General features: G+C 42.1%; 3 protein-coding genes across 8 annotated transcripts; all 3 read left to right on the top strand.

The window, feature by feature from the left end:
* The first annotated feature begins 24,317 nt into the window (after positions 1-24,317).
* On the top strand, positions 24,318-81,597 carry MARK1 (microtubule affinity regulating kinase 1). Of its 6 annotated transcripts, none has more exons than XM_069009490.1 (18): positions 24,340-24,651; positions 46,930-47,133; positions 47,731-47,784; positions 53,948-53,996; positions 55,112-55,177; positions 56,128-56,198; positions 57,190-57,246; positions 61,023-61,259; positions 61,347-61,466; positions 65,589-65,688; positions 66,297-66,409; positions 67,620-67,773; positions 68,879-69,072; positions 71,222-71,322; positions 73,472-73,630; positions 74,422-74,676; positions 77,424-77,468; positions 79,557-81,597. In XM_069009490.1, exons 1-18 carry the CDS (start codon positions 24,601-24,603, stop codon positions 79,909-79,911), a joined length of 2,385 nt encoding a protein of 794 aa, XP_068865591.1. In that variant the 5' UTR covers positions 24,340-24,600; the 3' UTR covers positions 79,912-81,597. The 6 variants fall into 6 exon arrangements, with proteins under 6 accessions (XP_068865596.1, XP_068865593.1, XP_068865591.1 ...); XM_069009491.1 differs by having other exon boundaries at positions 24,341-24,651; positions 74,425-74,676; XM_069009492.1 differs by lacking the exon at positions 77,424-77,468 and having other exon boundaries at positions 24,339-24,651.
* A 2,057-nt stretch (positions 81,598-83,654) lies between these two features.
* Positions 83,655-89,165, top strand: C3H1orf115 (chromosome 3 C1orf115 homolog). Its single transcript, XM_069009489.1, has 2 exons — positions 83,655-85,329; positions 87,632-89,165. The coding sequence occupies exons 1-2, from the start codon at positions 85,039-85,041 to the stop codon at positions 87,749-87,751; spliced, it is 411 nt and encodes a 136-aa protein (XP_068865590.1). The 5' UTR covers positions 83,655-85,038; the 3' UTR covers positions 87,752-89,165.
* Positions 89,166-98,683: 9,518 nt separating this feature from the next.
* LOC138107797 (mitochondrial amidoxime reducing component 2-like) lies at positions 98,684-108,079 on the top strand. Its single transcript, XM_069009488.1, has 7 exons — positions 98,684-98,965; positions 99,135-99,308; positions 102,339-102,501; positions 103,918-104,058; positions 104,730-104,791; positions 104,880-104,951; positions 105,474-108,079. The coding sequence occupies exons 1-7, from the start codon at positions 98,721-98,723 to the stop codon at positions 105,601-105,603; spliced, it is 987 nt and encodes a 328-aa protein (XP_068865589.1). The 5' UTR covers positions 98,684-98,720; the 3' UTR covers positions 105,604-108,079.
* The last annotated feature ends 35,339 nt before the right edge of the window (positions 108,080-143,418 follow it).

The following is a 143,418-nucleotide window of genomic DNA, read 5'->3' as shown; positions in this document are numbered from 1 at the left end:
GGATATTTTTAAGCGTGGGATAGGTTGATAGAGAGCAGGAAACCTTTCAGAAAGCCGAGTGAAAGTCATTAGTGCCTGGGACTGTGGGGAGATTGTAGGGCAGGAAGAAAAAAAGTATTCTGCATTAATTACACTGTAGACTTTTTCCCTTGGGTTCTCTCCCAGTTGGACTATTAATGCTTCGTAGTTAATTAGCTCTTCCTTCCTTCAAAGCGATTCTATGATATTAATTAATATAGCATTGTTAACCAACTAATCCTGCCAATTGGCTTGAGGTATTGCACAAATGGTTAAAAACAAACAGCAGCTAAATCAGAGACATTATTAATCAAAGTTTTTTTAACTTGAAATGGGCTGCTCAGCCCTATAACACAGAGACTCCAGGATCCCTGTCTGTAGGAAATTTTATGCAGACACACTAAAGGCCATATAGAAATGCAGATCCCAATCCTGAGATACCATCCCAGGTAAAACCATAAGTCCTTATCCAAGAAGACTTTTCAATTCATACTTAGCTGTCAAGATGTGAACAGTCTAACAGAAATTAAAATTTTTTCAGAGACCTGAGTGGTGCATTAAAACCCCAGTGGAGCTGGTCCCTATTTTCAAGATTCATTTCAGGGAGAGTTTCACAGGGGTGTGGAGCTACAGCATGAAGACCACTTACAGCAGCAGATGCCAAAATATTTTGAAATTTTTGAAGCCAAGCTGCAGAGGTCATTCTAAATGACTTTGGGGAAGATGTGAGAGACAGTAAAGAAGGAGGAAGGGTTGGTTTTTAGACGAGCAGTAATTCAATGTCTTGTAAAGGGTCATTGGTAAAATGTGGTGAGTACTGAGGTTGACTTTAGACAGCACTTGTACTGAGCTATACTGGCACCTCTCATGAGCTGCTGTTTTATTCTCCAAAATCCCAAGTGTCTTCAAAAGAAATACCCAAAGGTAGGAAAAAAAGTGGATATAAATAAAAATGCATAGAGGCAGGGCGGAGAGCAGAGCAGAGCCTGCACAGAGCTTGGAACTCAGCCACGGAGAGGTCAGAGGAGTTAAATCATCGTGAATATCAACGTTTTAACTGCTGGGTTTGCTTGTGTAGAGGCTGGGCACACCCTGCAATCACACCCCCGGCTGACAGGGAACAAAAGATCTCCGGTAGCTTTCCACCGAGCGCAGGCAGTGGCAAAGCTCTCCTTTTATAATAAAATCCAGGAGAGAGGGGTAGCTGTGGCCGTTGCATCAGCACATTTTCATCACACAAAGGAGGCGGCACAGGGTCACAGATCTACCCTCTCACTGCAATTTGCCATCTCGTAGAAATGGGCTTTGGGGTTTTTTTTCTTCCTGTAAAGATGTGACCATTCCTTCAACATCTACCAAAGTTCCCAGATGTACTTGATATATGAGGCAAAACCATAATTCTCCCTTCTTAAGCCTTCCTTCCTCCCAGGTGAGGATAAACCAGGAAAAATTGTGTGAGTTACTTGGATGGGTCAGTTCCAGATGGAATTTTACTTGGAAGAAAAGCATGATTCTCATAGAATACAGGCAGCATTATTTCTTGTATTATTAGACAATAAACTACAATGCATTGCATCCCAGCTTTAACAGAGAAGCTTCACAGTCACATGATAAACAGGAACATTAGGAGTTTTATCATCTTGTTCCAGGTAATCATCTTGTTCCATATAATTATTTAGCTTTTGCTTCTTGGATGAAGCAATCTTTGAAAATCTGTTCGTATTTAATTAGCCACATTCCCTACTGACTGCCACAGGCATCTCCTGTGCAGGTGTAGTCTTGAAGCTGTAAATTCGTTTTCAGAAGCGATTCCAGGAAGGAGCTGCCGAAGGTGGAATCTGCAGCAAAAACCTTCTTCAGCATTGGTCTTACCATGTAAGAGGAGAAGATGGTCTGCTCTGAAGCTCACTTCTGAGCAAGGAACAAACCAAGCAATAAGACCTGGTCAGCAGTAGGTTTTTCTTGTTATTCGTTTGTGCTCGGTGCTTGGAAACCTTGCTCTTAGCTTCCTTGAAGTTACCCGGAATTTAGATGTACTCAGAATCATCCAAAAGTAGGTCCTAATTAACTGATCAAAAGGCAGGACATTGAATGAAAAATGGCTGAGGATGGGCTTTGTGTTCCCACTGACTGAGGGATAAGTCCTGTGATTGCACATGCACATTCATACCGTGCCCTCAGTCTGTGATGATCAGCTCCACATGATCCCAAGCTTTAATGCCAATGAAAAGGATGTGCATTAAAGCTGACAGCAGTGTACGGCCACTCCCAGCATTTCAGTCTGCTTCATGACTGGCTGGGGATTTCTCTTTAGGCAAAGAATAATGGCAGCTGTGATTGTTGTGGAAAGAAGAGACCGGGAAAATGAATAAAGGGGGAGAAAAAAAATGGGGCTTCAGTATATTCCACAGTAAACCAGCAATCAGTGTCTGAGCACCTCTGTCACACTACAAGGCACAATTAAAGTAGGGTGACTGTGCTGTAGCCTTGTGACTAGTGACAGCAAAGAATGAAAGTTTCTATCCTTCTTTCATTTGCAAACCGCAGTTGTGTCAACCTGCCTGGGACGCAAAGATTATACGTGCTTAGAACATCTCCATTAGAAAGCAAAAAAAAGGCATATAGTGGGTTCCACCAGTCTTGGTGATCCAGCAGCCTCCAGCACTCAATGAAATGAGGGGCTGGAGAGAAAAAAAGGAAGAGAGATATTCCAATGAGGCGGGACCCCTTGAAGAGGTCCTGATGGTGATGGTAGTGTCCCAGCATCAAACACCATCTCGAGCAATGTCCCATTTGTTGCCTCAATACAACTGCATGTACTCTGGAGCTCCCATACTTCCATTTTAGGAAGAGGAAAGTTTGATATTTAACTCCCCTGCCTGATCTTGAGATAATGTCTGACTTAGAAAAAGTAATAACCATCTGCTAAGAAATATAAATAATTTTTAAAAAGGAAGGCTGGGACATTCGAAAGAGCGGATGGGGTGCTTGCCTGAGACCAGAGACTTCAGAAAGACAAAAAAAATCCCCTTTTAAACTGCTCAGTTTATCTGTTAAGTTTTTAAAAATAGATCTCTCTAGTCTTGTCTCAGAATTTCACATGAAGCTTTGGAAATCAGTTCCTGACTTCTCTCTCCTGGTGCTGCTTTTATAGGAGCACGTATTTCCCCTGACGTCGGTCCAGCCTTTTCCCTTTACAGTGTTACACAATGTGCTTTGGGTAGTGGCAAACTCAGCTCTAATCTTTTCATCTCCAGAAGCAGCTGATTTTCTTTAGGTGCTCTAAGAAGAGACTTTGGGGATCCTCTGGAGGGGGCAGACTGGTAAGTCCTATTCTGCACAGTGTTCACAGTTGGAACAAATAGCCTGAGGTAAAGAGAATCCTCCTCTGCTTCAGAAGGTTTATTGCCCTGGCCCCAGGCCACAGCAATAAAGAAGTCCTTTGAAATTATTCCCCAGTCCATGATAACCTTTGTAAATCCTACATCAGGAAGGGATTTGGCAGAGTCGTAGCTGCTGGTGTTGCCATTTTTCTTTTCTTTGACCGCCGTCCAAAGCATGTTTGTGTTGCAGAAGACAGAGTGAGCTTTTCTTGAGTGCCTGTGCAGAGCATAGACAGGGAAATCTGTGAAGGGTCTCTGTCTCCTCTATCCTCTCTTTTCTCCATGCTGCTGTGCTGGGCTCTGGTAAGGGTAAAAGCCAGGCTCCATGTGATAGTATCATAATTATTATTAGTGTTGGATGATATCCTGAAGTGACATCAAACTCACTAGAACATATAATAACTTATTAAGAGGGTTAAACTGAACTTAAGCTCTTTCTTGCTGTCAATATTTATTGTCTACCTACTGGCACCTGAAACTGAGGAGTCTCTGTCAGTCAGAGCCCGTTTTTCATTTCCACTGAAGGAATTTCACAGAGGAAAATCCATCAATTTTAGAAGAGATGCTCTTGGTTTGAATGAGTATAAAAAAAGATAATAATGAGGCTCCTAATATTAATACATTAATCTTCTGCTTGGCTACCCACCATCATTCCTTATCCCTGATGTAAAGACATGGATGCTGGTATGATTTCTGGGTATAGTTAAACAGGACCCTACTGAAGGGATTTTTCTAAATTGGTAGCTCTGTGCTCTGTGCCTGCAGTCAGCACAACTGAAGGCTCATCAGTGCCCTGCTCTGTTTTTTCCATATTGTCTTTGATGGACACCTGAGACTCTCTGCGCACTTCCAAAGCCTCACAGTGGCCTTGTGTGATGGGACAGTATCCCAATTTACAAAGGATTACATATTCACTCTGCCAACCTTTAAGCTTCTGGCTTGGCACATAGGAGCCTTAGGCTCCTTACAGAGTCAGTTGAGTCCCCTGCCACCTAAATTAGGTATTCTGAATTATCGCAAGAGATTAAAAACCTGACTTTCAAGCATGGCTTTTAATCTGGGGATGTGGCACTCCTGGTTGTTCTGGGAGCACCTTGACCTTGATTAACACATGGAAAAGACTGCAGGTCCCACAGACTTCTTGTTGACCTGGAGGCATTAAAGGCCAGGTCTCCTACTGGACAAGCAAAACCAAACACAACAAAAATCAGAAGCCAGTTTTGAAAACAAGACCTGTAGCTCTCTGCCAAAGAAGGCCCGGGATAACTTTCAGGGGATTGCTTCCCTACATTTTGAGTCCAAATGCAATACCTTAACCACAGTACTGTCCTTTCCTCTTAATGATAGTAGTTACAGAAAAGTCTAGAAGCTACAGGTCAAGCCAAAGCATTTCTTTTTGTTTTTTTTAAGCAGTAATGCAAACCTCAGGAAAAGAATGTATAGGAAGGTACTGGCTCTTTAAAGAGGGGAAAAATAACTTATTGGGAGGAGAGGACTATATTTTATCCATGATCTGCCTTGTTTACTCAGAATGCAAGGAAAACAGGGCTCAGAGAATAAAATGCCACATAACTGCAGTAGTCAATACTGCTGGACCCATAGGTAGAAATGAGCCCTAACTAGAAATGCATGTGAAGTACCATAAAAACTGAGAAACTAAAAGCTATGCAATGTGCTCAGATAAAGTTAAGAAAAATGAACTTCTTGTTGTTGTTCTACTCTCTCTCAGTTACTTTATTCCCAGACAGTGCTACATAAAACAAAATCAAAACCAGTGGGGAAATCTGAAGTTGCAGCCAGAATTACTTGATAGCGCAGAAACAAAAGTCTTGTGAAAAGACTTCTACAAATCCTCAGTAAGTCCCTGTATCTTGGGCAATCTACAGTTGACTGACTGAATGATAAAAATGTAAACTTTCATATTTGGGGTCAAAGATAAAAAAGTCTCCAAATGAGCCTCAAGTTTTCTTGTGAATCAGGTCCAATTTTCCTAATCTCTGCTTCCTGACCAAGCAGGAAACTACAAAGGTTACATACAACTCTATGAACAGAAGATTTCACAAGCCCCAAACCAGTAGGTTTCTCCTCTGTATTTTTAAGATCATCTGCCTTGAAAGAAACACTTTTAAAGTGAGTTGTTCTCTCTCTCTCTCTTGCCCTCTCTATGATGTTGAAAGTCATCCTGAGAATACTTAACCTCCAAAAAATATTGCCTTGCTTTCCTTTCACCTCTTATCATCTGGATTGTCAGTTCTGGGTCTTCACTATTTTTGCTTGAACATCTGCTGGCATCCTGTAAGGATGTGTGTCAATACTTCTCAGGCACTGGTTAAAATCACCAGGAGGTGGTGAAGTGAAGGGAAAGACACTTAGCGCTGGATAGCTTTGGAACAGAGATTTCCTTCTTCCAGCACATTAATTCATTTAAAATCCAAACAGCCAAGTGCTTTTTAGGAGAATATATGGATGGAAACACAGAGCTATCATTTCCTGACTCCTTGTAAGCTACCACTGGTGAGTGAATGATGTCATATCATCAAAGGATGCCAGAGTAAACCCAGTCACCTTCTTTATTCCAGGGCTACATCCAGACCTGGATTAGGGCAAAATGTTAGAGACCACATTTTGGGCATATACAAATCACAAATCTGTCTTTTAAAGTTTGGTTTTTGTTTTGATGTGACAGGTCATTTTCAGCTGTTATTCTGTGAACAGCACAGTAACCTGTCCTGCATGCTCACCTTTAGGCATATTTGGACATTCTAAGGAAGGCTGTGCTGCTTATGTCTGTCATCACCTGCTGGCGCAACTTTTTAATTAAAATCTGACAAGACCAAGAAGACTGACTGTGCTGCTGCCAGTGATTGATTTACAAGAAGTTTCTTGAAAGATCCCTTTATGAGTGGAGGTTCTTTGTCATTCAACCCAAAGAGGAGCACGTAAACCACAGACATGTTCTCAGAATCTGGAAAAGCATTTGTCGTGACTGAGTGAGAGTATTCATTTGAAGTTCTTAGGAAATTTGGCATGATAGGTCCCATTTTAAAATCAATCCATTTTCTCAGCCTTGGGGCACAAAGTGAGACACAGAGGAGAAATCTGACATCATCCAGTTGTCTGACAAATCAGATGATTGGTAGAGTTGTTGTTCTAACAAAACATTGGGATGGGCAAATGATTCACCGCACTATCCAGGGAATGATCTGTGTGGACTCTCTGGAATGTGAAGTCAGCCAGTGGTATATTTAAATACACCTCTATCAGTAACTGCTCACCTCTATCAGTAACTGCTTATATTTGTCTTAATTTCTTAGGTTATAGTCCTGCAATGGTGCTAAGGAGCAAAGCTGAATTGTGGCATGATGTCTTTGAGCTTGAAACCAATTTCCAAGGTAAAACGAAAACCAGTAGGGTAGCAAGCAGATGTGGCAAGCAAGGTTTCTAAGAAGGTTACTGTCAGGAACAACTTAGCAAAAGTAAGCAAATCTTTCTGTACTTAGAACCACATCCTCCATATCTCTGCTTCCTGCAACTGTGGCTGCAGCTTGTGGGCTCAAATACGGGCCGTGGTCACTGCCACCTCACACCATGCAGCTCTGTGCTGTGTAAGTGTGGGCAAGCTGTGCTTAGTGCTGGGACTTGCCAAGTTTCCCAGGATAGGCTTAGATTAGGAGTCAGAAGGTTTGGGGTCAGCACTTCACATGAGGCTAGTTTTGGGGTCTATGAAGACCTCAGGCTGGAATATTATGTGTGAATTTGCTACTACCCAAAATTTTAAAGAAGAGTAGCTACCTGCACTGTGTGCCTTTTTTGAGAGAGGTTTCACTGGCACTCGTACAGACCTCTGCAGCCTCTCCCAGAAAAAGCACCAGAATGCAGACACCTTTAGAGAACACTTTCAAGACAAATAGGAAATAACAAGCACACCACACTGGCCCCTCTATCAAGGCAAAGCTGGAGAGCTCCACGTGAATTAATTAGCAAAGGACCAGCTGGACCACCTTATTGCAGGCATTGCAGGCAGAGGCTCTGAATGTTACAGGGTGGTTGTGTATTTGCAAAGCACCCAAGGCTGCAGCACAGGCACTGAAGACAACGAAACAAACAGCATAAACCCCACTGCAAGCTCCTTTGATCTTGTGTATGAATTGGGATTCATTCAGGAGATTTATGAGAGCAGCCAGTGCTGCACAAACCAGCAGGGCTGAAAATTGCACAAGAACCCAGCATAGAGAGGAATACTGAAGAACCCACCGGGCCACTGTTGTGACAAAGTCCTTTCTCTTGTATAGGACTCTTGCAAAGCTCTCTCTGATCCCCGAAGCTGTAATACCCTCCTGTGCAAACAGAACTGGGGGTACAGGGGGATTGCCAACCTCCTAACTGATGTCCTCTATTTATATGGGCCACCACAGCCCCCCACCCCCTCCAGCACATTGCCCCATCTTGCCGTGCTCCAAAGCATCTCATGATTGCTACATGAAGACTGACAGGAAGCAAAAGCAATTTGCATTACACTCTGCTGCCTCGCCTAGACTCCAGAGCATGAACTGAAATGGGGCAGTGTTAAGGGAACAGTTCTGTTTCATTTAGCATGAGGACTGATTTTAAGAAAGTATAACTTTAAACCCTTTCCTCTTTTCTAAAATTTGTTTTAGGCTTTCTGATGCCACAACTCCCCTGAAGCAGCAAGTAGTGCACACAGACAGAATGACCAACATGTAGTTCAAAAAGAAAAAGGAGCAAGAGAGGGATCTGTTCCAGCAACTACTGGACCTAATCCAAGAGAAGGCCCTAAAGCATTTCCCGGAGAATCCTCAGAGGACTGAAATGGAGCTCATTGCCCTGGAAAGAGCCCTGACACAGGCATTGCAGGGAGGAATGTCATGGATTAACTTCCTTTGTGATTGGCTCTAATGACTGCACCCCGGAGCGCTGCACTCTGGAGAAGATACACATTCAGGGGTGATTGGAGGGCCACCCCACAGCATGCAGTGTGCAATCCCACCACCAGAAGATGGATGAGATCAAAGGCATTGATCAGAGGCATCACTGGTCATTCCTAAGCTGTGGTGTGTGCTTTGCAGATCCCTAGCACTTTTCCAGTGGAGGTCCTGATTTGTATCCAATTAACTTCCAGCCTGCTTGCTTTATTAGTTACCTACCTCATTACCAAAAGGTCAGTTCACCAAGGGATGGCTATTCAAGAAACAATGTGCTACCTCTGGTTTTGCATTTGTTTTCTGTTACTATTTATCACAAAATAAACTTATTCTGATGCCACTCAACTGCAAAATTTCATTGGAGTACCACCTATTGAAAGCATAACATCCTTCCATGCTGTTAACTCCAACTGCGAGTTAAGTGCAAACACATATTCTTGGTTACACAACATCCCTTCCCTCCAACTACTTTCTGGTCTCTAAATGGGAGCATAGTGCCTCCCTGATTCTGTTTCCCTGACCACATGAGGCAGCCTGCCAGCGTGTTCTCTTTGGCTTACACATGTCCAGAGGATCTCTTGACCTCCTGATCCCCACAGTCCTTCAGCATCTTTCTCGTACTCTCACAAATGTGCAAAAGCCATCAGACATTTGGCATGAAATACTCATGATGCTAAGAACCATCAGCTCTTACACAGGCATTGCTACTGACTTCAGCTATTGTAGAGCATATTCATAGCACTCTGCAAACCCATAGGTCAGAATTAGATCAGTTTTCTTCTGTACAACCAACATAATGGGAGGTTTTAGAAAGCAGAGAAGCATCGGGCAAGGCATTTTTTCTATAATGGTATGAAGCACTCATGTTTCATGACTTATGTTAAAATCCACTAAGAAAAACCATTCTCACTGGTGGTGTCCTTGCATGAAGGGCATGAAAGGAATTTAGGTTTGCATAAATTACCTCTGCACCAAAGCAGGAACCTGTGACTTAGAGCATGTGATTTAATTTTGTGTGGTCATCTTATTTTTTATGTTATTATTATTAATCAAAGTATTAATGTGTCAGCTGCTACAGATACCTGAGAAAGCCCATTTGTCAGAAGGGACTTTTTCTAAACTGTTTGAAATGCAGTGCAAGTAATAAACCCCTTTGCACTGCTGTGTCATATTAAGTGATACAGCAGCATCACAAAAACCACAAATGCCTGTGGAACAACAACCTCCACAGCTGATCAGTCATTGTAAAACTGAATTTGGAGAGAAACTCTGTGTGTGTGAGCCTGTTGCTGATGCAGACAGGAGTGGAACCTCTGGCAACAGAAGTTGATGGCCCCAAGATGGCATCTGTTCCCTGCTGCACCCAGCACTGCACCCAAAGTGCTGCTGCACTGAGCAGTGGTGGCAGACAAATGTTCTGCTGAAGTACTCACTCAGTTTCCTCATAATCAGTGCCTGAGAAGAAGCAGGGATGTTGATTTCCAAGCCCCCGCTACTTCATGGTGGCCATCCCAAGATGTACTGCCAGAGAAACCACCAGGTGCAGAACAAAGGGGCACAGCATCACAACAGGGGCTGTCTTCCCAAAATCCCACACCATCCTGTCAAAAAAGGTCATAGCTACATCAACACAGTGGTCAACAAGGAGGGTACTACAAACCAGCGTGGCTTGGTGTACTTAAACGCCACAAAATTTAACGATGTTTTGGCAAACAAAGTAACAAAACACAGTATCTGTGTGTGAACTCACAGCTGCCACAGAAAATAATACAATGTTCGCTCTGCAGAGGGGATGTCTTTGCCTTATGTACTTCCAGAGGGAACTATAAGCCAGCCCAGCAGCTCTCTTGCAAACCATCCTCCCATTAGAAAGAACAGCGGGAATGCACGGGCAACATACATTAGAACAGAGCCCATGGAAATGGCTCAGGAGCCTTTTGGCTGAGGTCCAGCCTCGAGTCAGCTGAGCATCTGTGGGAATGCTGGGCTCCTCACTGCAGGCATTGTCTTTGGGCTGACAGCAGCACAGCTGTGACAAAGCACACTGAGGGAGCCTTGGCAGAACTCTCCACTCAGAGCAAAATATTGGTGTAACACACTATGCTTGGAGTAACTATAGCAGCTATCATTGAAACCCTATAAATGTGATGATATTCTCCCAGTGCCTGAGGCTCACAGAGCCATCAGTTTATCAGGTATGAATGCAAGAGACTGGATCACACTCCAGAAATTTTTCATGTTTTCCCAGTATAGGCTGACTTAAAAAAAAAAAAAAAAAAAAAAAAGAGAGAAATTGAAAAGGAATTTCCTGAAAAAAGGCAAAAAATTCATACCATATAAGGCTGGGAATATTTGAGGAAGATGTGCTGATTATAAAAAAAAAAAAAAAGAATATTATAGCTAAACAGAGAATTATTACCAATTTGTTCTGACAAACACTTTTGGCACATCTTGTCTGATGGTGTCCAGTACTTCCCAAGCACTAAAAAGAACTGATGTAGAGACAATTAAAATAAATGCAATCTGTTTTGTGACCCCATTGGGAACTGGAATTTAAGTGCCAGAATGCTATCAGCATTTTATGCTTATGCACTTCCTAGGGGTCTTCCTGTCTCTTAGATTTGAAGATCACACCCCTTGGATAGATCACAGGACTCCAGAAAGGCAGGCAGGGAAACATTTATAAATATGTAGTGAGGGAAATGGATAGATCCAGTAGACTAAAAGCATGACAAGCACATGCATGAATAAATATGATAAAATTACTGTATGGTCAGAATCAGAGTTGTTGTGGGGTGTTTTTTTTGTAGTTGACCTCTAAATTACAAGGGGTGACATTCTTGCCCCACTGAAACCAGTGGGATTTGTGCCATTGACTTCAAGACAGCTAGGATTTTACCCCCTGTAATGAGTTATGAAACCAAGCCAAAAAAATCCCAAGTGTTCCTTGAACTCTGATGAACTGGAAATCCAGTTTCAAACTGCAGAGCCCACGTTCAGCTCTGTATGTAACAGATGCAAGGCAGAGGCTGTCATCTTCAGAAATACATCTGCAGGGGAGCTAGTCCCACAGACAATTTTGTGAAAAAAGAAAACCAAACCCCCAAAAAATCTATTTTTCATGTTGGTCTAGCTACTGCAGCTGTGTTCCAGTCAGTATGCCTCTCCAGTTCCCTCCAGTCCAGGATTTTTCCCCCTTTCTCTTGAAGGAAAGCATTTGAAGCATGAAAAGCTATGGGAAAAATTTTGCCTGTAATGTCCCAAACAAAACAGGTGGATTATAACTAAGGAAACGGAAAATATTATTTATGACTCTATTTAGAAGATAACCAGGTTCATTATCATTTTATGACATATGGTAGTTATTTATGGCATATGGGAGTTCCCCATAGAAAATTTTCCCATATCCACATCCCCACTCAACAGAAGAAAGATTCCTCTGTTGGTGATTCTGTAACACAGAAGAGCTTGGGGTTTAAAGATCACATTTACAATATGCCATGTGTGGCTTTATCTGCCAAGGCAGTAGCTCATTGTACATGAAGAAAGGGCTGCATTGCCTCATTGGCAGTATACAATAAATTATTGACAGAAAGAGAATGTGGCCAGTAGCTGCAAATTCCTTTCTTGAGGGAATCTGGAAGGGCCTTAGTTTCTGGAGGCAAATCCCCAAGTGCAACAGTTAATAGGCTGTTTTCACTGTCCTCTCCCTGTTCCATCATTAATGTGTCCTCTCATGGCCGCATCCGTTGGATATTGATCTCAGTGGACTTCGAACTCAAAGAGCTGAGAGTGGCAAAATGACACTCTGCTTTGGGGAAAGGAGAAAAACATGCTGCAATCAGAAACTAATATCAGATTGGGGGGGCTTGCCTTGCTCTGCTTCCTTCCCCTGCCTCTTGTACAGGGGAGTTTTTACATCTCCCCTGAGCAGACATAAGCAGCATGGAAAGTATCTGCCTCAGAGTATCCAACATGTGGAAAAATAAGCCAGAGCTGGCCCTGAGGGTGGTTGAGGTGACATGAGGTGGCTGCCCACTGCACAGACATTTCCATCTTTCTAAGTGACTGACTGCAGAACTGACAGCACAAGGAACAATCTGAAAGCTGGGATGCATCCTGGATGCATTCCTGACTGAGAATGTTGAGAAATGCAGGCAGCCAGGGAGGAGAAGACTTGCAGAAGGCTCCTCGCCTGGTTTGCTGACTGAAGTTAGGAAACCTTGCTATAGTCAGGCCTCAACAGCAACATCCTGAAAACATTGAACAATAACATGTTTCCATTACATTCACAATATATTCTAAACCAGCTATCCACACACTGTTGGCCATCAGGAGCATGAGATTATCGATACCCTTTCCCACACGGACAAGCGCAGAGACAGCAACTTCCACCTAAATGCCAGTCCTGGAGGTTTTTAGCAGCTGCATGTTTCTGTTTAGCCTTTCTCTGTTTTTTATTAAAATCACAGTGGTAAAAGAGCTCAGTGAAATTTTTACTCTATTATACAGCTTGACAAAGTATTTTGCAAGCAGGAAAATACAAGTGAGATTCTAATGGAAGCACGAAGCTGTATCCTGGATACAGTATGGTCCATTTACCTGTATCAAGGAGAAATGTCACACTGCAATGTGCGTGTGTGTTACCACGAGATAACACATGCCTTCTGGGAATTAGGAAACACTTTGCCTTGCTTGAGCCTTCAGCAGAACAACAGGAATTATCTCATGGTAATAAGTAACCCAAAATATCTAATTCTTGCAAGAAAATGGCAAGGAGAAAACAAACAATTACTTCATTGTTATAAAAGAACCTGTTTCTTCCCACTGACAAAAAAGTTAGTGATCGAAGATGCCTTGGGAATGTATCTGAACTATCTATTTGCCTCTACCCAGTGAATCTATGGGTCTGCAGTTTATTATGTGTACAGGTATAAACATATGTAAGGACAGATACCATTTTCAGATGTGCACAGACATTTGAAAAAAACCTTCATGCCTATACTTAACAAATTATGCACATATATTTAACTTTATGGCCGTTTAACATGATGGTACTCTTTAATTGGAGTTTGGAATTGCTTTGATAATGTGCCACTATTATACCTTTTTAAATGCTCTAGATGCAAACGCTGCAGGATGAAACTGGAACTTTTAATACAAGGATTTATGTACAGGTTCATAAGTCAGTTTTAGAAACACCTAACTATATTTAATTTTGAAAATAATTAAATATGCATATTTAAAAGTATTATTTTTATGGCAATTAGTTTTTAATAGACTTTTAGAAAGAATCAGCTTTGATCCAGACAAGAATACCTTTTGTCCTCAAAATTTATTGTTTTATAGGTATTGAAGATTCTTCTGAATAGAGCTAACTGCAGAATTATGACACATTATAAAGCACTTCCCTGCATACTTAACTTTTGAGATTACTGCAGACTTGCATGCCTGAAATCTGCCACAGACAGGCAGGCACATGGCTGTCTCATTATTTTCATCATCTCTGGGCAAAATTCTACCACTCTTAGCCTTGGGTTCTTTAGGAATTTGCCAGAAGCCAAAAAAAAAGAAGAAAAAAAACAAAAAGAAGAAATGAGAAAAGTAAGGGAGGATGTTAATATTTGACTTTAGGATCAGAAGGGGTTTATGTTAATTATTGATATGTCTCCTTTAATGTATATGACATGTCCCTTGAGACTGATGAGATAGCTACAGAATATTAACGACCTTTCCCTAGACGAACGTTAAGCAAAATATTAACAACAAAAATTGCATTCCTTCAGCCTTATTATTGGGAAGAGATCAAAGAACAAATTTGTAGCTCCATAAACATGGGCCTCGAGACACATTCTTCATACCAAGGTGAGGGAGTCAGCCCCATTTGTTCATTTGTAGAATCTACTCTTCAGTGCTCATTATTATTTGATACATGACCAACACCAACATATTGCAGCCAATGGCTCGTTCATGAACTATGCATTAGGACAACTGCATAGACCAGCTGCCTAAAGCTTGGCCTGATTTGCTAGATGGCACTGTTTCTGACCCCTGTCTGTGCAGCTCTAAAACCCATAGGAAGATTTCAGCATGGTTAATTCATACAGTTTATGAACTAGGTGAACACTTGCACAAATATTTGCAAAACTTTCTTGCTACCTAGGTATGCTTGCGAGGGAAATTCTGTTGATCAACATTGTCAGAGGAAGCAAAGCTGCATTTTTACTTAACTCAGAAGACCTAAAAATATGAGAAAAAGGAGAGAAGCATGGATTAACTTGTAAAAAATAAGGTCCCACATAAAGAAATTAACCAGGGTAACATACTGCCTGTGAGATTAATTTTGGTCTCCCCTACTATAGACTTTCTGGATGGACTAATTTATTCTTTCCATGCATCTGTTCCTATTAGTATGAAGGACATAAGATTCCCCAAGAATCCCAAGATAGACGGGTAAAAGTGAGTTTCGTAGTTGCACTGAGCAAGTCTGAAGGGAGGAAAACTGGTAAGATCCATGAAATACAGATGGGGATAGGAAGAGTAAGAGTTTACTTTCTTCCTTCTCCCAAAAGCTACAGCTCTCTCCTTTCTTCTGAGAAACAGCAGTCCCAGCCTTCTCTTGTCTGTCTCACAGGCTCATTGGAATAGAGGGAAAGAAGACTGAGGTAGTGGCACGGTCATGCTACCAAGAGCAAGGGTGAAGAGAGGGATAAGGAAGGCTTGCAGAGCTACTGCTAGGGTAGTGCCAGCAGCTGTGCCATCCCTGGAAGCCTGCCACCCTCCCAGGGATGCCAGCTGCTGAGGGCCTGCTCCAAGGCTTCTCAATTGCATGGGATGTGAGGATTGTAACAAGAAAGATGCTCAGGTGCCATGGTAAAACAAGTTTTATAAGTAACAGAGATAGAAATACCATAGAATCACAGAATGGTTTGCATTGGAAGAGGGACCTTAAAGATTGTCTTGTTCCAACCCCACTACCATGGGCAGGGGCACTTTCCATTAGACCAGGTTGCTCAGAGCCCCACCAAACCTCACCTTGCCAGTGCCCCACGACCCTCACAGTCAAGAATTTCTTCCCAATATCTCATCTAAACCTACCCTCTGTGAGTTTGAAGCCATTCCCCCTTGCCCTACCACTACACATCCTTGCAAATAGTCCCTCTTGACTTTTCTTGCAGGCCCCCCTAGGTAAGGGAAGGTGCTCTAAGGTATCCTCAGAGCTTTCTCCAGGCTGAACAGCCCAAATTCCCAGCCTGTATTTTGGTTTTGTCAAGGAATGCCCATTGTCATTGGCACTGGTTTAGATTTATATTAAGGGGACCAATCAGTACATTTCTGTAGCCATTCATTAGTGGTTTTCCTATTGCTGTCACAATAAATTACAGCGAGTATGTGATTGTTAAATATCAGTTAATTTTGTTGGATCATCTTCCCTAAACTGAACAATATTTTACTGGCTTTGCCCCTTGGTATTCCATTCTCACCCTGCTATTTACTATGCTCATTTATTTCTTAATTTGAATTTTAGTCTGCTCTGCCATTTGTCCTCCACATCTCAGCATGCTACGTACTGATAATAATAATAACCAAGATCCATATTCTGAGCTTGTTAACAGAAGAATAAATTCGCAGCTGCTGCGTAGGCTTCACCAGAGGTCTAGAGAGCTTACAAGCACCATGATCTTGACACTGAAATTGCATATATATGCATTGATTTTGGTGCAGATCATGTTGTAACATCAAGGCTTTTGTTTGTTTGAAGCCTTAAATTCACTAACCTTGTGATTTCTCTCAGAGTACTAAAATAAATGAGTCTTACAAAGAATAAGTAGCACTTGTAATTAGTAACACAATTACAACGAGAGTGGAATCTATCACCATGCACTATTTTGATATAATTACTAAGCATTAACATTTGCTTTGGCCCACAAGATGAGTCACTGTCTGCATTAATGATGATGGGGACCAGATTGTCTGCTGGTATACACTGGGATAGCCCCAGCAGGGTCACCAGAGAGGAGCTGTCTTACAGCCCCAGGGATTATGGCCCTGGCAGCTCCACCACGAGCCTCACTGGAAGTCAGATCCAGTCTCTAGTGCATTTTCTCTAGGAGGTAAATAAAAAGAATAACTAACTAGGAATGAAAATGAGGGAAAGAAAAAATACTCGCACAAATGTGTGGTTCTCTTTCAGCGATTCAAGTTTACTGTACGTGCTACATCAAAACAAATCTTGGCAATTACATTTTTCTTGGGGGAAGGGAGGTGGTTTTTTTTCTGAACTCCTACACCCTGGTTAAAAGCTTAAAGCAGGCTGAGTTGTGCAAGGCTGTGTTGAGACTGATTAGACAGGAAAGCGCGCTGTGACACTCCCATCCGTGTGAAAGAAGAACGAACCAGCTCCTGAAGTCCGTCCTTGCCGGAGCTTGATCTTCCTCCCACTTGTTCATGTCAGCAGTCCTTAGGCAGGAGCAGGAGATGCATCCAGTTCTTACTCAGCAACAACTGCTATGGAAATCAGAGTGAAGGGTGTGGGCTCAGCTGTTTTTTATCCATCAGGATCTGAAGTACTGTGAGTTCTTTTCTAGTAAAAGTTCAATAAAAACTGACCAAAAGGCCTTAAGATTTGTTTTAGCGGATTTTCTATATACTTCTTCAGGGGAAATAATGGAAACACAGGATAGTGTCAAGAGTAAGGCTTGAGACACAAATCTGACCTGAAGAATTTATATATATATTTAGTTTTGGAATGGAAATAAACTTTGTTGTGGTCAAAGATGGACTTGCAAGCAATACTGGAAAGTGTGCTGGTACCCCCGTGAGATTTTCCATCCTATATTTCATTTCAAACACATCAGACCTGTGCAAAAAATGAAATTATTCTCTTAAGCAAACCATTAGCTTACTTAATTTATTCTCAGATATTTTACTTACCTTTTTGATACTCCTAAATGATGCTGGACTTTACACTGTTTCAGCTAAATGTCCTTAATTCATTTTACATCACTATTAACAACACTGTGTAGCTGAGTTATGAATATCCCAGAATAAAGTCTGGCATTTCTTCCATCCCTGTAAGCACTGGCACCATCACAGAGCATTTTCACTAACTTTAAACTAAGCTGATGAGTTACAGACGGGAACAACTTTTCCCATAGCAGCAGAGGGCCAGATAGGAATGACTGGCCACGGTTAACCCCTGACAGATTTGAACAGTGACCTACATATCAGAAGCAGCACAGCACCTAACAACATGAAATAGAAACAAAATCCATAACCCTTATTAAATATAGTGTTGTATTTCATCCCACTGCAGAGACGTCATTAACATGCTGTGGGCAAAGATGGAAATAGCACGCCTGATATTATGCATTTATATAATGCATAATAATGCTTAGCAGACATACAGCACTGTTCATTCTCAGAACACTTGCAATCATTTAAACCTCAATAAAACTGTGAGGTAGAGCAGTGTGCTGCTTCTTTTTACTTTTTTAATCATTATTTTTCCCCTAAAACTTATTGAGTAAGTGCATCACATCAAGGAACAATTGATCTATGGCCAAATTCTGATCAAATTACTTTGATGAAACGACTATTTATCTTTGAAGCCAATGGAAAACTTCCAGCAATATGACCAAAATCAGAGTCTGGATCCTATTTGTACATGCCATAAAGCTGAATTGTTATTGGATGGCTTGGTACATCTAAAAATAACTTCTTTGGTTTATTTTTATCTCCTTCTGGAAATCAGGTTGACATTGTTTCTTACTTCTCTGGCTAACTTAAAAAGTAGGATCTGACAACGTGCTTATTTTCTTGCTTGCTGTGTTCTCCTATTTGTTTCCAGGCACCCTCCTTTCCCAGCTGGGAAAGCAAGATGATGTGGTTTTGCAAGGGGATGGTACTGGTGGCAGACTAAGGCCCTGTACAGTCAGTTATCCCATCTCAGGAGTGGCCAGGTAATTCAGAGTAAGGTTCCCTTCCCCTCTCCCTGCACCTGACTTTGAGGTGTTGGTTTTGTGCAGACATTTAGTCAATTCAAAGTGAACCCTGCTGCCCATCATTCTCATCTGGTTGTTTTACACTCTCTTGGAATCTTTAAAGGAGACTTCTAGAATCCGTCCTCTTTTAAATCCATGGCTGAAGCTATTGCAGTCAAGGTTACTGCCAGCTCTAGCTCAGCAGCTGTTACAGGAGGTCCAGATGGCCTTCCTTTGCTCCTGATAACCTCTGAGAAGGTGGGATGGATTTCAGCTTAGTCTTCAGTCCACTATAAGACGTGGTCAGGATGACTCATGGCAGCCAGTGGCTGTTGGCCATTTTGTTCCACATGGAAATTCTGGGAAGGATAAAATTTACTTTCTCTTGTGGAAGTAATGAATTCATTTGAACAGGCCATTGTGGTTGAACTGCTAAAAAGTTCAGGAATGCCTGTGTCAGTTCTTTCCTTCCAACATTTTATTCTATCCTGTCATTTTGTCAATTAAGGCTATTCTGTCAGTTCAGTGCAGTCAGCAGAAAACAAAACAAGGCAACTGCTTTTTGGGGGGGGTTGGAGGACGGGCTAGGGGAAAGATGGGAAAAAAGTACCACACAATCAAAGTCATTTTAAGCCTCTAAAGTGGTAGAGTGACTCAATAAAAAATGAAACCTAGTACACTCAACAAAGTACTTTAATCAAATAAGATATTAAAAAAAGCAGTCCTAAGTAAGAAAAAAAATACTCACACACATGCTTAAATGCTGCAGTCAGGAGTTTAGCTCAAATATTTCTTTCCTTGGTCATCTTAAAATGGGCAGAGGAAAATGTTCAAATTGATCCCATGCTCCCTGAAGATTACATAGGGTCTTTGCCACAGTTAGAGACCTTCCTGTTACAGAACCATTTATTGGATCAACTCATAACAAAACCTGCAATTGTTCCTGGATCAAAAGCTGTTCTTCCTTGGATCAGAATATGCAATACTGCTACAGGATAGCTCTGCACCTTTCTGCATCAAGGAGTTCTTGTTGCGCTACTGTAGAATAAATCTTTGGAAAAATTAGATCCTGCCAGGGATAGCAGCTCCATTTAGCACAGAGTTTCTGTTTCCACAGAAACCACACCACTGAAGTCTGCAGAGGGCAGATGTGGAGTGAGAACATCTGTGACCACTTAGGTTAATTGCCTTTCCCAACTCTTCCCCCACTTTTGGTCTCTGGTGGCCCTCTGAAGATCAATGGCAGATCACCAGGCATCTTGTTGCAGGCTTTCTGCCAACCTGCCCCATCTCCTGGGGTTATCTAAAGCTGGTTTTAAAACTGTATCCAGAGGGTCCCCAAGGACTATTTCTAGCGAGTCTGCTGTCTCCTTTGTCCCTGGCTTCCTATCTTCTCCTGGACAGACCATTTATTCCCTCTGCTCCTCAGATCTACAGCTTAGCAACAGCTTGGGAAGCTTCCCAGCTCGAATGCAGAGGTGCATTATGTTTTATGTGATAGCTCAGATACAACTATGATAGGAACCATGAAGTGCCTGATTTAAATAGTTATTTTACTCTTTAACATGCTTTCATAACAAATAAATATTTTCAGATAAAAGGAATACCAAGACATTGCATATTCATTACAGATATTTCCAACATACTACACTGTTTTCATTATTACTCTCTGATAGTCTTTTCTAAAAATTTTAATGTTTCCCAAAAAATGAATAGCAAAAAAGATATTGTCAGTGCTGATGCATGAAAATGATTCAAGCCTTATATCCTCTGCCAAGATACTAATCTAAACTCAAGCTACAAAAAAAAAAGAGGAAAGAAAGAAAATGAAACTTTTTTTAAAAAGTAAGTTTGAAACTACTATTGAAAGCCACAACAGTCAAAAAATGCTGCAGCAAAAGAAAACAAGGGGTGAAATTCACAGAGCTGCCATTGCCCCAGGTTTCATGTGGTTCTACCTCAGTGCTACAGTGGCTTGTAGTTTCCTTTTTGAAACTCTTCAGATGTGGGAAGAGGTTGGCTGTGTGGCTGAAGAGACCGGGGGCATCAAAAGAAATACGAGATATCAAAGCTGAAGGAAACAGTCAAAACTAGCTATTTTTAGCAATGATTATTAAGAACCAGTGCAGAGAACTTTAACATAGTGGGACCAGTTTACAAGACCCTTCTGGTTTTTTAAGCCATCAGACTCATGACCAGGGACAGAACAACTGCCCTTACAAGCTTCTTCAGACCACTGGAAACCCACACGTTTAAGAGATAATTCTCTCTCCTCTGGAGGAGATTTTCTGATCCCATTTTAGAGGCCTTGGATAATATGTGCATACAAGAAAGTTCTGCAACTATAAAGTTGTACTGTGATTTTATTATCCTTCTACCAGATGTCCAAGCTAATCAGTGACAAATGCTGCTTTTATTTACTGTTCTCATATGAAGTTCTAACATGGATATTCTTAGGGCAGTTCTTCATAATGGCATTGAAACAATAAAAATCCTCATTTACTCAGAAAAAGTGAAGACACAGACTTCTAAATTTCAGTATGACTGATCTTGAGACAAATTCTGGCCTGTTAAATGTATTTAAACATTTCAGGGAGGTTTTTTGCGTATACATGATAAGAGTATCCACAAAGGGTATGGCCTGCTATTAAAAAAAAGTTCATTTGTTTGCAGGTTTAAAGTATTAGGGCAAATTACAAGTTATTTAACTTTACACTAAGACTATACTTCTTAATGATTCCTACAAGCAAAATCAGAATCTTGATTGTAACTAATAATATATTTACAAAGTCTACATATATTCAGAGTACATGCAATTTTTTCCGGTGTCCCTCATGAAAGCAAACAATCCATGGAGCCCTGTACCTGTAGTTTGTAATGATCTCAGGACTTCATAATGCAATAGCAGCCTTATTGCATGCAGCTGGAGGTATTTTGCTCTTTCATATTTGCCAGGTCTTTCATTTAGTTTTCCACGCCACGCTACAGTAGATGTCCTGGTGTAATGAAAGGCAATAAAGAGCATGATTTTCCTCTGTTTTATACACATCTCAGTGGTCACCTGTTCCCGTGTTATTTCTGAACCTCTCACCCTTTTGCTGTTGAGAATTGAATTTGAAAATTGTGGGAAAAGGTCTCATCCAAGTCAGTGTCTGAAATCACTACTACAGTAGTGGATGGGATTTGGGTCCTGTTAAGGGGGTGGAATATCCATGTTTTCAGTGCCAAAGTTCAAGCCATTCACTAAATATACCACATGAGGGACAACTCATGCTGGGCACCAAGCAGGACTTAATGCTGCTTGAAGCAGCAATAACTTTCTGCATATTTTAGTTGCAGGTCTCAGACAGTTTGAAGCATTCTCCTTCCAGACCATTTTTGTGCTCAGACCACTGCCTATCTCCTGCTTTATCTCTCTGGAGAGTGACCGAGTTAAGACAGGACCATCTCTGTGGTCACCTTCTCTGCCATGCAGCTCTTCAGTCATTGTCCCCACATTTTCCCCCCTGGGGGAAACATGAAGCCTGTAGTAGTAACACAACAAAATTAAACAGAGCTATTAAATGAATGACTGACCTTATTAACATGAAAGAAGATGATAACAGTAACAACCATGGACAAAACAACTGCACAGCAGATCTTCAGATAACAAGAATTATTACATTATTACACTTTTAATTTCTAATGAACCAACATTTTCCTACGAAATACTGAACAAAGCTTATTCAAATTGTAAGGCAGGAAGTCTCTCTAAGCTTTGCCTTAGTTGATGGTGCCATTAAACCCATTTAGAAGACATTGGAGCTTACACTTTCTTCTCTCACTACAGGCGCATACCCAAATCCTTACCAGGGTGGGTTTGCAACAGTGGGAGTTTTGACCAACTAAGGATTGCAGAGTTAGGCCCCACACAGAGCCCTAGACAGTCTTGTTCTTTCTTGGGATAAAAGTGAGTGCATTTTGATGAGCTAAGCAACTAAACTGGGTTAATATCCAGTTTGTCAACAAACTTGTTTCAGCATGCCAGCTAGACCATGGCTGCTTACCTCAAGTAAACCCAATCTTGCATTATTTTGTTCCCAGTAAAATGAAGGACCCTAAAATTTCCCTTGAAGTCAGTAGTTCCAGCTATGTGAGGAGAGAGCTAGGAATTCAGAGGCCCTCGCCAGGATTTGGGAGGCTTTGGTCTGAAGATGAGCTGGGAACCTCTATCATTTCCAGACTGACAAATCATGCATGCTCAGAGCAACAGGATGCTGAATGTGCAAACAGCGAGTCCAGTTACACTGCTCCTACAACATGGGGATGTTCTCTGCCTGTGCCTGCATCAGCTGTTTTCCCAAATATGTGGAAAACTCCACTGTGTGATGACCAGTGCTGAGGAGTTGGGGGTACCTCCTGAATGACACAAGAATTAATACAGCCAGAGTTAAACATACACTACTAGCGTGTTCACCTATACATACAGATGCATTTATACATGCTATCTATAAGTAATGGATAACAGTGCTCTTTCATGAGCACATAAGAGCTTCCTGAAGATAGACACACAACTCATGAAGTGCCTTCCAAAGTGTCTTCCTAAGAAAGGTCTTTCAGAACAAGGATTGTGTTTACAGAATTTGTGAAGATGTTTACAGTCTCAGCTACACAAATCTGTCAAAATGTTGCAATGGAAATTCAGACCCACTGTTTTGCTTCTGGTGCAGGGGAAGTTGGGGGAGGGTTTGCATTTTTTGCCAATTATTTTCAGAATTTGGTGAAGGGTTTGGTTGGTTGTATAGCAAAAGCTGCTGTTGTGTAAACACTAGTAACTTCTCAAAGACAAAAATGCGTGTATGGTTCTAATTTTAAGCACATGAGGTCACTGGTTAAGTGCTCAAGGACTGTGAGCTGGTCAGATGTGAGCGGAGAGATGTGCAGCAGTCTTGTTGATCCCATTTCAGCTTCAGTTGGGTAAAGGAGGCTAGGAGGCTGGCTGAGGTGCACAAATAAATGGTTTGATTTACACAGACGCTCTGATGCTGACACAGGGTTTTACAAACCTCCAGAGAGTCCATGAATTGCAGACTTGAAGCTGTGCAAGAGGCAGGCAGGGCTGCCCCACTGCCCTTCCTCAGGCTCCTGGTGACCAGAGACAACCAGAGTCACGGAAGGACAGCTCTGGCAACCCACTAGCCAACATCAGCGGCCCCAGCACCCCATGGGCTCAGCCCACACGCAGGGGGTTTCGGGCTCCCCAGGCACCGACTCGCCGAGCCCCGCTGGCTTTCTCCGAGGCCTCTCCATCCTGCCAGGCGGAGGGATAGGCCCGGTCCCCCGGCGGGCCCTGACCCCGGGGCACTGAGACTCGCCCTCCCCTCGGCGAAGCATCGCACCTGTCTCACAGAACCACAGGCTATCCCGAGCTGGAAGGGACCCGCAAGGACCATCGAGTCCCAACTCCTGGCTCTGCACAGGACACCCCAAGGATCACAACCATGTGCCTGAGAGCGCTGTCCAAATGCTTCTTGAACTCTGTCGGGGTGCCTGGTGCTGTGACCACTTCCCTGGGGAGCCCGTCCCAGTGCCCAGCCACCCTCTGGGTGATGAACCGTTTCCTGATATCCAACCTAAACCTCCCCTGACTGAGCTCCAGGCCATTCTCTCGGGTCCTGTCACTGGTCACCACAGAGAAGAGATCAGTCCTGCCTCTTGTTGGCTATGAGGTCCCACTCCACTTCACCTACGGGCCCAGGGCACCCTCCCGTCCGGCCCTCACCCAGGCTGGGCCCGTGACGGAGCCGGAGCAGGAGCCGCAGCCACAGCGGCGCTGGCGCCACAGCAGCGCCCGCCCGCGTTTACCGCGCCCGCCCGCACCGCCCGGCGCTTCCTGCGGCGGGGCCGGCGGGGAGGGGGCGGGCCGGGGGAGGAGGCGGAGGAGGAGGGGAGAGGCGGGGAGGGGAGCCAGGCGGAGTTGGTGCCGCCGCCGGATGCTGCGAGGAGGCGCCGCGGCCCCCCTGCGTTGCCGGTCGCTCACCTGAGCGGGCAGGAGGGCGGGGGAGGAGGAGGAGCCGGCGGCCGAGCTGCGCGGAGCCTGGCGGCGGCGAGGCGGGCGGAGGGGCAGCCAGGCGGTCGGGCGAGGCGATGGCGCCGGGCGCGTAGCGGGCAGGAGGCCCCGCGTCCCGCCGTGTGCGCCCGGCTGCCGGCGGGGGCGGCCGGCGGGCTCCGCTGAGGCCTAGGAGCGGTCTCTCCCCTCGGAGCGCCGGGCGCGGCGCCGCCGCGGCCCGCACGATGTCCACCCGCACGCCGCTGCCCACCGTCAACGAGCGGGACACGGAGAACGTGAGTGCCGCGCCGGGACCCCCCTCTCTCCCTGCCTCCTTCCGTCTCTCCCTGGTAGCCGCCGGCGGCCCAGCCCGCCGTGCCGCCCAGGCCGAGCGCCCCAGGGGCGGGCGGGCCGCGGCCGTGCCGAGCGGCGGGCCGGCACCGCCGCCTGCCCGCGCCCCAGGCTCCTCCATGCGGCGCTGCCGGGGCGGGTCCGGCCCGCCGCGCTCCACGTCGCCCCAGCCCGCCCGCGGCCCCGGGCCTCCCGCCGGGAGCCCTCCCGCAGCCCCTTCCAGCGCTGTTGGGCCGGGCCGGGCCGGGCTGGGCTGTCCTTATATGTCCTCGGCTGTCGGCGTACACGGGCTGCTGGCTGCGGGCCCCCGCCGGCTAGAGGCCTGTAGCCCCTGCGGGCGGCAGCCGGGCTGCCCCGCCTTAGGGCGGCCCCCGCACACGGCACCTCCGCGCCTGCCTTGGGATATCCACTTGTGGGCTGTCTAACCGCCTGGCACTTGGCCTTGTCTCACCTTTTGAGGTTCAGCGGTACTCGCTCTTTGTTTGGTTTGCACCTCCAAGACGGTCCCTGGTGTTGTTGTATTCCTTCCTCTGCTTTGCTTTGTGTTGCCTCTGAGAGAGGCTGTGGTCGTGTCCTTCGTTCTTCCCGAGTTCATTGTATCTTCCTTTGTGCTCTGTTTAAATATCTTTGCGGTCTCCTCTGCTCCGCCCAGACTCGATGGAGTGGGAGTACGGTGGTGTTCTCTGCTGTGGTGGTCTTCCATAGAAAAGAGCTAGTCTTGGCCATGATGGACGATGTACCTGAGGAATGCTGGACCATGTCTGGTCCTGTCCATCAGTGGTGATTATTTACATAGGTGGTAGCGTGGGAGGCGTGAAATTTTTCTCTTGGGTGAGGGGACCAGTGTTAAAAGCAGTATGTTTGCAATATGTATCCTTAGTTGCTTTTGGGAAGGTGGCAGAAGGAGGGGAAAAAGGAATCGTAGGAAATGTAACACATGCAATCATGCCCACCTTCTATCTGTGTGGAAAGTGATTGGTAAGAAATGAAGGAAGATGGCCTAGTGGGCTGAAATGGTTGAAGAAGATACTTGTTTGTATTGCATCAATCTGTTCTATAGAGGTTCTGGCTCTGGTCCAGGTAGCAGGAACTCCTGTTTGTTACTGTACCAGCCCAAGCAATAGTGCCTTCTGAATGATATGAAAGGAAAAGTGACTGTAAGAAGATGATTTGGAAGACAAAGGTAACAGAAGTAATATAGCTAGAGAAGTGAAACCCTAGTGTGGTGAATTATTATAATGAGCTTTTAGTGTCAGTCACTCAGTGGAACTGACACAGCAATATCAGACTTACTCTTAGTTAAAGCAAATAGATGCGTTTGGTCTGTCCTTACTCTTCATGGACTGGTGAGTTCTGTGTTACTGTAAGAATGAGCAAGTCCTTGGGACGAAAATTTCGATTTAATTAAATGATAAACTCCAGGTTTGTGTGATACATGTTACTCATGATTCTCTATTTCAAGTGTATCTAGGAATGTAGATGAGAGATGACAAGAAGGGATAAGAAATTTTTATGTATATATCTGGTAATACAGTCCATAGGACTTAAAAAATTTACAAAAGGCAAATGGAAATACTTTAGAATATCTTCATCTTTTATGGAATGAAAACTTCTAAGTGTTGGCAGTTAATTTAAAAATTACTATGCTACTTGTGAGTACTCACTTTTGACACCTAAGGAGTAGTAAGTGTTATTATTTTGTTGTAATTTCAGGGAGTGCTTTGGGTATCTGAAACACCCAGGTTTGTACAGGGTATCAGAATACTCAGAATTGCACATTGGCTTCCAAAAACCGTGGTGTAAGTCTGCAACCTTATACTAATGAATGTAATCCTCCAGCCAGATAAGCACCAAAGATCTGTGCAGTTGTAAGTTCCCAGATCTGCACAGAGTTGCTCTGGTGCTGTCATTAGTGTGACATCTGCAGGGTTTTGGAGCAGAAACCTCGAGCTCTGCCTGTTGGGCAGCCTCAGGAAGTTGTCCTTGCTACCCGTGGTGTCCCTTATGTAAGACGTTTGGCTAAAGAGGCAAATATAGGATGGAGGAGGAGTAGGTGGTCCATTGCTGACTTCCTGATCTGCAGCATTCCTTGTTTCAAAATGGATTCTGTGAGGGTGAGGTGAGACTCTTAAATTACTTTTAATGTGCTTCCTTCTGCTAATAAACACTAATGGACTGGGGGACTGTTTATGCTGGTGGCTTGTGATGTACAAAGTTGAGCTAGTAAGCTGTGAGTAACTGAGGTGGTGAGAAGTTGAAACTAAAGGGAGAAGTAATTGGAAAGGGTGAGGAATTAAGGAGCAGTGTTTTGGCCTGGTAAAAACGTCCATCTTTGTAGTGTATATTTCCAGTTCTCCAGTATGTATATTAGCAAAGCTCTCGTAATGGTGATCTTCAGGAGAGGCTCTTTTCTTCTGTCTGGTGCTCCTGGCCATCTCACAGTGTTGCTCCATTGTGTGACTCCCAAGGGACAGACTGGAGCTCTGTATCCCAGAGAGAGCTGATTGATGCTTCTGAGTGCAGACCCACGTACGCATCCAGCTGTGCTCTGCACATGGGGTGAGGTTGTTGCATGAAATCATGGGGAGCTACCCTGCCACCACCACCCCGTGTCTCTTGGCAGCTGCTTTCAGTACTTTAAAATAGAAAATAAATAAAATTTAATGTGTGCTTTTCTCAGTGAGTGTGCAAGCATGCGTGTTACCATTTGAAAAAAAAATTCCAATACTTGAATATAGCCCCTATCATAAGAATATTCATTCCTTGAGGAATTCAGGAGTTCCTGGTGGGATGGGTGAAAAACTTGCTTGTTTCCATAACTCCTTGTGCCTTTTGTCCCACAGTGCCCTTTGAAAATATTCTAGAAGGCATAGGATCAGGCAGCATAATACTTTATCAAGTCTTACCAGAAAGCTGGAGTGAAAAGTACAGGAACCGGCAGCAAGGGGCAGACAACAGGTGGAGGGAGGCAGGGGCTGGGAAGCATCAGTGTGTGTGTAACTGATAGGTCCGCCCTGTGGAGCTTCACGCCCTTTTTCTTTTCTTTGACTTTTTGCTATTCCTGACATCTCCCAGTGCTATGTTTAGCTTCCCTAGCATATGTCCATAAATACTTTTCACTGGAAATGTTATTTCTCTTTCATGAGAGCTGTGTTTAATGAAGCAAAGTAGATTATGATTATCAAACGCTTATTCTTACTAAGAGTTCATTGGGAATCTTGGGGAAATTAATGGGTGGAGGCAGTACTGTGTTTTCATGTGTGTTACTGGATTTATTTTCTCAAGTGCGGGGTAAGAGTAGTATTCAAAATAATAATTTCCTCGTGTCTTGATTTTGTACATGTAACTATTTACAGCCTCCTCTTGATATGTTTTACGTAGGCTGTGACAGGTAGTGTGTCACTGCATTCAAACAACTGCACTTGGGGTTAGTTTGGGTGAATTGCGTTTCTCATCTCTGCTGTTGCTGGAAGAAGAGGAGGATAGGATTCAAAACTTTTAGCTAGAGTATCTCTTCTGTTTTCATTGAGCTGGTATTAATTGAGGAAAGAGGGGCTTTTATGTTTTTCCCTTCATAATATGTTGCCTTGTATTGTGTCATTAAACTGGGGAATGGTTTTCCTGAATTAAGGCAAAAGAGATGAACTACATAGGTAGAGGAGCTCTGTGTAAGAAAAGACTCAGAGATTTGACAGTTGGCTCTATACTACTTGCTCTATCATATTTCTAGTAAAGTTAATAAGAGTTTTAAATTTTATATCTGTAGTTTGTTTTTTCTGATATAAGGACCTCTAAGTCTGGCCTAAGAATACATGGGTTTTTTTCCTCTATAGCAAGTGTAATTTAATCTTTTAAGTTATTACTATTACCTGTGAAAGTATTGCTGTTTTTGTGATGTGGTGTCTAGCTAAGTTTTAAGGTATTATTTTGTTTTGTACTTTTCAAATACCTCAAAGTTATTTAATTCTGCTGGAGTGATCTGGCATGTTTACAGTGGGAGAAGGAACAAACAAGGCCGGAGTGCTGGATGATAACTGGCCAGAGTCGAGGAGGAATGTGGGAATTGTGGTTTGTCTTACCTAGCCAGTGCTGTACAAGAATGATTGAGATATCATGGCAGGGGAGGTTTTAAGAAGGATAAACCAATGACCTATGATCATGTGATTTGCTTCATTATCATACAAATAATTATAACTTTGACACATCCACACCCATTTGTGGGTTAGCTGTGGGAAAGTGACATCTTGGATGCCGGCTCAAGTGGGTGTGGTTAACGATGCCTTTCTGACAGGGGAGCCTACCGGACAGATACATTTTAAAGAGATAAAAAATTGAACAGGGCAAAAGATAAGAGGATAGAATGAAGTGGTCAAGTTGGGATGATAATGATTATACCATGTATAATTTTTTTCTGATTTTTTGTTTTTCCTTCTGGATTTGCTTTTGCACAATAAGAACACATGGTTTTGATTTGGACAAAGGGGGCGTGGGAGAAAGTATCTGACAAGAATTCTTTCCTTCAGTGCCTTAAGCAGAAGAATGGCCTAATTTCCAAGCCTTATGGGTTCAAGAGTACAGCTGTATCTTTCTTATCCACAGGAGATGGACTTGAGCAAAGTGAAGAATGCCTGTGTTTTTTCTTGCAAGATTATTTTCCTTGATCATAAATATGCCGTTCGGTTGTGTTTGTTTGAACAGTAAGAATAGGGTATATTCTCCTAATCTTATTTTGAAGATTTGTGTTTTCTCGGTGCAGACTTGTTGTTTTACTTCACATCTGGAGCAGGCTCCTATGTTGTGGGGGGAAAACACACGCTTAGCAAGAGCATTATGCATGGGGAGAGCAAGGTTCATTTTGAAGTGAACCTTCCGTGTGGATCAGAGAGAGTCATGGGACAGGTGATACACATATTCGGTTTCATTTTCTTTATGTAAAGAGGAATATTTTGGTACAAAGCATTGAAAATGTAGCTTCATGGTTCAGTGTTCTTTCTAGGCATCACAAATGAGTATACAGTGTTAAAGTTCAGAAAGAGTTAATGCTGTTTGCTTGTAGTCCTTGTTTCATTTCATACTCCATGGGTTTTTGAGGTTCATAGGTAAATATAAAGTTGGATTGTTTGTGGTTGATGTTCTGAAAACTGTACTTACATGGTCAGTGGACTTAAACACTGAACTAGAACAAGGAGATTATGTTCTAGGGAAACTTACCAGTGGGGTCTTTACTATTGTATACTTCTGGTCCTATGGACTTACTGTTTTTATTAGTAGAGATTTTAAACATTTTTTAACTGCACTTAAAATGTTTCAATCATCAGTAAAGGCATTTTTTTCCCCCATGACACCTGATTACATTTGCAAACAAATGTTTCTACCATAAATGTTTTAAGTTTCTACTATCACAATTGCTGTTGCTTAGCAGAGGAATCTCCTGCCAGCTTCTATTTGATATCAATAGTTTAAACACAGGAAAAATAGTAATTTAATTTTTAAGTGTAGATAGTGTGACTTCTGTAAAATCATGTTCTCAGTCAGTAATTTGTAGTTGTATTCATGGAATTTTTCTTCTTGTTCTCAGAATTTAGATAGACCTCACCTTAATGTCTTATTGATGCTTTAGAGAACTTTTAAACAGTGTTCCAGTAAAGCAGATTCATTGAGAAACTATCATGCAAGAAGGAGATGATTTTACAATTAATGTGGAGCTAAAAAACTATAGTGCAGCTACAACCCTAAGACAGGTTTCTTACAGATTGGCCTACTCACAACTTGAGAGTTTGAGCAAACTTTTCATATGTTGCAGTAACAGAGAGAAAGCATTTTACCACTTCTTTTTAGATCTTATCTTTTAGTAACTTCAGCCTGTCCTTTATTTTAAAATACATGTTTACAGTCTGTGCTGCCCTCCAGGTTAACCATACTACTTGTAAGCTGCTGCAGACAGTGACAAGTTTCAAATTTAGCTTATTTATGTTGTGGTCATGACACCATCTATTTTTTGTTGTTGTTGGAAACACAATGCTTGCTTTTTGTGGTTGGATTTGTTGGTGTGTTTTTTTAATCTTTCTGGAATTTCAGAATAGCCAAAAAATTTTTTTTAGGATTTCACAATTTTTTTCTGGGTCTTGATTCTTGAATGTTTACTCTGCTCTAGGCAGTGGTAAATTAAGAAGAAATATTTTCTGCAGTTGACTATTTGTGAAAACAGCCATGAAAATGGGAAAGTTTCATTGAAACATTCACATTGTTCAGTTTAATGAATATAATGCAACTCAATCTGAGTTTTAATAAGAAGCTCTTTCTCCACATCAACTACCAAGCCTGTTTAATTGTTAGCATTTCTCTATTTCTTTCACATTGTCAATTAGCTTTTCTTTGGTGTGTTCTCTGCGCTCAGTGCTAAACTGAGCTTTAAATTGGGCCAGTTGTATTTCATGTAAGAATGAATCATCTTTGTTTTTCTGTGAATAACTTAGGAAAATAGCAAAATCAAAGGCTTGTTGAGATCTCAAGGTCAGTTTGAGACTTCATAGCTGTATGTGATGATTCAGCTTAGATTGTTTTGGTGAGCATCCTAGTGAATCTAAGGTTAAAAATTCCAAGATGATAAGATGGCCCTTGTTTTTAAATACATTTCCCTGTGACTATTTCAACTTTTATTTCCTAGGTAGTGACCAAATATGCTGTAGCTATTGTGGGAAAATAGTTGAAGGTAAGAGCATTTGAAGGGACTCTGTGCTTGTCATGATCCTGATTTTTTTTTGACCTGAGATGGCAATTGAAAAAAAAGTTTTGGTGGGGTTTTTTTGATTGGTTAGTTGGGGGGTTTTGTTTTCTCTGTTTTTAATATAAGCATTTTTTTTCAGAGATTTCTTTTTGTATGCTTTCAAAGAAAGCAGCAACTTCTGCTGAGAGGCATAGGTTCAGCTGTAGTAAGGTGCTTGCACAGTTAAATTCAGCTGGGCTACAATTAACCTTAAAAGCAATGAACCAAACATGCTCGTGGAACACTGCCACAGCTTAGTGTCTAGTGATTGATCAATAGCTATATTTATGTGAAACCCAAAAGCACAGGTTTATTTGGCACCTCTGTAGAGTGAAAGATCATTATGTTATTCTAAAATTCTCCATCTTATCAGGACAGCTGATTAACAGTCACTTCACATTTCTTAAATCCTTGTGGAAAGCAGTTTCTCTTGCTGGATTGAATGTGTATGTGAATTTTCAAGCTCTCTTGTTCTGTTTGTTGTATATGGTTTCAGGAAAAAGTAATTTTCCTTTTTTTATCTTGCTGTTCCTGTGCTTGTGGGACACCTTAGGTGTAGGCTGTGAGAGTAGTCTGCAGTCCACTTGTTTGGTTAGCATGAATGTGCCTTAAATTAAGATAACTTTTAGAGAGAATTCTCCATGGCTGTTCAAGATTTAAGTGCTCAGTACCAGTGACTTCCCTCCCTTTGTGTGCAAACTATTTCAAGTTAGGAATGTTTTATTCAAGTGTGTGATTGTTACAGAAACCCAAAATCAAAATACAGTAACACAATGTATATTGAAAAAAGGGTTCTTTTTCTTCACACTTGGCTTCTTCAAAAGCCTGACAGTATCTCAGAAAGAGGACTCTTGGTTACAGTAAACTATAGCCAGAGTAATTGTTTATATTTCCAAAATGTATACCCCATCTAAAAGAGCATTGAATGCCCACACACTGATGTGTATTCACAGCCATAATGATTTCTGAGGTAAGGGTTGTTACACGTAATGGAGTTTTGCTGAGGTTGGAATGAATCACATTTGACTTCAGACCAGCCTCTGCGTTGTTCAGTGTGACCCTACTGATGTGCTGGCAGTAAGCAGAATAATAATCCTGGGTTTTGTTTAAACACCTGTAGAATTCACAAAAGTAGCAGAATGTTAATCAAAGCAGAGGATGATGCCCAAACTTAACATATATTTAAATTGATTGAACATAAGGAATTTTGTCCAGCTGTGTTGCAGAACTGTATTTTAAACATACGCAGTTGTGATATGTTGAATAATAAGACAGAACTTTACTTCACCTCTGATGAAAGCACTTGTGTAGTACATTGCTGTTCATGTAGCTGAACATACAGAGTTACTGGATAGCCCATGGCAGTCTTTTGCAAGAGCAGATAATGATAATATTACTGGTGACAAAGTCTAATTGCTTCTGTATTATAAAGTAAACTAGTACATGATAACTTTTAAAATCTCAAGCAGAATTAGGCAAGGTTGTTAGAGTGAAGTGATATCTTTCATTAGACAGATGTGGTTGGAGAAAATAGATGAGATTTGGATAGATTAGGCTCTAGCAGGGCTTGCTGGAAAGGTTCTTGCCTAAGGTGAGACTTGTGGTAAAACCTGTAGTGCCTCTGCTGTGCTGCTGTAGGAGGGCCCACACCTTACTCATGGTGCAGTAAAACACGTGCCTTCTTTTAGGAGGAGGCTCAGCCTTAGTCACTGGGGTAGGGTACTATTTTAAGCTCTCCTGGAAGGTTTCCTCCTGGATTCCTCCGTTCCCCACTGTTGGTTCTTATCTTTGTCATCTTAACCCAATACTCAAGAAGAAAGTAATTGAAAAATAAAATAAAACATCTTTTAATTGTCTCCAAGCAGCCCCTTTTTTTTTCAGAGAGGAAAAGGCCATTTATTTGTCATCATAAAGTTGTCATATAGATAATTTCTCTTATTTAGTCCCTCAAATATTTGACCAATTTAATTTTAAACTTGGTGCTAGTCTAGAACCTGCAATCACATCAGCTTTATCCTTGCACATCCAATATCTATCTTTCTGAGATTCCTTCTGATTGACTCTAATTTGCTGTCTATTAAACCCCTGCAATTTGCTATAATCTCACAATCTGGCTCCTCCTGCTCCCCTTGTTTTCTCCCTCATTTTGCTTACTAACGTGCTTTTGTGCTGGAGCTTGGCATACTCATTGCCAGCTTCCTTATGCTTCTCACTCTTTCTGGGACCTTTTCCAGTTTTGCTCATTTAATGACATAAGCAAACCCAATACAAAGCTTTATAAAAGCCATGTAGTTGTAGCTCCTGTTTATCCTTCAAGTAATACCCTTCTGTATGAATCCCGAGGAGCATTTTAATGTGGGAACAATCTGAATTTTAAAGCTAAAGGGAGTGAAGAAATTCTTTGCTGTGGGTGGGCTGGGAAGACCTGTTTCTGTGTTGGGGGCTCTTTCAAATATTATCAAAAAGGATTGTTACAACTTGAAATACTCATCAGTTAGACCATGTTTTCCTCATTCTACCTTTCCTTCCCTCCACCCTGGTAAAGTTACTGTGCTTTCTTCTCTCAGATAACAGCAGAGAGTAACCAAAGCTTCATAGTGATTACTTAGAAAGGACATACGATTTTATCATGTTCTCTTAGGGATTTTCTCCATATGCTCAGATACGTGAGGAATTTAATGGGTGAGAGTGCAGAGTTGGAGAAGGAGTGTAGGGTGTACTGCAGGCTGTGTAGCAGCAGTGTAAATTGCTTGTGCTTAAACAGTAAATATCTGACATTCCTTTTGAGAGTGCATGCTTGGCTTCAGTCATATGTAAGTATCTTTCTACTTCTTAGATGTTTGTCTTTACTTCAAATAAGTAGAGACATAGCTGAGAAATTCAGAGAATCTAATGTGTTAAGAGGAGTCTTGTTTTTTGCCATGGAAATTACCTTAGTTGGTGAAATGCTACATTGAGCTCTTACAGAGGGTATGGTTGTTTTCCACAAATGGATTACATGTGTAATGTATTTACTCATATCTCGTTCCAGATAACATTATTGATTCAAGGTAATATAATTCTTTAAACCATTTGGGGTTTTATTTAGTAATATTTTTTCCATCAGTAATCTGATTTTCTTCCTCCTGCCATTATAGTAAGAACAGTCTACGGGTGGTTAAAAAAAGAATAAACCAAAGAATATGTCTTTACTTGTTGGAGGACTAAATTAGTATTTTTTCCTTAAGATCAGACTCCCAAAGGATTAGCAGTTTTAATCATTCAATACAGTGAAGTGGGTACTGAAAATATTAATAATACTGTCCTGAGTAGTTTTTGGCAGGCACACCTATGTATAATAGCTTTTCAAATTTCTTTTTCTTAATTTGATATTAACTGAAGAAGACTGACTGGTTTTTAGACTTCTTTCTTCCAGTGGTAGACATAACATGCACGTGGACAAAGACAATTTATGAAAGCCCTTCACAATGTAACTCGTGCTCCATCTACTGCATAGTCCAGAGAAATCTTATCCTCAAACCTTGTATGAGCAATGAGGGTCGAGCTAATATAGATGCTGGAATTAGTCAGGGAAGACATAATTATCAGAGAATGCATGCCTCCTGCAGTGTTTGTAGTCAGGCTAAGGGAAATCTAATCCCACAGCCTGGGCAAAGTAGACTGATAAAATTGCATTTAAAGGTCCTTTTTAAGAAAGCTATGCTTGCTTAACCAGTGATTGCAGAAGTACAGCACTCATATAAAAGTCAGTGTTTCCTAAATACTACAAGATAACATATTATTACTACTGCTGCTGCTGTTATTATTAGTTTTCTGTGTGACCTTTTGTAAAACTTTATATTTCAGTATTGTGTACAAGCTTTTTCACCATTACTCATTAAATTAATTTCCTAGTGGTGTGTAGTATTACATTTCAATAGAATTATTTTCAAAGTGAGAGATACCAGGCCTTTTGGAGTGGTGTAGAAGAGACAAAGTGGACTTCTCTATCCATTTGTTTGTTTTCATTACCTTCACATAATAATTACTAACCTGAAGAAGCTGAATTAAATACAGCACTTGAGTATTAGATTGGAGTTATGATCAAGTGAAGTATTAATGGTGTGCCAGCCATTTTCCTAATATTGTCTTGATTTAATTGAAGATTAAACTCAATGAATGCAGACAGAGGAAAAGAAAGCAGACCGGGGGACTGTCAAGTTTATTGCCTGTAGAACAGTTATATATTCTGTCATAAGTGTTAAGTGGAGTTAAGTGTACCTCCACATGGATTCCTACCCTTTCTCCAAAACTATGCTTGATTTCAGGTCAGCTGCTGGATCACAGGCAGTAGAAAATGAATAGATTCTTTAACTGTTTGGTGAAAAGAGAGAAATACTTAATGCAATAGTTGTCATCCCCAGAGGTTGGAAGCGTTCTAGTTAGTTTGGTAAATTAAGGAAAAAAATAGAATTCCCAGCAAGCCTGTGATAATTCAGGGATTGCAATGCTGCATAAAGAGGTATGTGATCATCTCTTCTGCCTTGCTGTGGCTTTCCTCATCTTTTAAGAGGCAAGGAGCATTTTAGGACTGTGGGTGGATAAAGGACCCTTGGCACACAGATGGTGGAAGAGAGAACAAAGCATTGCTGGCAGCTCATCCTAAGACTTGGAATAATTCAGTTGTGTCCATTTGAAATCTGCTTAGGGATGACTTTCCTTTAAGGTTTTGGGTACAAAATCCCAGTTTCCAGTAGGGAGGTTGGTAATCCCTGTCACCTGTGACATTGCCCTCAGGTCCCCATGACTTCCTCTGCTTTTATGACTTTCCTTTCCTTGAGACTGAATCAAATTAATTCCTGTTTTAATATAAGACAACATCTGATTTGGTAAGGCACTTCAGTTGGGGATTTCCAGGCATGCTGCCCTAGGATTATTCAAACTGTTTTGATGTCCAGCTCAGGACAGAATTGAGAGTTGCCCCTGCTAATGGTGGGCTGGAGGCTGCTGTTGCTGGTTATTTGATGTATCTCACTATCTAGGTAAAGAAGTTTGAAATGCCCAGTTTTTACAGCGTGCAGGCTGGGCTGCTGTGTAAAGCCTGTAGATGAGGATCTGGGATTCCTCACCAACAGATTGTCAAGGATTCTAGAAAAGGTCATACATCTTTTTTCTTACTGTTGGATTTGCTGCTTATTTTAATGACTGTATTCATTTTGAATACATACTAGATTTGTTCAAACCTCTAATCACAGATTATCTGGCTTGTCTTATTAAGATTTACCTGTATATATGTGTACATTATTTCTTCCACATTTTTCCTAACTTGTTATTTTAATGGTCTGGGTAAATGCAGTATCTGCTGTTTTTAATTTTTTCTTTGCATCCTGTGATTTTTTTTTTTTTCTTCCTTAGCCAGATTATGTTTATGGACTACTAAATTTGTTTTGTTTGTTCTTGTTCTTGGTTTTTACATCTCAGTTACACTCATGTGATTTCTGTCCATGGTTTGAATTCAGCACATCAACATATATCTGCTGTATATGTGTGATTGTCAGTATTCATTATCTACTGTATCACTGTATCTTCCAGTTTAAAACAGCAAAAGAAATGTATTCTTTTTTCTAGCTATATTACATACTTTGCAAAGTCTTTGAGGAATATTGCTGCTGTTTGCTTTTTTCCTTTTATCAAGTTAGCTTCCTAGTTGCTTGTATTTCTGGAGTGCTGCATTACAGTAGTTTGTGATCACGAATAATTGAAGCCCAAAGGTTAAAAACAGGGTGGTTGCACGAGTTTAGGAACAAGGGGCTCTGTGGATATTGTAGTCTGAGCTCTGTGAAAAACACACTCTTTGATCATGAGATAGGAGCTGGTCCAAGGGCCAGACGCTGTTTGGACAGCTTGAAGTTAAGCATAAATCTATGCAAGGCTGGGAATATATTTGCTAAGTTGAAATGTGGTATAGCATTATCCAGATAAAGGTAAATAATTACTACAGCTCAAGTGAGGACATTTTATTTGATCTGTTAATTAACACTTACATGAAAAACAAGGTAGAGAGCACTCAGCAGAAGAGTTTCTTCATTTTGCTGTTTGATTTGTTTGAGTTCACCATGTCCCAACCAGTTGACTTGGATACATTGTCATAATCTTGCTTTGTGTGTAAAACATAGTTGGCCTCCTGAAAGCATAAACTAAGTTTAGTGGTGTCCTTATGACTTTGTCTGCAGCTCCCACCATCAGGTCATGCTCTGCTAGCCTGTTCTCAGGAGACAGAACTCTTGTAACTGAGTGCTGCTTGAGTGCAGGCTTGTTGGTAGAAATGTCTTATGCCAGCTATGGTGCTTCCTCCTCTTAGGAAGGTGTTCTGGTTTTCCTGTGTGAAAATGTTACTCCTCACAGTCAACCTTACGCTTGTAAATGAACCTTAGGCTTATGGAAAAAAAAGTATGTCTGCAGAATGCTGCGTGTGATGAGATTCTGGCTTAAATATGAAAACCACATGTCCTTGACAGATGAGGTCCAGTAGGCCCTCTGCACTTCAGTCTTCTGAGGCAAGACTTGTTACCGACGCCAGAAGTCCTTGGCTGCAGAGCGGTGGACCAGTGCATATTACCAAGCCTTGAACATGGAGAAACTAAACTATGCTCTAGTGCAGGAGGCCATGAAAGTGCTCTTCAGGTCAGGAAGGATTCCCTGCCCCTCACTTGAAGGCTCTGTGGAAGGGCTTGAGATAGGCCTTGTTAATCTGCTGTAAATCCATGCTTTTTATTCCCTTTTCTGGTTAGGCAACAAGTTAATTTTGAAAACTACTTCTAGTTACATTTATTTTGTATGTACTGTATTGTATGAAGGGAATTGTTAAGATGAGTCTCTGTACTCTTTAGATTAGACTTCCAAGATCCCTAAAAAGAGCATGTCAAGAGAATATTGCAAAATCATGCTGAACATTGGGTAACAGCATTTGAAACAGAGCTTGATGTGATCCTCAGACATTGCGGAGTCCTGCATTGTCCAAGACAGTTTCTTTTCTAGGACATTTGTGCATCAATTAGTATGTACTTCTATCAGGTTGGATATTTTAATTGGTCATCTCATCACTTTTTAGAAGCTGGCTTTACTTCGGAAAGTTAATAAGACCTTGAGGTAAAATAGTCTTCAAAATGAGATGGTGATCTGTCTTGGCGAATTCATCATTGGATCCACTGGAGGAATCCAGTAACGGGGATATAAAGACTTTAGAAATACTGTCCAGCTCACTAGAGGAGGAACTTTCTCTTTTGTGTAGCAAAGTGTTAGGGGTGCTTTGCCCATGCATGTCATCCCTAAAGGGGAGCTTGTGAAGATCACATTGTGTGCTCTTCTGAGGGTAAACAATGCAAGCAAGCTATTTACTTGTTTGTGGGATTGTTTTTGTTGGTTTGGGGCTTTTTGTGTTTCAGAGGATTTTTGTTGTTGTGTTGGTTTTGGTTCTTTTCTGAGCCCTCCTGTGTTTTTACCTTGTTGTGGAATAGGAATAAGTATCTCCTAGCTAAAGTTTCACTAGTGGTGTCAATTTGCCTTTGGATTATCAAGAAAAGTAGTGTGATCATTTTTCTTTTCCATGTTGTTCCTGTCTTGATAGCGCAGTTCTGCAAGAGTTTAACGTAGAGCTGATGTGATCCGTCTTCCCAGTGCTGGGTGTTGCTCTTTGTCCTTCTGCCTGCGTTGCTGCTGGGAAGCTGTCTGGGGGTGCCTGTGCTCTGGGAGCTGGAGGTGACCCTGGCAAAGTTGCCAGGGTTTGTCTGGCTTGGCTGCCTGTGCTGTCTGTCTGTCCTGCTGCCCCAGCAGTAGTGGGGTTGTAGGTGTGTGTGGGCATGTGAGCAGTGTTGGATCAGCTTCAGTGGCCACCATGCCAAATGGGGACTCATCCAGAGTTGTTTCAGGTATGCCGTGGGTAAGGAAAAAATGCCCATTTCATAAACTTTGAGAGGAAGAATGAGTTGAGATTCAGAGCCTGGTCCCAATTAGCTGCTGTATCCTTTCCTTCTGTAGGAAAACCTCAGCTGGTCCAGCAGAGGGGTTGTTTGATCCTGAGTGTCAGACATGCTTCGCACTCTAATCTGGTCACTCTTTTGTGAGTAAACCTTGCCTCCTGCTGCTGTATTCCTCATCTGGAGGCAAGCCTCAGGTTTCAGGATTGCAGTCTCTAGACTGTAGAACAGCTCTTTCCCCTCAGTTTTGAAGTTTGTTGTTAAATCATTTTCTACTTCTTGAGCCCTGCAAATGTTTGAGAAGCTCCATGTGCTTGACATGATCCTGAACTGTAAGTTATTTCATGTCTTCCCTCTTCTGCCTTTCATCAGGCCGATTGAAAAATGACCTGGCTGCACCATTTATAAGTGCAATAAAAACACCAGCCAGTTTCCTTTGCCAGAAGTTTCGCTTTCTGGGTGTGTTCCTGTTCTTGTTTGGTTGGTTCAATTAACAACCAACATTTGCATTTAGTTTTCTTTTTGTTTCACAGAGGGTTTTTGAGCAAACTGTGGGTGCTGTGGCATTCAGAATCAGTAGTGCCTTGTAGCTGCCTGTGCCTCCAAGTGCTGGCAGGATGTCCTGGGGGAGATGGGAATACTCAGGGGAACTCTGTGCTGGCAGGTTTGAAGATCTCCTGAAATAAGTCAAAAAAGACTGGCGAGGTTAAACTGTTCACCTCATGAAGAAAGAGCAGTGGCTGGCAAGAAATGTTGAAAGAACTCTCTCTGTGAAGGACTGCGTTTAAATGTGTCCAGGAGGCTGTAAGAATAGTCTTGCTCCTTCCTTCCCCCTCCCATAAGAGCTTTTCTTCAAAAAAAATTTGTGTTTCATGAGTGAGGGACATTTGACATTTTATTTTGACAAGATAGGAAATGTTTTACTCCTTTGCTTGATAGGGCTGATGGTAGTTTCTAGTACTGTACCCAATGACAAAAATGAGTAAACAAGAGGATTTTAGGAAAAACTTTCCTTTTTTTCCCCTCCTGTTGGTTCCACCTGTGGTTTACTGCAGCAGCTTTTAGCTGGTTTGTCTCAGTTTTCATGGGGCTACAGGGAGGCTTCAGAGTTGTCCTAGCAATTAATGGAGATGATATGGGCTGGCTGTCCTGAATTAGCCCTGGAAAATCTTGTTTGTGTGTTTGGGATGAGTCAGGAAGGAAAGTGCCAGGTTGAAATAACTGTGCCAATTCTGAGTGAAATGGAACAAAGGCAGGAAGGTCCTGTTCTGCTGCACCTGCACGCCTGGCCAGACTGAGGGCTTCAGGCCCAGGGGGAGGAGGAAATGTGTTAGCTGAGTTCAGGTTACAAACCTGATTTCATGCTATGGAGGTATTTGTTTTTCTGAAATGCTTTGGCTGTCATCTTGGGGGTGGACCAGCACATTTTTAAGGGGTTTTTTTTATCCATCAAATAAAACAGATCTGTAATTCCACGTGATAATGAACTCCACCCTTCCATATGACATTACTGCATTGTTTAAAAAAAAAAAAAAAGGGAATGAGCATACTATATCATGCACAGGATTAATGCAGGGTGCTGTAACCATATGAAAATTAGAAGCATTCTAAAGATCCTTGTGTATGAACTTCTGAAACTCTTATTAGCTGTGTCTGGTTCTGCACTGGTAGATCATGGGATGTTTTCTTTCCTAGATTGCTTCAAGTATGGAGCTGTAAACATTGCATCTTGTGTAGCTTGAGATGAGAAAAACAATTCTGTCTCAAAGTTGGCAGACTTATTTCTGTATGTCTCACATAGATCCGCATATGTTGAGCACTTAAAAGGCAAACAAACAACAAAAACCCAAACAAAACACGCCCACCAAAATTTCCATGGGGCTTAGATCCCATAGTAATGAGCACAGGATAAGATTTACTCAGTGCTCAGCATAAGTTTACCTATCACCTGTGTTTGTCTGCTTTTGGAGCACTGTTTGTCTATTGGCATTGGGGGATTGTATTTCACGTTGCAGTAGAAATGTTTTACTATCAGCATTGAAGTTCTCTTTTTGAAATACAGAATATCACAACTGGGAAGAAAAGGGAAGAGATGCAAAAATAAAATGAGGAAGTTATTTTGTTTAGTATCTCTCTTGGTGCTGTGTAGTTTGGAGTTTTTTATGAAGTTTTATAAAATGCTTTTCAGAGTTGCAGTGTCAGTTAATGAAATGTTTGTGTATGCTTGACTCAGGCCAGCTTTATTCAAATCATTGTATCTTATAGGTGATAGATTTAACCTATTCTAAAAGATCATGTCTGGCATTTCTACAAATTCTGTAAGTGATCTAAAGAGAAGGATGTATATGCATGTGTTTGATTGTTTTCTTCGTGCACTTTTGGAAAGCATTCATGAGCAGGCACAGGACATGGGTACGTTCTAAATTCTGTCACAGTTTTGATTCTCTTCTGTGTCTGCCATGCACTGACTTTGGCATCTGATTTCAAAAGTGTATCTACTTCTTTCCTCACTCTGTCATTGCGGTTTTGGTTTTTCTGAGTGTAGTCCTGCATGTTATTCTCTCTTTCAGTGGGGAAGGTTGGTTGATTTGCGCTTTGGTGGTTTTTTTTGATAGCAAAATTTCTGTCATGCATTTCCAGTCTCATATGCATTTAATTGCTGTTAAGAAATTATGAAAAAAATCGTGTGTACATACATTCAGCCTTTTAAATTGCCCCTTCCAAAGCACTTCTTCACATGTCTGAGAGATATGTAAAATTAGGTAGTGCTCTATTAATGTTTTGGTTTAGACCAGAGGTGCTTTAGTAATTGTAGTATGATGTGATAGATATGTATGGCAAGAGTAAGCTGTGGTTTTGTGCAGGTGTGAGGCTTACCTGGTAGAGGAGGGAATCCCCTTCTTCAGCCCCTAACTGGGGGATCAGCTACTATAATCATGTGCAGGTGCACTTTGCATCATACCTGTACCACCGGGATGCTCTTGACAAGTGATGCAGAACAAGCCCATCTGAACATCTCTGATGGTTTCTACATTGAGGTTTACCAAGAGCTTTCCAAAAATTGGACTCTTTGCTTTAGTTTGATTGCTACTTCAGCAAAAGTCGTGCTTGAGGTGGCTTGCTAGAAGCTCCTAGGTCCTAAAGGAATAGTTGCAGACAGCAAATTGACAGCAGCTGGGCATCCAGGACAGTATTTCACATCCCTGTCCCCTTCCTTTCCCGGCATTATATTTTAAGAAACATCTAATGTTATGTGTTTATTTCTAGAGACTTTATTTTGTACTGACATAAACTGAGTGTATCAGGAGTCATGTTTATGGTGTACTAGTAAAGTACTGTTTCCCACTACATTATACATATATTAAGAGCAGAGCTGTTGCAGATCAGAACTATTTAGGAGACTGTCTTCTCAACCCTTCGGAATCCCTCTGTCTGGGCTAGCTGTTTTGAAAAATATTTGTATATTTGCAAAATATGACAGCTGTTACAAATGCTCATGTGTGTGGCACATGCTCGGAAATGGTAGGAGTTATGAATATAAAAATTGGCTGCAAGATACTTACATCCAGGGCAGGATATAAAATACTGAGAGAGAAAAGTGTGATGATTTGCCTTTTCTGCAGACTTTGCTTCCATGGGCTGACCCTACCAAGGAATTTGCCTTGTAATAAATCAAGATGGGGAAAATTCAGGACTAAGAGGTTTGTTTAATCAGGTGAGGTGTGTTTGCAGGCAGATTGATGTGTGGAAATTACCCTCTCACGATGAAGGGCTGTAGAGATGTTCAGTGTTGTTTGGTAGAGAAAGGTTGTGTGAACTGGTGACTGAAATGGTTTGCAGGAATTTTTAGGACTATGCTGTAGCAGCAGTTAATATAGGTGATGATGTAAGTTTAATTACAGTGTATAATCCCTGAGAATACTACTCCAGTGACTAGTAAGTGGCTAAAGGATGCTGAATATGTAAAGCAGTGAAACCCACACGTTGTACCTACTTGGTGGGGTTAGTTCTTGTGCACTTTCTTAAAGATGATGTGTCTGGCCATCGGGTCATCTTGCTTTGGCAAAGTTACCTTGGGTAAACAAAGAAAATGATAGCTTTGAGAAGCAACGGGTCAGGTTAACTCTCTTGTGGTCTTACTGCCCTTGGCTTTCTGTAACAACTCTGGGGGAAAGTGTCAGACACAGACCTAGTAGGGAACAATAAGTATTAATCGAGCTCTCTTCTGTTGCAATTTAAAACTGAATGTTAGAAATACTTCTTTGAGATTTCTGAGAAGGTGATGGATTTTGTTTTGCATGAGTTTTCTTATTTTAAAACACTTGACTAGTGTGCAGAATACCTAAATGCTCTAATAAACTTTTCAGCTCTAAACTTCTGTTACTGCTGCACCTTGTTTTTGTTTAAAATTGCATTTTATTTTAAGAAACATCTAATTTTGTTTCTTTCCAGATACTTTATTTTACACTGGCAAAACTGAATTTACTGAGTCTTGTTTATGATGTACTAGTAAGGTAGTGTTTCCTACTACATTTTATTTTTATATGTATATAGTGTCAGGATATCTAGTGAAATAATAGAATCTCTAATTAAAATCCTGTGTGGGAAATGCAGCTTGTTAGCTGGAATTGTTTTTAGATGACAAAGAACTTCAAGGAGACTGTTGGTTTTTACAGCCCCCTTGTTCCCAGTGCCCTGAAAAATTTCTCAGAATTTAGAGATTGTTCTACTGAAATGGATTTTAAATAGCCACACAGTAGCTGATGCATAATGAATGAAGGTATTGTAATAGACCAGAAGAATCTGAAAATTATGTAGCCTGGCCTTCTAGACAGTGTGGATGTTGCATACTTCTGTGAAATTCAGCTTTAGTTTTGTTTGGAAATAATCTTTGAGATACTGTTATTTAACCTTGATTTTAATTTTTTTTCAACTTAATCTTTTGTTTCAATTTCATTGAATGTTGATTTCTAGAAGTTGATAAGTTTCTACTTTTAATTCCTCTTTACTTTCCAACAATAGCAAGTTTATGTGCTGAAAAGAGCCCTATTGCAAGAATAATTTGAATTTCATTCAGTGCTGTTCAAATTCAGAAATTGTATGTATTTATTTATGTGTGGCTCACAAACTAGGAAATTTGACCTTCTTTATGCATGATTTCTGTCATCCTTGGGCATAGCTGGAGAGAATCGTTGGTTGATTCTGAAGATAATCTGTTTCAGAAGGAATAATTAGGAGCCATCCAGAGTGGCTTAGATTTTCTGTCACAAAAAGACCAAAATCCAGAATCATCATGACCATGAACCTTGTTACTTTTTTATTCCTCTTCAGGTTTGGTACTGTTATACTGTCATTTTGATGAAATAATGTTTTCCCTGTTAAATCTGCATTAAAATGATCTGTCTTGTGAAGGCATCTTACTTTTTGCCCATGGCATTGGTTAAGTCTATCCAACTGTTTATCTAAGAGATCCCTTCAGGTGACTGTGGGAGTAGGCTAATCCTGTGAAACATTTGAAATTGGCAAATTAGGATTGCTAATGCTTCTGGTAGGCATTGTATTTTCCTGTAGTGAAGATCGAATTCAGTGAGTAAAGAGGCTCAAAGGCACTTGAAACTTGTTTGTATAGCACAATGCTGTAAGCCTGGATGGGGTTCTAGGTACAGCTGAAACATTGATTGTTAGCACCATACAGATACGGATTTTGCAGGATGTGTTTTTAGGGGAGGCTTTTCTTTGGGCCGTGGTTTATCACATGTGGGACTAGTGTCCAGTGCTGAATTCCTTCAAAGCCTTTTTGCCTGGAGCTGTCTTTCTGATCTTCTCTTTCAAAGTCCACAGAAAACATTTTAATGATGTGCTTCTAAAGAATAAATATTATTACTAGTGTGTTATTTCACAGCTGAATAAATTTTCTGATATACAGAATCTAAACATGCTTGGCTTGCTTGGTTCTCCAGTAATTTGGAAAACAGTTTAGCAGTGGGAGTACAGTAGTATTTTGCAGAAGGATTCATGCAATGAAAAGACAAACAAAATTATATTTAGGGCTGTTCTCCTGGCCATAGTAAATAATTAATAGTGCTGGAGGTGATGTAAGCAGGGTTGTGCTACATTTGGGAAGAACATTCTGGTTGAGGTATACTCCTTGTTTTTTCCGGTTGTGTTGCAGCTGTTTGCTACTTTTCCCAATTCCACTACTGCCACCACTTATGTCCTGAAATAATCTTCCCTGGTTCAGTGGGACTGTCTGTAAGCCTGAGTGTTTACAGGAGGGGATTGACTTCAGTCTCTAACAAACGCACACTGAAGCTGAAGTTACTGCTTTCAATTCTGGTTTGTATGTGCACAGCCCAGCGTTAGGTTGGGTATTGGAAGAAGTAGTAAAAGTCCAGCTACCCTCAGATTCTGCTTTCAGCTTAAGGATCTAGAAACAGGCTCTTCAGTGCTCTCTACAAAGATATCCACTTTTTAATTGAGGCAATCAGTAATGGGGAAATACTCAGGTCTCTGTTGGTGCTTCATGCTTAGCTGGGAGTAAGCATGCCTTTCTGCTACAAAATCTAAAAACTGCTCTGGGAAGACACTCTTTCTACTTCCAGTATTTGCCAGCCTTCAAAATCTGTAACTTAAAAGATTAGAAGCTAAATTTTACCTGTTAAACATTTGTACCCATCTGCCCCTCTTAGAAAGTATTTGAAATACTGAAACACTTAACACTCCTTTGACATTTTTCATTACTTTGGTTTCTCCTTGGAACAATTCCAAGCCCCATCTGTAACTTGCCCCTTATATACTTGGAAGTTAGAGTACAGAAGCACTGCAGATTTCAGTGACTAACATTTAATGTGGGATGATGTGTTGGCATGCATTAAAAATAACTTCCTTTTAGTTCTTCAGACTTTTGAGATTTAAAATATTTTATGCGATCTCATGGAGTTTTAAAGAATAGTTATTTTTAAATAAAGGCGTAGATTGTTTGCTACTTGAATAAGAACTTTAAAAAGATGCAAACGTGTTTGGGGAGCAAAGCTTACTTGAAAAAAAATCTTGGTAATGTCATTTGACTTAAGAAAGTTAAGAAAAAAATAGAGTGAAACCTTGTTTCCAAATATGCCAAGGTACAAGTATGTTTTGTACGGTGTGTTTTTAAAAGACTAACTTTGATTATGATTAGACAAATATGTCTGCAACATAGTGCTATACTGTGTGGCTTGGCAAGTTTAAAAAAGTCTGTAATGGTTTGTAGATTACTGCCTAGGTGTCTAGTTTTGCTTTTGGAGCTAGTAAAATCTTTCTGTAGGCTCTTTTTCGTGACACATGTATCGAACTCTGCCCAAAGGCAGCATTTTCTCCTTAGGTTGCCTTCCAGAGTTACCAGTTACATTGCAAAAGTTAAATAAATGACTCCCCTTTACATCTTTTTATGCTTGTAGTCTATTCTGTTGCAATTGTCTGAAATCCAAATAGCTGAATTCCCAACTATTTCATCTGCCTTGCAGCACACCTCTGTGGATGGATACACTGAACCACACATCCAGCCTATCAAGTCAAGTAGCAGACAAAACATCCCCCGATGTAGGAACTCCATCACATCTACAAATGAAGAGCATCCTCACATTGGAAATTATCGCTTACTGAAAACAATAGGAAAAGGAAATTTTGCCAAAGTGAAACTGGCAAGGCATGTGCTTACTGGAAGAGAGGTAAGCCTTGGAAAAAAACAAAAAGGCTGACAGTCTGATTTATGTTCTCTTTGGCTATCTTTATAATAAGTATTTCTTCTAGAGGCTGTTTCAGGATATAGAAGAAGTTATCTGACATGCCTGAGTTTCCATCTAACCACCCACCCACCCCCTTTTTAAAATATAGCTTCTTGGTGAAAGGGTCAAAATGTTTGTTGCGCATCAAAGGGTATTTTGGGGCTGGAAAGGCGTCTGTTCATCCCCAAGCATTTCTAAAGCTGAAGAGAAACGTATTGATAGATTTCATTGATATTGGTGATCTATTAATAGATAAATCTTGTGTTTGGAGGGCCTGGACAAGATAACAGTGGACAAGATAACAATGTTCAGTCCAAATACAGACAGAAGTTTATAACTGATTCCTTGGTGGCAAAGTTCCAAGCTCCTGCTGGTGAATCCTAATAGGTTAGAGAATTTTGCTTGATGAAATGTATAGAAGTAGACACACATGCATGTTTAAGAGGTGCATCTATGCTCTTGCTCACAGAGGTGCAATATATTTTTGTTCAAACCTTCTTCTGAGTTTAGTAATTCATAGTTGTTTGTTTTTTTCCCAAGGTTGCTGTGAAAATAATAGATAAAACCCAGCTAAATCCTACTAGTCTGCAAAAGGTAAGAATAGACCATAACATCTGGAATTCTGTAAACAGTTGAACTGTGATCCTTTACTTGACAAAAATATTTGATCCCCTTATCTTGCTAAACAACATTTTTGTGTGTGACCTTGGGAGAGCGTGGTCTCCCTGCTATAATGTGCACATCTGTGTGTCTGAGGGCAGTGACTCCATGTGGTTCCTATCTGAGCATGGCTGTTTGGCTCTTTCTTCCTCTTCTAGCTTTTCTCTTTGCCAACAGTAAATTTATTTCCAATTAGGTACAGTTTGTCTACATGCTAAACCAAGATGTAATGCTGTAAAGGATGATATTTTTCTTGGATTTTTTCTTTAATGTAGTAATTGGTTTTTTGTGGACTTAGAGTACCAACTTTTATTGCTTTAATGGGTTTTTCTACATTTGTCTTTATACTCTTTCAACTTTATAAGATATTTGCTGAACTCAAGGGACCTGTGGCAATTACTTTTTGTGCATAGAATTGACAAAATGAGTGAATATAATCAGAACAGTCTTGTTTATGCCTGTAGATAGAAATTCAGCAGTCCTTCACAATGATTTTGATAAGTGTTTTATCAAAACCCTGGGGATTTTTGTTAGGTTTGGATTTTTACTATTTAACTCTGTGTATGTTCTGTTGTGGCTGAAACACAGAAATGTTGTACTGTCCTACTGAAGGACACCCATTATAAAAATTTGGGGTTTTTTTTGTTTAGAAGTACTAGAGTGCTGCTGTCTGTAGCTGTAGAAATGAGTGAAAGAGGCCAGGGCTTATTGCTGTTCTTTTATCTCTGGCTGCTGTTACATTCATTTTATTGTGTCACTTTGGTTATGGGGAGTTATAAACAGCTTTGCTTTAATTTCTTTTTCCTTTTATTTCTTTTATACTTTGATTTATTTGCTTTAATGTCTCCTCTGTAGTACTTGTAAGTGTGGATTCTTCTGGGTTTTTAATCTAACCTGCTGTGCAGTCCATGCAGAAGCTTTGCTGTTAAATCCTATATCCTATATTAAGCAAATCTCTTTGCTAATATTTGAGCTAGAAGGCAGCGTGTGACAGAGCATATTGTGGAAATCCTGTGCTGCTCATGTAGCTTATTTCCCACCTAGCTGAGTGTTGACACTTGAAGAGCTGGGTGAGTTTGTCTCATTGTTGAGCAATGAGAAGCTAAAGTATGTTTCTGGAAAACTAAGAAAAACTCAGTTTTAGGACAATAGTTTTAATGTTAAGTTGTATTTCATACAAAAATACTTGATAATAATTCAATAAACCATTCCAAGTATAAATAAGACTTTCATAGCATACAAATGATGTTGTCACACTGCACAAATAGTACATAAATTACTCATGCAGTAGGACTTTGCTGTTATTATTTGTTTTTTTGAGTGGGAAGCTGGCAATAAGAGAAACAGTATTAGGTACTGTTAGAAGCAGCTGATAGTAGAACTAAGGATAGATGTTTAAATTTAGTGATTTAACCACTGAATTTAGGAATTTAATTCTTCAGTAACTTCTAAATATATTTATTCCATGCATCTTCTGCTCACACTGAAAAATGGGGTAATTTGTTGGTATGATATTTTCATTTGTAAAATATTGATTATGATTTTCAGAAAAAATAATCTTTGTTTTGAAGCTTTATATTTCTTCAGCTGTGACTGAGTGAATGAATATTGATTGCCTGAAAGCTCTTAAGTAAACTTTAGCACAATTTTTGCACAGTCACTGAAGCAACTGTAAAGACAAAGCAAATAAGGGTGAGAGGGGGGTTCATTAGCATACTTAAGATAATTTCTGTTAGTATTTTAATGGGTCACTTGTGAATTGTAAGTAAAATAATAAAATTTTTGTTCTGTTCTATGAAATCAGTCACCTTTTTTTTTCTTTCTGCGCTGAGCTATTACATTGTGTTTGTGATTCTTCATGTACTGTTTAGTATCACTGCAACATGAAGTTTTATAATTTTGTCATCAGGCTTACACTGCACAAAGGGCTGTTCAGTAGTTGGATTTCTTTCCTTGAGAGAGAGGCAGTGTTGGGAATGGGAAGCAATGATAGTAGTATTGTGTTAATAGGAACGGGCACTTATCTAATGAAGGTTTATAGAGGACAGTGGAGTATGTTACTGGCACAAAAATACCACTCCTGAGTGTGAACCCATCTAAATTCTCATGGTTAAGAGGGTGGTCTCTAGAACTTCAAAGCTGATAAATTGTATGCAATTCAGCAAAACTTTTAGACCTTCAATCACTACTGATTATTAATCAAACAAGACAAATTTCTTATCTTGGGCATGGGGTCATTGACAAAACCATTCCCTTTCCATTCACCAATGTTTGAAGATACCAATTGCAAGTCGGTTTTGCTACAGTACTTGCTACTGACCTAATTAAGTGAAATGAGTCATCGTAGCTTCACATGCACCATTCTGTTTTGTAAACAGAAATATTTAAGCACATACTTCAGTTGCTGGAAGTGTTATACCAGCTGGGTCTGTAGTTAGTCATGGGTATAAAAGCTCTTACCTTAGCTGCTCACCAGTGGTTTTCATGCCCTGTAGTATGGACAGGGTACTTCAGACAGTTACTTTAGCTTGTGTCATGGGCTAACATTTGATGGCTTAAGTAAGCTGACCTTGTGAATTTTTAACTTTGCTTTCTTGTCCATGCAATGTGATAGTCTTAACTTACATTATATTTCTTATTCTAGGACCTCTGCTTCTTTAAACAGAAAACCAATATTGAATTAAGGGTCCTGCCTTTTTATTTTGTTTTCAGTTTGTTCAGTGTATGGTTACCACTGTACTCAGTGAGCATCTGTTTAGAACAGAGCTGGCTTTATTGTTGACTTGCTGTCTTGATAGTAACATACGGTACTGACTTAGCTTTTTCCACTGTCACTATTGTTGTTTGTTCCCAAGTGTAAGTATTTGGGTTTTGTCATAACACAAATTTATATCAAAATAACTGGTCTACTTTTTGCATATCTGCTACGTTGAAAGTTTTGCCTTGTACTGGCTTCACCAGGGATGTTTCTGAAATAGCATTCTCTTGCTCTTCTGTGAACTGCTGGTGGAGCAGAAGATGCTTTTTTTTTCATTAATAGGTTTACTTAGGAAATGATGTTTCAGATATGCCCCTTTTAGGTGTCAGCAAGGCTTTTATTTTTCAAACATACTTGGAGCCTCTAACTTTACTTCTGTTCTGCTTTTCTTAACAGAAGGAACTTAAGTAGTAGTAGTAGAAGATTTGGAACAATTTCAATATATTACCTATTGAAAGCTGTGCTTCTTTTGCCCCATCCCTTCTCAGTAACAATTTAGAAAGTAGACAGCTTTCAAGCACATTTTTAAAAGCAAGACAAAGCCTTGGTTAACTGAAGATTTTCAGTTTGATTGTAGTAACTTAAAATAGTAAATCTCAAACATAGGTATCAATCTGACAGCAAGTAGAAATGTTGCTAATGGTGTGGCAGATCCTTGTTTCTGCAGTTTGTGCCTTGAAAAATTAAGCTGGAAACACAGGAAACAGTTTTTCAAGTCTTGTCACTTTTTCCTAACTACAAATTTGAGGAGCTGAGTATGGTGCTGGCTGTCCCTTTCTGTAAGCAAAGCACCTTTCCAACAAGGAGATGCTTGTTCAAGAGCGTTTTTTGAATGGTAGCAATTTTCAAGAATCTAGAGTGATCCTATAAATATGTGGTGGGGTGAGGAGAGAAAAGTCAGGGAGCACTTACACCTTCTGAGAGAGCAGGACAGTGCTGCTCAGGAAAATACAGGTGTGTCTGAATTCTGAAAATGCTATTTTTTGTCAGTAAAATAGATCCTAATCCTGCAACAGGTTGCCTTGTCCTCAGAGAAGAACAAATATCACTGTTCTGCCCAGATTTTTATGAATTTACTGAACTTGGCTTTGTAGGAAATAACTGTGGTCTTCTTGCTTAAATACCTCTATATGCAAAGGAAGAGATGTATCCTGGGCATTATTGAGGGGTGTGGTGGGTATTGTTACAAGGTGTTTATATTTGTAAATACATGGTTATTTACATTGCAAGTGTTAATGACCAGCATGCTTCTGCATGGGGAAAGCATGGTGGGGGAGATTTATCTCAAAGTAGTGCTTAATGGAATGCAGAGTTGCAATGTAAAATAATATCCTTGAATACTGTTGATGTTTTTATCCAGAAATACTTGGGGAACAAAATTTTATGTCACTGTAAAATCAATTTGAATCTTAAACCAATTAGTAAACTTCTAAGTCTTGTGAAAATATTGAATAGAATAATTCGCACCTTGGGGTTGGTTTTTTTTAATTCCTATGTGCTTTACATTAAATATAAAATTGTGAGGGTTGAATTTATTTTCTACAGAAGTCATATTTTAATCCTTCTTATGAAGGTATGTGTTTATTGCCCTACCTCTCGTACCAGCATTAATAGTGTTAAGTTACAAAATACCTTTCCAGTCTTTTGGGAGGAACTGATTTTCCACATACCTGCTTAGAAGCTCTTCTGATGCTGTTCCATCTATTGGATTAATTTGTTAGCTTCTGATTATTTTATATTGATTTAGCTGGGAAATCTATTCTTGTGCAACAAATTGAAATACTTAGAAAAGCAACAAATTCTCAAAGAATCTCCTGCTGTGATGTTTTTCCTTAGCAATGACTGATTTTATGAGGAAAAGATCTTTGCTGAAGTTAATTCTGGTGCATAGCCTTGTTTTGTGTTTTATACATAAGCAAACTGCATCTGTTCATATTTGCTCAGAGAAATGCTTTTGTAGTCTTGGCTTCCTTCTGAAATTGTTTTAATGGTGATTATAAGGCAAGGGCATAGCAACTAGCTTGAAATGCTTAAGTCAAGTATAGGACTGTAATATTACTGGAGCTGTAGTAATGTACTTTATCAAAAACTGAATTTCAATAAGATGTTGCTCTGTAGTCTTAACTCGTAGAATTTTAGGAACATCATAAAATATGATGGAGCTGTTTGGGCTCTGGCTTGCATCACTGTACCCTTTTGCAAGGGTTGCATCTGATCAAGTGGGACTAATTTTGAAGATGGAGGGTGAGATGTCTCTGAGGCATCAGACAAACAAAACAACAACAGCACACATAATGTGTTGAGCCCAGTTTCTCTCTAAGGAGTACTGTAGTGCTAAGATGTTTCCAAAATGTCTAAGCATTACATTGAAGAGTGAGCATTTCTTCATTTATTTTTGTATCCTCCATTAGCCCAATAGGGGACCAAAGAGTGTGCAGCTCAGTAAATAGGGGCTATGCTCTTCACTTAAACAGTGCAAGCCTATCAGTATTGTCAGCCTCAAGTACACAGCACCAAACTACATAGTCCTTTTTGATTTCTTTCATTTGCCTTCTTTCCTTTGAGCCCTTAGGTTAGTCTTGATTACCTCTAATTAATAAAGGCATGTATGGTAGAAATTTAAGAGCAATAACCTCTTGTTTGTTTAAAAAAAAAAATCTGAATTATGTATAGTTAGGGTTTTAAGTTTGTCCAGTTGTTTATAATTATGTGATTCAGCATCATACAGCAGACTTTCGGCAATGATCTATCTTCAGGAGTTGCAGGGGGAGAGAGGGGGCATCACTTCTGCTTGTGACCCAGTGTAAAATTTTGGTAGCTGTAGGAATAGCAAACTTGCCTGCTTCACCTCTGTGGAGCAGCAGGACTTGGAGGATGTCAGAATTCCTGGTATCTGATTCCATTTGAACATCTGTGTGTGACTTTTCCCTAGTGCTGCACCTTGTACTTGCACCTGCAGTTTTGATGTGTTCAGGGTAGTTGGCTGAGCTTGCCAGTCACCAAAGAAATCAGAAGAGAATGGAAATTTGTGTGAATAATCTGTGGGGCTTGGTCAATGTGAGACTCCAGAAAGGGCTGTGCAACTTAATGTGTTTGTTTGCATAAAGCTTAGTAATTAGTCTGATTTTGGTATGTAGTTATTTGTAGTGGTTATAATTATTTAATGCATAAGATGTAGATTGTTTTCTGGCGTTCACTGCACTATATTTATTTATATTTTATGCTAATGCTACTTTCTGTGGCCTTTTCTGTTTTCTTTTTGACATTTAAATTTGGATATCTTGTGTAATTTTTCCCTAATAAACACATTCTAAGGAAATTCTCCTGCTTCCTTGACAGTTGTTTCGAGAAGTACGAATAATGAAGATACTGAATCATCCCAATATTGGTAGGAGCCCTGCATTTCTGCTGACTTTTTTTCTGTTATACTGTTTACATTTTACTCTATTTGGCTGTATTTGAATGTACTGCTATTAAACTTCTTTCAGAGATAATAGGACAGTAAGCATCCAGTAAATGCTTCATTGTCTCACCTCCTTTATTGACTCTGTTTGCACCAAGAATTTTGCTTAGAGGAGGTAAACTGCTCAGTCCAGGAAAGCCTTACACAGAGTAGGAAATGTGACCTCTCTGGTCTATCAAGTACCCCAACTCCCCTCTTCTACTGAAATTATTCTTGAGACCCAAAAGCATGAGTTTTTTAGGTGAGAGTACCAAAACTCCATTAGTTCAGTCTAGGAAAGACTCCTGCTGACTGATATTTCCAGAAAATTAGAATTACCAAGTATGTAATTTTCCCTTTCTGCTTTAGTTCTTTCACCTACCCCACAGCTTCAGGGCCCTACTTTGTGATGACAATTCTTCTGGCTGAGGAGGGCTGGACAGTCTTGTTCCAGAGACAGTTAATGGTCCTGAATCGGCCAGAGGGCTTGTTGCATACAAGGTATGGATGAGGTGTACAAGTTATTACATGCTAGGCACTCCCTTCTCATCCCTTAAATTGTTTGTTGCTTTTTCAGCATTCATAGCTTCTGCTGTTTTTTGTTTTTGTGGGGGTGGTGGTGGGGGTGTGTTTGTTTTAAATGAGTGGTTATATTGCAATCTGAGGAAAGTCAGACCTAACATTTCTGGTATCCACTTGGTTTTTAGTTGGTCAGAATCTCAGATTTCTGACTGTGAGCAGTTTACTAGCAAAACAGGGGAGGTTTGTATGATCTTAAAGAAGTCTGTGTCAAATTAAACACTAATTTCAGCATGAACTTGTTTGTACAGTGTGCATAAACTTCAGAAAAAATTGTGAATTAATATGCTTTATTATCAACTGTGATTTAGAAATTAATTTGGTCTTTTTTCCCCTCAAAAGAATGCTAACCTAAAGGTCTCTGTATGATCTAGTGTTATCACTGGCCGTAAATTATACTCATTCCATGAGTATAATTGTTTGTTTGTGCTGTGCTTTTACTCCTGGCTGCAATCTCTCTCTCTCATTCATTTTTCTTGCAGTAAAATTATTTGAAGTTATTGAGACTGAAAAGACGTTGTATTTGGTAATGGAATATGCCAGTGGGGGTAAGTGGATTCTGAAATGCGTGTTAAGGATAAACTGAAATGCTAGTGACATGCCTAGAAACGCTTTAAGGATTTAATGGGTTATTGCAATCTGGCCTTCAGAGCAGTCCCAGCAGACCTCCCAGGGCAGGATTTCTTGATTCTGTTAAGTAACCTCTTAGGTTTGTGCTTAAGGGTAGTTCCCATTCTGAGGTTCCTGCTGCAGTATCAGGAGATAATCTGGCACTGATTCTGGCAAAAACTCTCCACTCGGTATTTATCCGCTATATTTAGGCGAGCACTGGTGCCTCATTTTGTCTTGCAAATGTGTGCCAAAGCACTTGGAGAGGCAGATCCGGGGATGGGAATAAGTAACACAGGAAGGGGAACCAGCAGGCTCATAGTGAGAGGGATAGTGAGTGCCTGCTTGAGAAACTGCTTAGCATCTGAATGGGAAATGTTTGAATGTGGGAAGAGAATCCAGCGAAGCGCCAGTGACCAGCTAGGAAAGGCTGCTGTCAGACAGTGCAAAGATGAGGATCTGAAAGGCATTTGAGCAGCTTTATCAGAAAGAGAACAAGAAGGAATAAACAGAAATAATATAAATAATGTTAAGTGAAGCCACTAGAGATGCGCAAAACAAATCTGGTGCATAAGTTGCCTGATTCCTAGTGTGTCTTACACACAGTATGAATATTTTTCATGATGGATTTTGTGTGTTTCACAGTGGTTAAGTCAATTTATTTTAAAAATTGAAGAAGCCTTAGTATGAATGGTTCAATTTTTACTTCTTTGTTATTATTTGTCTGAATGAAATCCAATGCAAAAAGTCAAAAGGAATTTTTCTTGGCTGCTTGTGTTTCCTTTCCCTTCAAGAAGGGGGGAGCATGGGGGGTGTGTTGCTCTCAAGCATGTTTTGATTGTGCATGATAGTCAAATTAATACTGATGTTTTGTCCTTGTCATGATCAGGAGAAGTGTTTGACTACCTAGTTGCACATGGAAGAATGAAAGAGAAAGAGGCTCGTTCAAAATTCAGGCAGGTATGGAATTAGTGTGTTCATTCTTTTACTTCTGTTTATGTTGTTTTTAGATAGACATGAGTGTGAGCAAGCTTCTTTTACTTAAAAAAAAAAATTGTTTTGATAGTGTTTATTGAAGCCACAGTGGAAAAAAATCCCAGAAGATAAGTGTCTGCTTCCTATATACTGTCTAAAAATAGTAAGATTGTTTTACATTTACTTTTAGTCAATGTTTCTAAGAGTCACTTTTTTTCTTGTGACTCACTTCAGGTTTAAATCCTTTTCTGCATATTTTAGAATTTTACAGCTTTTCTATCTAAAGCTGTTGATATGATGACAGGTACTGCTGTGTTCATATCACACTGTTTTGTATGAAGGCTATTCTGTAATAGGCTTTTATATTCTCTTTACGGAATTTCTCACCTTAATCCTTTTCTTAACCTGGTATTAGTGATTGTTTTGGAAAAGCTTTAATCAGATAAATATATCAAGTTTGGTGTTTTTCAGAATTAAGTTATATAATTAACATTTAAAGAAACTGCTTTTAACTTGCTGTTTCAGACTTGTTTTTTGATGTATATGTGAAAGACATGAAAATGTTGAATGAATTGTTCTGCTAGGGATGAACTGCAAAGATATGCAGTTGATATCGTTGAAGATAAAATCTGAGATGATGTGTCTGGCTACTGGGTTGAAGGGTAGATTGTTTTCCTTTCAATATTATTGCTGTTGGGTGATTTGCATTTAAAAAATATGTTTCTCCAATTACCTTGAAGGGTATGTATTAAACTTCTTTTTAGTAGGAAAATGAGCTCCTTATAGGGACTTTCCAGTTTTAGTATTTAAGCTTTAAGGAAAGAAACTTAGATGAATATTTTTTAAGATAAACGCTTTATTTATTAATTTCTTACATTTTAGTGAATCATATCAGGAAAGAAAATTACTAAATTATATGCAAAAAGTCATACTGAAGTTGAAATAAAATATTTCACTGATCATCTTGGTGTTTCAGATTGTATCTGCTGTACAGTACTGTCATCAAAAATGCATAGTTCATCGTGATCTTAAGGTAGGTTGTTACTTATTTTACTTTTTGCTCCCTATCATACAGACTTAATTTCATTCTGTATATTAGTCCTTTCCACTGCCTGTGTCTGCCTCAAACATGTGAATGAGGGAACTATCACTTGTATTTTATTCTCAATTTCCTGAAGCACAAAAATAATGTAGCTTGCCTCTTGGAACAGGGGAGAGACAAGAATAGAACATGTGCTACTTTGATTCCAGTTTTGGCTTTAAGAAAAAGACATGCTCTCCAAAGAGTTATACCTGCTGTCATGCTGGTATCTAGCACAGTGAAACTGCAGAAGATCAATTTATACCAGTCAGTAATACTTAATTAAAATATTTTCAGTTAAAGTATATTGCAAGGATATATAAGAAAATAGTCTTTCCTTAGTGATTTATTAGAAATATGTTAAGTTTTTAATCTGTTTGAGTTTCTGGTTTATACTCTAGTGCTTAATTTGGGCAGGAAAAAAGAAATTAAGGGTAAACAGAAGTTAGTTGAATTTCTTCTTTTTTTTTAATCCTTTTTAGTAATCTATCTGTGTAAACAACCAGACCATATTAAGAGTTCAGCAAATGCAGGTACAACCTAGGACTTCAGCCTGAAGTTGTCTTCATGCCAGGTTTAGGTATCATGGGACTTGGACAAGATCTTCACCTGCTTGAAAGCTGTCTTGTGCTGTTGCTTTGATGTCTCTGTACATTTACAAAGAAAGCACTGTTGTAGGTTCTTTCTTATTAATGTATCTAAATACTTGTGAAAAGCTGAGGTTGAATAATTCCTAAGGTTTTTTTTTTTTTTCACCAGTATCTTTTGTCTTATCTTATAATGCACTGCAGCATTCTCTCAACCTCATTCTTACAAATCTATTCCCTGCTACTTGTCAGTCTGCCAGCTCCTGTGTGTGTACATGAGGATGGATAATAAATACATCCTTTTCTGCTGAGTCGTCCCTGCCCCGGGACTGTTGTCATCTGATGGTGGAGGTGCCTGCCCAGCACTCTGAAGTCAGAATGCAAGGAAGGAAAGGGTTGGATCTCACTGAAATCTTGATTAAATAAAATTCCTCCATATCTTGCCTGATGGTTTGGAGCCTGTGAATGTTTTGTCAAGCTCCCTGGAGCTTACTGCAGCCACTGCTGTTCAGCTTTGCAGAAGGCTGCACCCAGTGACCTCTTGGCCAGCCAGGACAAGCCTCTTTGACTGGTTCTCTCAGTCCCACACTCGGCTGGGAGTAGGGAGCCAGCCACCTCCTCCTGCTTATCTAGCTCTGGCTCTTTCAGCCCAGCTGTGAGACTGAATCTTGCTGCATTAACCCCTGCAGTTACTCAGCATCCTGCATCTTCCTCTTTCTCCCAGAGCCCCTTAGAGCCTCCACCTCTCCTCCATTTCTTAGTTCTGTAGCACACACAGAGCTCACAGGCCGTGCTCCCAAGCCTGTGCAAAACAGCTTTGCAGCATTCACACAGGAACTACCTGCCACGAGGAGTCTGCTGCTGATCTCCTTCCTGTTTGCAAGGCAGGCAGGCTCTGAAATAACTTTTATTTGATTTTTTTTCTGTCTTCTCTTGGCTGGAGTTACACTAGACTCATTCGAAAAGTTCAGAGTAAGGTGTGATTGAGAGCCAGTCAGCCTAGCCAATGAAAAATACATTTTCCAAAGGAAAAAAGGCTATATGTGTGGCTTTGAGGAGGCATTCTTGCTTCATCTCTTCTTTGCAAGTGATGTGACATCTCTGTCTCCTTTAAAACGCTTCTCATGGAGCTGCAGATAAGGAAAAAGCAACTTTAAAGTGGCGTCTGTATTCTCATCTGCTTCTGTTGACTCTCCATGGTATCAGCACATTGAGCAATTGATATTGCAGCACAACAAGGCAGAGATCTAGCACACTTTGGATGTTTTTGATAAGACTTTTTGGCTTTAATAACAGGGTAAACTCTATCATTTACAAGTTATTTCAGACTAAACTGGGGAGATGTGTAAGAAAATATGCAGGTTTGTCCAGGCTATTCTGGTAGAAGAGGAGGGAGCACAAGGCCCATGGGTACTTAAACTATCTCCTTTTAATTTTGTAATCATAAAGAACTTGTGCAGAAGGGGCTATACCAATTCCAACTTTGCTTATCCTGTGATGCACAGAACTTGTCTTTTCAGTTCATGCTTTTTGCTCTGAACATGTAATCAACAAGAACATGGTCTTTCTATTTGGCATATTAAAAAGGTCTTCTGGTGTTTTTGTTTGAAGTAAGGAACCTAAAAGCATGGGGTACTTGGGTTGCAGAGTACTGTTGAACTAGGAGGGCTATTGTAATCACAGACCAGCTGCACTGACAGTACTGTTTTCACCACAAGGAAAATGAAGTCTTTGTGCAGTAGTGTAGAAGGCTGTCAGATCTGGAAAACAGCTCTGTGAGTCTGTCTGCAGGCACATCAGCTGGAACCAGCTGGGATTACAGGTCATGAATTGGAAGAATAAAATATTTTCCAGGATAGAGTTTGTAAAAATGGGCTGTATTTAACTCCTGATAAAGACTAAATTCTGTTGTGCAGCTATTGGCTTGATATACTGGTAGTTCGTTGTCTCCTGTTCTGTTCACTGAGTGTAAGTGAAATTATTAAAAATAAACCCAAACAAACCCAGATAAAATTGTGTTTACCCTTTAAATCAAATCAGCTGACAATTAGATTGCTGCTTCTCTGATTGTGAGCTAAGACATTTTTATATATTCTGGGCTCAGTTCTGAGCACAGCATGTGATGAGAGATGTGTGTTTGCTATAAAATTGCTTGGCTATAAGGTGAACCCTCTACTCTGGTTAATGTCTGTCCTCCTGTTGAAAAAGTAGGATTCCTGCACTGCTTGGTGCTATCCCGTGTTGCTAATGTTCAGATCAGGAGCTGGGACCCAGTTAGATAAATAAACATTGCCCAGTTCTGCTGCACTCCTGGCAGAGCATCCTTGCATTTTGAGAAATCACTTTATTCCCCCAATAATTTATTAGTATTTCTGGAACTTCACCGTTTTAATCTTCTCACCTACCTGTGGTACTAAATATAAGATACTGTTCACTGACTGTCCAGGTACCTGTACACTTGCATCTCTGTATGTGTGATGGATTGCATTCACATGATTGCTGCATAGGCATTAATCGTAGGTGTATAGAAGACATTGTGTGTGAAAAGAATTAAATACTTAAGTGTTAACACCTTGGTGTTGCTGTTGCTGAAGCAAACACGAATAATAAAAGGGACAGGATTTTTTGGTACAGAATGCTAAGATACAGCATGTACCTTGAAGTATTTAATCTTAAAAGCAGAAGGTATCTTCTTCTGAAGTCTTAAATTCCTGCTAACATTTACTCCACCAAAATGATAGATGATGTCTAGGATTAGATTTACTCTTCTTGGCATGAGAAATTGGCATGAACCTGTCACAAGCTGAAACTGCTGTTCTGAGATGTCTAGCTACTTCATTCTAAAGCTGAACTAAGTTATTTCTTCCAGAAAAGAAAATGTTCATAGTTGATTCACTAGCTGACTTTTAAGTTTGTTTAGCTGCATTTAACAGTTATATTTTCTTGAGTAAACATTGCTGATTTTCAGTACTTGTAATGTACTAGGGGGGATTAGGTTCTTTTATTTTGCAAGAAAGAGGCAGATGGTGAACCATTTTAGAAAAAAATACTTGTATTCATCGATAAATGATACATTGTACTACATATGTATTTATACTTGGATACAAAAATTGTCCTCTTCCTCTTTCATTTTCCTCTTAGGCAGAAAACCTCCTACTTGATTCAGATATGAACATTAAAATCGCAGACTTTGGGTTTAGTAACGAATTCACGGTTGGTAATAAACTGGACACGTTTTGTGGCAGCCCACCTTACGCAGCTCCTGAACTTTTCCAAGGAAAGAAATATGATGGCCCTGAAGTGGATGTGTGGAGCCTTGGGGTGATTTTGTACACACTAGTGAGCGGATCACTGCCATTTGATGGGCAGAATCTAAAGGTACAGTTACAGTATGAATGCTTGGCTTTTGCTGGGTTTAAATCTTCCGTGGCATCAGGAGTTCACCTTTTAAAACTTATTTTACAGGAGCTGAGGGAGCGAGTCCTGAGGGGGAAGTACCGTATTCCATTCTACATGTCCACAGACTGTGAAAATCTACTGAAGAAGCTACTAGTACTGAATCCAATCAAACGAGGCAGCTTGGAAGTAAGTCATTTTGGTTTTGAAACAAGGGGGTTCAGATTAAGAAAGAATAAAATACAACAGTTGCTTGAGAATTCTAAATTTTTCAGGATGGATGCTTTCTTCCTGTTTTAAGGGCCCAAAAGTCTTGTTAAAAAAAAAAAAAAAGAGGAAATGCCCCAGAAATAGTGCAGCTTGAAAATAGAAAGTGTTAATCAATGAAAATCTAACCTTAATTGCAGCTGACTAACAACTAAATTAAGAGCATTTCAAAGTGCAAACTGTTCCCACTTGTTGGGAACTTGTATCAGTCAGATAATGGAGCTAGTACAAAATCTGGAAAGCAGGACAAGATTGTAAATATCTTCCTGGAGTTTTGTTGGAGAAGCAAGATCAGCAGCAGGCAGTACCATAAGCTTTTTTGACTTACGTTTTCATGACTTCTTAAAAATGATTGGTACAAGAAGAGTAACTGATGGAAAACTCTGTGGAGTTTTTTGTTTGTCTTATTAGTGCCATAAAACATGTAAACACTAAGAACTCTGTGAATGATAAGATAATAATGGCTAGTTATTTCTCTTCAATCATTTCTTCTCCCTCTTCTGGTAGTTTTGTTTCTGAGTAGCTGGAAAGTGTGTATATATATATATATATATATATATATATATATATATATATATATATATATAATAATTCCTGATGTGTTCCTCAGGTGAAATCTGTTTTGAGGATTTCTAATGAGTTCTGATTGTTGTTGTTGTTAGTAAATTAGGTTTTCTTTTCATGGGATGCAGAGAATATCTGTGCATCACTTGTAAGGTGTTAAAAATGTTCAGTGTTTTTTAAGGGGCTGTTTTGTTTGAGATTGATGGATTGGATTGTATTTGCTGCATAGCTGATATTTAACAAATAATTGGTGTAGAGTTCACTCCAAAAGCTGCTTGCTTCTATTCTGTGAATTCTTTAACAGGGAGAGATTTTTTTAAAATAACATCTACTTACCATAGAGATGAAAGTAGAGCAGAAGACAAATAGAATACTTCTAAAATAGTATTTGCATGAGTTAATCACTAGTGACTTTTTTTTCATCTTTCTACACATACTTGTGCAGCAGTAGATGGTGTTCCAGAGAATAAATCCCATTTAAGCAGCTTTTTATTTGTAGTGGCATGACTTATGCTTCCTGGCATGGATGGTACCTGTGCAAAGAAGCATGCACTTGCTGAGCTGTCTGCATGCAGCTCATTCCAAGCTGATGCTGGTTTATGACTTTTTATAAATAGTTTTAAGTTGAATAAAGTCTGTGCTGAAGAGAATGGTGAATGATGGCTTCTACTTTACTGCTATGTGCTCATTATGCTCTGTGATTACTGTCTAAAGGATATAATGGTAAGAGTGTAGTCACTTCACAGAATACTGTTTACCTGTGTCATGTTTTGGTTTTAGGGAAATAGTTTTTTCTTTTATTGAATTTTCCTCTGGGTTTTCAGCAGTTTCTCTTCCAATCTGATTTCACTTTCATTCTAGACATTGTAGTGTTATCCAGGTCTTCTCAAATTCCTTCCTGTCCCTGGAGAGAGGTGTTGGATAGCAGCCTCACTGAAAGGACAAGGTTGTCAGATTGTGTGGAAGAGAGCAAGTAAATGTTGTGACCAAGGGTCTTGAGCCAGTTCCAAAATACTGGTAACAGACATTTTTCAGTATGCTAACCTGAGGGGGAGATAGACATCACAACATTTTTTAAAAAGGAATATTCCTGAAATCACATTTGTTGAAAGTGTGGTATGTGATTTGGAAAGAAATTTGTCTGAACGTTTCTAAAAATACGTGTTTAGAATGAAAGCATAAATTTATTGGAAGCTTTTAAAAGTGGGAGGACGATGTCATTTTACATGGGGAGGATTTTTTTTGTGCTTTGCCTTCTGGTTATTTGCTCAGTCCCAACCATACATCATCTCAGTTCCCATGAATGTTTTTGGCACACCATCCAAAAGGATGCTTGTCAGGGACATCAGCATCAAAGCTGAAATCCACACAAGATCAGCACCATATGGGTTAGGCTTAGCACTTGTCCTGTGGTAAGGACCAGGCAAGTCTTTATTAAAATGGTTCTTCTAGATTTTTTCATTGTTGCAGCTGAGAAGAAACATTCTGGAAACAAGAGAATGTTGTTATAAACCAGTAAATATTCCCAGGAAGAGATGTGAAAAATGTACTGTCAGAAAATATGTGGATCTCTTAACTCAGGATTTCAACAAATTCCTCTTTCCCTCTCTCCTGGTCTTTAATTCTTTCGCACAGTGTTGCTCTGAAGTTCCTCCAGAGCAGATTTAGGCTTACAGAATGTAATAAAACAAAATAATTTTGACACAGACAGGACTTGAGCCAGACCAGATTTTTATTAGATAGCTTTCCTAAAAATGGAGGGAAAACTCATCAATAATATCTAGTTGGTTGAAATTTAGTTTGGGTTGATGTTTAAGAAGTACAATTTGGGTAAGATTTCTAAATATTCTGACCAAGGCTGCTGCTCTTTAATCAGCTGACTGAAAGCCCAGCAGAACCTAAACAAATGTAGTATTGATCCTGGAATTGGATTGTTTGTGTCGCTTCAAAATGCTTGATTGTAAGAGCCTGTTTAAGAGTTGTACAATAACTCAGTGTGCCTCTGAGATCATGTATTTAAAAGACAGAAGCTAGCAAAAATGTAGATATTTAACAGATGGAAACAGAGAGCGGATTACATTGAACTCTAGATCCACCTACTGAAGAGACATGAAAAACTAAGTGGGGATTTTCAGGTTTGCTTATTAATTCAAGGATCAAGAAAGGGAGGTAGAATTTGAGTAGTGATTTCTGGTATCTACTTCATTGTGCTTAAACTTCTGATTTATTTAGCAGTATCTTTAAAAAATTGTGATTGCAGAGACCATAGTACTCCTTGGGGAGTCTCTTGTGTTCCTGCAAGGCTACAAATACGTAACCCAAGTCTGTTGTCAAGTAGACTCATGCTCTGTGTGTCAGAAATGCAGTATAGCATATGAGTTCACAATCCCTCCCTCTTTATCCCCCTCAAAAGCCAAAAAATCAATTCCATCATAGATCAAATCCTTAAGTGTTATTGTCAGCAAAATGTTAATTAGCACAAAGTTCTCTATTGTTCTCGTAGGGATACAGCTATTGGGGTCTGTAATTTGGCAGCAGCACTACATACAAAGAATTTGGTTATATCCGTGGAAAATTGAGTCTTTGGCTCTTTGTGAGAAGTAACTTAATTTGGTGATTGCAAGGCATATTTGGAGGCTGTGGGAAACTTGATTTGCTGGCACTTGTTTCATTCTTGCATCCATGTAGTGAGCAGTATTAGCATCTGTCCCTGAAGAGACATGTGTGCCTGTTGCTGTAGGAGGGAAAATTATTTTAGCTGTTTAATATGCCCTTAAGGAGAAATTGTAATGGTCAGGGATTCCAGACAATCAATCTTGAAGGCCTATAAAAAGATCCAGGCCACAAGAGAAGGAAATTTTCCAAAGAAGGCAGGAGAAATTTTTGAAGTAAATAACTGCATGGCATAGAGAGAGTTAAGAGGCATTTCTCCCTCCAGCCAAACTGTGAACATATTTAGGTCAAGTGCAGTGAGAAGATCCATAGGAAAAAATGACCAGTTGGCATCATGATCTTGAAACTAATGACTTTGGGAAGCATCAGCACATTCCTGAAATATTCCTTAGTTTCTAAACACGTCCTTTGCTATTATTTGAAGAAGCTCTTTATTGTGATAGAGTTGGTGTTGCAGTACCATCTTAGGATGTTAACCAAGAGTAGGGCTTGAGTGTTGGTCATTGGGCAAAATGAGATAAGGAGACAGTGGAAGTGAAGGGTACAAAATGAAAGACTTCCAGTAGTTTTTCTGATATTTTGGGCAGGGGGATTGTGTTGGGAAGGGTAAATAAGAGGAATGAACTTATGGAAACAAAAAGATGTGAAAGATAAAAGAAGAGTAAGATGTGAGGAGGAAAGGTATGAGGCAAAGAGCAGCATTCAGATTATTATGAACTTCAAATGGTTTTTCATTAGACAAGCTAACACAAATGTAATGGGGTGTGGTAAATGGCATGTTGTCCTAGAGCTCTTTTCTTTTCTTAGCAAATCATGAAGGATCGGTGGATGAATGTTGGCCACGAAGAAGAAGAACTAAAGCCATATACTGAGCCTGAACCAGATTTCAATGACACCAAAAGAATAGGTAAGACCTTCAGAAGGATGTTGCATCTGATGGACACAGGCAATTTTATCTTGTAAGCCAAACTAAACTCATGTTGAATTTGACCTACGATCTTATCATACAAGTAAAATACATTCTTTTTATTTAAATGAGAAATTCCATTACAATGGCCTCCTTATAACTACTTTTGTGACTTCACTGAGCTGACATCAATCTACAAGCACAGCAGAAGACAAATAAAACTACAGTATTTAACAGACTGAAGGAGACAGATTTTGTTATGAGGGCAACACTTCTTGCCTGCTGTGGTTAGAGGCAGTTACTGTTTTGGCCCAGTAGCTATTCATAGTTTCTATTTGCCAGTGCTTTATTTGTTGAATGACATTGAACATTGTTTAAGTTAGTTAAGAATTGCATAATATAGTTGGCAGTTTTTAAGATGAAAATAACAATGAAAGAGAGGAGTTCGTAGCATTTTCTATTTTGCACAGGAAAGAAACCTCAGTGGCTTGAGTTGAGTCTTAGTTACTTATAAATTATAAAGCTGTTTTTCTACTTTCACTGTTCTTAAGTTTTCAGTAAACCCAAACACTTATTCTGCTGATATATCTGGCTCTTTTTACTTTTAGACATTATGGTCACAATGGGCTTTTCAAGAGAAGAAATCCATGAATCTTTAGTAAACCAAAAGTATGATGAAGTCATGGCTACTTACCTGCTTCTAGGTAGAAAACCACCTGAAGTAAGTGCTGTTTACATTTTCTGGTTTGGCCTTTATATGTTGCTAAGTTTAATGATGTTTTTATTAATTACTTTGTAACTTTTTTTTTAATGTGATTGATAACTTCTTAATGTGTTTCCCTTTTCATATCTTCTTGGATATCTTGGTAGTTCCCATATGAAGAAATAAATTAAATCTTAAGTACGTTCATGTTTGCTTGTAAATGTGTTGAATTGCTTTTTTAAAAAGCTGGCTGTTAATCTGAAGTGCCATGACTTCTTCCTGTCATGTATTTTCAGTTAAAATCTGAAATAGTTAATAGCAGTTATTTTTCTGGCTACTCAGATGCGACATCCTTTATTGCTCAGAAATGTGTTTATCCTTTCTCACTTATATACTGTTTTATAGTACATTTAATTATTTAATAAGTTATTGCATTGTAGTCATTAATAAACTCGTGGCAGAAAGTCTTGTTATTGTTTTGGAACTTAGAAGGATCTGTACATCTTTCAGGACCACATGGATTTTTCAAGAAATCAGGGACCAAGGCTTTCTTTTTGAAATTATTTTTTCCTGCTGCTTTGTTGGCCTTCCTTCAATTCCAAGAAAGTGTAGATCTGATATGTGCATCCTTGAGTGAATTTTCTCACATCTCTGAGCCAGAATTCCCTTGTGATGGTAGAGCATGGAGGGAATCTGTCTAAAATCATTTTGGCTCAAATTGCTTGGAAGAGAATCTTTGTCTTTTCCTCTGCTCTTACATAGAACTTACGCTTCTTAGATATGAACAAATCAGTGCAGAGTTGCAGACCTTATAAAGATGTTTTGAAAGCCATAAAGAATCCTTTAGTCAGTACTTGCTTTTTTAGTCCTTCTGACTCAGTCCAATGCATTTTAAAATTGTTCTGAAGCTATGAATGCTCCTAGGCTTTAAAATAAAAAAGGCAGGGAAAGCCATTCTGTGGCTTAGGTTTTAAAATAGCGCAGTTTTTGTTTCTGTCAAGATTCTTCTAATTTTGTTTTGAGCATTCATTAACACATAGCTTTAGCTATGTGTTTTTAAAGCACATTAAACACAGATGAAGAATTAATCTTGAAGAATATTCAACTCTGGATGCAATTTTAAATTCAAAAAAAAAGCCTTTGATTGGAACTTTTTGTTTTATAATGCCATAAAAGTACCAGTAGTGTTGAATTTCATTTATACTTTGAAAACCTGTTTTTCTTGTAGTTTGAAGCCGGTGATTCCTTGTCCAGCAGCAACTTGGGTCAAAGGTCTCGTCCCAGCAGTGACCTCAACAACAGCTCGGTGCAGTCCCCTGCTCACCTGAAGGTCCAGCGGAGCATCTCCACCAACCAGAAGCAGCGGCGGTTCAGTGATCACGGTGGGGATGATGTTCCAACAAGGAAACTTCCAGACACAGCTTAGTGGGAATGGGCAGTGTTTTGTGAAGCTGCCAGGGCCCCTACTCTGTGCATTTGCTGTGTGTGATGTGTCCTGCTGTCTGTGATGTGTCTCTGTATGAGCGCTTCCCTGGTAAATCTGGATCCGTGCACCTCACCAATCTAATTCTTTGGATTTGTTACTTGGTTTACCTTCTAAATGAGAACAGTGAGGGTGTTTGCTGGTTAGGACCTAATGTCAGCTGTTGGTCTGGATAACCCCAAGGGCAGCAAACCAATTGTTTTATCATTACATTTGGCTGTGGGGCCAGATTGTTTGTTTCCAAGAGACAACAATTTTACCAAGTATCCAGGAAACATTTTTAGGTGAAAATGCTTCTATCAAAAAGGAATACATATTTAAAACATTAAATGAAAGATGATTTTTTTTTTCCTCAGCTGTCAAATTGCTATAAATACTTCTAAAATGTTTGGCCCTTTTCTCTGCCTCATTTACGTTATAGTTTTCTGCATTTTTTTCCCAAAAAAAGTAACCAATGTGAAAATTGTTAGCTAATGTGATTTTATTTGAAAGGAATGTAAAAGTCTACTGACAGAGGAGTTTTCTCAAAACACTTTAAAGAATGATGAAGGGAAAAGAATTGTGATATTTTCCAAGTATAAACATGCTTGTAAACAAAGTGGTCCTAGGGTTTTCAGGGGAAAACAGTCTTTCATAGTATTTAGAGGAAAAGGTATCCAGCAAAAAGTACTAAAAAAAAATTTAATGTCATTTAATTCCTTTTTTCATAATATGGTGCAAATTTCATGGATTTAAAATGAGAATTGAAATGCTTTTCTAGGTTTTACATATTGATGTGAAATGGGAAGTAATTCTGAACTGCAAATTGGTAGTGGAGAGAGAGTGGGTAGAAAGAACACAGGCTTTCACAGCTCGATTTAGTAGGTTGGTCTGTGTGCTGAGTTTGCCGTCAGAGTTGTTCAAATGCTTTTTTTGGACTCGGGGAATTATATTTAGACTACTTTGGCCAAGAAAAATGCAGTGATTATTTTTAGATATTTATTAATTCTATTTTTATTTGGCAGTTGGCCCCTCGATTCCTCCTGCTGTGTCATACACAAAAAGGTCTCAGGCAAACAGTGTGGAAAATGAACAGAAAGAAGACTGGGACAAGGATGTCTCACGCAAACTTGGCAGCACTACAGTGGGATCCAAAGGAGAGATGGCTGCAAGTCCACTTGTGGGTCCAGAAAGAAAGAAGTCAAGTGCTGTTACCAGTGTGAGTTGGGTGTGCTTCTGGCTTGTTATATTTACTTTTCCCTTTTTAAACAAAATGTGCAGCACAGGGTTACTATAGACATAATGGGTATGGAATAAGCCACTAAGTCTATTTCTGGTAACTTTTACTGGCAGACAGAAATAGGCTACAGTGGATGCCTTTTAAAATAAACCTTACCCTTCCCCCCCACAACTTTACTTTTTCTAACACTAACATAACAGTAAACATGAGAATGTCTGCACTTGGGCAAACTTCAGTTTCTGTCAAGAAAAATACTGGATATCTAAGGAAAGAACATAAGAGTGGAGCCAATATGGAGTGCTCTTTTTCTGGTTTCTAATCCTTGTCTATCTACAAGGAAGTCAAGGGGCTTCTAAATCAGAGATTTCATCTGATTAATCCTACATATCTCTGATGAACTTTCTCTGTAAATTTGGCTGCTTGGTTTTCTGAAACCACGTCATTTTGGACTTCGGAAATGGGGTGAGATGAGGGGGAACAACTCACTGGTGCATGCTGGTGCATGCACCCACATGCCCTGGTGCATGTGCCTGCTGATATGATTTACAACCTGGCTGTTGTATTAAGAAACTGAACTAGCAAATGAATAATTTCTTAATGCTTCTGTTATGATACTTACAGTTCTGTAAACTGCTATCATATTACTGCCTCAAACACCTTTGTTCCAAATAAGAGGGTCTGTCTCTTCTAATGTGAAAGCATCTACTTTGCCTTGTGGTAATTCCTGTGCAGTTGTATTGGTGTTCAGGATTCACAGTGAAAAAGTACTGCATGGTGTTTAAACACCTACTTAGGAGCAAGAGTTCATGTGGGGAGAAAAAAATCTGCATGAATCATGATTTAAGATTCAAGTATATTTTGTGCTGTTTAGGAGACATGGTCTATTAAATACAAAAATTCTTGCCATCTTTTAGTACAGTAGACTGGCAACAGGAGTTCTCATTGTCCTTTGGGATTCTGTGTGCTCCCATCTTGGATATTCTGGAAAGATGATGTACATTTCTACTAGAATTTTCTGAAAATAAAGTAAATGCTGAAGTTCATTTAACTCCTAATGTTCTGTAGGCTGTGTCTGCAATACATCTGCATATGCTTTAAATATTTTTAATTTTAAATAGAGTTGTTGTCTCCCCACCCCCCCCCAAGAGTCTTTGAAATTATGGCTATGTGGATTGCACGCAGGAACTCTGAGTCTTCTAAGATGAGATTTCATATCTGAGCTTTTTCCAAAAGTACGTTGCCCCAAAGCTGATTAGAGTAATGTGTGGTACAAGCTGATATGTCACAAGCATTTCTCTGCTTTGTGAGAACTAATTAAATGGAGTATCTTTGCTATGAAGAATGAGAAATTGATTTACTTGCTAATGGCAACTTCAATATTCGTGCATTTTTAGCTCTGTTACTATTTTGGGGACTTTGAAAGGCTTTGTGATGGGCATGATTAGGGAATATTGGTGTCTGCTATTACAGTAGTAGTTCAAGGTTGAGCAGCTTACACAGCTAGTGAATATTTTTGTTTAAAACTCAAACATTTAAAATGAAAAAAGCTAATTTAATGTGGATAATTTAAAAATATTTTTGTGTATCTTTTGGGGTAATGTATTTGTTGCTACAAGACATATTTGCCATGTTATCTGCATCATAATTTCTGGGTTGACTGGCACACAGTGATAGTATTTCCATTTTCCTCTTGAAAGCTCTTTTGACAGGGGCAACAAACTGGAGCCCTTATTGGAAAATCATGCTGTGCAGGAAAGCCTTTCAGCCAGCCACAGGTGTGTTCTCTGGGATCCTGGTTTGTTTGATCCCAGGGACGAATAATACAGGAACACATTATGTGGGAATTGCATAATAACACTTTCTAAAGCATGTGTCAGCAAAATTAAACTTCCTTGTGTTCTCTCAGTGTATTCTCAATAGTGCAGTAATGAGATGGTGAATGAGCTATTGGAAAAAACAGCTGATGATATAAAGGATTTATGTTGACAGATTGACTTAGTACGTTTGAAAGCATTAACGATATACATAAGTGGCTGAAATGCTAAGCATTCTTCCAATGCTTAGATTTTTGTACAACATGATATGTAGTAGAAGACAGTATTTAACTTTAGTCTTAATTTCCTTCTAGAATAACGTGTTTTCTGGTAGTGGAATGACAAGGAGGAACACTTACGTTTGTGAACGTTCTTCAGATCGCTATTCTGCTATACAGAATGGGAAGGACAACAGGTATTGCTCAACTTTCCTTGTTTATTGGTTTGAGTACAAGAACTGAGGCACAGAAGACACAGGTTATGCAATTAGTCCATACCATTATGAATCACAGTGTGAAATACATGAAGTCCAAGTGTATGTTTTCATCTTCCACTGCCTCTGCTTTGTGGCGACTTTTTAAGCTATGTGTCAGTCAGCCTTTGCTTCTTTTTATGGAATCACATTGATTACTGAGGGTTGTCTTCCGACACAGGATGGAGTAACTGTGCTAATAACTAATTGCTAAGTGGGCAGTTACGCTGTGGAGATCTTGAGATGGATTACTCTGACAGTGTAGCCTGATCCTTTTTTCATTTCCCCCAATCATTCAAAAAGCTGAAATGGTTAAAATTTGTCAATTGTTTTCAATATAAGTTTTTGGCCTAAATAATATTTTCGTTGTGATGGTATAACCCATTTGTGTCTTTTGTGGGATGACAAGCTCAGTTTAGTATGTTTTGTTAAGTAGTATTGTGTTTAACACTGCCAATTAGTCTTTTTAAAAATCTTTTGTTCATCCCTGGTGTTACTTAATCCCTGTACTTGACTGAAAAATAAAATACTGACTTTACTGGAGAGTAATAAAAATCCAATTTTGTTTTTAGATTCAAAGAACAGGTCTTACTCTGGTGCTTTTTAAGCTATTCAAATACAACAGTTACTGTAAAATGAACAAAAAAATTCATAGCACAAAATAGCATAATCTAGTAAACTAGTTTTCTTTTGTTTTCTGTCATAGTGTTTGAATTTTTTAATGATGCATACAGTTTTGGAAATAAGAGAACTATAGGGTTGTTCAGCTACAACAAAATGATGAGCTGTGGAACACATAAAATGCAACTATTTAATTAAACACTTAAAATTAGTTTTCTGCTTTTTAATGTACTTCCTTAAAGCACTTTAATTTCAAATTATTGGATGGGTGCTTTCAAAAGTGTTTTTCCATAGTTTTGTGTATAGTTTCAAATATTTGAACAAGGGTAGTAATCCATTTTTGAAAAGAAGGTAACGTGTTTTTTAGATAGAGGATTAAAATATATATTACAATATTTTTTCTGATCTCACAAAGATATTTTTCTTTCAAGAGGTTTAATGCATGAAACACTATAAAGAGAAGGGATTTTTTTTCATAGTTTTTCATTTTGCAGTTCAATTTTTTTCTAGTGTTGAAAGATTCTTAATCCCTGTTCCTTTCATGAGTGCAATGAAAATTGTGCCCAGTTCTTAAAGCATATTCTGAAAAATGAGGAAGAATTTTCTTTTGAGTTGTATTATTTGCCTTTCCTACAAGATGTGTGTTGCAAATGAATTTGGATTGGGTGTAGCTGAATGTCTTGTGTCATTGAATTGTTCATCTGAAATCGTTACCTCTTTGCTACAGATATTATTTGGCTGGGGGACTCCAGTTGCTAATACATTATTAATGCAATTTCACTTATGCTTGTAAAGGCAAAGCTGTTTTTTGCCTTAATTCGTTTGACTTTTGTTTTAAAAATTAATGGCACAATACTTTTGCCACTACTTCCATCTTTCTTGCCGCTTAAGGAAGGAGAAATAAAAGTACTGGTAGAAGGAACTGTACTTTGAAAGGGTTGACTCCGCCCAGCAGTGTCTGGGATAGTCCAGAGGAGAAGGACAAATTGGTCCTTTAAAAACCAGTGACTTCTAAGTGATAATGTGACAGCAGTTCCAAATGTTTCAAGTTTTAGATGCTTGTTTTAACTGTAAATAAGGATATTCACAAAAGGAGAGTCTATTTAATCAATCTGTTTAAGTCTTTGTGAATTTCTTTTTCAGTTTTTTTTTATTATGTCCTTGTATTCTCGGTAGTCTTTCTTCATTACTTTGAATAATGTGTGTGCAAGCTTTAATCTTGGGAGGAATTAAAAGGCCTAACCTAGCATATATGGAGAATTCATTTGTGGATGAACAGAATTTTCTCAGAATTCTGTATTCTTTAATTGATTAAGGCAGCCTGGTCACTCAGTCTTCTGTTTAATTAAACAGCACTGCTGAGTTCTAAAATAAGAAATGAGTTATTTTGTCTTTTTTAAGGGGTTTTACACTAACCTTTCTTTTCCCTTGTCATTTGTCCATCCCTGCTGCCTTGCTGCCATGGCAAAAGCCTGACAGAAATGTCTGCAAGCAGCACATCCTCTGCAGGCTCTGCAGTGGCCTCTGTGTCCACGCGCCCTCGGCATCAAAAGTCTATGTCTGCCTCTGGTCACCCTATCAAAGTCACACTGCCAACCATCAAAGATGGTACTGAAGCTTACCGACCAAGGTAACAGATTGATGGGCATTTCTTCATTGCTGTGCACTTCAGAAATGCTGTTGTTCAGTTCATAATAGACCTCAAAGTGTTTGTAATCCAGTCAAAACTGCCATGTTGTGTACTAGTTTTAAACTTGCTCAAGTATTGTGGGTATTACAGATGATTTAAGCCTGGTTTTGTTCATGGCATATGTTTGCATACAGTTAAAAAAGTTCCTTGACTGCCTCCCTCTGGAAATTTCTGGAAAACTTAAGTAGTTAAAAATCTGACTACTTAAGATGGGACCATGCAATGCAGGCCACCATAAATTGAAATTAAATACTGGAATGTTAAACTCTGTGATTTATAGGTTGCTGAGCTCGTTGGTGTCTAAAAGCACTGCAGTATAGTTGTTCTTACTATTAACTGCCTGAATAGCTTTATACACTTATTTCTGTCAGGTTATGACTGAAGAAATACCCATTAAGTTTTTTGGGAGTGCTTGTGTTAAGGGCGTTAATGAGCATGTTTTTCCAGAAGAGAGCTGGGAACATTTCAGCTCCCACTACACTTCTCTACCTTTTTCCTTTGTCCTATTATCTGTGTATACTTTAACAGCTCTAATACTTGAGATAGAAATAATCAAGAGATATTCATTGTAAAATCAAACAGAGTATGAATCATAAAAGCAAATCAGTAGCACATTCAGTTTTTTAAAAGACTCAAGAGCGGGGTTTCTTTCCTGTCTTTGAGAAGCAGTTGTCATGTAGGAGGGCTTTTTAGCCTCGTCTTTCTCGTTATTTATGCTTCTGTTTTCCCAGCAGTGCAACTCAAAGAGTGCCTGCTGCCTCCCCATCTGCTCATAGCATTAGCACTACCACTCCAGACCGGACCCGCTTTCCCCGGGGCAGCTCCAGCCGCAGCACTTTCCACGGGGAGCAGCTGCGGGAGCGGCGCAACGCCACCTACAACGGCCCGCCCGCCTCGCCGTCGCACGAGAGCGGCGCGTTCGCACACGCCAGGAGGGGCACGTCCACTGGCATCATCAGCAAGATCACCTCCAAGTTTGTCCGCAGGTTGGTACCTCATGTTTTAAGAGAAAACAGAATTAGAGAAGCCCAGCCTGTAACCAAGGCTTTAACTGCGGAGTCTTTGACAATTTCCAGTGTAACTCTGAGGTGAATATAAGTTTAGTTAGAATGCTGCTTGGTTGGTGTGTTCCTTCCTGCATCTGCCTTGTTTCACTTCTCTGTACATATTGTAGCCATTGTTGGAGCAGCTATTCTGCTGCTTTATCTTACAGGAGCAAGAGAACGCTGCTCAAAAGGGGCTTTTGCTCTTGTTTCACAGCTATGATACAATTAAAATCAAATTAATTTGAATACTGAAAACAGTGACTTCAAAATGAGTCATTATTTAGTGTTAACAATATTTTACTTTTTTAATTGGAAGCAGTTTGTTGCAAGGGCTATATTTATAATCATTTTATTGCTGTCCTTAAAAGGAATAGGAATTCACAAGTTATTTCAGGTAATTCTTATATCTGTGAATAAATGAGAAGTTAGAAGCAGGCAGAAGTCTGGAAGTGTGGAAATAATAGTATTTCAGTATCATGCAGCCTGTTCTATGTCACCAACTTCTTCAAATGTAAGTTCAGGTTTCTGAAAGAAGTAAACCCACACATCCTGGATCTGCATTCATTCCTTTGATGGTGCTAACAGTAATAATACTGTGAGGAGAGGTGCTGAGAAAGATTTTCAAATACTGTATTTAATATCAGGTGACTGTAGAAGTGACTTAGAAGTCACAAGAGCCTTCCCAAAAGGGGACTTAATTTTTCAGTTTGCCTCTTTCTACCAGTGATTTATCTATTAATTCTCAAGCCTATTTATGGATGTGTCCATACTGCATTATTCTCAGCTTTACAACACAAATATATACTGGAAATTTCTCCTTCTCTTGTAGAATCATCCTGTTATGCCCTGAATCCTATCACTTGTGTGTAGGGAAAAAAAGATGAATTCAAAGTTAGGTTAAGCTAGTAGTTGCAAATTTATAGGTAAAATATCATGAATTGCATAAGGTGGTACTACAAGGCAGGAGAAGAGAGAAAGCTGGAAATGCAGTGATGTTCCTCACAAAATTGATTTCACCTGGCAAGCTGATAGTGCATCAGTGTGTGCCTAAATAATGCTTCCTATGAAGACCTAAAAAGAAAAAAGTATATGAATTATTTTCTTTTTCCAGAAACCTGAACATACAGGACTATGATCCTCTGTTATTGGTATCTCCAGCACTTACATAGTTGCAAGGAGAGAATTGTTCTCTGATTTTAAAGAGGGGAAAAAAAATATTACAGAAAAGTTAGTCAACTGTTGTCAGTGTAGATTTCTAAATGAGAAGAAAGGTATTTTCTGTTGAGTAACTAATCAACCTCAAGAGCACAGGCTGCTTTTTTGTGTAATAGCTCCTTGTTATTTGCAAGGAATGGTATATTGAACTTTTTTAAGAGTTAGAGCAAAGAAATAATATCTTCACTATCTTAAACTACAATATTGAAATAATATTTTGGACTATATGTTTAGAATTAAGATATGTTAAATTGCTGTATTGTAAATTTATCTTTATTATAGAAGCTTTTATACAATTTCCTAGTATGTTTTGTACTGTTACAAGTATATTTTGTCATGGCCCTGGAGGGTGTGTGTTTGTTTTGTTTCTGGTGATGGTGGGGTGTTTTGATGTGTTTTTATTCTTTTTAATTTGGGTTGTTTGAGACTTAATGACTGGGATTACATGGGTGGAGGTCCAGGGGGTTATTTTTTTGCTGTTCTTTGAGTTGGATCACGTAACTTTTAACTTCTATACTGTTCAGGAAATAATGGTTTAAAGTATACTTTGACTAGAAGGTGTCATGAAAGACTTTTTTAACTAACTTTTGACAAGGGTAAATGCCTTTGCTGGTAAGTATATAAAATAAATACATAATGAGAATGCTTAGTGAATAGGGTATTGAAGTATTTTGAATCAATGGTTTATGTCAAATGATACTTCCCTGGTGTTAGTTACTAAAGTATTTGTGTTTTGAAGGTATTACATTAATTAGGTGCCAAAATGTTGGTACAGCAGCACTAGGAACATACCTAGGTGGCTTACACAATCTGGGGATATGTTTCAAGTTGCTTCATAGTAAAAAGACATAATATAAAACAGTGCCTTGCAAAGCACAGCTCTAATGCAACAAGTTAAAGATATATTTAATCTTGAGCTCTCTGGTAATCTCACTGGAGTCAGTGTAACAGCTGATTTACTTAAAGTGAAGCAGATGTTGAAGTAACCTTCCTGAACTGGGCTTCAAGCATTTGGTCTCACAAACTCTTAGGCACATCCTATTGTTAATTGCTTGAGTGTGCTTAAGCATGGACTTGTCTCAAAGTGCTTTCAGGACTGAGATACAAAGGCCTGACTCACAGGGGTGCAGAGTGGAGCCCCCCGGACCACCTTGATGAACTGCTCCTCTGTGCTTGCTGGAATTACATGTGGCCATTGCTCTGTCTGCAGTAGGTTCAGAACAACGTGTTAATTTTGCCATCAGTTGGGAAAAAAATAAAACAAGTACATGTCAGAGCTGAAGAAAGCTAAGGTGTCATAAAGGGAAACTAAAATTACAGCTGTGAAAAAGTACTTTAAACAGTATTAGGCTTGACATTATTATACTGATATTTTTTCGTCAGTAGCTATTTAACATTGTTCTAGGTGTAGGTTTTCTTAACTTTTATTTTTCACCTTTATCATTGAATCTCAACCTTAACTTTGTTTTGAGGGATCCAAGTGAAGGCGAAGCCAGTGGCAGAACTGACACCTCAAGGTGAGGAGTCACTATTAATACTTCGCTCCTAGGTCTTTCAAATCAAGTGATTTCTTAAAGCCTTTTAATCAGGATGTAAAAGAGAATAGTGCTTAAGTATTCTGTATTTCAAAAATGTTTTCTATTTGGGGGGAGGGGGTCTTGGTGAGGTCCTTTATATCCCTTATTTCTGCTTTCTTGCGAAGTATTTAATATAAAACTTTATGTAAGTGTGTTCCTTTGAATAATAAAGCCCCCTGTAGGAGTTAACCAATCCTTCAGGCACTTAAAATCATGTTTTGACTTACAAATATTTAATGGTGTTTACTTTTGGTTTCAGTGGACAGTGTAAATACTTCATGTGTCTGTGTGTATATATGTACCTATTAAATTTTTACTATAGTTACATACTGTGCTCATTACTAAAGCTGCTGCTTGCCATAAGTAAACACCTTATGGTCCCTGAGAAGTGAATGTCACTTGCTCTGAGGAATAAAGCAAGTGACATTCAGACAAAAGGGGTGGTGACTGCCAAATATTGAATTTCTGTGGCAGCCACTGTACACAAATCTACAGATGCTTTGTTAGCAATAAAACATTCCTTCATATGCTCATTTTCCAGTATATCTGCTCTTTTGCCATGTTTCAGCATTTGGCTCTGCATTTTTGGTGTGCTTAAGCACAGTGCATACCTCTTTATTTTTCTGCTCTCTAATGAACAGGCATTGTAGTTTGCATTCATGCTAAACTGGTCACTTACAGAAGGTATTGATTTAGTTTTCAAAACAGAAAGCCTCTATTTAAAAAAAAAAATAAACAGCACATTCTTACCAGGATACACTGTATATAACACACAATGCATTTATCTAAGTTAGCCCTTTTCAATTCAGAGTCTATTAGCTGTTAAACTCTTGGATGTGGAAAGGGAAAAGAGACTGAGTGTTCAAGTGAAGTGTAAAGTTGCTTTCAGCTCTTGCTTTCATTCTCTAGCTTTCTCTGCTTTTTGTCATCCTACAGTGTCTGTTTTGGGCTAAAAAAGTCATTTGAGATCTTATCCCTGCTTTATCCTTTGATATCAATGTGGTTCTCTGGGGGTCACACAAAGTTAAATTAAAAGTGCTTGTTTTGACTCCTCTCTGAATAATGACTGTTTATACACTCAAAATGAGTGCAGCACCTTTCCCCAGTGATGGCTGGGGAGGCATCAGCATCAGGAGTACCTGTGGCACAAACAGATACAGCTGACTGTGGAATTACTTTAAAATAATTAATGCTGGTTCTCAAAATGTTTTCTGCAATGGAACAAGTAATCTGTTTGATAAAGGAAGCATCAGACTAAGAGCATTAATTGGAATTGCTCCCTTGCAGTTTTGTCCTTTATCAAATAAAATACTTTGTGTCTGTATTTGAAAAATACACGTCGCTGTTTCTTATGCGTAAAAGCTGCTGGCCATGTACTCAAATGGTGACTAACAGGCTGTTTACAACCAAATTACAGTCCAAAATTCTGCCTCATCAGTTAAAATAAAACATGTTATTATAAGGTCTTTTGACACAGAGAGAGGTCAAAAATCTAAACAAGTACAAAACGGGGGGAAGGCAGAAAAGAGGGGAGGGAATTAACTAAAGTCTTGTGAATTGCAGGGTGGGATTTCTTCCTCTGCTGCTTTTACAGTATGATTTCTGCTTCAGGATTGTGTTCCTCAACTTCAGTTTTGTTGGTGTATGGCATGCTCCAGATCATGAAATCAGCAGAACTTCAGTCATGCTTTTACATAGACTCCACTTTCTTTGGAGCAGTATGGAGTAACGTGTGTCTGCTGCAGTTACCATTGCACATGTTGTCATCAGAACATTGTAGAGCAGGGGTTTCCAAACTTGCTTCGCTGTGTGCCACTACTGTGGCACGGTGCTGTGCTGAGCACATGTGTGCAGCATGTGGGGCAGGACTGTTCCAGCAGTGTCCATCCAAATCCCTGAATTGGCTTGCCCGTGACTCGTGGCATCTCAATGGCAGTTTAGAAACCCCTGTTCAAGAACTGTATTTCTCTTCATCTCTCTCGACTACACTGCTTTGGTTTTGACTTTGCTGTATGTCACTTGTTCCAGGAGTGTTTCTGGGGAGCCTAAAGACAGAGAGAAGGAGGATAGCAAAGATTCGAAGCCACGCTCCTTGCGGTTCACGTGGAGTATGAAGACCACGAGTTCTATGGACCCAAACGATATGATGAGAGAGATTCGGAAAGTGTTAGATGCTAATAACTGTGATTATGAACAAAAAGAGAGGTTTTTGCTCTTCTGTGTCCACGGTGATGCACGACAAGACAGCCTTGTTCAGTGGGAGATGGAAGTCTGCAAACTGCCACGATTGTCGCTCAATGGAGTTCGCTTCAAGAGAATATCTGGGACTTCTATCGCATTTAAGAACATTGCATCCAAGATAGCAAATGAGCTTAAGCTGTAAAGAGAACCTAAATTCTTTGGGATCAGGGAAGATTCATACATGATCTACACTTTGAATGTACTGGTTTCGCCTAATGTGATTGGCCTGTGAAACTTCCCATGTAGAAATTGCCCTTATTGCAATAAGGTTATACATAGTTATTCAGAATTGTAAAGTTAAATCCAGTATGACCTATATTAAATAACTGTAGCTAAAGAAGTTATGTTCACATGTACAGGTAAGTATATAGAGCATTCTGTTCATTTTATGTTCATAGAGTTGTATAATAAAAAGATGACTGCTTAAATTCAGATCTTGTATAGTTGTCTAGATTTCTGCACAGAAATGTATGTTTGATGCTTTGAGTTGGAAAAGTTCTTCCCTATCATTTACATTTTTGGTGGGTTTTATAAGTCTTACCTCTACCATGCGTTTTTTAAAAAACTTGTGTCCTGAGTCAAATGCACAAAACTAGTTTTCACAACTGTAGCATGACCATTTTTAATTATTTAAAAATTGTTCATGAGTTGAACCAAAAGTCAATAATTGGCTTTTGTTCTACATGAGACTGTTCCTGCTTATCTTTGGCTCTTATCCTTGTTATTGGACAGTGTTTAGTTAAAAAAAAAAAAGAGACAAACATGTTTACAGTGTTGGCACTTACAGTTTAGAAACTTTGTTCTGCCTTTGGCCAGCTCAGAGCTGTGGGGGAACAGAAACCAGGCATAAGTGATTTCTGTCTGCAAATTCCAATTCTTATTCCCATGGCCCATTAATAAATGTAGCACCAAAATGGAGAACCGGAATTATTTCATTTGAATATCTTGGTGTAAAATATCACTTATTTGCTGCCTTCAGAATACTACAAATTCCATTTTATGGAAATATATTAACATTGGGACTGTTTAATAGCACAAGATAATCTGAAGTGTTGACCAATTGTATAAGTTAATAATACCACCTCAGGAATTAGCTTGGCTTTTGGAACATGTGCCCCAAAGAGTACATGCAATTCCACATAATATTTTACAGCTAAACATACATTGTTTATAATGATAAATTGTTGATTTATGCTTTTGTGGTTGTACAGTTTGTTCCCATGTAACCTGTTTGTGTTTAATATTTTACCAGATTTCTTGTATTTATTCCACATCATTATGCCTGTAATGTGCAGCTTTGTAATTAGGCACTTGCCTACAGAAAAGAAAAAAAAAAAACAGCCCCACATTTTTTTTCCTTCATAATTAATGATTATAAACTATGTAAAACCACTAGTACTGGTACATTTTAATACTTGTTCTTTTGTACTGAATTAACCATAGAGGTTGGTTGTGCAATGTTATTTAATGTCGTAATTACTGTAATATCAACATATGGGCCCCATCTGCACACTCTTGTGAAGAATAGAAAGTTCATTAAGAAATTGTCACTTTAAAAAATAAAAACTAAAAAAAAAGCTGTGGTAAACTCTGTAACCCTAAGTTAGAAAGCTGTAAGTGTAGTAAATGTGCCATTCTCTAATGGCTTCTTGACCGAGATGGACTTTACATACTGTACTGTGATGTAGCTTTCCTATGTAACAGTTATGTTCGGAAATGGGCGTGTATTGTTGCCTTAGAAAAAGGGTGATGTTTGGAAAGAAAGAACTGTAGCCCCTTTTCTTTTTTTTTATCTGATGTTCATTGAAACAAAATCTGATGCAAGTCATCTTGATTCACTGGTGCACTCTATTAAAACTTACTTGAACAGTTCTCATACTAAAATACTTGTTGTTTGCCCTTTATAAAATCATTACTGCAGGTAGCAAAACAGTTTAAAGGTGCATAGGCTCCATCTTCAGCACGGTGTGAATGCAGGATTAGGATTGCATGGGTTCAAGTGGTCCTGCACTGTTCAGAAACTGTCAGTGGTTTAGCATTAATGGATGTCTAGGAGCTTTTACAGGAATTCACCAAAAATCAGCCTGGGGAGGAGAGGGGTGTGTGTCTGCCCAATTTACCCATAAATGTCTATAAATGCTCGATTTTTCTTTAAAATACACAACTAATGTAACCGTGATGCTAATCTAAGATAATGTATGAACTTGGTCATGAAACAAAACCTTTTGCCTTTTCAGAAGGTTCAGTGAAAAAAAATATAGGTCATGCTGTGAGACAGTAGATTAAGTACTTAGGAAAGCTTCCTGCTTTACAGGCGCTGTTTTTCCATGGCTAACTTTGCCCTCGATTGTCGCTGGTTTTCACCACTCCATAGAAGCAGAGATGTAGCAAAGTTCCATAAAACACAGATAGCTTTTCCAGAGGACAGAGCTGGTAGCTTTTAGTTCAACTCTCCCATGAAATGTGGCACTGCCAGTTTAATGTTTATATATCAGTGCAGTTTGCAAATGGTGTTCTGTCCAGTGACTGCCAGTAGTGTGAAACCGCCCTGATTCCTAAACCCTGCTGCCCTCCTTCTTTTACCTTGCTGGAAAATGAGCTGTGACCCACCTAAGGCTCTCCATAGCAAATACCCCAGAAGCTTCCTAAAGGACACAGTCTGAGTGTGAAAGGTGTAGGTGCACATAGGTGCAGCATTTGGCTTTCCAAATCTGCTGCTGCCCCAGCAGGAATAAGATGGGTAGATGGGAGAAAGCAGTTCTGAAAAAAAGTCTCTAGTTTTATTGGCAAGCAGAGTCTTCTTAGTCTGGGATCAGTGAGATGGTGCCTACCCAACCTCAGCTCCTGGTTCTGGGAATCCTCAACAGCTGCCTTATGCTGGACCTGTTCATATGTAAGTTACTCCTTAGGCAACGGTGGGATAAGCTGCATTTCAGATCCAAACGTTCCCAACTTCCATGTGGGAGGGGACTGGTGTGGCATTTTACCAGCACAGCTTTCACTTTAGAAATACGAAAGTTTTAAATGCCACATCATGTTTCCCAGCTCCAGGCAGGGATAGGGATGCCTCAAATCTTGAGAGGCCTTACGAATTCAATTGTAATTTGTTGGCAGTGTCTGTGGGAGGTGTTTGGGGTGGGTGGAGAGTGAGCAGTGGGGTTACTGCATGGTTCTGCTGGTCTGGCTTGGGGGGTTTTTTTGGTATTATTTCATCTGAGGTATACAGATGTTTCCAAACTCGTGCATCCCTTTTCACACAGTCCAATTTAAAAACATTAAAATGTATTTAAATCAGTAAAAATACAATAAAGAGTCGTTCCTGGTCCACTGAATGAATGACACTGCTGGAGAACCAAGTGAGGTCATTGTGCCATATGGTAATGCATGATGCTGAAATTCCATGAGCTGTTTAGACAAAGGTTTTGGTATCTGGTCTCATACACCTAAGGGTACCTTGGACCTATGCATCTCAGAATGTGTGATTCCCTGGCCACCATACAAATGGAGACACTAAATCTCAGCAGAGAGTTGTATTCTGAAAAAGGAAGCAAACTCGTGAGGTACAAACCCAGTCTGTGGGGAAAGGCCTGCCCCTCTTGAGAAGATAGTGAAAAATTATCTACCTCAGAGCTTCTCATTTAGGGGCAAGTATACATTCCCTATTGGCTCTATATGGAAAACTTGAACGTACACACTTTTCAAAGCCCCTGAAAAATACTTAATGCATTTCTTTAAGATTTTTCAAGATAGCTTCAGGTTAACAAGAAAAAAGTTTCCAATTTAAAAGCTGCTGAACAGATTATTGGTATTTTATTTCTTGATGCTGCTGCTTAATCAGCATCAAACAATTACCTCAAACTTGTAAGAAAGTAGCTCATGAAAAGCTACAGCAGTGCAACATTTACCTCCTGTGCCCCCTCCCTCCCCCCTCGTGCAATCGTTGTGGAGCCTATGGTGCTACTCCGTTTCAGTGTGCAGTGTTCAGGAACGACCTGCACCTTCGGGATGCAGGCAAGCTCAACATCTGGCCCCAGGAGGTGGGGGAAGAACTGGGTGGCTCAGAAATGGGCCCTGCAGATGCTGCCGAAGCCAGAGCCCAGAGGAAGGAGGAGCTCCCAGGGCCACACATGGTCTGTGGTAGGTGACCCTTCGGGACTGGTACTCAGTGAACAAAAATCTTGTCCTGGGTTTGGGTTACTGCCTCAAGCTTTTGGAGACTTAAAAACTCGACAATGGCAATAGGAGTGGTGACACCTTCAATATGAAATCGAGGAAGGGATAAAGCACTTCTGTAGTGACAGTCCTGAGACTTGGCTCACACCTCCCACCCTGCAGAGACGCGGTCCTGCTCTTCTTTACGCAGCTTTCCGGAGCTGTGAAGGTGGTGAATCATTGTCCTTGGGGCAGATAACAGTGTCGAGTGCAGGATTTACTTCCCGAATGTTATGCATACATCTTGGGGAGGCACAGGTTGAAGGCTTTATTCCCCGGTAAGAAAAATCCAAGGTAAAGGATTAGTCTGTGCCCGTGTTGCATCTGCTTGTCCAAAGTGTTCATATGCGTATCAAATGTCGATAAATACACCAACTGGTTTAATAAGTTGTATCTATCCTCCCTATACGATTTTGTAGTTCTTGATGTACCCAGGTGAGGAACGCCGCTTAGGAAAGGCAGCTGTTACACTGCAGCACCCCAGCCGCAGAGGTGGGGCTATCGCAGCCTCGCCCAGCACCTGGGCAAAAACCACTGAGAAACTTCTTCGGCACTTTCCCCTTGGCCAGGGGTAGCCGAACGCAGCCCAGGATGCAGAAGAGGCTGTTTACCCGTGCCTTTAGTAGGAGCGCCTATAACAGAGGGATGTCCAGGGAGCTTGGCCTTTTTCTCTGACGGGGAAAGAAGGTGACCTCCTGGAGCTGCCGTGGGCCGGGGCAGTGCGTGCGGTGCCACGGAAGGAGCTCCCAAGGGTCTCGCCGGCCCTGGCGGCGCCGAGGCCGAAGGAGCCCGGGGGTGGTGCGGGGCTGTGCCGCCCCCTCAGCGCTCACCTGTCCCCGCTGAGCCGACGGGCTCGAATCCCGGGCTTCCCGCACCAGAACAGCGGCGGGGCCGGGGGCACCGCCAGCCCTCGCCCGCCTGTCCCGGGCCGGGGCGCCTCTTCCCGCAGCCGTCCCGCCCCGGGGAGGGGGCAGCGGCCGCCTCAGGCCACACCTGTGGCGCAGCGGCGGAGGAAGCGCCCGAGGTCGGCGCAGACGGGTCGGCGCCCGGCGGCACCATGACGGTGGGTGCGCGCCTGGGCGCCAAGGTGAGGTGCAGGTTCTCCCGCCGCGGGCCCGGTGACGACCAGGTCTCCATCCTGCCCGGCGAGGAGGAGGAGGCGGCGGCGGCGGGGGCCGGGGGCAGCGCGGGGGCCCCGCGGGCGGCGGCGCTGCAGGAGGAGGAGGAGGAGGGCGTCGGGTGCAGGAAGGTGCACTTCGCCGTCCTGCCCGGCTCCTACGAGCCGCTGCGCCCGCCGCGGGCCCCCGGCAAGCGGCCCTACGGGAAGCGCCTGAAGAAGTACGGGAAGGTGAGGGCACAGCGCGCCCGGGGCGGCCGGAGCGGGGACCCTCGGCGCGGGGGCTGCGGTGCCGGGAGGGCAGCGGGGCCTCGGCTCCGACAGTTCTGAGGGGCTCTGGGAATGCCCATTATTCCGCAGGCACTTCAGAACCAGCGCCCGGCTCCGAGGTGGGGGTCAGGGCTTGCTCTGGACCTGCCCGGGAAGGAGCTGGTGCTGCTGGGAAGGGCCGAACACCGACCCTCGCCTGGATCAAAGAGCACAAAATCTGTCTCTTCGGAGTGAAAATGACACTAAGCTAATCCATGTGACGGGTGCTTTGCCTTGCTTGGTTCTGCGTTTCCCTCGGCGTCATTGTTTTAAAACTATCCCTTAAAACTTCCAGTTAATTGGCCTGCATTTTTTTCCCTTCTACTGAAGTACCCGAAAGAAATGGTAAACAGCCCCGAAGGACATTCCTTGGCTAAGGTGACCCTTAGAAATCACTGCTGTGGGTTACCAGAAAAAAATGCAGCTTGTTCTTCGTCTGTAACAACTATTTTGGATCAAAATTGTTCTTTTGCTTTCCTGTGTGGGAAGTCACAAGTCCTACAGTCTGGTGGTTTGGTTTTCTTCCCACCGGAAGACGGATCCCTTTGGTTACAAAACTGCTATGTGGAACAATTCTACTGTTTTTCTCTTGTTCATGTTACTTAAGTGTGTCTCAGGTATGTCTTGGATATTCGTAGCAAAACATAGTTTCTGTGTTAGCAGGAGAAACCTGTCTGTTGTCAGGACTCCTCTCCTGCTGCTGAGATTACAGATGTCAGCATGAGACATGACTTTCTACTGCATCCTATTAAAACCCCATGATTTTGGTAAAGATATGCTTGCTATGTCTGACATGCAGAAAATGCCATTAGCTTGGCAAAGTTACTTTTGAAATTGAGTTTACAGATGTCAGCATAGTCAGGAGCTGCCTCTCAAATCCTACTGTTTCACAAAGAAATGAACAGAATATTTCATTCTTTCATGATGGAGTTGATACTTTGAGTTTCCAGCCCTGTGTTTCCCAGGTCCCATGCTGTAGGAAGCTGTCTTGAGCCGTAGGCCTGATCTGTATGGTGCAGTTTTGTGAGCATGGTTATGTTGCAGAAGGTCATCACTTTGCTGGTGGTGTAAGGGTGCTTTTAATGGTGTTTAAAGCACAGGTCAGTTCTTGGGCACTATGTATTCCCTTTTGTGTTGGTCAGATGACATTCCCATGGGGAAGGGTTGCCAGTTTGGCTCTGGCATAAAGAACAACTCAGAGAAGCACAGGTGAGGCCTGGGTAGGTAGGTTAAGGGCAGGAAGAGGGAAAGAAGACTCCAGTGTGACAAAAAGAGGTAGGAGCAGATGTGGGAAGGAAGACCCTGCATCCCCTCCTCCAGCCTCAGGATCTGCCCCCAGGCTCGAGCTGCCTTTTTATTTTGGCATCTTAACTCCCTTCAAGTAAGTTTCCATAGGAGCAAAACCAGCAAAGTTCAACTGTGTAGTAGCATCATGGCAGCTGAAGATTTTTATGTGCCAGCACCTCTGTAATCCAGCTTTAAGAAATCATAGGAATATGATAGATATTGACTGGATTTCATCAATTTAGAAATATTTACTCAGATTCAGTGTTTTCCATGTCACAAGAGTCCCACACAACCATAAAGAGCTACTAAAAACTAATTCTAATATTCCTCCAGATCTGACCACATTGTATTAATCCCCCAGTTGTGAGCAGCCACATGAGCAAAAACTATCAAAAGTGATACTAAAATTAGATTAAGGTTTTCAGTTAAATAATCCACGGCAAGTTTATCTCTAGTGCAGTACATAGATGGGTTCCTAAATGTGTACAGATATGGATCAAAACTTTCTTATTTTGACAAAAAGCCATGAAATTTCCATAAAAGTATTCTCAGTGAATACTGCCTTCATGTTCAGCACCAGTTTGAACATCTTATGAGCTTTTAGGAGTTACTAACATAGTTAGAACATGTAAAGTGGCAATTATGTACTTCTCCAAAGTAGGGTGAATTTAAACTAATTTTATTCTTGAATAGAATCACATGTAAAAGCCTGGCTTCCTGTGGAGGCTGCATCCGTTCAGTTTAACTATACCCTGTGGGTGTGTATGCCTATATAAAAATAGATGGCAAAATGATTTTCCACTCTCCAGCCCTCATCAGCGGTGGGAGAATTTCATTTTCTGGGGCCGTGACATTGGCTGTGAAAATGATTTTGTGCGAAGCTATTTTCTATCACCTTGCCTTTTTTTCATCCCTTTTTTCCCACCTCTCTCCCCAGAACGTCGGGAAGGTTCTGCAGAAGGGTTGTCACTACTTGGTGGTCGGCCTGCAAGGATTAGCAGCAGCCTATTCTGCTCCCTTTGGAGTGTCAGCACATGTGGCATCCTTCGTCCGCTAGCGCAGCTCCGTGTGCCCCATGGGAGAGGACATGAGGCCATTGCTGCTTTTTTAGGATTAAATTTGAGACCTGGATCTGAAAAACCTCTTGGACCAACAGCCTTGAGCCCCTGTGCCCGGCCCTTTCCAAGACTGAGCGCTCATCTCTGAAAAAAAGTCCAGCACTTTGTAAAATCTGATCGGGTCAAAGAAGTGTAAGGATGAGAAAATAATCTTTGATTAATTGATCTGAAGTTTGTTTTCGGGTATGAGTTGGTTTTCCAGAGCTTTGTGCTCTGTGTGGAAGGGAGCCAAGGATGGATGGCAAAGTAAGTAGATGAGGGAGAGAGAAATGAAGGAAAACAGAGGATGGGAGAGCAGCTGGATGGGAGGTGGAGATGAGTTTGGGTAGTGAGAGGAATTGTCAATGCAGTGGAGGAAACATAACAAAGGATCAGGAAAAGATAGTATCTGGTTTTCTGAGATTCTGAGTTTGCTGGGTTTTTTTTTACTTGAGAGGGTTAAGATGAGGAGTGTGCTTAAAAATATACTTGGACATAAATGGATTGTGGCCTGAGACATGGAGAGCTCTGCTGCATCATGGTTGTTCATTTCAAACAGTGGACATGACAAGTCTTTAAATAATCTTAAGAACGATGTAAAAATCCAGAAAGAAAATGAGGTGTGTATTTGTGATTTTGCGGCATTAAAGGTTCACTGTGATTAACATTTTAAACTTTTCCTCTGCTACTATGAAATCTGCATATATTTTTTTACTGAGAACGGAGTTTAAATGTGATATACCTGCATCTGGAAGCTGGGGCATTTTACACCTAATTCTGTGGTGTTCACCAGGGGAAAAATAAATTGATTACCAGCTGCATCTGAGAAAAGAAATACATACAGCATTTGGAATAAGAATGTACAAGTGTGACATATGAGAAGGGGGCCAAATAACTTCCCAGCTCCATCTTCATTTCTGCACTTGGAAGCTGTAAGCAGAGGATGTCAATATCAGATGGCTCAGCTCAGTGGTGTGGATGGAGCAGCTTCCCTGTCACACCTCCAGGGATATAAATCTTGTATTGATGACACGGGAACAAGGTGGTTTATGGGCCTTAAAAATTCTGTGGGGTTTGTTTGTCTGTTTGTTTGTTTGTCTCAGTCTTTTGTGGTAGTTGTAAATGACTTCCCTGCTAGCACTTTCTCTGTATTAAATATCTTCCTAGTTTTGATGGTGTTTTTGTAATCAAGGAGTTGACTTAACTGGAAAAAAATGCTGTTCACTTGCTTTCTTCGCCTTTTCTGAACAAAGGAGTTTGTATGTCTTGGCAAACCACACTGTATTTCTTTTAAATGTAGCAAATGAATCAGATGGGGGGGTGGGGTGTTATGCTCTTTTCTAACTGGACTGTAAATAAAAGCCACGAGAGCCATGTCTGTTTTTACTTACACACGTAAGTGAGTGCACAAAGGAGGAGTTTCTCAGCAGCAGCCCAGCCAGTGAGGGGAAGCTGCAGTGTAAACTTCCCCATGTTGTTTTGCCTGTGGCCTCAGTGCCCTTGTAGGACATGATTGTAGCCCAGAGTGTGTGGAAATGTTCAGGAATGGCAAGGTGTGGAGATGAGGCTGCAGAGTGATGCCTTGAGAGGCCACCTAAAAACAGAGACTGGACAAGAATAAGGGAATAAAGGTAGGTATTTATTTGAAAGGCCTTCAAAGGTACACCCTGGGGAGCCAGAGGCTACTCTCAAAATGGACCCAAGATGGATGATGGGTCACGAGTTCTTCACACTTTTATAGGTTTGGTTCATTTGCATATCAGGGTTAATTCTCCAATTAAAGCTTCAGTTAATGATGTCGTTTCCCCAAGCTTGCCCCCACTTTAGAGGCTTTTGGTTTATACTTTTGGGCCTAGGACGGTCTGAGTGTCCCTGGAGAGCAGGCCTGGAGAGGCTTTGTTATGTCTACCTAGCACAAGAGAGCAGGAGTTAACAGGCTACAGGAGACTTCAGAGTTACACACTAGGCAGTACAGGGTTTGAAAAATATGGAAGTTAAAACCTAAGGCATCTAAGATTGCAAAAACTGGGGTATGAATACCCACAAGGGATTTTGTGCATTGATTTTATGCCTTCAGTTGTTTCTCTTGAGCTTTTTTGTCCCTCTGATCCCATCCCAGCAGCATGCCAGAGGGCTGCAGTAAGAACAGTGCTGTCCCTACCACCCACATGCCACACCAGCCTACAGAGTTTGGGATTAACTTCAGATTTTGTTACACCACTCTGTGTTTTACAATGCTTTTACAGCATAAGTCATTAGAACTTTTTTAAAATAACTAAAGCCATGCAGGGAGAGATTTGTGTCTCCATTTTTCTGTGTGGAGGGAGCGTCCCATCTATTTGTCCATGTGTCCCCTGACTAGTAAGGCTTCTCCCTCATTGCAACACACAGGGTCCAGCCCATTCAGACCTTCCACAAAGGTAAACATGAACCTTAGCTCCTGAACTGCTCAGCACAGTGGACTTTTGCCTGCTGACACATGGGCTCTTGCTCACCTGGTGCAACTTTAAGGGAATAACCTGGTTGCCATCTATACAGAACCTGAATGACATGTACATGGCGCTTCTGTGTGAGCCTGAGAAAAGCCTCAGGCATATTGGCAAGTCAGCTTTGGCTGGCCAGTGTTTCTAAAATAGACCAAAAACAAAGGAAGAAGAGAGAGAAAGAAAAAGTAAGCGAGTAACGAGTGCTGTTGCAATAAACCAGCTAATGATTCATTTTCCTCCCTCAAAATGAACTGGTGATTCTCACTGAGACTACCAATTAGTGCTGCTTATCAGTTCTTGAGCAGTGATTCACTCCTCAGCTCCTGAAGGGAATTTGTGAGGCTAAGCCTTGTCCTGAGGGTTTGCTACTCTCTTCATTAGCCCAGTGTCTAGAAAATCTGAATCCAGAGGGTGAGGTTCATTTTTCAGCTGGGTGGATGGCAGAGGGCTGTACTTCCTGTCAGTCATGGCAGCATCCCTGTTGGGCCAGGTCTGGCTTAGCTATGATGCAAGCAGGTGGAACAGGGCAGGTCCTGCAGCTCTGTTGCTAAATGTTGTCTCAAGGATCTAAGAGATGAGGAAATACTCCCTGACCACCTCAGCATCAGCTGGCAGGTCATCTGCTCAGCCAACAAAATGGCCAGCCTCCATCTGGAGCAGAGCTGCCGTGCTGGAAGTCTGCATGTGAATTGAGGGAGAGCAAGACATCGGTGATGGGGAAGAGGCTGGGATTGATGAGGAGCCTGGGTTGCCAGCCCTGGCAGGTGCCAAGCCAGAAGGGCAGTCCAGGATTGATTCTTGGCTTTTTGCACAGGTGTTAGATGCACCCTTGGCAAGGTTGGCCTCGGAGAAGCCACCCGAGCACGGACAGCTTTCAACCCACAGGTGCACACTGGCTCTTTTATTAAAATAGGCTTCTCTGCAGCTGAACTCCTGGTGCCTTTGAGGACCAAAACAGACATTTGACTCGCTCATAAACAATATGGGATTGGATACCATGGTGGGTACATGGGGAAGATCTGATTTGACATTTGAGATGGATGAAATACATTCCTCCTTTCAAGCACTTGTGTGGCCTCTCTACCCATTGCTTCACTTGCCAGGTGTTTGTCTTCAGTGGTGTGCTACGGTGCTGTCTGGTTCCCTTCAGACTTCCAAGCACCTTTCACTGTGCTTTATAACAAATGGCAGGATAAATAGGTTCAGGAAGCTGAATCCATGCAAGAGTGGCAAGAAGTAGGTAGTCAACTTGTCCATGCTTCTCTTGGGAATGAACTCCACTAACCTGACGTGCCTCCTGGCGTGTCACTTTTACTTTAAATTGCTGGCTATTCCTAGTGACTGCTCAATGACTCAGAGCAGAATAAAGCATATTTCTGCTGGTTTTGCCAGAGTATTTAATTACTCCTCTGGCTTACCATAGGCTCTGAGGAAATGGCAGAGGACTCACAGCTATTGTCCTTTGTCCTGCAACATTAGCAGCAAGGAAGCATTCTTGCACAGCTTGCTTTGGAAGTGCAGTGACTGAGGAGAGCTGTACCACGCCACAGCACTTTGGCACTTCCAGATCTTTGCCACTCCCAGGCCACGGATCACTTCAGGGATGAACGGCCTTTCTGACCGCCGCCTGTCTGTAAGACTGGGAAAGGGGCAGGCTTTGTGTTGGGGTGCAGTAAAACCAGCTGTCTCTTCTTCTATATCCTGAGTCCCTTGTTGGCTGAGCACTGGCCTCTTCTGAGACAAAGCTGATCCTAAACCATGCACAAAGTTGCTGCAGTTACCTGCAGAGAGTGTGCTTTGGAAATCCTTTTTCCTTCAAGGGAGAGTAGAGAGCCTGAAGAACTTGTAGATTAATGGAGATGATTAAGAGAAAGTAAAGGAATAAAATCCTTCCCATCCTTCTCCCTGTAGGAAGTAGTATTAGGCTGCCAGGTCTGTTTTGGGGTGAGGTCTAGACTGGGCTTCAGAGTGGGTGGTGCACTTTCCTGAATCCGGCATCATGTATGAGGAGAGATGCAGGACTCTGGACTTTTCCAGCTGGAGGAGGGAAGACTTAGGAGAAACTTGACAACAGCTTTTCAGTACATAAGAAGGGGTTTCCAAGAAGATGAAGCCAGGCTCTTTACTGAAGTCTGCAGCCAGACAGCAAGAGGTCATGGTCATAAATCCAAACTGAGGGGTTTCCAGCCAGAAACAAGTCAGGGAAAGCAGTAATATGATCGTTAAGCATGATGAGGTTACTTCAGGAGGCTGAAGTCTGTCTGTGGAGTTTCTCAAGGCATGACTGTACAAAGTGGAAAGCAAACCAGTGTGAATGCAGCATTTACCCTGCTGTGAGCAGGAGGCTGGAGGAGAGACCTCCTGGGCTTCTTCCAGTCTGGATGAGGCTGTGAGTGGGATCCTGCCATGGTAAGCAGAAAGCTTATAATTTACCTACTGTATGGGAAGGTAAAAGACTGAGCTCCTCACCCTTGCTAGAAGCACTGACGCTAGGAATAAAGCTTTGCTGCTGGTAACAAGGAGCGACTGGCGAGGGTGGCAGCTCTGCCTGAGGAGCAGCTCGGCTCCCACCACTGCTTTCACTTCGCCGCGCTCCTTTGGCTGAAAGGGGATTGTCCTTTACTGCCATCTCCTGGGAAAAAAAAAAAAAAAAAAACAAACCACAAATTTCCAGCCTCGTCAGCCTGCCCCGTTGTTCTGCCTCATCTCCTGCAGGGATTTCCTGCCTTTCCCTAGGCTGCCCTCCCGGTTTGTCCAGATCCATCCTCAGGATGTGGGGTCTCAGCAGTGTAATGTGCATCTCCGTATACCAGTGTTTCCTACCCAGTGGAATCCTGAGCTTCGTCTGTCCAAGTGTTTCAAATGTAAAGCCATGGGAACATTGTTCTTGTGTTGGGTTTTTTCCTCTAACACCCAAAAACGCATTACACTTTGCCCTGGAGTTCTTGCTGTGCCTCAAAAACATTCCTTGAGGAAGATTCACTGAAGGTGAGAGGATAAGCCACTGCCACTTCTTGTTTCTAAATCTCATTTTTGATGGAGAGATGACAGCTGCCTATGTGTAATTCCAAAGTGGAGGTTGGCAGACTGGAATTACAACCCCCCAGGAGTGCCTTGGACCCCAGCTCCAGCAAACCACACGTACTTGCCTCCTCATGCTTTCTGAATTCCCCTGTTTTTGCTGCCCATAAATGAATCCTTGCTCCTTCCTTTCCTGGGACACTGAACTAACATCAGATTGTTTTTTCAGCTGTGCCTGAATTAGGGTGGGGACTTTCCTGTCCTTGGTGAATCCCATCCTGCCCTGTGATGGCCGATAAACCAGAGCTGCAGCAGTGTTAGTCCTTGTGCTGCACAACAAATTCCCTGCTCCCTTGCAAAGCCTCTCCTTTGGTCCTTACCTGCTCTCCTAGGTGACACCCTGACTCTTCAGACTCCTAAAGCTGCTGATGGACATTATATTCACATGGAGAATTGCATTTACAGAACATCAGGAAAACTCGTAATGTCAACAGCCTGTGTTAGTTAATACTGGGCCGAGCATTTGCCTGGAACAACCATTTCTGTATTGTCCTGGTGCATTTAGAGAGCTTTTGACTAGAAGAAAATTATAATTTTCAATTCATTTTCCTATATGTCTGGAATGACAGCTGATAGGTACCAAAGTATCAACCCACCTGGGTTTTGGGTATAAATAATTTTCTGCATAGGAAAAACCTCATCACAAAAAGAGAGATCCTTTTATTTCTTTGCTCTGACTCCATTAAAAGGCATCTGTCATTAATGACTCTATTTATAACTCTATCATCACCACTTACTCGCCTGAGATTTTTCCATACATGAATTTCACTAAGCTCATTTCTAGTGCATGACTCACTGAGCTCTGATTTCCTTCAAGATTTTAAGAGGAAACAGCAATGCTTTTATCCTCCCCTCCTCTCTGTGAAGGAATTTTTTGAATTTATTGTGTTGCAACTTTGGAAAAATGATATAATTTGTGTGTGTATAATATGATTTTTATCATATCTGGTTGAAATCAGCGTGCTTGGCCATGTTATCCCCCATCCCTGCCTTTTGTTGAATTATCAGAGTCACTGAAAAAATAATTGCCATATCCCTGGTATGTGCATTTAATTCCTCCCCTGAGACAAGCCCAGGCTACAATTACCTCCATCCTAACACACTGACACCTACTTGAGACAAAGACAGCGTTTTGCTGTCTTTGTCCCTGTTTTTTTTTTTCATAATGTCCATTTAAATGTCTGCCCTCAGTGTGGTAATTTGTGCCTTTCCAAAGTACAGCACATATTGAAAATCTAGAAGATACCCAGCTGCTTGTCTCTTTTTTAGTAGAAACAAGTAAAATTCTTCAACTCTCTCCTTGTCATTCATCTTAGATCTCTGATTGAACTGCTGCTACAAGAGAGGCTAGGTTTGCCTCTAGAATGATCTCAAATTGCCCACTACATCTGAAGGCAAATATGCCTTTTAGTTTCTCCATAAAATTTGTTCCACCTGAAAATTTGTCCTGTGCTACTGAATTAACGCCATGCTTTTTGAAGATATGTCAGCATCATTCACTTTCATGACTGAGGGAGCCTGGTCCCAGTTTGCTGCAACATTGACACTGTGAATTCTTCATGTGATCACGTTTTAAGGAAGCCTGCAACAAGAGCCTGGTGCAGAGAATTTCAGCACAGCTGTCCTGAACTTTGATGGAGTTATAAGCAATTGAAAACGTGGTCATTTGCTTTTAAGTGCAGGAATACTGTGCCTGCTCTGGCTACGACAAACACAGTTCTGTCACACGTGAGGCTGTGTTTGGTTGCAACAAAACCAGTACCGACATTTTGTCTGAGTGGCTCTATTCACATTGCTTAACAGCAGAAGGAGCTGGTGGCTCCTAGCTAAGAACCACTGTGCCTGGGATGGAGAATTAAACAAACCTACTGGTCAAGCTGTTTACTGGGGGCTGTTTGGGAGGTACCTGGTGCATGGGTGAAGAGAGTTTTCCTCAAAGTCTGCAGATTTAGACCTGAAACGTCTAACCACAACTGTGCTCTCTGCAGCGATTTCTGATTTTATGTTCCTTGTTTCACAGCAGAAAAGGAGAGATTATGCAGAAGCTGCTGTCTTCTGTTATTTCTTTAAGCTCCTTCTCACCATACTCCCCAAGAAGAGTCAGGGCTGAATGTAACATAAGGGCTAGTCTGAACAAAATCTCCTTAGGCTCTTTAGGTCAGTAGATCTAGGGAATGAAAGTTTAAGGTCCTTCTTGGATTTAGAAATATTTTTTCTCTAAATTAATACCCAATTTTTAGCAAAGGTGAGTTACTTGTGAATTCAGTTAACAAATCCTTTGAACTAAAAGAATCTGGTTTTGTACACAACTGTGCTGCCCATAATGTGTAGCTAGGAAGGAGCTGTAGCTTCTCACAACTATATAGGTCTCTACTTCTCCAAATTCTCATACTGGTGAAGTATATATGTACTCCAGATCTAATTTCTCTGGCACCCAGAAGAAGCAAGAAAGCAGTAAATCACCCAGGTTTTTTTGGTCTTATCTCAAATTCTGTTATTTTGATGCCTCAAACACAGAAGATCAGAGAGCAAAATCTTTCTGCATTTTGCAGTTTGGACAGTGCAGAATACTGCCACTGCTCAAGAAACCACAGGGGTTAGCATCTTATTTTTGCCTTAGGGTTGAGAAAATAAGCATTAATGTTTGTCTGGAGTGGCCAACATCAATAGTAATTTGTTGGGTTTTTTTCATTTATTTCATTTGATGTATCACTTTTTTTTTGTTAGATTCTAAAACCAGTTTGTGTTTTTGTTTTTATCTCTTTAATACTTATGTTAATATATTTTTGTTCCTGCTTTCAAGCACTCCTTATCAGACATTAGACAGTTGCTGCAGTTTTGTTGAACATTTTCTTATGTATTGTTGCTAATACATAAGATGCCTGATTCCCCTTACAGCATTTTTCTGCCTCTGTGGGTGCAGGTGCAGATTAAAGACCTCTGTGTAAATTGAATCAAATTCAATAAAATATAGACTCCATGTTAAATGAGAAGATTAATGGTTACCAAAGAGTGTGCAAGGGCTCTCAGTCTGCTCAGCAGGGTTGGCTCCCCTGTCGTGTCTGTGGTGGAGTCATAAAAGCAATCACAAGTAATTATTTTCTACTCAGTGGGTCAATGATTTGAAGGTGGTGGGGCAGGTCTGGTCAAACCAGACCAAGCAGTTTAGCACCTATGATTTACCTGGAGCAATGTGTGGATCCCAGGGGTATGGAGGACAGGGTGTCTCATTGTGGTGAGTAGTCACAGGATTCAGGCTTGCTGATGGGCACTGCCACAGCTGCCAGGAGCAATGGAGCAAGGAAAGCCCACGAGAGAGGAGATCAGCTCTGCTGGAGATGCCCCTCGAGTGTTCCCTGCATCAGTCCCATCTCAAATGCACCAGTTCTGCCTCATTTCACACTGTCCATTTAGGGATACAAGTGGGAGCAGGAGGGAGGGCTGCGAATGGAGGAGGAATTCTGCAGTGTTTGACAGAACTCCACATCCTCCTGGGGAGCTTACAGGAACCTGTGACTCTGAGGCCACACAGTGTGACTGAGCAGGAGGGAAAGGAACTAAACTTCAGAAACTCCCCATGCCACAGACACAAAAAGGTACCTTATTTCACAAAAAAAACCAATCCTCTCAGTAAAGTAGCATAAGAAGGGGTTTCAAGTGATGTGGAAGGTGAGCAGGCAGCAGGCTGTCTCTGCACACATTCCCCATGAAATCCAACAGCAGCACAAGGCTCTGCTGATCAATAGTTAATCTCCAGAACTGTTCTGGGCTTGTTCAGGGGGCAAATGCAAAATAAACACAAGTTCTGTTTATCTTTCATGTTGTGGTGTACTTGTAGAAGGAGGAAGGTCTCAAAACCCATGACTGGAATCAGGGCATGGTTTAAACAGCAAAGTGGAGAACAAGAGGGCAAAGGCATTTCCCTACCTCTTGCCTTTTTCCAAAGCTAACGTTACCAGAGACCTTTACCCCAATATCAACCAGTAAAATGTGACAAACAAGGAGCAGCTACCCAAAATGGCTGGGACACGACAAAAGTAATACTAAGCATCCTGATGAGGAATGTACACATTACTCCCTTCTGTACCACACACTGTTGGTGTCCCAGCACTGCTGCCTGCCCAGCACCCCTCATCTGAAAGAAGCAGGCAAAGACATCTGCAACAAAACCAGGTTTAATTCCTCTCTCTGTGCTCAGGCAGATGTCTGTCTCTTTGGCACTGTTTGTGTCATGCTTTCATGCTCACATCATATCCCAGTCCTTTTAATTGAGGACTCCTATGTGGACTCCCTTCTTGCCTATGAGGAAGATCAGGGTTTTGGGGCTCATGCCAATAGGGATGGATCTGCTGTCACCGCCTTTGCTTCTGACATCCATCACATTGTCTTCATCCACCAGCAGGTTGTCAAAAATCCCATCACACTTTTTACAATCTATAGTGATTCCCACTAACAGGAACATTTTCTGACCCTGGCCTGTGATCAAGTGATTCTTGAGGTGAATGTGAGGAACTCTCCTGGCTTGATTGCCCACACATACCCATTGTCAAAGAGGCACATAATAGCCTCATCTTCAATGTCCCTGTCCACCAGAATGCGGCTAAAGGAGTACTTCCAGTAATCCATTGTGGCTGGGCTGTCTGAATCTCCCAAAAATGCCCAACACTGAGCTTCCCCATCTTGCACGTTCTAGGACTTTGGTCTAAGCACACTGATCCTAAAAATTTCCGTTTGTGAGTTTGGCCATCAGATCCCAAAGCTCTTGCTTTGCTGTGAGGAGAGACCAGTGGTGACAGCGGCATTTGCCACTCCAGCCTGTATTTGATGTCACATTTGCCTTGCAGCTGCGTATGCCACTAAGTGACTTCCCTGCGACCCTGCCAACAGACAGGAAGCTCTCGGAAGGGGTCTCAAGTGTTTCACACCAGGCAGCTGGGGTGTGCGGATGTCCCAAGGCGGCCGGACAGCACTGGACACTCCATTTGCTGCCCTCCACGCTGCCATCCACCTGTTCCCCTCTCCTCTGAGCCAAACCCAACCCACGGATTTGACGCACTCGTGTATTCCCACACAGTCCACACTTTTCCTGTAGCGCTGTTTTCACTAAAAGCCCGAATATCAGAAAGAACACATCCTCCGCCGGCGCTTTGCCAGGCCGGACGCTCAGCCGCGTATCTTCCCCGCTGCTCAGCCCCTTTTCTCGCACCGAAGGCCGCGGCCCCGCGCTGCGCCCGCCTCGGGGCGGCCCCGGGGCGGATGGCGGGCCCGGAGCGCCGGGCGGGGCCGGGGGCGGTGTGAGGGGGCGGCGGCCGGGCCGCCTCCGCCCACAGCCGCTCCGGGAGCGCGGCGCGGCCCAGTCGCCATGAGCGGCCTGCGGGGCGCGGCGGGGCCGGCGCGGCAGGCATGGCTGTGGGGAGCTGCGGCGCTGCTGGTGCTGGGCGCCCTGCTCGGCACCTGGCGCTGGGCCGGCCGCCGCCGCCGCCGCCTGCAGCGGGTCGGGACGGTGCTCAGGCTCTTTGTGTACCCGGTGAAGTCGTGCCGGGGGGTGTCGGTGCGGCGGGCGCAGGTGACGCCGATGGGGCTGCGCTGCGGGGAGCTGCGGGACAGGTAGGCGGGCCGGGCGGGGGCGCGGAGCTCCGGCCGGGCCCTGGGGCCCCCGCGTGGCTCCGCGGTTTTCAGGTGTTTCCTGAGGGCTGGGAAGGAGCACCTGCCGTGCGGGTGCTGCCGAGCCCGGCATTAACGCTGTTGGGCACCTTTGTACCCCGTCCCGCCGCAGGTTCTGGCTCGTGATCAGGGAGGACGGGCACATGGTGACAGCTCGCCAGGAGCCGCGGCTCGTCCTTATTTCTGCTAGCTGTGAAGACGGGCACTTGACCTTGGAGGCCGCGGACATGGAGAAGATGTGCGTGCCTGTAAAGCTCCCCAAGAAAAACCCCGTCCGCAACTGCAGGTACTGAAGAAGGCTTTTTCTTTCCCCTCTTCCTTCTCTCTCAGAACTGTCTTTCTCATGTGCTTTGCTTTTCAAGATTGTGTGAAGCTTTGCATTTTCTTATGAAGAAATCGGAGTGTAGAAGTTCAGTACTGCTATGTCTTTTCTGTGTGGGTATTTCTCACCATCTGCTTAATGGAGATAGGCTTCAAACCAGAGCCTGTACTGACAAGACAAGAAGTGGTGTTAGTAGGTTTAGATGAGCTATTAGGAAGAAATTCATCACTGTGTGGGTGGTGAGGCACTGGCACAGGTTGCCCACAGGAGATGGGGATGCCCCATCCCTAGAAGTGTTCAAAATCATGTTGGATGGGGCTCTGAACACCTTGGTCTAGTGGAAGGTGCCCCAGCCTATGTTAGGGGAGTTGTCCTAGGTGGTCTTTAAGGTTGCTTCTATTCCAGACTGTTCTGTAATTCTGTTGAAATCCCCTGCCATGTGTTACACAGGAGGCCAGGAATAGTTGTCATAACAAAAGCTCTGCTTTTAAGCTGCTCAGCAGTAGTGAAAACAAATCTCAGTAAAGGATGACACAGTATCAAAGACCATGTGTTACACATCTGCCAGATGAACTGTGATCTTCTGTCTTCACAGAATGTCGTGTTTGCTTATTTGTTTTTACTTCTAGTGTTTTCACTTTTGCTTGAGTGATCAGTCACATCTCAGAACCTCAGTCATGCGCTTTGGGATGTCTTGGTCACAACTACTATGTGCATCAGCATTTTTGCATGCACACTGGCCATTCAGAGCTGGTGAGATGTTGGAGTTTAGATTCCCTGACCTCTGTCTTTTGGCATTTAACTGAGGTGCCCAAGGCTCACCCTGTGGTCACAGGGGAAAGATGGGCATCCCAGGGACTTAGGGCATTCCCTGTAGGTGCTACCCCAAAGAAGTTTCAGGTGGATGGGTTGCAAACAGTGATTTAGCTGTGTGCTTAGAGTTTTGATGTATGAGTGCAGGCCTAGTTAGTTTATCCAGGTATTGAAATCCATGCTGGGAAAACTGCCAGCAGGAAGTGGAAAACCTTTTTCTCTGCTAAAATGTCAGTTAATATGTAAGTTTCTAAAACTGTTTGGAAACTGTAAGTGGTGTAATGCCCTACAAAGATACTGTAAGTGTTTGTTCTTCGGATAGCAGAGATGGTTAATGCACCAGCTGCTGTAATTGTAACTAAAACAGTGCTGGCAAGGAACTGAATTTGCTTGCTTTTAGCATAAACCCAAAATCTGTTGGTATAGAAACCCTTGATCAGCATAGCTCAGTATCTCTGTTTATACAGGGCAGGTGCAAGTTCCAAATGGTAGCATTTCTCATGGAGAAATGGAACAGACTGCATAATGCCTATATGTTAGCCAGTGACACGTGCACTGCAAAACCATGCAGTTTGCAAGATGTCATTTTTCTAAAATTTGCTGTGCCACTAGAAAAATGTTTAAATAGCCTAATAGATTTTGGTAATGAAAAGTTAGCTTGGATTTCTTGGATTTTCCAGTTTTAGGTCTCAGTGATTTGTTCTTCTGGTTTGTCTTTTTTTTTCTTTCTTGCCTTCGGGTGGGTGCTCATGGGAGCTCTTGCCCCATATGTTGGAGCTAAAGCAGTGCCATAGTGCCTCTGGCTGCACATGGCTGTGCATGTGAGGATCTTGAGAACTGCTAAGTCACTTGCAAATTTTATGTGGATATTTAAAAATCCTGTGCTTGGGAGAGTCAAATATAGGACCAAAGCCATTGTATAAGTATGTTTTCTTCTTGTGCAAATGCTAGAGGGTTTCTAGAGCTCTCTGGCTAAGAAACCTCGTGCTCTTCATTTGTGCCCTTTGTCAGTGTGTGTTCTAACACTTAAATTGTGTGATGCATTCCCAGGGATCCCTGTACCACTGAGTGCTTAGGATAGATCTGCTTCCGGAGTGGAAAGCAGTAGTGTTGGAAGCTGTAAGAGCCTTGCCTCTGTTGTCCTGCCAGTCAGAAGGCATGCAGGAACTGTGGGATGGAGGGAGGAGAAAGGCAGTTGAATGCTGTCTGGGGCAGTGGCATTGGATCCCAGTCTGTGTCACAGGGTAGACAGGAATGCCAGCAGATGGAGCAGGGATATTGATGCCAGCACCCTAATGATCACTGCCCCAGATGAGTAAAGAAAGGCTCCTAGGAGCTGGGCTCAATCTAGATGAACTACATGGGCATCCCTATGCTTTAAGCTGCCCAGGATTTGATTGCAGATAGGAAACTGCAGTGCATTTGGGTCAAAATGGCGACTTTGAAGAGTGTAACAAAACTACTCGTGATTGCTGTTAAAGTTTACTGAAAGGTTGAGTCAAGGCTTAGCTTTTCTTGCCAGGAAAGTGTTCCTTGCGTAAACTTGTTTCTATCCTACCGATGGTTGCTTTTTGTGGCCCATGGACTTTATTTCCATTACAAATGTTTAACCTCTCTTAAGATACTGAGCTATTCTGTATGTGAAATCTGAGCTGAAGAGTCTCACTCATCTCTGGATAAATTTTTATAGCACTAAAATCTGAAGGAAAGTTTCCTTAACAGATAGGGACACTTTTAATTGATAGCATTTGTACATATCAGTTGTGGTAACTAATCACATTGTTTCAAACTATCATCAATTTTCTGAAATTAGTTACCTTTCAGTTAATTTCTCTGTAGAAATCTTTTGGTGTAGCAGTCACATACAAGTGCAATAGCAGACCCTTTTTTTCCTCAAAGTAGGGCAAACAGGTAGGTTTGTTACTGTCACTGATGTGACAGTTCACTCTGGGCACATTAACACTGGTTCAGAGCTCATTCTTTCACCAGCTGGTATTGTCTGGTCATGTCCATGTTCCTTAGCTTTCAAAACACAGTGGCCACAAGGAGATTGCCCACTGGAAATGTTTTGTTTTCTGTATATTGCTACCACTGTTAAAACATGTTCTTTACCTTCGAATAAGAAACTTCCTTGACCCTTCATGTTTCCAGCTAACTTGCTGTTGTGTTGTAACTCTCCAGGGTGTTTGGACAGGATATCCAAGGCAGGGACTGTGGTGATGAAGTGGCTCAGTGGATCACCACCTTCCTGAACTCAGAGCCCTGTCGACTGGTGCACTTCGAGCCCTCCATGGTGCCAAGAAAGTCAAAGGACACTATAGCCCTTTTCCGAAACACAGATGAGGTAAATGAATGCTCTTTTTCTCAGAAGTGTGTCCTTTTAACCATTTCTGCCCACCCACCAGAACCTGCCCCTTCCGTCATTGATGAGTGAGCCCAGTTTAGCAAGGTGTGTAGCTGTGTACTAAAACCATGTGAGTATTCTTTTCTGTGATGAAGTGACTTGCTTAAGTTTTACTTTAAATCTGTTTTAAGCTATTGGCCATTCACAGCTAAGGAGTCTGAAACTGATACTTGAAGATGAGCTATTACATTGCAGAATACAATACCCTTTTGTGTCTCAGTGAATAGAAAAGTTATATTTTTAAAGATGTTTTGATGGTGTAATCTGTGTTGCATAGAAAGACTCCACTCCCTAACTCTTGTTAGGTCTGGGAGTGTACTGATACAAGTTGTTACTTTGTATTTTGCTTAAAGGAATGATGCTTAACCCAGCTTTATAGTTGTAGGCCTAGGAATTACAGAGAAGGTTACAGAGGTTTTATCTCTCTCCTTCTGTGGGAAGAGGCTTGAAGGTATGATTTTAGAGAAATTTAATGCAGGTATGGAAAGGAGATGCTGTGCTGTGACATCCTTGTGTCATTTGAGCAACTGCTGCCCTTCTTTTTTCCTGAACAGCTCTCTTAGGTGAAGATGGTTTGAATTGTATCAGATGTAAGGTTTTTAAACAGCTTAAAATTGTGAGTACCTTGCCATAGTGATGTTATCTTCTATAGGGCAGCAGTGTCTTGCTTGTTATTGTACAAAGAAAAAGGTATATTCAATTATAGACTTTTATAGATACGCATTTGTTATGTAAGGGCACTGAGACCAATACAAACACAATGTTTTGGCAAAAGGGACATCAGATTAGGAGGGGTGGGTGATGTTCAGAAATTGTAGCAAGAAAAGAGGCAGAATTTTTTGGGTCATTATTTCAATACTCATCATCTTGTGGTTGAAAGGCATGAACAAGAATGGAGTAAGAATAATATAAGAGAAAGGCAGGAGGGTTATACACTAAAATTCTTACCAAAATGTCTCTCTTTTTTGTTTTCTCCCCCCACCTCTGTGGAGCTCCACTTCTCAGAGGTTTAGAGGTTTTTGAATACTGTTCATTGGCCTTGTTTGCTACTGTGGCCCTCCCCCTGCACAGGCATCCCAGACTGATGAGTGGCAGTTGTAATCGAGTACTGCTGTTCTGGATGTGGAACTCCCTCTGGTGTTCTGATAATGCAATTTGAGCACACAAAAATTGCCAAGGTTACTGTAACAGGATAAAGCATGTTGTTTTCCTTGTTAACGTACTTTCAGGAAAAGCAAAGCCTGAGTGGAGCAGCCTAAAAGGCCACTGGTTCCAACACCTATCTTTTGCCATGCAGTAACTTTCCTCCCTTGCTCTTTCAGCAACCTTAGGATTTGTTGGTGTTTGTTTCTATAGGTTGCCTATCCTGACTGCAGCCCAGTCTTGATCATCTCCGAAGCTTCAATGGATGATTTAAATACCAGGCTGGAAAAGAAAGCTAAGATACAGAACTTCAGGCCAAATATTTTTGTGACAGATTGCAGTGCTTTTGAGGAGGTAAAATAACTGTCTGAAATGTCTTTTTGAAGGCTTGGTTGTGTTTCTTTGTAACTTAGTTTCCTTATGTGATGGTGCATACAAGGGCAGGAAAGCTGCTATTCTGTGATTTTTTACAACTCAGTTCCAGAGAGAGATAAAGCTTCAGCTCACATCAGTGCACATGAAACACTGATGGAGGACACAGGTCTGTGAGTGATTATTTCTCAAATTGAAGAAGTTCCTAAAGCAGGAATAGATTTTTTATCTCCCAAGAGGCTTTGCAATAGAAGGCTTGTGTAAATGAGAAGCAAAACCTTACTTCCACTAAAAATTTCCTTTCTGCAAAACTGTTGATTTGCCAGAGGTCACAGATCAAATTATCACCTATACAATAAGAATAAATTGCCTTAGGTTCAGTGCTTCAGAGAAGTGCATGTTGCAGAACAGGATTCATTACTTGTGTGTCTCTCTTTTCAGATGTAATTATTAGTGTGTCCTGAACTGGATAAATGCAGTGGCAGTAGGGTTTTCATTAAAATAGTGCTGTAGTGTAACTATGCATATTTTGAAGGTGCAAGTAAAGGTGATCATCTGGAATGGTGCAGCTGTTTATGAATGATGGTGCCACTCCTGGAAAAGTGATTGCATGTAGGTGTGTCTAATCTGTGCCTAATGTTTACTTCCCTCAGGACACCTGGGAGGATATTCTTATTGGTGATGTGGAGATGAAAGGGACCGTGTGTTGTGGCAGGTAAACATTTGGGACCTTTATTTTACATAGGAACAAAGAGGTTTATGATAAGAAGCCCTGACTGATTTGGCACTGTCTGTCATTGCAGGTGTATTTTAACCACTGTTAATCCAGACACTGGGGTCATCGACAGGAAGGAGCCCTTGGAAACGTTGAAAAGGTTATAAAAATACCACTGTTTGTTAGACTGTGGGAGAGGATTTAGGCTAGACCCCAGCAGATGTTAGACTAGTGTTTTAAAAGTGGTTTGGAGTGTGTGTGGGACATAATAATGCAGTGTAAAGGTCTGTGTATATTGGCTTCCAATCTACTTGAAATTCTATATGGTAAGAAAATTCAGGAAGTTCTCTTCCTTCTTGCAAATTTCACATTCCCTGTCTCTTTCATGCCTGCTATGATGAAAGCTTGGGGTAACAGGTATTTAAGGTATCTAAAGGTCTAACTTTGACTTTTCTTTTTATGAAGATTTTTGTATATATATTAGACATGAATATGTGAATACAGTCAGGCTTTTTTTTCTCTATTTGAGCTGCTTGGTTCCCTTAATTACAACATTTATTTAACTTTTAGCCTAGTATGATAACCAAGACATCATTATTTGCATGTCCTCTCTTTCATCACTGATATTTTAATGTTTAGATTTTGCTACCACTGATTCTAAAGAAAGGCTTTCTCTCTGCAGTTACCGCTTATGTGACCCCTCTGAGAAACACATCTACAAAACCAGCCCTCTCTTTGGGAAATACTTTGCTGTTAACAAAACTGGAACAATTCAAGTTGGAGACCCTGTGTACAAGATGGTCTGGGAATGAAAGAGATTTTGATCAGAAGATGCTTTTTCACTTTGACATGAAAATTGTTTTTCCATGTACACAGTCACCAACATAACTTTCTCTTCTTCCTTGCAATATTTTATGTACTTTTTAAGGTGCAGGAGGTTCTTTGAGGCTGTGAAGTGCCAGTCTTTTCAGATCACGTAATCTACTGGCATACCTGTAGTAACCACATCTTCAGTTTTTCTGGAGGCTGTGGTAGAAGAAACTGGTCCAAGACAGACTTCACAGCACTACTGTGAGCATCACACCTCCTAAAATTTCACATCAGCTGCAGTATTGGAATCCAAAATCACATACAGCGGTTTGCATCGTATGTTAGATACATTTAGTGCCTATAAAGAGCCACAAAAACAGTCCTGCTAAGCACAAAGTATGTTTGTCACAGAGCTGCCTTTACGAATGGTCATGGAGTGCAGATGGCAGGGCTCTGCCACTCTCCTTTGGTCCTAATCCTCCTTGGATCCGCTCTCCTTTGGTCCTAATCAACTTGCTCTGTCTGTGTTCAGAGGTAGTTTTTAGCAGTGTTTCTTTCCGTGCAGTTGTGTCCTGAAGATTGCTACTGTCTCTTGAGATTGGAGCAGTATTAGAAGGAGGATTGTGAGCTGACAAAATGATACTCTAGTCTGGAGGTGGGGATGCCAGGTAATGATGTGTAAGGCTGTGGGTTTGTTTAGTTTGTGACCTCTGCTTGACAGTTTGAGCAGTCAGTTTTTTCTCCTGTGAAGAATACCGTAACACTGAGGCTGTAGAGTAGTGATGCATTTGCTGACATAGCAGTAGAATTTCCAGTTTGACTTAAGGAACTGGATGTTCACTGTGTCAGAGACTTTGTGCACATTGGAGGGGAAGAAAAGCTGTAGGGAGTGAGCTGATGTTGAGCCTGCCCTGTTCAAGCTGCTGTCCAGGCCAATATTGTAGGGCTCATGCACAGCTCCTCTGTGGCTCAGTGAATCCCTTTATGTAGAAAGTTAGGCTACTAAGCAGATGTTTGGGCAGCTGCAGTTTGAGCATGTTAGCATCCTTACTGGTTCTATATTTACATCTCTGGTTACCCCCTGTCCTGCTCCAATCTAACCAAAATGTCAGCTGTGTGTAGGAAGCTGATAATTATATTTCCTACTGCATAAAGCAAATAAGGGAGAAAACTAGTTGAATTATGGCAGTGTTATCTTTTCTTTAAATGTTATATGATTATACTTTTTTAAAAAGTGGCCTCCAGGACACAAGCCAGCCATCTTTTGAGTGCTTGTCTGCTTGTTTCTTTTTTATGGATTAATAGATTTGGAAAAAGAGTATTGCCCTAGCCTAAAAGAGGAATCTAATTAAATGTGAAGAAGGACAAATATGATCCAATCTGATGTTTAGGTTCTTCATTTTCTGTTGTAAGTAGGAAGGTGGAATTTTGATGCATGCTCACAACTCAGACCTGTAAAACAAAGAGCCATTGAGCTTTGAAAAGGTGCAGGTGAATGTATGTGGCAAGCCTGAGGCAATCATGTAGGGGAGGTAGTTTTCTATTATTTGTGAACTCAGAATTGCTCTGAATGCCATTTTGTCAGCAGGGTGCTCTGTAAGATTAAGTTTTCCTGGGATGACAAGTGCCCAGTTTGAAGTGCATGTTGCTTATTTGTGTATTGTTATGCCTGATGCAGCAACTAGTGGGAAGAAGTGAGAGAAAAAGCATCTTTGGAAAAGAAAAATAATTTTGAGGTTCACTCTTAAAAAGCACATGTTGAAGGTTCTTAGTATTAGAAGCTGAAAGCTTGTGGGATTCCTAATGATATTATTAAGCACAGGCAGCCTGTTGGTCTGCCAAAGCAATTAGTTAAGTGTGTGTCTCTTCATTAAGTTAAAGAAGTAGAAGGGAAAAGAGCTGATTTTTTGCTTCTGGCCAAACACATTTTTTCCACTACTGTTTCAGCAGCACATCAGCATTTACATAACACAAATAGTGTGGTATAGATCCTGTAGATAGATCCTATAGATCCTCTCATTAGGCGGCTGTTGATTGGGCTAATTTGGAAATGGGGCTGTCTTTGCAATGAGAAACTGCCATCTGCATTCCTGTTAGGGAGAGGCTGTAGATCAAACCCCCTGATTTACTCCTGTAAAGCCTCTTAGAGGAATATGGCTGGAATCCTAAAACAGGTGTGCATCTGAGTACAACATGGTTCACAGATGACACTTAAATCAATTATATGATCAAAGAGGGCCATTTTGTGAAGTTGAGAGCATGAGTTAGAACACTGAACTATCAATATCTTCATATGACTGTTGAATTGCTGTAATTGTAGGAATTGTGTTTGATTTTGTTAAAGCAATTTAGAAAATTGACTGAAAACATTTCAGTCATGAACCACTGTTTTTTAAATTGTGTACTTAAAAATGTTTATTGTCTTTTTAACTCTAGAGGAAGAAAATGAAAGTATAAAGTTCTAATGATTCAAACTTTCTTAAGGTGTAATATTTATTTGTGATTTTTTTTTTTGTTTTCTGTTTCAGCATTTAATTTTGACTACTGTTCCCAGGATCTCATATATAGTTAATACTGATGTTTGTCTTTTTTAATCCTACCTCTGAGTTCAGGAATATATGTAGTTAACCAGAGGATATTTGTAAGAGAGCAGAACCATCAGATGTAAGTGGTCATCAGACTCAGTTTTGCTACCCTTATGATTAGATGAAAAAGATGTTTACAGACTACCTTTTTTTTCCAGACATGTATGAAAATAGGGAAAAATGGGTTTAAAAATATGAATGTTTACTCAAGTCTGTGCAAGGTCACGTCTGAGAGTATAATACCAAAATTTTTTTACAGCATTTATTGTACCAATAGTTCTTGCAGAATACTATGTATGAGAATAGCAGTTGTTAAAAGCAGAAATTTCTGGGTTGCTTAAGATTTGTGGTGGGTACATTTTCCTCCAAGTCTGCTCTCCCTTCAAAAAACCCAAGAAAGATTCTGCTTCTGCATCCTAAGGAGAAAAACAGCCTTCCAAAGGCATCACTCTGCTGCTCAATAAGAAGACAAGAGATTCCTGGATCTTGCCTCTGAAAATGGCAAATGTTTCAGAAAGGGCTTCCACAGGGTGTTCATTTCTGGTCTATCCCTAGCCCCTTAAATTGCCTTTTTCTCATTCAAGATCCATGAGAAATTCCCTGTGCTGGGTAGCTGCAGGGCTGAGGGCTACACATGCTAATCTTTCTTTTGGACAAAAGATTCTAAAAAGCGATGCAGGCATAAAGCCCACATGTGTATCAGTCTTCAGCTGGAAGAGAGGCAGTATTCATACCTCAAAAATGTTTCTATTTTTCCATAATCTACATTGTGTTAACAATCTCAGCTTAGAATGACACTGTTACTAGTAATTATCTTTGCATTTTACCTGAAGAAATTGGTAAACTCAGTAAGGGTTTCACACACTGGGCCTTTTCTGTAACAAATCTGCTTACTCATCATGACAATAGTTGGATTCTGGAGCCAGAATCTTCACTTGTATTTGCTTTCCTGGTGTGGGACAAGGATATTAACCTACAAATGCAAGCCTGCCAGAGTTCAGGAAGTGTTTGGACAATGCTCTCAGGCACATGGTGTGATTCTTGGGGCTGCCCTTGGCAGGGCCAGGAGCTGGACTTTGGTAATCCTTGAAGGCCCTTTCCAACTCCAGATTTTAATTTTCTTCACTTTTCTTTATTGTTGTTCCTTTTCAAGTATCCTCAATTCATGGGTTGCCTGTGTGCTGTCAGAGCCAGTTCTGGGATAGTGCATGGAGAAGGTGCCCCCAGCGGAGAAAGGAGCTGGATACTGCAGTGTGACTGCACCATGTGTGGGGGTACACAGCACTGCTCAGTACAGGTGAAGCAGGGGTTAGTATCTCTTGGCTCCCCAGCTGCTAAATACCTGTTTGGGATTGTTAGAACCAGGATGTGAGCAGTCAAGCCTAGCAATGAAGTTTGGACTCAGCTTGAGGTGCAGGTGTGTGTCATTTGCCACAGCAGACTGGCATGAAGCCACGAAGCAAAAAGAGCTGAGGGAGGTGCCAGCTACAGTAAAGGGAAGGATGGTGTCAGCATGGCAAGTGACAGTGTTCTTGGTCAGGCAGACCAGGGAACAGGAATGGTTGGAAGGGGAAAGGAGATGAGCAAGGCTTAGGTGTGTAGAGGGTGTGTGTTAAGGCTGGAGCTGCACGAGATGGGACTGTGAATGAAGGCAAGGTACTTGGTGGTTGCGTATTCTCCAGGTGTTTCTGTGCAGATGGACTGTGAATGAGCCCTGGTTGTGGAGTACAATCAAGTCCCAGTATTCAACAATAACCTGGCCTGAGGAATGCCACTCTCCCCTGTGGGCCACAGCTCATCACATTGACTTCAGAAAATCACAGAATGGGTCAGGCCCCAAGGGACCACACTGGGACGTCTGGTCCAACCTCCCTGCTGAAGCAGGGTCATCCCAGGGCACAGGAGTGTGTCCAGGTGGTTCTTGAATATCCCCAGTGAGGGACACTCCACAGCCTCTCTGGTGAACCTGTTCCAGTGCACAGTGCACGATAAAGAAGAAGTTCTTCATATTTAGGTGGAAATTTTGTGCATCAGTTTCTGCCCGTTGCTTCTTGTCCTATTGCTTGGCACCACTGAGAAGAGCCTGGATCCTTCCTTTTGATACTGACTTTTGGATACTTATGGGCACTGATAAAATCAAACCACAGGTAATTGTAGCCTGAGCTAAACATCAGGTGGAGACTATCTTCCACCTTTGTGCAAAACAAAGACATGGAGCAGCCTGTGGTACATCACATTGAAGAGTTTGGGTGGGAACCTCTCATTTTTCTGACACTGTAAAGCTGAAGTGCCTCCCCTTTGCCCTTGGACTGTTATGCATGAGACACCAAGGCTGGCTGAAATTCCCCTTTCCTCCAGGAGCAGTATTGTAGAGAATTGTATCTTCTCTAGTGCACAGAATTGCTCTGGCAGCTTATCACTGCTTGTTTAACAGGTGACTGTTCTCACTTTCTTTAAGCACTAGATAATAAGCACAGTGAAATAATTATTGTGTTTCACTGACGTGCTAACCCTCATAGCCTCTTTACTGTTGAGTTCCAAAAACCAGCTTCATTCACTGCTAATTGAGGTTTGTCTTCAAGAGATTATGTAGGATGACAATTCCTCAATCATAGCATCCACAATTACTTTTATTGGGTCGTGGACAGTTATTTTCAGCAAACCTACCTACATCACTTTGGCATAAGTTAAAAGTGGCAACTGAATCTCTTCATTTGTTCAAGATTTTGCACGTAGACACATAGGACTAAAAAAAACCAAAACAGATGGGTAAGAGTGCAGTGTCCTCTGGCTGCATGAAACAAAGCAATAGACATTAAGTTCAGACTTGGAAAATACCTTCTTCATCTCTTCACATACCATGGGCTACAGGGCCAGCTTCCTGCATGCTTTGAAAACTTTAGGTTTTTGGTAAAAGATGAAAAGCCACTGTGATAGTTGGACTGCAAGAAAATCATGGGAGACATCAAGAGTACCAACAATGTCCTAGATCCTTTCAAACATAAAGACTTCACTCACTGAGAAATTATGTTCCACTGTGTTTACAGTGGTGCAGTTTGGTGGTCCATATTAACTCCATTCCTTGGGTTTATTTAAGGTAAACCAGAATATCATCCTTGCAGTTACCTCAAGGAAAGGTAACATGAAGTCTAATTTCCTCAACTGTCCTTTATTTCTGTTTAATAGACCTAAAGCTGTCCAATGATGGTTTGCCATAGCCTAGGCTGCGTGACTTTTAGCAGAACTAAATCTCTTCCAGTTCATGTTCATGTGCTCAGAAATGTGAGTCACAAACATCCTGATTAGGGGTGCAGGTTACTGTGTAATTAATCCTTGAAGGGAACCAGCAAGACAAATAGATCCATCACTCTAAACTTGTAAAAAGTCTGGAAAAATACCTCATGGTTTTCGTGGAATTCTCAAAGTATCTGCTCAGCTCTGGAAGTGGTTTTAAGAAAAGGCTGAGTTTACTTGACATGCAAAGGCACACACTGAAGTCCTTCAAAAGCCGATTCAAAGAGGAGCAGCTCTTGGGCACTGGGTCTGATGGAGCAGAAGGTCTGTGCTGAACCTTGCTTGCAGACAACCCTGTGTGTTACTGCTCTCTAGCTGGAGAAACTGTACTGAGCTGTGCAACCTAAGCACCTGTCCAAGTGCTCAGCTGGGGTCTCCATCAGAGCAAGACTCTTGTTTTTTAAGCAGAGGGGCAGTGTTGGCTGTGCACTCTCAGAGGACCCATTCTGGGAGCGACTGTGCTCAAGGAAGCTGCCAGGCCTTATCAGCCCCTGGGAGGATACTGAGAGCAGATAAAATTTAAACAGCTTGTTGGGAGTTCTGTGGCACTGCTGATAACCTGGCTCAGTTTATCACCTGGGCTCAGGTTTTCCTTGTGGAATCTATCTGGGGAAGCAGTGGCAGCAGTGCTGGAGTCAGTGGTGTGCAGCCATGAAGGGGTAAGTGACATACATACTTATTTTAAGATTGCTAAGAGCAAAAATCCATCTGATTTCTTTAGTTTGAACATCCAGCTGGAGCTGGGGGAAGTCAGGCAGTGCAGCAGACAATGGAAAGCTGCTAAAAAACCCCAAAATTGGTGTGCTTTTTCCCTTTTTTATTCTGTATGGAACACAGAATGATTTGGGTTTGGAAAGGACTTTAAGATGATCTAGTTCTAACCCCCTGCCATGGACAGGAACAAGTTCCACTAGACCAGAGCTGCATCCAACCTGGCCTTCAACATTTCCAGGGGTGGGACATCCACAGCTTCTCTGGGCATCCTGTGCCAGCACCTCACCACCTTCACTGTAAGTATTGCACTTACCAGCTGTAGAGAAGCTGGAGTGGTGGATAGCGTGGCCAGATGGTCTCCTTGCATGGAGAACAGAAGAGATTAGCTCCTGCACTTAGGGAATTTAGAGTGTGTCTGAAGCCTTAGTTACTTTGCTTGACAACGAAATTCACTGCATTTAAAGCTTTTTTTTTTGGTCTGCTTTTCAAAAGAAAATTATCACCTTATCTGCACAGGTGTGTTAAAATATTATTTCATTTAATTTAAACAAACCCAAAAATACTCCCCCCACACAAAAAAAACCCTCCAAACCCTGAAACTAAAAACCCCTGTCTTTTTTCTGTCGCATGTTATGAAAAACATTCCTGATAGCACAGCTCCAAGCAGTAGAAAAGTCACACTGCTGGTCAAAAAGTGAGTCCTTTACTTAATGCATTTAATCATTATGAAGTCCTCTGCCAGCATCTCTTTAGTAAAAATGCATTTTCCTAAAAAGCCCTGTCAAGATTAGCATCCTTACAAGAGCCTTGGAACACCAGTGCTTGTCTTGTGTTCTGCTGACCTTCCTTCAACCCAAAAATAGCTGTTCCTACCCCACTGAACTTTCTATGTACAGAAAGACTTTTGATGCCAACTACATTTGAAGAAAATAAACTATATTTAAAGCTATTAGTCAGTATCACAGATAGTTCCTGCCTTTCCCCATCCCTCTGGGATTGTTTGCCCTTTTTAAATGGAGTGGGTTTGGATAGAGTATGTGTCTCTTGTATGTCTGTTCTGAAGGGGCCTCCCACAGATGCTATTTAACATATCCTCTGTTAATTAAAGGTGCATTTAAAAGTGGGGGAAGCATGCCTGCAGGTGAGTCTGAAAGCCACCACATTTATACCAACCTCATTTATCCTTTTTTTAAAAAAATATTTGATTGTGCATTATTTATTACAGACTTGATGTAATGCTTTTGGTTTTGTTTAGGTTTTTTTTTTTTATTTGCAGAGAGGCAATGTTTAGTTTGCATGTTCTCCCAAAAATTGCAAAATCTTGACATTCACAAAGAAGTCATACAACACAAACATGGTTTTAAAAAGCAATTCAATTCCCTCTGTCCTCTCTCCCTTTATTTTATTGGGTAATGCAATATGGATGTTTTTCCTTCAATTTTAAACCCTTAAGGCAGTCGGTTGTTTGTAGTGTATGTGTGTGCATATATGCATGCTTACATATTTATTGTTGAACTTCTAAGAAATCAACCTTGGTTTCAAGATGGTGTGCTTTGCTTTTATACTCAAATACTTTGTTTTGTCAGGTTCCCCAAAGTTACCCCAAACAAATGTCTGAAGGCATCTCAGAGTTAGCAAGATAATCAGCTCTGACCAGTTTGTTTCCATTCCTGATTGCTTACTTTTTCCCATGAGAAAATCCTTTTGGGATAGCATGTTTAACTTGTGGAAGGGAATGGAAGCTCGATTCCTGCAAAATGTGAAGGTTTCCTGACTTGCTATTCTTGTTTCATGCTTGCCACAACCTATTATAGATGCATGCATGGATTTTTCTGTTTTCTTTCCTGGCAGGTTTCCACTAAAAAAAAAATGGAGGCATTGCTTTTGGTACATCCTCTGGACTAAAATTCTCCTGGCATCAGTGAAATAAAGCAGGAAGGTACACAGTGTCCCAGCCCTAGATGAAGTTGTGATAATTAGCTTTTGAAGCTTTAAAAGTTGATTGATTTGTTGTTGAGTTGTTTTTTTTTTTTTCCATATTTTTTCTTTCCATTATTTTTCTTGGCTTTCTCCTTCCCTTGTCCATCTTTAGTGACTGGAAAATGACCTGGTGTAAGGTACCTTAAAGGAAGTTTTTTCTAAATGTCTGGCTCCAGTGCTTCCTGCTGCACTTTAAGTCCCTCTCTATCATACAGATGGTGGATCCCTTCGTGTATTTGACTGCTGAGTCTCCTTTTCTGCAGGTTGAACATCTTTCCTAGGCCTACAGTGGCTCTTAGTCCTTTAGCTCATGTAGCCATTCAGGGTGTACTGCAGGCGGGTGGGAAGTGGGTGTTGGGGTGGCATCTGCTCACTTTAACGTGTGGTGAGGTCAGGGAAAGGAAAGGGAAAAGAACAACTATCATAATTCATTTAAATGGTAAATAGTTTGGGTTTTTTGTTTGCCAAAGCCCAGTGAAAGAAGTGTTTCTGCTGGATAAGGGCAAGTTCTGTTTGGAGCATAAAAGCCTCACTGCTCCTCCTGGGGTTCTGTTTTACCCCCACATGTCAGGCAGGTTTCTGGAGAGCATGTAGTCGTAAACACAGTCCCCTCTTGAAAATGCCAACCCCTCGTGCCTAGTGGGGTGCACCTGTGTCACAGGGATGTGCACCTTTGAGGTGTTCTGGTGGCATTTGTGGCCATACTGTGCACAGAGGTGAGGAGCTGACCCAGCAGCCTCCACCTGCTCCAGCACGTGCACATCTCTACAGCCTGGTAAAAGCCTCCTCATGCTGGATGGTGTCAGGTGGCATCCCCAGAGGTACCCAGTGGAACTGGAGAGCAGCCTAGTGTTGTGCCCAGTGACCAGCTGCAGCCTGCTTTAGCTTTTGCTGTGACCCTTCTGCTGAGGGCTGGCTGCTGGCCTTCTCTGGAAAGTAATGTTACTTATTTTGGTTTTGAAACTCCAGTAAATCTTTTGCTGTCTTTTGTGCAGTGCTGGGACATGTGGGGTTTTCCAGTGCGAAAGGCTTTCCTACATGTTGGCTGTACCTGTACTGTCACAGAAGCTTTTGATTAATGTATCACCTGCATGCCAAATATCTACCTCTTGAAGATGAAATACTGAGAAAGAAAGAAAGATGCAAAATCAATTTGGGATATAGGATGTCCCAAGTGGATTTGGTTAGAGTGAATTTATTTATGTCTAATCCCATTGGTGTCAGAAGTTCTGCTTTCAATCTTCACCCCATAAAGAAATTAAAAGTCTTGGCACTCATCAGTGCCAAGAAATAAATAACTGACCAAGATTCTCTCTTCAAACCTGTCCCAAGTGAAGTTTTGTGCAGGATTTTTTGTTTGTTTGTTTGTTTCATTTGCATATGTGACTGGAACCAGTCCCTGCCAGTGGCATGGCTGAATAGCAGGGAGCCTGCCATAAATTGCATGGAACAAGCTCAAGCCAGGCAGGGACACAAGGGTGACATGAAGGTTTGACATAGATCAACTACTTGAAAGTTCTGTGTATGCTATCAGTTTCTTAGAAGGAATAACTATGCTAAGCAAAATCTTTCAAGCTGCTCTTTTCTGCTTTAAGATGCTCTGGCAAATTCTGCAACAGGAACGAAACAAGTGGGAAAATGATCACCTGGATAGGAAATCTCTGGGAAGCGCTTTTGAGGTGGTGTTGTGATTGTATGGTACTCATAGCGTGTCACAGGAATGTGAATGGTACTCATCAGTTCAGTGCCCTCACCCTCAAACTACACACTGCTGTCTCTCACTCCCCCATTTTCCCCTTCATTTTGGCCAAAATTGGGTATTTTTAATGATGCCTTTTCCTGGTCTTAAAATCAAGAGTCATACACGGTTAGAAGGGGAAAAGGGATTTTACCTTGGTGTTTAAGGATCCTTAGGTGTACATGTCCAGGTCATATGCATTGAGATGCACCCCGCTGAGTATGTGTGTGTCTCCCCAACATCGGGTATAACATTATAGGTGTTACTAATTAGCAGATCTATCAAAGATTCCCCAATGAGAGGCTTGAGTGAGCCCCCCTCCCCAAGGAACCTTCCCCTGGATGGTTCTATCTTGGTTTACAGAATGTGTTCTGGAGAGGACCTTGGGGTCTGGGGCACACTGATCTGCAGCTATGAAGCTTCTAAAATGTTTAGTCTCTTAGCTTAACAAACAAGTCCAAGAATGTAGGCAAAAAGCACTAGGAATACAGAAGTTGTAAAAAGGTATAACAGGGGTGTAAAAGAAAAGGCAAAAATCTTCATGGCATCATTAACAGCATTCTTTTCATGTCCTTTTGTTGGATAAGAACAAATGGAAGAAAACACTCTTCATATGTTACAAAAAAAACAGGTGCATTTCCACTACATTTTGGAAGAGCACTAGGGAGATCCCTCCTCTGAGCTCTGGGATGCTATGGTTCAGCTCCAGGCACCAGCCTGCTTCACGCTGCTGCTCAACAGTGCTGCACCAGCTCTGTGCAAAGTAGGTGGCACCCATGGGTGGTGGAGGGCACCAAGAATCTCTAGACTCTCTTTCACAAACTTGTGAAAACATAATTGAATGTTGCTCCTGCAGCCAACAGGAGGAACAGGAACCCACTTCTGAATTAGAGCCAGGAGTCACTTGTAAAATACTCCTTTGGCCACCTTGTGAAGGGCTTGCAGCACCTCGGGTTAATTCAGCACCTGGTTCCTTACAAACCCCAAGGGGAATGGATAATCATCCTCTCTTTCTCAGAGAAGAGCAGAGTGAAACACAAGAGGTAAAAATGCTTTGATAATGACAGTCAGCCCCTGCCAGCATTTTGCAGTCAGAAAGGCCTCCTGGAGGGCTGCCAGGCATTTCCCAGAGACAGGCAGGAGCCTGTGTGCCGTGCAGGGCATGTGCAGTGAGCTGGCAGCATCCAGGAGCCTTTGGCGTGCCAGCAGGCAGATTGCACGTTACCTGGGTCTGGAAGCCCGTGGTGGTGCAGGCCAATGAACTTCCAGCCAGCCAGCCAGGGCTTTGCCAGGTTGAATCCAGAATGGAGGTAACACATGAATTCTGCTTGAGGACTATCTCAGCTTGGTGCTCCACTGTGCTGTGAGGAGCTTGGATTGCTGATTACAGTCGGTATTTGTCTTGAATACAGATAACCTTAATTGCTGGCCTTTTTTTACTTGCCTCCTTTAAGTAAATCCTGTGAAAGTTAAGGGTTTGTAAGCCATAAAAAGCCATATATCCAGCATCTCCAAGACTGAGAGCTGAAAAATCACTTCACCTGAGTAAGATGAGTAGGATTTGACTTGAGATCTCAGTGTGCTACAGATGATCTTTATCTTTCCCTTTATTCAAGATGTTTTTGTGGAACTGCAGGCGTTTGTCCTGCATCAGTCAGAGCTCTGCTTTTTTTTTTTTTTTTTTTTTTTTTTTTGTCTGAGCTGATGAGCCTGATAAACTCTCCACACGTGAGCATCCCTGTTGGTGTTACCATGTTATTTATATACGAAAACTTAGCACAGCAGCACTTAGCACAGCAGCACTTCTGCTGTGAGACCTGTTCCAGCTGAAGTCTCCATCCAAGAAGTCCTGGTGTGGTCTGTGTACCTGCTCACTAGGATGTCTGTAAGGCTAAATGAGAGCTCTGTCTATAATAGGCTTCAATGCAAATAAACGGAACTCTCTATTTTTGATCATCTTACAAAACTCATAAACTTCTTCCAGATAAAAGAATTCAGCATGACCTCTCTAGTCTGTCTTAGGACTGTACATGAACTTTAGGCTCCCATAATTACAACAAAGTATATGTTTCCAGGAAAGGCAATCATTATTTTCAGGGAATGATGTCTTTTGCATCCCGAAGGACAGATCCAGCTGAGGATCCTTCACTCATGCCTGAAGGAGCTTTGCATTTGGCAACACGGTGTGCTAAAGCTGTGCTAGCTCTACAGTTGTCAGCAAACTGTTCTCCTACTCCTATCCTTTTCCAGATGTTCAAGAAGTAAAGCTGTATTTTACTCTTACTGTCAGCTCTTTGACAGTGCTGCTGCTTTTTAAATAAATACAAAAGTTGGGATCTTAAATCATAGATAAAGTATAAATACACTTTAAACCCACATTTGAATAGTGTTGCTGTTGCTCACCTGTCAGGGCTCTGTTGCTATTACTGGAGCTCAGATCACCCCTGGCTGAATGTTTCAGGGAACTTTGCTCCCCTTGCTGTTTAGGTGGTTTGGTAATACTGGAAAATGCAACTCATTTGGATGGGATATCTCTCTCTCTCATATCCCTTCTGAGTTGTGTTTTGCATCATATTGACCTCTGGAAAAATATTACTCATACCCAGATCCTGTGACTGGCCAAACTTTATTTATTCTTTTCTCTCATGCCACCAAGTGATATACTGATGTTTGATCTTCAGGTTTTCTTCACAACATATGCTTACTCCTTCTAATAGAACAACAGTCCTGAAATGAATATGAATTATATCTTAGACCATATGTTTTATCTGGTTTGCACAGTAATGAAACAGAAGGAATACAACAGGGAAGGCAGTTCTTGTTTACTGTACTTTTTCTAGCAGACCAGTGTAACTAAAAAGCCCTTAGGTTAGATGAGGGGATGTGAGGTTTTGCTTTCATCTCTGTGCAATTATAGCTTGGACAATGACCTGAACATCTTTTCTCAAGCAGAAGGAATGCTGGTAAAACAGCTGTTGCAAGTCACTTAGCCATGAGCATCATTATTTGTATTGTGATAGTCTTTATTAATTTGCTTTTCTCACCTGTCTGCTCTCCCTTTGCTAATCTGTCCTTGTGAGTTTACTTTGTCTTTACTCTGTGGTGTTCATGAGGTGGTTCCTTGCCCTGGCTCTCTTTCCTAATAACACTCATTATTTGCTTTCATTAACCTATTAGAATTGTATAGAAATAATATTGTCCTGTCATTATTACCATTGAAAATTAATTAATATATGGGATCAGTTTTCCAACTAACTTCATAAAATGGTATACTATTTGAAAATAGGACTGTAACTCAGATATTCAAATTCTCATTTTTCACATTCTCACTTTTTACACTTTTTAACAACAGCTTTGTTCTTTACCTGAAAGAGCAACTCAGACCTTGGGCAAATGAATAGTGCTTCCACTAAGTGTGTATATTTACAATGTATTTCATGTATAAGAGCTCCAACCAACTGAAATGCTAAGAAGTTTGTTTAAATCAGTTTTCTTTTTTTTTTTTTTTAATGCTGCCTAGATATACATGACTTAAGGTTATGGGCTTTCGTTGTGATCAGCTTCTGGTCTTTGTGTTGTATGTGTTCTGTATAACTCCATCTCTCAATTCATGTGTGCAGCCACAAAAAAAAACGCAAACAAAGCAAACCACAGTTCTGAGGCAACAGTAACACGCTTGAAAGAAAAGATGACTACAAGTATTTCTATCAAAACCAACAATTACTAGATTCCTTCTATGCAGGCTTTTGTATTAAATGGTTAAGTATCTTGAGAAGAAGCCCATGATAATAGAGATAATTGTATTGGAAGGGTGGTGATACATGTTTTATCCATCTATTTTCTTGCTCTAGCTACATGATGGGAATTAGGATTTCCCTGTTCTCCTGAGTTTCCTCTTTGCAGTGCCTAATGCAGAAAAGCCAATTCTCTCATTGTTTTGGTAATGGTTATCTCTTCATTTATCTGTTAGTGAAAGTAGACAGGGAGTATTTTATGCACAGGCACCCATAGCTCACAGGACTGGCATAATCATTTAGAGGAGAGTGGTGGAGTGAAATGGATGAGACTTTTGTTTAGACAGGGATTCTGTTCCTAGCTCTGCCTAACGTGACCCTGCGCAGCCTTTCGGAGCCTCCTGTATTTTATCTCTGACATGGGTGGACTGATACTTGCTTTCCTCATAAAGTAGGAAGATGGAACTGTGCTTAGTCATTATCTATCTGAAGTGTCAGCATCATTAGGCATGATCAGGGGAAGAAGTAAAAGCAGCACTCCTGAGTCTCCTCCAAGCTTTCCCTGGCTGGCGAGACGCTCCAGCAATCCCAGCTGTTCTTCCCGTATGTGCTCGGGTTTGCCAGTTTTACTCAGTTGTTTTTATAAATGATGGAGGAGGGACAGTGGGTTCAAGAAAAATGCACAGGATGGGTAGGTAAAGTCTCTAGAAATGCTAAAAAAAATATGAAAAGTGAGACCCTTCTTTCTTCAGCAAGTGGATCTCACAGCAGTGCCACACCACCCCTTAAATCCTGATGGACTCTCTTGCCAAAATCTGAATTGTTTCTACAAACCCCAGAAATATTACAGGCTTTTAAAAGAATCAAAGAATAATTTAAGTTGGAAAAGGTCTTTAAGATCATCAAGTCCAGTCATAAGTTATGCTCTTAAAACAGTGTAGTTTTTACAGCCCTTATTTCTAGAAGTAGATGCAAGCCAATGTAAAGGGTGATATGTCTCCTAAAATATGCACACATTCTTTGCTTTTAATCTGAAAAATAACACAGAATTAAACTGAGGCTGATTGATCAGGATAAATACCAAAAGGTCAAGGTGTAAGCATTTTGATTTTCTAGCAGTTTTGAAAAAAAACAGCATCTCCAACTCCATAATCACTTCTCTTTGGTATCACAGATAGTATCTTGAGAATTCAGCCTGAACACAATGGGAATGTCAGCATGAAAGATTTTACTATTTCCGGTTTTTATCCATTTGGTTTAATCTAAAATATTTGTGGAGTTCAAATGTAATTTGATGGAGTCCCATGTATAAACATTTTTATGCTGTCTGCATTTATCCTAAGCTTTCGTGTTCCTCAGCAGCTTTAGCATGTAGAGGAAACTTAAAAAAAACCCACAAAAAACAACTAACAAACCCAAACAACTTTTTAGTTCCATTCAGATTAGCTTTCATGAGCTTGCTTTGCATTTCAATGCACTGTGTTTATGTCCAAATTTTCTCAGTTCGTTTTGTATGGCAGTTTTTCCTGGTTTGAATGGGTCTCTTATACCAAAAAAGGCAAAAACAACATAGATAAAAGAGAGTTGAAGGTGTGATATTTAAACCTCTTTAAATCATACTCATTTTTTGTTGAAAATTTTTCAGTCTAACAGCTTTGTTAGGGTCTAGGGTAAACAATCACTAAGAAATGAGGAAAATGTAATTCAATCAGAGCAGATTAATTGCATGTATTATTACCACAAAGATGTGTATATGTATCCTCAGTATGCCATGCTCAGGAAAGCTTACTTGGGATTTCATGTACTGCATTTGGAGCAAGAGCTCGATTTTGGCAGCTAGAAGGTCCTCTTCCCTGCCCTGGTCTTCCATCTTATTATCAGCCCAGCCCTGGGTCTCTGATATTTTGACACCTGCTGGGTCTCAGGTTGAACCTAGTTAATTAACCCATATGTTGTTGTTTATTTCAATAAAAATACCAGATTACTTACAAAGAAATTAAGCAATCTTTTCAACCTCTGAGCACAGCCTCGTGGGACAGCAAAGGACAGCTGTAAAGTTCTTCTTTTTAAGAAGTTCTGGTTAATGTCAGCTGAGAAAGCTCTCAGTAAACAAATGAATAATTGATTGCTCAGCTTTCACATAGCTACTGCCTTTCTGGGCTCACATGACTCATTTGTGAACCATTCCTGTCGTCCTAATGCCATAACATTGGAGAAATGATGATTGTTTCTTGGAGGATTCTTCTGTGGACATAGTTGCCAAGACCAAAGCTGTAATGGTTTGTTATTATGACCTCTGTTATTCCATTAGGCTCAATAGCTTTAAAAAAAATGATGTGTGCATACTTTAGGAAAGTTTTTACCCTTTACATTGACCTGACAGCATAGTTTATGCTACAAAATGTATTAATGACAAAGTAGTGTTTTCATGTCAGGAGGACAAATTTTAACAACTATAATCTGCCCTTAGTCATCATAAATACAAATGTATTGGTAAAACAGACCTTGTTAATGCAGCCAAGACAAATGCTGGGCCATATTTCAAATGAATTTGAAGCACTAGTCTATACACTCCACGATTTTTTTTGTGTAGCTTCAAATACATTATTGTCAAAGCACTGTTAACATGGTTTTCCAGTGGGTATTGTAGAGCAGTAATGGCCCATCAGATGCAAACAATCTAGGCCATTTTTTCTTGATTACTTGAAGATGTGTAAATGTCTTTGAGGCTATGGAAGGGCATAGGGAGCATTCAATTAATATTGTTTTGATGTTTTTTCAATACTTGAAAAATCAGCTGAAAAAGAAACCTTGTGAGCCTGACAGTACTTGCAAATTGCCTGTTACAGTAAAGGGTTTAATTTGTAATAAATTCTGTACGCTATAGTGAAGTATACCCTATCCAGTATCCACTGCTCACTGCAGTGATGATATAAAGTAGGTTTGCTATTTTCAATTGCTGTAGAACTTCAAGGCCAATATGCTGACCACAAGTACTCTCTTCTGGTTTTGCTTCCATAAATTAATAAACTGTATGCAAAAAGGTTGGCTTTGCTCCTTGGCTTACACCCTTTCTTGGACACACGGGTCTTAGAAGAAGCTGTGAAGCAGAGAGGCTGCCTGCTTTCTTCCAGCTCCCTTTCATATTTCCTAGCTGGTACATGAAGTGCTCTTACATGCCTAGACCTGCCCTGAGAGGGCCCAAGGAAATGTGTAAGAAACTCTTGGCCTTTGTTTTTCCAATGTCTTTCTGGAGGAGAACTGCCTGTTACTGTACTCTGACACTAGTGTGCTACCAATATCATGGAATATTCCCTCATGGAGGCTTTGCTGTAAGGCTTTCATGCAGAGAAAGGAAATAGTGAACTTTCAGAACTCTTTTGCAGAGTTGCCAGGAATCAGAATAGAGTCAAATTTGGTTATTTGTGCGTGGGTTCAGGCAAAGGGAAGTTTCTCCACACTTGTGTTTACAGCAGAAATGCACCAGAAGGTCTCCCTCGTTGTTAAATCCTGTTAGCAGTGGAACTGGAGAAATGTATCTTTCCCTCAAAATGACACCACTCAGGCAAGTTTGCAAATATTTTTCCTATCCACATTGTAAGCTGAGGAACAGGTATTTACTGCTGCAAAAAGCGATGAAGAATTCTCGATGTCAGGGAGCAAGAAGAGACAGCACAGCATCTCTCTGCAAGAAGGAGGCATCCATTGCAGATTATCCCATGCATGTGGATAAGTACATATTTAAAGATTCATCTTTCTGGTTTTAGACCTAAATCCTTATGGAAAACTGTGTGTCTTAGGAATCCTGGATGCAAAATTATCATGCTTCTGCTCAGTGCTGTTTAACTGCTGAATTAATCAAGTACAATTGCTTAAGGCCCTGGAGGGAAGGATGTAATAAATCTTGGGAGTATTTGTTCTGGTTTATGGCTGGGAGAAACTGCGTAACATTAAATCAGATGTTATAAACATTTGCAATGGCACATTTTCCTTACTCGGGGCATTGTGGCATGAGTCTTGAGAAACTAAAGAGGGTATGTCCTGTGGACTCGATGCATTTATTCTAGTTTTTTATAGCTGACAGCACTGCTTTGCGCGGGGTGGGAAGGGGCCGGCTGCTGAGGAGCTGCACGCTGCGCATCCCACGCTTTCGGGTAGAGGGCAGTCGGGTACCGCACACGGGGCTGGGAGCCCAGCTCCGGGCTGAGCCTGCTGCCCCAGCCTGGGGATGGAGAGCATCCCCCATCCGCAGAAAAACTTCCCTGAAGTGGAGAAAGAGAGGTGGATTCATTGTACCCGGACTCTGATACTTCTCTGGAGTAGGACAATTTGCTGACAGTACAGGGAGCTTCTCTGCACTGGGAGCAGGAGCTGCAGAGACATGCAGCAACCAGTTGAAAAAACTATCCTGCCTGAAATAAGAATCTTCCTGAGTTTAAAATGGAGCTGTCTTGAACTGTTGTCCTCCCTGCAGTGGGGGACAGTCCCAGGGCGCTGCGCCGAGCAGAGTGTGCTGTTCTCATGCACAGCATGTCCTGCCCCTGGGACATCGATCACTGGAAGCAAAGCAAGGAGGCAGAGCCTCTTTCCCCAGAAAAGACACGTGCCTGCCATTCCAGCAAAGGGAGCTTTGTCTCACTTTAGGGGATAGTGTTCTGAGGCACTTGTGGAGTTTTTTCCTTCTAATTTACAAGTACCTGAACAGGCTGGTTGCACCATGCTTGTTCACTGCATGCTTTGCTCTGAACCCTTCAGAGCTGCTTAGAACCTTTGGAAGGTCTAAGTGATTTCAGTCTAAATGATTTCAGATAAGGAGCCAAAGCTGGACTCCTCTTGCTCCAGGGAGGGAAGGGTGAGCTGAAGTTTCTGGGTTGAGCCCTGAAGAGGAGCACTGCTCCTTGTTCTAGCCAGGGATGGGTGAGAAGCTGCTGCTTCTGCCCCTGGTGCCCTAGCCTTCCTCTGCAGGAGCTGCTTAGTGATTTGCTGGGTGAAGCAGTCAGAGGGGCTGTGATAATTGCATTGTCCCAGTAGTCTGTGGCCCTAGACTGGGGACAAGAGCCGGGCTGTTCCACAGGGAATAATAAGCCCCTGTGGTACCAGGTCTTCTTCTTGCTCAGGTATTTGAGAACCTCTGGATGATGAGAGGACGCAGCTGCTTGAGTTGCTGGAAAGGGTCTCTTGGGAAACGACTCTAGAAGCTGCATGGCAGAATTGGAGCTTTTGTTGTTCAGCTGATTTAAAGGAAGGTGGAAGACAAAAGGCAATCCAGGGGCAAATGTGTGCTGCCAAGGCTGAGCACGCAGCGTTCACTCATCCCCTTGGACTGTAAAAGCCCAGCAGGGCACCGGTGGGACCGCTTTGCTTGCACCAGTATTAAATCTGGTCCCAGTGCCCCTGCATGTGCTGGCCCATATCACTCAGCTTCTGTAGGCTTCTCAGACCTTCCCAGTGGAACCTGCACAGTCACTGGACAGTGCATCAGCAGACAAACCAGCCCTGCTTTAAGAATGCAGCTGAAAGCATAAATGATGAACTGTATCTGTGGAGGGGGCTTAGGGTCTTCTGCTTCACATCTTGCAGTGGCTGCAGTGTAAAGCACATCTCCAGAACAGGAGCCACCTGCTACAGCAGCCTTGCAGACACCCTGACCATCCAGCTGCTTGCCAGCTGGTGTTGGAAGTCTCATTAGGAAAGTGCTCCCTGATGAGGGGCTTTACCTATCCGAGGGTTATTTTTGTCATTTCCCATTGTGTTAATGAAAGCACAAGTTGTGAGCATCAGAACATGGTTGGGCAGTGGGACCTTCCCTCTCTGGGAACAGTGGCTGGACAGGAGCTGCAATGGTGAAATGCCTCAGAGTTTGCCTATCACTGCCTCAAATCCAAGCAAATTCCCAACTGTGATGCTGCTGGTCCTGAGGATGCTGCTGGTGCTGGTGCCCATGAGCAAAGCCTCAGTCAGTGCCTCCATTTCTCTGCTCCCTGGCTCCTGCCCTTCCCGTGCCAGTGCACCACACCTGTGTCTCTGTCCTGACGGCCCAACGTCACACTGGCTTTGTTTGCAACAGCTGTAGAGAGCAGCAAGGCCACACAGTAAAATATGACCAATTTTTATCAGAAGAATTTCCTGGGAAGTCTTTTTCTTCTTTTCTTTTGTTTTTGTTTTTCTCCTTCCGTAACGTAACTTTAGGTTTTAAGAGGGGAAGGAAAATAATAAATAGTCTAGAGAAAATAGATTGGTGGGACCATGTCTTGGGACCCTGGAACAAAGGGGCATTCAATGAAATTGATGGTGGTAAATGCAGATCAGAGGAAGTATTTTTATATGAGGTAGTTCCAGGCTGAGGAGCTCATTGCCTCAGGAGATAGCAAAAGCCAGCAATGTGGTGGGTGTTGAAAGGGCTGAAATTTGGATGGGCGACAGGAATGCTGAGAATTACCAAAGTCAAGAGAGGATGCATGGTATTAATTTGGTAGAAATACTAAGCTTTTAGGCAAAAGATGCCCTCTTTTTATCACAAGCTGGGATCTGAGGTGGGACAGGTTATTTCAGTACTTGGTGGGACTCCAGAAGCAGACCTGGACATCCCCACAAAATAGTGATGCAGAGAAGCTCATTCAGGGAGCCTGCAGCAGCAGCAGAATATGAGCACAGGTCCCAGAAGTGCCACAGGGCCACACTTCCTCTTGGAGCCAGGTTCAGGCTTTCAGAGCTTCTCCTCATGTGAGCAGGGCTTGGACACAGACTCTCTGGACTTGCCTCTAGTGAGAAATTGTGAGTGTCAAGAAACTTGGGTGTTATTCCTCTGCTTCAATGCTGTTGTAAAAATAAATCTCTTTAGAGATATTCATAAAAGTTAATGGAAGTAGTGAATAGAACTTTTTTCCTCCCTCCTACCAACCTAATAAAATGTATTGTTTTTTCTCCCAAGTATTTTTATATTAGCAGGCAGTGGCTGCTGCTGGAGGAGAGCTGTTCTAGTGCTATAAAATTACTCCAGATGGAGACCCTCTTGCTGTTCACTGACTTCAGGCTCAAGCAAAGCTGAAATGTAATGCTTGTCCTGATGGTCACCATCCTCAGCCAGGAAACATGGGAATGTGTTTGGCTCAGGGAACAGCGGTGATCTCCCCTTACAATGCCTGATTTATTGGATGTCTGTTAAAACAATAGTTTTGGAATAATTTTTAGATTTTCTTTAAGAAAAGGAAGAAAATGAAGATGAATGAAATGGGACTGATGCTCTGGGCTTGACAGGCGTAGCACAGAAATCAGTCCGCACAGATTTGGCATTAACAGTCCTACTGAATGTCTGGATCCAGTGCTCATGGCAGATCATTTTTGCATCTGCCTGGGAAAGTCATGGCTGCTATCTCCCAACAGCTGACATGGAGATGCAGCCAAAGCTCCTTTCTGGCAGGCTGAGCCAACAAGGGGTGTTGGTGCCCACCACCATCAGAACCAAATGCTGTCAAAAAAATTAAAAATAGAGAACTCATGTGGTGCTCACTCTGCAGGGAAGGAAAAAACCCCCTTTTTCCACTGTGCAGAGGTACATCACTGCTGTGGTGGCAGTGAGGCAAGGGGCTGAGCAAATCCAGGGTGAGCTCAGTCCTGCTCATGTCTGTATCCAGACATGCTGCTGGATTATACCACTGCTAGAATACGCAGCAGCAGTAGTGGAATAAGGATTTTCTGTGCCTTAGTGCTGAAATGCTTCAGGATTTACCTATCAAGCTCTCAAATCCAAGCAAAAAAAATCCTGGCTCTGGTGAAGCACTGAACAGATGCTCCCTCTTGTTCCTTCTGGTTTGGAAGAGGCAAAGGAAGTTATCTCTTAGCTTACCTAAGCTAAGGTGTATAGTACAAAGGGTCTTTGCATCATCCCCCCATTTTGCTCTTGCAGAGAACCCACCCTTTCTCACCTATGAGACCATTTGTGTACATTTCATGGTTTTTTTGGAAATGGCTTGCACTAAGCTAAAGTTTTATTCCCTTTCTCTGTACTCTGCCAGGTTTTCTGCTCTTTTCTAAGTGACCCACACTCTAACAGCTTGTCCTAGCTGCTGTGCTATTGTTCTGCACACATGTGCTATCACCTCTATTACTGCCGGACTGTTTGTCTTTTGATTGCATGTGGCTTGAAGATTAAGCCTCAATGAGTCCTGTAAGTTTCTCATGGGTTTTCCTCTCCTCCAGCATCTCAGCCTGGCAGGTGACTTTGCCATTGTTGTGCTGTCTGGGGCTGCGTAAGCACGTAGGAAGTTCACAGGGGAGATTTTCTACGTTTTCCTTTCCTGCCAAGGGATCTGTAAACACTCTGTCAAAGCCAAGCATTTGACTTTTCTGTTGTCCTCACAGCAGCATGCTGAGGGTCAGCTGTGCACCATGGTTTTCCCCAAGAAAACTTGGAGATTTCAAGGAGGGGAGTTGTAATCCATTGTTGGGTACCAGTTCGGTCGGGTTTCCTTCTCCACCGAAAACAGCCGACAGGAAAGCAATTACAGGAGCAGGTGTGACTTGTGACGTAAATGTTACTTCTGGCCCTTTTGTGCCTTTTTTTTGGTAACTAATCCAGTAGGGTGATTCCAAAGCAAAAGTCAATGGGTACTTGAGACATATGGGCCTATGGTGGTCATTTTAAGCTTTTCCTTGGTTCAGTCAAGCTCAGTCCAGGGACAATTTGCAATACCTTACCAGCCATTTTTTCAAATAAAATTAGCAAGTAAGAGGAATTTTTGGAGCAACTTCAATATGTGCATGCTGTGAAATTGTCTGCATGAATCCCACTGCTCTGTCCACTGACTTGCTAATGTCTCTGTTGTGAGCAAGGTATTGAAGTGTTGCTTGTAATCCCTTTGTAGCAACAAATCAGCAAGTGTTTTCCAGCTCATGTTTCTTTTCAAGACAAGTTAAATCCATAGCCTGAAGTCTGGAAATAAAGCTGGTTTTAACTATTTAGGTCTTTTAAATAGCCTTATTTTTAAGGACATCATGTAATTTCTGTTGTATCAGATGGAACTGTTACAGTGTTTGTAACCTTTCTAGATGCTCACTTGTCTGGGTATTTTGTGAGGATAAGCCCAGTGGGCCATCAGGTTTGATCTCCCTTTGTGTCCATGTTGAGGCCAGCAGTCTGGCCAACCACTGGTCCCTTGGCACAGCCCCTTCCCTGAGCAGTCTGCTGTCCAAGTCATCCTAGGGCTGTGAATTGTCTCCCCAGACAGCTGCAGCCCAAGAGCTTGTGTCTTCCTGCACCAAAAGCTGGATATGTCCCTGAGCTTCCTTGATGCCAGCACAGCAGTGTCTTGGTGCTGTCCTCAGGCTACATGCCAGCCGTGGAGTCTCAAAGAGAGTGATAACTACTGGAATCTGGGAGTCAGACCCTGAGGTTGCTCATCTCTTTATGCACAGGATCTTAATTCTTCCCAAACTCACCTGGCACTGTCTGCCCAAAGCTCACGTGTCAGCTGGAAACTGGTGGCAGAGCCAGGCACACATCTGGTACACATCTGGTTCGGGGGGTACACATCTGGGGGCAGAGAGCATGCCTGCTTGCTCACCTTGCTGCTGCCCAACACTGCAGGGGCCCCTCTCCCTGCCCAGAGCCCCGAGTGCTGCAGCACAAGTAGTGGTGGACATTATGCCTGCTCATGAGGTAGAGCACTGTAAAGCTTAATTTATCCCATACAGTTCACTGGCAAAGGTTTTGCTTTCGTGTTCCAGAGGGGTGGCTGAGGAAGAGAAGTTGGCAGCCACAGCTAGCAGGAGTGGCCACCAGCAGGCTGTAACTCTGAGTGGCACCTGTTAATGTGAGGGCTCACTCTGTCTCATATTAAGTTATTCATATGCTCATATTTCTGGCCACAGAAAACTTTCTTCCAAAATGTGCCCTGCCCCATTAGCAGTCCCCACCCAGGGACCTCCTTTCAACTTCTTCAAGCTTCCCAGCACCTCGCCACAGGGACCAGTCAGGGACACAATAGCTCCAGCCTGTTTATTTCATTTCACTTTTCCTCTCCTCTTGGCCGGCAGCCAGAAGAGATGTTCTTTGCAAAGATAATAGTTTCAACTTAATCATTCACCTCTTATGTGTCTAAAAGGAGTTAAGGAGACTGGAACTTTCCAAGAAAAATAAATGAACAGAACTCTCTCAAGGGGGCCTCTTTAAGGCTGTTTTATTGATTTAAAAAAAAAAGCAAAGCAGCAAGCTGTTCCCGCACATCACCCCTGCCCTATTTATTTTTTAAATGCATGTTTAAATTTGGAGGGACAGTCATGAATAGAAGGATTATGAAGTGTTTCTCTTTGTGAAGGGATTTGTGTTTAGAGAGATGCTTCCAGCATGATATTCTAACTGTGTTCATTCTGGAAGTTGTAAAGATGGATCTGGATCTCAGGGGACTCCTTCCTCAGCCTGTGTGTGGATGACAGGCAAAAACTCATCCATTTATTTGGTTTTGGTTGGTTGTTTTTTTTAAGGGGATTGTGATTCTGTCTGGTTCCTTTTGGGGTTGTTGATTTTGTCGTGCCCTGAAGGTCTGATGTTTCAGAAAGTTGGAGGACCCAGTCCCTTGATGATGGATCCCTTTGGGTTGCCTCTAGCTAATCAGCCACTATCACCAGCTCCTTTTGGAAATAAGACCTTTGTTTAAGCACAGAAAAAAACATCTTCCTTCCACCTGGCCTGGCTGAGGGACAGTTATTAAAACCCATATTTTTCCCACTGGCATATCCTGTCCGTGGAGCTGTTGAGAAAATGCACGTCCTTGGGAACTGTTGATAAAAATAAAAGGTTTTTATTTTGACAACATTTAACAAAGGCTTTTTTTTTTTACTGAAAACCTGAAAAATTGGATGGTTTTGGTAAAGAAGCTCACTTGTAGCTGGGGGTGGGTTAAGACACCAGCAGTAAGCCTGAACCTGAGGAATGAGCTCCTAAATCATACACCTTTAGGGCAGTCCATATTTTCATGTAACCATCAAACCAAAAGCTACACTGTGGTGGACCCTAAACCATAGGAAGAACCAAAGGCCATCTGGAAAGGCTGGGAGGACCAGCAGGCTGCACTGGGCTCAGGCTGCTTTCCCTTGGCTCTCTGGAACGGAGCTGTGGGTTTTGATTCTGTCTCTCTGTGGTTTTTCTACCTTCAAAGAAGCCTCTTTCCAGAAAAGAGTGAAATACCTGAATTCATTCCTCCTCTCCCATGGTTCTGGCTCCATCCTCCGAACAAAGTGTGTGGTACTCTGGGCTCTCTGTTGCAGTGCTGCTCTTTGCTCATGCTTGAGTATGTGGATGTATACGTACTTAGCACCCTCTCCCTGCAGCTATGGAGGGTCTCTGCCTGATCCCACCTTTGGAAAGCATGTTTCCTTGTGGGTACAGATTGTAGGACTCGTGTAAACGTCCATAAAATAGTGGGAAAGGGAATAAAGTTTTAACTGTCATTCACTATTCATAAAAATTCCCGCAGAGCAGGCACCCATTTTCCAGACTTTGATGACTAGGGGAAAGATTGTCCTGCCAGGTGGAGCGGGATTTCTAGTTCTTCTTTTCAGCAAATGAAGGGCTGAATTTAGCCAGCTTGGAGTGAGATGGAAGCGAAACATCCGTTGTTCTCCTCCTCCCCCTCTTTTTCCCTTTTCCCCTGGGCACGCAGCACCCTCCTCCTTGGAGAACACAGACGTGTTAATTTTCATGAGGCTGTGATGAGGCTCTGGGCTGGGCGTGTGTTTCCCTTCCCCCACTCTGAGCACTCCAGTAACCACACATTACCCAAGCCCAGTGCTTTCTGCATGACTCAGATATTTTTTTTTAAGAACTAGAATCCAATGGGCATTTTCTTCACTGATACCGCTGGGACTAGAGGTCTTTTTTTTCCCACCAACCTTAAAAACATGCTGATATGCTGCAAATTTTTTTTCCTTTCTAATATTTTGTTGTTATTAAAACAGCACCAAGTCCCACAGCCCCAAAGGATGGGATCTCTCTTGCTCTTTTCTCCCTTCCTCAACAGCTAATACAAAAATTACAAAGGGTAATTATCCATAAAAGAAAACACTGAAGGACACTGGGGCCATCCTTGATGGCCGGGCTGAGGTGGGGGCACTGAGAGTGCAGGATGGAGACATGGCACAGGTTGCAGCACCCTGGGGTGCAAATGAGAGAAGGGGAAACAGCTGCCTGGAAAAACCCTGCACTTTTCTTAAACCTGAGGCATCCAGCTGGGGCTGAGCACACATCAACCAATGCCAGGTGGAGAGCAGCAAATGCCTTTGTGAAGGCAAAGGTAGTGACCTGCAGTCCCTCTGTCATCCAGGGCCTTGGTCCCAAGTTCAAACAAAAGTGCTGTGGGCATGATTAGTTTGAACAATAAGGCAGTGAGCTCCCACTCAAAGCTGTCTAAAGTCAAGGAAAGGGGTTTTGGAAGGGCTGGCACTGGCTTTGGTTGCAACATAACGTGGCACATACAATCTGCATGATGACCCATGCTGAAATTGTAGCTCTGTGGTGGGTGTCCAGGTGGATCCATGCTCCTTCTGGCTTGGCGCAGGGAAGGCCCAGCGCTGAGCTTCCCTGGGAAGCACCAGCAACTTGGAGCCAATGTGTATTTCCTCATGTGAATTCTGAGGAGTTCAAATGGACAGGTTTGGGGCCACGGTTCCCATCTGACGTTGCCTGCCTGATGTGATTATTCAAGCCTGAATTCCTTCAATTGACAGCCATGCTATTTCCAGTCTCTTAGTCAGCATATACCACTCTGCTTCCCAGTCTGATGAGACCTGGATTTTCCCACACTCCTCCTTAAATGGAAACACATTGTTCATCTTCATTTTATTTATTTATTTGGTACAAAAAAACCAAGATACTGCTATAACTTTGAAGTGCTGGCTTCTACAATGGTTGGTTCCTTTTTGAAGCAATGGGTTTTCCTAAAAGCCGCTCTCAGCAAGATCCTTATCAAACTTTCCTTAGCGGGAGACAATGAACATTTCACAGCATGAAGAGAAAAAAAATAAAACGGTTGGTGAGAAGACAAATGCTGTAAGTGAAGAGATAGCCAGAGTGAAGATGAGATCCCCCAGCCTTGTAAACACAGATTATTTTCTGCCTAACCTACAGTTTCTGGACATTTTGTTCATTTAGTCAGTTACAGAGTTAATTGAGGGGTGAAAATGGGGACCTGGGCAATGTCTGGGCACTTCCATTTGGGACCCATAACCTTCACACTCATGTGCTAGGTACCAAGAACCTCGCTGCCAGTAATTGCTAGGGGTGGCAATTACAATGGGATCTGGGGGGGGGGGGGACAGGTGCCTCTGCAAGCTGCCAGGGGTGGCCTTCCACAACAGGTTGCACTGAGACCAGTTTGTTCCCTACTGGGCTGCAAAACTGGTGGCTGACCTGTGTGGTGGCACTTGGAGCTGCAGGGAGACAAACCTCCTGCAGGAGCCCAGCTGCCAAGCCTTGTGGTAAAGGGGCACCATCTCCTCCCACAGCCTACCCAAAACCTGTCCCATGTCAGGTCGATGCCAAGGGATGCTCTGTGCAGGGACAAGTTGGGGTCAGCTTCAGACCTCTCCTAGAAATGCCAGTGCCACTGGACAGCTGGTGTGGGTGAGGAGCAAGCACAGAAATGGATCATCCTAGCCCAGCATCTGCCAAATCTGAGCTGCACCTGCCAGCTCAGTTCCATGAGAGCCTCCATGGGGGCAGGCCCTGGGGGTGGCCAACGCCCTGGGTCAAGCTGGGGGCTCAGGAGTTGGTTCTGCTGGGGACAATCACTGCTGTGCTCTGGCTGAGTCCGAGCAGCTCCGTGCAGGCGGGTGGCAGCTTTGTGTGGAGGAAATGTGTCAGCTGGCGTCTGCTGTGGGTTGTTTTTTTTTCTTTTAGCCTAATTGTATTTTTAATTATTTGTCAGATGGTTTCAAGCCAAGACTATGCAATCAGTCAATGTTTGTTGGTTAAAATAGAAGTAAACACTACGTTATATAAACAAAGGAGTGCTCTGGTTTATTACCCAGGGATAACACCGGCATTGTTGCGTGGATCCTCATCTGAAGGCTTTGAAGATTGCTTGCTCTATTTATTTTTCTAAAGGTGGATAACTTTGTTCTATTTGCTCAGCTTCTTAAGGGCTTGAATAGACAAGGGGTAAAGTGCGGCAAAGGTGGGTCTGCCTCTGAAGGGGCCCGGCAGGAAAATGTGTTTTTGGATTCTGATCTCATCCCAAAAATGTCTTGCATTTCAATAGCTTTAGATAGATTACACATTGGAAATTCCAAGGAACTGGAAACTTTCACTCCAAAGTCAACTCTGCTTTCATTAATAATTATTTTAAGACAGCACTGAGAGAACAAAACAGTACTATGTGGAGCAGAAAGAAGCCTATGAGGAAGCTGGGGCTGAGCAAGAGTTCAGCCCCCCATCCCCACTCTCACTCTGGATGTCAAGGATCAGCATCCTGAGATGCAGAGTAGGTGTTCACGTGAGGTGATGGTGAGGGGTGTGACACAGGGGAGAAAAAAGAGCCGCCCTCCAAGCAATAGCAGCAACAGCAGAGCCTGGTCACTGCCCGGGATAGGCAAGCATTGGGATGGGCAGAGCTGTGCCCCTGGGGCTGGGAAGGGGCTGAGCCTGGCTCAGATGACCTCCAGCACCCACAAAGGCAACATTCAGGGAGCACATGTCCTCCTAATTTCTTCATGTGGGAGAGATTTTGACCCCATTTTACAGATGGGAAAACGGAGCAGCAAAACATGAGGACACACATTTTCTTGCCAAACCTGGGACCTCACTTCTTCCTTTGGGCCTGACCTGGTATCGTCCTTCGCCTTGTTTTCTTGTCATAAAGTTGCTGCCTGTGCCTGTGATCTGCTTCTACAAGTCCTGGAGATCATTACAAATAATATTAGATTTATCACTTCTCTGTGTAACGTGCCAATCCTGGCAGCACCTTTTGAAAACACAACAGCAACAAGAAGCATATGTTCTGCAAGTCGAGTTAGTGGGATTTTTTTTTCACTGCCAAGGACAATAATTTTTTTCCTCTTTTTTTTTTTTTTTTTTCAAAATAAACATCATGCTGGAATGTGCTGCAGCAAATGGCTTGGGCTCTATTATATTTCATGCAGCTTTCTAAACAATTTTCAACCCTGCTGGCCCAGTGTCAAACAGAAGGCAACCAACAATAGCAAAATCCCATTAAAGCTGAGAAGGTTCCTTCCTGAGGTGAACATGGCCAGAAATAGTAATCTTGGCTCTCTTTTCAATTTGGCATTGGGGACTAATAATGCCTGTTCTCCTAATGGAAATTATCTAATTTCATCCAAGTGCAGCTCCAGAGAGAGCTGGGCTGACGCACAAACAGTCAATATAACAACATTCTTCTTGAAGAGCTGAACAATGGGGCTTTGGTGGGACCGTGATTAACAACGTCAAACTAAGAACAAACAGAAGGTGTAAAAATAGGCATCTGAGGAGTTGACACAACGGACTATTTTTCATCTGTAAGGCCAGAGGAGAATAGCTTGTTAAATTGTATGCTTGGAGCACTTCATCAGATGTTGTGTGGAATGATGAAAAAAAAAAATCCATTTCCCATCTGGGTCTGAATGTACTAAGGAACTGCACATGCTTTATTAATATAAATCATGCTAGGAGTATAATTCCCATTAGCATTAAAGAACCATTTTTCAATGAAATACTCTTGCAGCAGGAACACCTAATGGGAAATAATGATGTTTGCTTCATTTGAGGAGAATAGTAAAATACAGTGTGGAGATGGAGAAGGTAGAGAAGTGTTTCTTCCCTCCAGCCCGACGGGTTTTTGTGTCTGCTGTAAGCTATCCCCTTCCCAGCCTAGCAGAGCTGTATCCAGCCGCTGTGCAGAAGCCCCCCGAGGTGGTAGGGAATGGTGATGAGGGGAAGAGCTGCTCCAGGAAACCGGAGCAATGCTATGGCCCAGGGTCAAAGCGCTGCTGTCCTGTTTCCCACAGGCCCCCACCCAGGCTGGGTGAGAGAAGGGGTCCAGCCTCCTTCCCTCCACCCCTGCTTCCCTCCCTCCCTCCACCTCTGCTTCCTCCCCAGGGCAGTCTCACATTTGGAGAGCGCTGAGATGGCTTCAGGCCACCTCCACCCCCTTACCCACATGGCTCAACCTCACCCTGTGGAACTCCTTGTTGTCAACCTAAAAATAGCACTCCCCAAAAACAAATCACCACTTCGGACATTATTTCTCATGTCTTGAGAAAAAGCATCGGTTCCTACATTTAACACTGAAGCCACAGCTGGTCTCACAGTGTGCCTGGTACATCAAAAAGCAGAAGCATTGGAAATGGGTGAAACCACCACACAAGTCATTAGCTCTGGTGCCTCACCTGCTTTCCCCGGGGCTCTGGCTTCAGTATGTGCTCTGTAGGGAGCTGCATGTACCCAGGGAGAATGCCAACCCCTGTGTTTGTGCGGGCATACAGTGGCTCCCAAACCTCAGCACCACCTTGGTTTGACACAGAGGGATTTACGCTCCTTCCCTACCTTAAGCACTGTAGCTTCCTTCTAGCTCCTAATTAAAAGGAAGGTGTAGCCTTGAAGTGTTGGACATAATTCCCACCTCTGATTAAGCAAGTATGGTTTCTTTTAATTTTTACAAAATCTCAAGTAGCCATTTACTCAGTGTTATTTTTAGAGTGTGAGAGGGGAGGTCTGTGTTTTCAGGAAGCCCCCAGATGTGCGCTGGGGCAGTGGGATTTTGTGCGGGACACGACACGGTTAACTTGGCTCCATGTTGTGGCCGATGGCATCTAGGAATGACCCTGCTCCCCCTCGCTCACCCCACAGGTCACCCGCTGCTCAGGGTCTGCCAAATTTGTGTCATTTTCTAGTTCTCCTTCCTCCTAACAACAATAAAACTGATGAAACGTATGGAAATTGCTAGTAATGAAAGCAAAGTGCACCAGAAAAAAGGGTTAGGGTTAGGTTTGCCCTCAGTTTCAGCTTTCACACCCGTTTAGTCCCCAGCTTTCCCAGAAACCAGTGCCTTTCTCCATGTGAAAGTCCCAGTCCCAGCCCTGCTTCCTGCAGCCCAGCCCTCAGCTAAGCCCCCTCCCTGCACATCCGACCCCTTTTAACCTTCCCCTTGGCCTCTGGTCCTTTCAAACCAGGTAGGATACCTCTCACATGTCTCAAAACTCTCCAAGATGGGAGACAGACTTCTTACAAGGAATATTTCTCTACTTCCAGACTTTGGTGGATAGCAGTATCCCACAGAAACGAAAGCAGCATGGCACAATAGCCATCCCTGCCTCCTGCCTTCGGGCAACGCTGCCGTCTGGGTCTGCCAGAGCCCTGGGGAACGTTCAGCATCCAACGGGTGTCCAAAGCATCCATGGGGGTCCTAGGGAGGAAATCTGAGAAAGTTTCAGAGAGAAGAGTAAAGCCTTGTGGCTGAGCTCACTCACAGCAGTTCCAGTGGCAATGCACCCAGATCAAATGTGACCCAGGAGATTTGTTGTGATTAGGGATTTTATTGTCAGCTTGCACTAGAGGGTGCTGCTTCGTTAGGGTTTGGGAAAGAGCACAGTAATGGGACCGTCTCCAATGTCTTTATTCTTTACAAAATTAGGCTGAGACCTGAAACGTGTTTAGATTCATATTACCATTCAGTGTGGCCTCAAAATGAAATGGATTGCTTAGCTGGGAAAATGAGAATGTCTTGGCTTGGGAATGAGTTTATACATGTGGGGGGCAAGGGTAAACATTTGGGTTTGATGCTGTGACAAATGAAAGGAAAAACTGGTCAGCCTTGCCTTTTTTCTCTCCATTTCACAATTCTGAGATGAATGGATGCCTCAAGGAGCTGAGAAATCAGGGAAAAAAAACTAAGGACAGGACAGTGAAGGCAGACATGGGAGATAATGAGACTTTGGAATTTACTGCTATAGGACAGATAATCAAAATCTCATGATAAAATTTTCTAGAAGAAATAAAAGCTAAATACCTTTTATGACCACTACAGTCTTTTGGCTAAGATAAAGGTAACCAGATCCCAGGCACTGAGATATAAAATGATGTGTTAGAGGTATCAGTAGGAAATTACTTCCCCTGTGTGCTGCATTGCTGTGTTGACTGTGCCTCCTCTGTTTTTGTTTCCATTTGCCGAAGGCGTGGAGGAACGGCTGTTGCTGTAGGCAGCATCCCAGACCCGCAGCTGGGAAGGGGATACCTTACACCACCCTGCTTGGCTCCCAGAGCATCTGCCCACCCTCCTGGGTGTCTCACAGGGAGGCAACCTGCGTCTTCCAAGACCTGGTGGAGCCTGGCACAGGGAATCTGTGAGCTGTCCAAGCAATGGCTGGACTTCATTCAGGGCAGATTTGGTTCCAGTGAGGGAAGCAGCTCTGGAGGGTGCTATGTACATGCTGTATAGTCTGGCACGCTTGTTTATGGCCCCATAAAACTCCTCTGGTTGGCACTTCCATTTGGCATCCACCAGGAAGCACCTCCCTTGGGCAAAAAAAGGTTAAAATGGGACTTTTTGTAAGGGTCTTGATGACATTATTTTCCTGGTGTTTTATATATGCTAATAGCAATAAAAGAGCTGGTTTTAAAGTTGGGCTGATACATACCTATTGCATTTAAATCCACTTTGAACATGAAAGGAAGGGTAGAAGAAAAACAATAACTATTCTCAAATCCAGATGAGTTTTACAGAGTAATTTTCTTCTAGAAACTTGACTTCCTTATGGGGTTGACTTTGCCTTTTATGCGTCTACATTCTGATATCTTTATTTCCAGCTTCCCCACATTTTTGACCGTTGTTGGCAAGAAGGAGGAAACTGTTTCTTACTAAAACTTTTATTAGGCAGTTATTAGTATTTCCTTCTTTAATATTGAATGGCTTTTCTGTGCAGTAAATTTAATGTACTGCTGCTGGAGAAGCAAAGGGACTAAGGCATCAGACAGGTTTTGTGGAAATAGATGGAGATTTTTCTAGCAAAATCATAGAGATGATCATCCACTCTGGGAATAAAATTTTTTAAAAAATCAGTTTTCATCTGTACTTGCATCTAAACATGCAACTTGAACTGAGGTACCCTGAGCCTGTCCTCAACAGCAGCAGTTTGCCTCATTTAAGGTGCTGCCCATTTGGGTCTCAGCTGAAAACAGGTGTAGTTATACTCTCCTGTTAGATTTAAGAAATACCTGTGGATGGTCTTTTCTCACTGAGAGCCAAATCACCTTCATTTTATGCAGTGGTGCTTGTTTTCAGTCGCTGTGCACTGTGCCAACCCAATCCAGTGTGTGCAAGCAAATGCTTCCCTGATCGGTGGTTGCACTTGAGAGCAGGGGGTCAGGACTTCTTCATGTCTCTTCACCTTTGATCAGCCACCAGAGGGTTAATTGCACACCAGCCCTCTGCAGACCTCTCTGTTGGTGAGGCCTGGAAAATCGCAACTAGGCTGTGATAAATCCCCCTGCAAGCAGATTAAGGTCTGACTGCAGCATGAAGGTGGAGTAAGCTATGAAATCAGGATGGTTGGATGGTGTATGTGATATGATGCTGATGGAAAGGAAAACAAACTCAGGGGCTCTCCATGTGAGAAGGATCCATTTTATATCGCAGAAAGCATTTACAAGAAGCAGCACTTAAATGAATGGGTGACCTGATGAGAGATTAGAGCAGAGTAGAAGAGGGTCACAGCAGTTCTGCCAGCCTGTCCCCCAAGTGCGTGTTTCCCCCAGCACCCTCAACCTGCCTGCCCACGTGATAAGAAGCTAGTTTAGGGTACTGTGGCAGTATAAAGCTTTTCTTACTGGCAGAGTTAATTTGAACTCCCCGGGGATAGGAACAGGCAGGCTGGGATGCAGCAAGAATGGGAGACTGGCGCTGGTAACTTCAAGCAGCTTAAACCATCGCGGCATTGCAGGCTCACAGTGCCCACCTCCAAGCACAGTATCGGGTGTGTAAAAATGGGATTCACAAAAGCCAGCACAGTGGGAAGAACCTGCCTGCTCTAACCCATAGGAAACCCCAGGGAAAGGACATTCTGATCCTGCTACTCCTCAGAGCGCAGCCTCCTTTCCTGATGACTGTGAAGAGGCACTTACCTTCAGCTCACTTTTCTTACCCTGGCCCTTCTGTAAGAGTTATGAATCTGCAGCTTTTCACACACACACAAAAAAAAAGTGTGTGGGGGGAGGGGACGTGGAAGAAAAAGGAAGAAAAGATCATTCCTTTCTTTTGTACGCTTAATGGCAAGATGCAGTGTCCTCCCACATCCCAGATCTCTGAGCCAGGCACTCAAGAGCAGAGGTAAATCAGTGTTTTCAGGTCCCCTCTCTGTCTGAAGGGACTTGAGGTACTACACAGCATTTGGGGGACTACAAAAAGTCTCTCCCCGTGAAGCCCCTCAGCTTCCCATGCTCTAATGTGTTTCCTCAGAAAACAGCAGTTTCAGCGGTTGCAAGAAAGCCACAGCATGCAAACGTGCAAGTGCAAGAACAAGTCTGCAGCTCAGTGGCTGGTGTGCTGTCCCTGGAGCTGGGAGCTTCAGGCTTTGATCCGCTCTCACATATGGACCCATTTGATGGCACCTATTCTGCTGGAACATATGGGCAACTCTCGGGACTGCTCACATACAGAAAACCCCACAGAGTTTTCAGACAACTATAATACAGACGTTTCAGGGGAATTTTGCTTCAGAGCAATTTTAGCATGCCCTGTGGACTCAACTCCCATCTAGGATTCCTGTGTGTGCACCCCAACACCTCTCCTTGTTGCAAAGCTGCAGGTGAGGAGGATCAGGCGCTTCCCTCCAAAAGCACACTGTGACCCAAATTCAAACAGCAGTGAAAATACATCCGCAGGCGGCTTGAAACCCTGCCCTACCGCATGGAAGCCCAGATCCCGCCTGCTTTGCGACGCCTTCCACGGCTGCTCAGCAGATGACATAACATTAGTCGTGACTTACTGACACAGGTATTCAACTAAATAACGCGTGAAACAATGGAGAGGAAACGTCAAGGGGTTGGCCAGCTCAGTCACTGGGTTCGCTTGCGGTTCTGGGCAGTTCCTGCCTGCGCTGCTGTTGAGCCTCTCAGATAAGGAGCTGTGCTGAGCTGGGGGAAGCCCCTCCAGCCCCGCGGCGGCGGCTGCGGCTGCTTCCAGCGGCGGATCCCGGTCGGGGGTCTCGGCCGGGGTCGGGGGGGCGGCCCCGCTGCAGCGTTCCCCGCATCCCGCGGCGGAGCGGGAGAAGAAGCGGCAGCGGCCGCCGGGAACCCCCTGGCTCCTTCCCTGCGCCCCTGCCCACCCTGCAGCCCCAGCCCGGGGCGGCTGCGGCGGGAGGGGCTCCCCAAACGTGCTCGCCCGCTGCTCGCGCGGACCCCGGAGTGGGTTTTTCGGAAGTGGGAGGTTTTGGGAGGGTGGAGAAGCCCCGTCCCGGGGACTCGGCAGGTGGCGACAGAGCACGGGCTTTGGGGGGTGCCCGGCGCTGCTCAGGGCGGGAGGGGCGGGGGGCTCCTCTGCGGGACCCCCGGGGCAGGGGTGCAGAGGCCCCGCTAACGCCGCGCGAGCAAACCTTCTTCCTGGAAGGCTTCTCATGAGGATTAATACTTACTTTTACTAGTACTCTTACAGAGAGATAGAATAGGATTTTAACTTAAAAAAGAAATTTGTATATCTCGCACATGTACGTTTCTAGATACAAATATAGGAATAATCAGAGCACATACAGAAGCCTAAAATCCAACAGGCAAGGCGCAGGCCGCGGGTGGAGGAGAAGGAGGGTTGGAGGCCGCTCCGGCAGCATCCTGAACCGGCTCGGAGGGGCAAACCCAGCTCCCCATCTCCCGCGGCTGGGCCGCCGAGCGCTGCCTACAGTGACGGGGACCCCCGAGCCCCCAGTGGGGTGAACAGGCTGCGTCGGGCTCAGGCACCGTTCGGGGCTCGGGAGAGGCGGCCGGGGGCTCGGGCTGCCAGCACCCCGGCGGGATCCGTGGGATCGACCTGCCCGCAGCTCTCCGGGGAGCGGGATGGAGCAGGCATCTAGCCGAAAAGGGCTGTCCGTCCTTCCCCGTGGGGCGCTGGCAGGCAGCGCCCGGCCCTTTCCGGGATGCTCCCCGTCCCGTGCCCTCGAGTAGAGATGGGGGAGCTGCAAAGCCTCGGACTTAGTCCTTCTATTTTCCCCTCGTAAGAACTCGAATAATTTTTTTCCATCTCCTTTGTCGGCCTCGGGGAAGAAAAAAAAAATCCTTCGAGACTCCCTTCTTAAAAAAAAAAAAAAAAAAAAAAAAAAAAAAAAAAAAAAAAAGCAGCAGCATCGCTTCTGCCACACAGTTCATTCGCCTCCTTCTCGAGTCCCTCGGAAAGCAAGATTAAAGGGGAAAGTCGCAGCTGTATATTTATGTTTTCATTGCTAGAAGGGAATTGATTTCCTTGCATTTATTTTTGTAGTTGCAATACACAAGGGCGGATTTGCGTCACCAAAGCAACTTGCTGGTTGAGATAAAGTTGCACAAATATTGAAAAGGGAAGCGCTCGCGCTCATTATGAAGTTTTTCTCCGGAAGAAATAAGGATTTCTGCTGTATCCTAAAATACTAAAGCCGCTTCTATTTTGGGACAAATCTCGCAGGCACATCCGCTCATTTAGTCCGAGTTGGAACCTCTCAAAAAACAGGAGATGACCTGGACTGCAGCGAGCCCCGGGTTTCCTGCAGCCTTCTCCCTCCTTGCGCGGGAAGGAGGGGCCGCCGCCTCCCCCGGCAGCGCGGCCGCGCAGCCCTGAACGTCCCCGGGCAGGCAGGGAGGCCTGCGGAGGCCTTTGGGGAGAAAGGACACCCTTGTCCCCGGGAAGAGGGAGAGGCCGGGGGGGTGAGGCAGGTGCTCCTGGTTTCGGCCGCGGAGGATGCGCGCGGGCGCAGCGCGGCCGAGCCCCGGGAAAGCACCTGCCCCCGCGGCCCGGACTCCCCAGTTCCCTCGCCCTCCCGAGGCCCGGCCCGGGGGTGAAGGGCTTTAGTGCGAGGCGTTCGGCGTTTCCTTTCGGGTTATTTTAGTGTCCGCGGGATGACAGCGCTTCCCCGCGCTCGGGCCCGGGGTCCCGGCCACCGGCGGCACCGAGGCACCGGCGGCACCGAGGCAGCGGAGCCGCGGCCGTGCCCGGGTCGGGTCTGCCCGGCGTGTCCGCAAACGGGCCTTTCCCTCCGGTGCTGCTCATCCACGGGCCCTGCACGGCAGCGAGGCGAGATGAGTTTTGAAATCAGCTCCTAAAAAAAAAAAAAGAAAGAAAAAAGAAAGAAAGAAAGACAAACACCACGTTTGGTTTTGCTTGGGTTTTTTTCCCCTTGACTGCCTGGTGAGCAGCCCCGGGCTGGTCCGACGCTCCGGGGTAGCAGTGGTAATTGCAGCAATAATTTAACGAGGCGGTTTGCGGCCGGGATGCAGAGCCCAGGGCACACTTCGTTGTCTGTCCCTCGGGCGGGCTGGCGGGATAGCTCTGCCCGGCGGTGGGAACGCGAGTGGAACCGGAGTCGTTCGATCCGGTTTGAGATCAAGAAGATGGCTCTGGGGTCAACTGGAGTGGGGGAGAATAGGGGAGAGGTGCAAGGAAAAGGGGCTTTCCGCTGTTGAAGCAGGAAAAGTTCAGACATAATCGACCTTTTCTTTAGCCGGCTTCGGTTTCGGACACATCTTGGCAAGCCAGCCCGTCTTCATTTTACGGTTTTGCCTCGTTAATAAGAATCAAACCAAAGCAAAGAGGTGCCTGGCTTTTC

This window comes from Aphelocoma coerulescens, chromosome 3 (genome assembly GCF_041296385.1).
Source record: "Aphelocoma coerulescens isolate FSJ_1873_10779 chromosome 3, UR_Acoe_1.0, whole genome shotgun sequence".
Classification (NCBI taxonomy): domain Eukaryota; kingdom Metazoa; phylum Chordata; class Aves; order Passeriformes; family Corvidae; genus Aphelocoma; species Aphelocoma coerulescens.
Note: the sequence above shows the minus strand (reverse complement) of the source record. Positions and strands in the feature narration are given on the sequence as shown.

What these genes read in the sequence shown, in the direction of transcription:
- MARK1 (XM_069009490.1), top strand. Translation starts at nt 24,601, where the DNA reads ATGTCCACCCGCACGCCGCTGCCCACCGTCAACGAGCGGGACACGGAG. An exon ending in TAGGTAGAAAACCACCTGAA is followed by an intron (nt 66,410 to 67,619) that starts GTAAGTGCTGTT and finishes TTTTTCTTGTAG; the next exon opens with TTTGAAGCCGGTGATTCCTT. An exon ending in ACCTCCAAGTTTGTCCGCAG is followed by an intron (nt 74,677 to 77,423) that starts GTTGGTACCTCA and finishes CTTTGTTTTGAG; the next exon opens with GGATCCAAGTGAAGGCGAAG.
- C3H1orf115 (XM_069009489.1), top strand. Translation starts at nt 85,039, where the DNA reads ATGACGGTGGGTGCGCGCCTGGGCGCCAAGGTGAGGTGCAGGTTCTCC. An exon ending in GCCTGAAGAAGTACGGGAAG is followed by an intron (nt 85,330 to 87,631) that starts GTGAGGGCACAG and finishes CTCTCTCCCCAG; the next exon opens with AACGTCGGGAAGGTTCTGCA.
- LOC138107797 (XM_069009488.1), top strand. Translation starts at nt 98,721, where the DNA reads ATGAGCGGCCTGCGGGGCGCGGCGGGGCCGGCGCGGCAGGCATGGCTG. An exon ending in AACCCCGTCCGCAACTGCAG is followed by an intron (nt 99,309 to 102,338) that starts GTACTGAAGAAG and finishes GTAACTCTCCAG; the next exon opens with GGTGTTTGGACAGGATATCC. An exon ending in TTTTCCGAAACACAGATGAG is followed by an intron (nt 102,502 to 103,917) that starts GTAAATGAATGC and finishes TTGTTTCTATAG; the next exon opens with GTTGCCTATCCTGACTGCAG.